Source organism: Leopardus geoffroyi, chromosome C1, assembly GCF_018350155.1.
Source record: "Leopardus geoffroyi isolate Oge1 chromosome C1, O.geoffroyi_Oge1_pat1.0, whole genome shotgun sequence".
NCBI classification, from domain to species: Eukaryota; Metazoa; Chordata; class Mammalia; order Carnivora; family Felidae; genus Leopardus; species Leopardus geoffroyi.
The window spans coordinates 162473235-162617413 of record NC_059328.1 but is presented as its reverse complement, the minus strand read 5'-3'; the positions used below and the strand labels follow the sequence as shown (position 1 = coordinate 162617413).

Here is a 144179-nt window from a genome sequence, read left to right as displayed (position 1 = left end):
CAGCAGAGGAAGAAAGAAACAGAGAGTAACTGTAAAAACAGCCAGAAAACAATTAATAAACTGGCAACCAACACATACCTATCAATAATTATTTTAAATATAGGTGGGCTAAATTCTCCAATCAAAAGACAGAGTGGCTGAATGGATAAAAAAAAAACCAAGACCCCCCTGTGTTCTATCTGCAGGAGACTCACTTTCGATGTAAGGACACACCCTTACATCTGAAAGTGAAGGGACGGAAGAAGATATTCCATGCAAATGGAAACCAAAGGAAAGCTGGAATAGCTAGACTTCTGTCAGACAAGATCGACTTTCGGACAGAAGACTGTAAGAGACAAGGCAAGTTGTCACATGATAAAGGGGTCAACCCGACAAGAAGATACAACGTTTGTAAATACGTACCCAATAAACATCCAAATATATAAAGCAAATATTAATAGATCTAAAGGAAAAATAGCAATACAAGACTAGTAGAGGACATTAATACCCAACTTACATCAATGGATAGATAATCCAGACAGAAAATCAATAAGGAAACATTGGTCTTAAATGATGTGTTAGACCAGAGAGACTTAATAGATATATACAAATATTCCATCCAAAAGTAGCAGAATATACATTCTTCTCAAGTACACATGGAACATTTTCCAAGATAGACCATATGCCACAAAACAAGTATTAATACATTAAAGAAGATTGAATCATATCAAACAACTATTCTGACCACAGTGGTATGAAACTAGAAATTAATTACATGAAGAAAACTGGAAAATTCACAAACGTGGAAATTAAACAACATGCTATTGTATAACGAGTGGTTCAACAAAGAAAAGAGAAATAAAATAATACTTTGAAACAAATGAAAATGGAAATGTAACATGCTAAAATTTATAGGATGTGGCAAAAGCAGTTTCTTTTCCTTTCTTTCAAAGTTTTTATTTAAATTCCAGTTAGTTAATGTACAGTGTAACATTCGTTTCAGGTATGAATTTAGTGATTCATCACTTACATATGATACCCAGTACTCACCACAACAAGTGTCCTCCTTAATACCCATAACCTATCTAACCCTTCCCCCCTGCCCACTCCCCTTCAGTTACCATCAGTTTGTTCTCTATTGTTAAGAGCAAAAGCAGTTCTAAGAAGGAAGTTTACAGTGATAAATTCCTACCTCAAGAAACAAGAAAAACCTCAAATAAACAACCTAACTCTACACCTCAAGAAACTAGAAAAAGAACGAATGGAGCCCAAAGTTAGTAGAAGGGTAAACAAAGACTAGAGCAGAAATAAATGAAATGCAAACTAAAAAGATAATAGAAAAGATTAATGAAATTAAGAGCTGTTCTTTGAAAGGATAAACAAAATTGACAAGTGTTTAGCTAGACTCCCCAAGAAAAAGGACTCAAAATCAGAAATGAAAGAGATGTTACAGCTGATACCATAGAGATACAAATGATTAATAGAGACTACTATAAATAATTTACACTAACAAATTGGACAAACTAGAAAAAATGGATAAATTCCTAGAATACACAACCTACCAAGACTGAATCATGATGAAATAGAAAATCTGAATAGACTAATTTCTAATAAGGAGATTGAATCAGTAATCAAAAACTTCCCAACAAACAAAGTCCAGGACCAGATGACTTTACTAGTGAATTCTACCAAACATTCAAAGAAGAATGAATACAAATCCTTCTCAAACTTTTCTCAAAAATAGAAGAGCAGGGAACTCTTTTTAAAATTAAAAAAAAATATTTATTTGTTTTTGAGAGAGAGAGAGAGGGAGAGTGCGAGTGGGGAAGGGGCAGAGACAGGGAGACACAGAATCTGAAGCAGGCTCCAGGCTCTGAGCTGTCAGCACAGAGCCTGATGTGGGCCTCGAACCACAAACTGTGAGATCATGACCTGAGCCAAAGTTGAACACTTAACCGACTGAGCCACCCAGGTGGCTTTTTTTTTTTTTTTTTTTTTTTAGGGAACCTTTTAAATGAATTTTACAAGGTCAGCATTATCCTGTTACCAAAAGCAGGCAAGGATGCCACAAGAAAATTACTGGCCAATATCCCTGATGAGTATAGATGCAAAAATCTTCAATAAAAAAACAAACCAAATTCAACAATACATGAAAAGGATCATATACCATGATTGAGTGGGCTCTTTCTAGGAATGCAAAGATGGTATGAGGTCTACAAGTCAATCAATGTGATACACCATATTAACAAAATGAAGGATAAAAATATGATTAGGTCAGTAGATAGAATAAGCATTTGACAAAATTTATCATCCATTTATGACAAAAACTCTCACCAAGTGGGTGTAGAGGGAACATACCTCAACATAATAAAGGCCATATATGACAAGTCCACAGCTAAGATCATACTCAATGGTGAAAAGCTGAAAGCTTTTCCTCTAAGATCAGGAATAAGACATGGATGCCCACCCTTGCACTTTTATTCAACATGTTATTGAAAGTCCTAGCCAGAGCAATTAGGTAAGAAAAAGAAATAAAAGTCATCTACACCAGAAAGAAAGAAGTAAAACTCATTATTTGCAGGTGACATAATAATGTATACAGGAAGATCCTATAGAATACATCAAAAAGCTGTTAGAATAAACAAACTCAATAAAATTGCAGGACACAAAATTTATACTAAAAAATATGTTTCATTTTTGGGGGCACTTGGGTGGCTCAGTCAGTTAAGCATCTGACTTCAGCTCAGGTCACGATCTCACAGTCTGTGGGTTGAGCCCTGCATGGGGCTCTGTGCTGACAGCTCAGAGCCTGGAGGCTGCTTCAGAGTCTGGGTCTCATCCTCTCTCTGTCCCTCCCCCTCACACTCTGTCTCTCAAAAATGAATAAACATAAAATTTTTTTAAAATTATGTTTCATTTTTATATACTAAAAGTGAGCTATCAGAAAGAGAAATTAAGAAAATAATCTCACTTACATCAAAAAGAATAAAATACCTAGGAAAAAATTTAACCAAGGATGTGAAAGACTTATATATTAAAAACTCTAGGACATTAATGAAAGAAATTGAAGAAGACACAAATAAATGGAAAAATAGTCCATGCTCATGGATTGGAAGAATTAATATTGTTAAAATGTCTATACAATCCAAAGCAATCTACAGTTTCTTTTTTTTTTTAATTTTTTTTAATGTTTTATTTATTTTTGAGACAGAGAGAGACAGAGCATGAACGGGGGAGGGTCAGAGAGAGGGAGACACAGAATCCGAAACAGGCTCCAGGCTCTGAGCTGTCAGCACAGAGCCCCACGCGGGGCTTGAACTCACGGACCGTGAGATCATGACCTGAGCCGAAGTCGGACGCTTAACTGACTGAGCCACCCAGGCGCCCCACAATCTACAGTTCCAATGAAAGCTCTATCAAATGGCATTTTTCACAGAAATAGAACAATCCTAAAAAAAAAAAAAATAGAAATCCTAAACTTTGTATGGAACCATAAAAAACCTGGAATAGTCAATCTTTTGAAAGAAGAACAAAGCTGGAGGTGTCATACTCCCTTATTTCAAACTATTACAAAGCTTTAGTAATTAAAACAATACGGTATTGGCACTAAAAACAAACATAGATCAATAGAACAGAATAGAGAGCCCAGAAATAAACCCACATATATATGGTCCATTATTTTTTTAAGTTTATGTATGTATGTATTTTTTTGGGGGGGGAGGGGCAGAGAGAGACAGGAGCACAACTCAGGGCTCAAACCCATGAACCGTAAGATCACGACCTGAGCCAGAACCAAGAGTTGAATGCTTAACCAACTGAACCACTCAGGTGCCTCTATACGGTTAATAATAACAAAGGAGCCAAGAATATATGATGGGAAAAGTACAGTCTTTTCAGTAAATGGTGTTAGGAAACTTGGGACAGCCACATGCAAAAGAATGAAACTAGACCACTATCTTATAACATGCACAAAAATTAAAATGGATTAAAGGAGTGCCTGGGTGGCTCAGTCAGTTAAATGTCAGACTTTGGCTCAGGTCATGATCTCACGGCTTATGGGTTTGAGCCCCGTGTCGGGCTCTGTGCTGACAGCTCAGAGCCTGGAACTTGCTTTGGATCCTCTGTTCCCTTCTCTCTCTCTGTCCCTCCCCTGCTCATGCTTTCTCTCTCTTTCTCTCTCTCAAAAATAAATAAACATTAAAAAAAAAAAAACTGCTAGAAGAAAACATAGGTGGTAAGATCCTTGACATAAGTCTTGGTGATATTTTTTGAATCTGACACCAAAAGCAAAAGCAGCAAAAGCAAAAATAAATAAGTGGGATGACATCAAACTAAAAAGCACAGCAAAGGAAACAATCAACAAAATCAAAATGCAACCTACTGAATGGGACAAAATATTTGCAAATCATATATCTAATAAGAACCTAATATCCAAAATATATAAAGAACTCAAACAACTCAATAGCAAAAAAACATACAATCCAATTAAAAAATGGACAGGGGATCTAAATAGACATTTTTCCAAAGAAGATATACAGATGGCCAATAGGTTCATGGAAAGGCACTCAACATTACCAATTATTGGGTAAATGCAAATGAAAATCATAATGAGATATCACCATCACACCTGTCAGAATGACTATTCTCCAAAAGAGAAGAAATAACAAATGTTGGTGAGGATGTGGAGAAAAGGGAACCCTTGTGCACTGTTGATGGGAATGTAAATTGGTGCAGCTGCTATGGAAACACTATGGAGGATCCTCAAAAAATTCAAAATAAAACTACCATGTGATCCAGCAATTCCATTTCTGGATATTTATTTGAAGAAAATGAAAGCATTAATTCAAAAATATATGCACCCCCATGTTCATTGCTGCATTATTTACAACAGCCAAGACATGGAAGCAGTCTAAGTGTCCATTAATAGATGAATGGATAAAGAAATTGGGGGACACACACACACAAATACACAAATGGAATGTTACTCAGCCATAAAAAAGATTGAAATCTTGCTATTTGTGACAACACGAAAGGACTTTGAGGGCATTGTGTTAAATGAAAGAAGCCAGAGAAAGACAAGTATCATATGATCTCTCTTATATGTGGAATCTAGAAAAAACCATATAATTAAACTCATAGATACAAAGAACAGATTGGTGGTTGCCAGAGGCAGGGAGTGGTAGGGCTAAGAGAAATGGGTGAACTTTTTGTTTGTTTGTTTGTTTGTTTGTTTAAATAAGTTGGATAAAAACAATGATAATTTTATTGTTGAACAAAAAAATAGCACTTCACTAAAAACTGTCTTTCAGATTCAGAGATTGATTAAATATGATTATGAAAATGTCAAAAGCAAAATCTAGTCCTATAAACTGGCATGAAATTTAACAAAATGTTAATCTAATTCTATTTAAGTGACAAAAATACCATTGTTTTTTGAATATTGATTATTTGTATGGAAAAATCAAGAAACAAAGATTTATGCAAACAAAAGGAAATAATTATCTAAAGAGAACTCCAACTCCCAAAGTTCATTAACAGTTTCGACTTTGAAGTATTCTTCTGTGGGTGCCTGGATGGCTCAGTCGGTTAAGGATCTGCTCTTGATTTTGACTCAGGTCATGATCTCATGGTTCATGAGATCGAGCCCTATTTCGGTCGCTGCAGTGATAGTACAGAGCCTCCTTGGAATTCTCTCTCCCCCTCTCTCTCAAAGTAAACAACCAAAAAAATATTCTTGGGGCACCTGGGTGGCTCAGTCGGTTAAGCATCCCACTTCAACTCAGGTCATGATCTCATGGTTTGTGAGTTTGAGCCCCTGCCTCGGGCTGTCAGCACAGAGACCCTTTTGGATTCTCTATCTCTCTCTCTGCCTCTCTCCTGCTCATTCTCTCTCTCTCTCTCTCTCTCTCTCAAAAATAAATAAACATTAAAAAATACTGTTTATTATATCTCAGTTGTCTTTGTCATACTTGTTATGTCTCACAGTACGCCTGTGCTGCTCCTGCCAAGTATGGATACACACTCCCCAAACTCTTCTCAGTTTTAATGAACAGAAGAATCACCTGGAGCTGCTGATTTAAAAAGACGAAGATCGGGGCGCCTGGGTGGCGCAGTCGGTTAAGCGTCCGACTTCAGCCAGGTCACGATCTCGCGGTCCGTGAGTTCGAGCCCCGCGTCGGGCTCTGGGCTGATGGCTCAGAGCCTGGAGCCTGTTTCCAATTCTGTGTCTCCCTCTCTCTCTGACCCTCCCCCGTTCATGCTCTGTCTCTCTCTGTCCCAAAAATAAATAAACGTTGAAAAAAAAAATTAAAAAAAAAATAAAAAATAAAATAAAAAGACGAAGATGAAGATGAGGGTGAAGACAAAGACAAAGAAGAAGATGGAGAAGAAGGAGAAACGAGAAAGAAAGAAATAACAAAAGAAGATGGAGATTTTTATAATCCCTGTCCCTTGAAATTTTGATTTGTAAGTTTGTGGTTGGACCCAAGAACCATCATTTTACATAAGCACCATAGGTGTTGTTAAGCCCACCGATTGTCTATTGATTCCTATCATTTTCTTTCTTAGAACATAGTCAAAATTCCAATCAGAATTCTCTGGAGACATCCAGCGTAGTCCAACTTTGGTAGGTCCTACTCCTAACTTTATGGTCTTAGGCATTTTCCCATAAGAGTTCAGAAGTAGGGGCGCTCGGGTGGTTCAGTCGGTTGAGCATCTGACTTCGGCTCAGGTCATGATCTCGTGGTTCATGAGTTCGAGCCCTGCATCCGGCCCTGTACTGACCTGAAGCAGCCTGGAGCCTGCTTCGAATTCTGTGTCTCCCTCTCTCTCTGCCCCTCTCCCCTCACGTTCTGTCTCTCTCTTTCTCTCTCTCTCAAAAAATAAACATTGGAAAAAAAAAAAAAGAGTTCAGAAGTAGGTGAGGTGTCAGAGCCAGGCTGATTCATTCATTCATTCAGCAAACCTTTTTGAGCACCTGCATCAGGGAAACAAATAGACATAAATCTCTTACATTCTTGCTGGGAGGAGTCAATAAATCAATAAGTACACTAGGTGAGCAGTACTAGAGAAAAAAGTAAGCAGGGTAGGGAGATTGTGAGTGCAGAGGGTCTTGCAGACATTGTGGTTCTCAATGGGATGACCTGGTTAGGTCTCACTGACAAAGTGACCTGGAAGTGAGCCGTGTGGCTCTCCAGAAGATGAGAGTCCTGGGCAAAGAGGACAGCCAGTATAATGTCCCTGATCAGAAGCTGAGCACACCTGGTGTGAGAAAGGGAGGGGGTGTGGCAGGGGCTGAGGTCCCCAAAGGGTGCCCGGAGCCAGATCATGCACTTACAGGGCATTGCAAACTCGCTGGCTCATTCGCAAGTGCGATGGGGAGCCATTGGAAGATTCTGAGCAGTGACATGATCTGACTTACATTTTTAAAGTATCATGCAGGCTGCTTTAGGGGGTATAGGAGCAGAAGCAGGGAGACCAGTTAGGAGGTGACTCCAGTAATCCAGGTGAAATATGGCAATAGGGTGGTGGCAGCAGACATGGTGACAGGTGGTTGGATGCCATATACATTTTGAAGGTAGAATCCATCGTTTTCTGATTGATTCGATGTGAATGTTGGAGAAGAGAGATCTCAAGGACTCTAATCAGGGTGAAATCTTGGAATTGTTGCTTGGAATGCTGAATAAAAGCATCCCCAAAGGAGGAAGCGCATGGTCTACGTGTTGCTGGCAGCCATCCATCCTGTGTTCGTGAGGAGAGCCAATGCTGTGTTTGGCAGGGCAGAGTGGCAGGAAGAAATTGTCCTGAGGGCGGTGCTGAGCCACTGAGTCTACACCCGAAGTCGGATCGACCTCTGCACTGCCAGTTACGAGAACAAATGAGTCCCCTTGGTGACTTTGTTATTTGCATCCAAAACATGAATACTGCTACTCTGACCCAGACTCAGAGACGTCTTTCAGATGCATGATTTGCCTAAAGAAACTTTTCATAGTCCTACCTGAGTTAGCCTGCAGACCTCAGGTGTGACTTTCTCCAGATGTTCTTTCTCATGCCTCTTTCATCTCATTGGTCTTTGGCACATCGTAATCTCCTTAAGATAAGAGTACTGAGTCAGGAGCAGGGCCAGACAGACCTGGCACGGCGGAAAGTCTGGAATTATTAGCCCCATATCCCTATTAATAGTAGTGGAGGTAGCTTCACCTGCATTTTACAAAGTTGAGAGCAGAGATCAAAAGGTCTTCTATTTCAGATGTAAGATTAGTTTTTCTGATGGCCAATCACAATCTATGTGTCACATACAAGAGACTAGAGCTTTTCAGGAGGAGGTCATTTAACTGGTTGCTTCACTGACTGGCAGTATATTGGTACAGATACCACAGATCTGATCTTTAGCTCTACAGATGCAATAACTATTGGGTCCCTTCATTCAGGGTGATTAAGCTGGGAGGGATTAATTCATCATAGCCAAACTTACAAGAGACTGATATATAAACCAGCCTGTCATGTTATCTATAGTTAAGAAATGTTTCTCAGACTTGAAAACGTGTGGACCCTTGAATATATCCCCATTTGAGAACTATTGCTTTCACACTTACATTATGAGACTTTAGATGGCCACTTGACCAAAATAGTCATCAATGCAAATCCAGTCTGGGCATTGATATTACAGAGCATTACTCTGTAAAAAGATGGTGATCCAGGTGATGCTTGTGTTAAAACGTTTATGCGATCTTTCAAATGAAAACACAACATTTAAAAGTTATTCTAAAGAATTCGTGGACCTCTGAGAATGTGATTAAAGTCTCCAATATGGAAAACAATGCAATAGGAGAAAGGCTTTGTTTGAAAATTGGAGCTGGTTATATACACAGGATGCTCTAAAGCAAGTCTACTCAGGAAACTGGATTGTAGATGTAAAGGCAGATTGTGGGGTGTAGAATAAGAACAGAAGGAACTGGCTGTTCGCAGGGAGCACAGCCTTTAGACCAGGGGAGCTGGTTTTCGTCTCTGTACTTGGTCTACAAATACTTCTGTTTAAGACTACCAGTCAGGGAGAACAGAGTTCCATCGTTCTTGCATCATGGTAGAGAAGCACTGACAACTTCTTATTTACTAACTTCCTTTTTCCTAGACCTCATCTTGAATCCGTGAACCCTCCCTGCCAGTGCATCATTTCTAGGTAAATAGGAAGTGTGTTCTCTTCCTGACAAGGAAGGAGCTGGGGCCAGATTGGTGGAACTCCAAAGCCCATGCCCTTTCCAATTAGCAAGTTGCTGGTTTCCATCATCGAACTAAAATAATGAGGGACCCGTATATTCTATAGGAGATGGTGAAAGCAACTTTGAAAAAAATCTCTTCCAGTTTAGTCTAGAGCAAACTCTGAGAGTCGATCATTCTTCTTAAATGACTTCACACAGTGTTCTCTGCCTACTCCTATTTTAGATCTACTTTTAACAAACCCTCCCCTCTCCCACCTCCAGCCCCAACTGAGGAACGAGGGAGCACTCACGGCCCATTGTCACATACTCCCACTTCTGGCTTTGGAACCAGGCTGGAGTAGAGCCAGACTCAGTGCTGGGCTGCCTCCAAGCAGGCTGGAGAATGCATCCTGTTCCCAGGCAGTGATTCCAAGGGCAGCGTTCAATCGCCAGTTCTTCCCTGGCCCATCAGAGCCTGGCAAGGGCATGTAATCCCTTGGTCCATTTAGCCAATGCCTGCCTGTTCTCTAGTAGAGTCAGAAATTGGGGGAGGGGTGCCTGACCAGTTTAGAAATGAGAGGGCTCCCAGGGAGCATGCCCTGAAGCCCAGGAAGCAGTGCTCTGGAGTATTCATTCAGTCGTTGCTAACCCCTTCCTTTCCTATGGCCACACTCCTTGGTGCTGATGCCTGTAAACGTGCCACCAGTGACGGCCAGCCAGCTAGACTACATCTGTGGTCTTTATATACCCTACCACTTCTTACTTTTGTGTGCACTTCTTCCCAAAGCCTGGAATACTGTCCCTTTTAGCTCCTCCTCCCCAAATCCTCCCCACCCTTTAAGAGCCATGGCTGAAATGAGCCTCCCAGAAGGCCTTCTGTGATGCATAACCACAAACGATGCCTCCTTTTGTCAACAGCCATACCCATCTTCCTGGACCTATCTTAAAACAATTTTCTGGTGTCTGTTGTAACTATTGACAGACATTTCTTGTCTCTTCCATCGAGAAACAAGGTAGGACGTGAGGGTGTGTCTGACTGCTTTTCTTTTTCCCACAAGGAGAAACATATTGTAGGTGCTTAGTATTTGTTGAATGAATAATAAATTGGAAGCATTGTACATGTGGTGCACAGATTACAGAAGACTGGATCCTTTACACCTTTCTCTTTAGAAACTGCCCCTAGGGGTCCCTCTGATCTCCCCCACACACCTGCAGCTAACAGGGCCTATTGAGGGGGGAGGGGAGCCTCCAGGTCCTTGATTCAGCATTAAGCCAATATCCTTTCTGAATGGTCAAGTGCTTAGACCATAGCAGTGGTTAAATATTTTGTACATCAGCCCTGCTTTTAAGACAGGTGGCACTCAACCAAATGACGTAGAAGAAACACTGGGTTCAAATGTATGTTTTGGCAGTCAGACATTCTGGTTGAGTGCGGGGTACAGCTGAGGTGCGTTGAGGCAGATACTAGAAGGTGGGGAAGTTGGGTGTTGCCAGAAGCTGGAAGGCAGGGAATGATAACACCTTTCATTAATTATCTGTGTAACCTTGGGCAAAAGAGCACCTGAGTGCTAGTTGTGGTGACTGGATCTTGAGCAAGTCACTTCATCTTGTCACAGTTAATTCATCTACACAATAGCAGGATGGTTGAGGTGATAGTGAGATACAGGGGTGCTTGGTGCTTGTAGAAAGTCACGAGTGCAGCCTCAGGAATGGATATAGGTCAAAGAGATAGTGGTTATTTACATGTTGAGCCTTCCTGTGGAAGAAAGCATCTATTTTGTTCCTGTGCTTTTTTTTTTTTTATTTTTTTTTCAACTTTTATTTATTTTGGGGACAGAGAGAGAGACAGAGCATGAATGGGGGGGGGGGGGGCAGAGAGAGAGGGAGACACAGAATCGGAAACAGGCTCCAGGCTCTGAGCTGTCAGCACAGAGCCTGTGCTTTAATAGGATATATTTTGTGGTTCTAGACCAACCCATGAAATCGAGCATCTGGCAAAAGTTGGGAAAGATAAACCAGTGTATTCGACATCAACCTGATAATTTGCCCAAAAGGCTCATGTATTTTTGTTCAAAGCAGGACGTGTCCCTTGTCAAGTCAAATCACAATTAAACCATGCTTCTTTTTTCTTGGTAAAAGCAATTTTTCTTGTCCTTGAAGTCCTTTGTCATTTCTCCTCTGAAGGGGCTCACATCGCGTAGCCCTATGTGACATTGCCATGTGAGCGTGGAGTAGGTTATGTAAATGTCTGGCATGGTTTAGTTTATTATCACTGCTTTTAGTACTTGGTAAACAAAAGAAGAGTCATTTGTTGGTTATGTTTTTTCTGTGCAAATAGAATTGCTTAATAGAAGAGAAGGAAATAGAGCAACTGTTACTAAATGACACAAAAGCAGAAGTTGATTGAGTTCCTTTCACATGAGTATTCAAGTATTTCAGCCATGATACTCTGGCAGCTTAGAATTGAGGAAGCCCTGAACTGGCTTGAGCAGAGTCAGAAGTTGAAGATACATGAGCTACCAGAGAAATGCAGGCAGGACGTAGAAATGTGGAGGTGATATTGGGGGTGAAATCTCGGAGCAGAACCACTTAGTATGAAAACCACTCAGAAACCGAGTTATAATCGTGTAAAAGAAACACACGCTGCATACTTTCTAATTTCTCAGAACACGTTGTGTTTCAGGGACTTTGTTGAAACTGGCTCTGTGCAAGACCAAACCCCTGCCTGGCTGAGCAGTAAGATAACTTTCTAGATCTGGGAGCCATTTGGAATCCAAAAGGCTTGAAAATACACGTATTACGATAGCTTAGAATCTGGAACGGAGATTATGGTTTTAACAATATGCACTTAAATGTGAATTGTTATCATTGGTTAGACAGCTATCAAATTTATCCAACACAGAATTCCTGGCCTCTTTTCTTCCCCCATAAAAGCCATAAATATGGCTTTTTTCCAAGCGAGAAATAAAGGCTGCAGGGTGAGTGGTAAAGCAGCTGATTGTTTCTCTGGTAAAGGGAATTTTCATAACTCATTCACCTGCCACTGCATTAATGCAAAGATTTGCTGTTGGCTATTAATTATCCCCTTTAAACATTTGGTATCTGTTTCTAATCTTGATAAAAGAGCAGTTCTTATTGTGGTTTTCAGAGAAAGTATGGTACCTGACAGAAAGGCACTGACAGGGCCAGAGTTTTAACGGGGGAACTTTGTTACCCAGAAAGGGTTTTGGAGTGCTATTTTAGCACATTCTACCTCAGAAAATTAAGTTTTATCTGGTCGCATTTGTTAAAATGCAAGTATATTGAGTATGTGTCTGGTTAGTTTCGCAACAAGAAGGCTAGTCCCCAATTCCGCTTATACCAGATGTTGATGCCTCATTTTTACCTTAAGTTTGATGCTTTAAGAAAGGTTTTAAGTATAATAAGTAAGGAACAACACAGACGATTATCTTCTTCAGGTCTCTGATCAATGTTGCCATCTCAATGAAGCCTACCTTGACCACCTTATTTAAAATTGTGACACTGGCCCCAATCCTCACACTCTTCCTTTGCTCCATAGCACTCCACACTTTCCAACTTACTAGTTACGTTTATTGTTTGTTACCTGTCTTCTTTGACTAGATGGTAACCTTCATGAGGGCAGGACTGCCTGTGTTGTTCACTGATATATTTCTAGTGCCATAAACAGAGCCTGGTACATAGTGGGTACATAATAAGTATGTTGAATGATTAAATGAACATCTATGTGCTGCAGTTTCAAATCCTCTTCTGTTCACAGGATACTACCAACATCGAAGAACCCTAAGGCTCGTTTCTTAAGGCAAAACCCCCTGTGAATGTATGTGATTAAAGCACAGTCAGAGGGGCGCCTGGGTGGCGCAGTCGGTTAGGCGTCCGACTTCAGCCAGGTCACGATCTCGCGGTCCGTGAGTTCGAGCCCCGCGTCAGGCTCTGGGCTGATGGCTCAGAGCCTGGAGCCTGTTTCCGATTCTGTGTCTCCCTCTCTCTCTGCCCCTCCCCCGTTCATGCTCTGTCTCTCTCTGTCCCAAAAATGAATAAACGTTGAAAAAAAAATTATTAAAAAAAAAAAAAATTAAAAAAAAAAAAAAAAGCACAGTCAGAGAACTGATGTTGGGCACAAATGTTTGGAGCCCCAGTAGCTCTTTGAGCATTGCTAGAAGCATCTGAGTGCCGGCTCTGTATGGGACATAAGGAGAAAGTTCTCTCAGTTGCTAGGAAGTCAAGGCCACATGTATTTGCGAGGCACTCATTTCTGTGTACTCCGTGCTGAGCCCACTGCGAGGTTCCCCCCAAAGGAGAAGGTCCTGCCTTTGTTCTCAACATGTTTGACAAATAGTAATGGTTACCTGTGGTTCATGACTCTTATTAGCAAGAGGATCCACCTAAATTTGACAAAAGAACTGCTCTAATTATTTGAGGGCTAAAAAAAAGATCTCAGGCCAATGAAGATCATTAAACATACTTGGGGGGCGCCTGGGTGGCGCAGTCGGTTAAGTGCCCGACTTCAGCCAGGTCACGATCTCGCGGTCCGTGAGTTCGAGCCCCGCGTCAGGCTCTGGGCTGATGGCTCAGAGCCTGGAGCCTGTTTCCGATTCTGTGTCTCCCTCTCTCTCTGCCCCTCCCCCGTTCATGCTCTGTCTCTCTCTGTCCCAAAAATAAATAAAAAAAAAAAACGTTGAAAAAAAAATTAAAAAAAAAAATAAACATACTTGGAACCACTTGCTCAGACAGGTAGTAGCTAATTCCTTTGACCTGATGACCGCAGATTTTTAAAAGTAATTATTTGTGTAGTGAGGCTGAGCTGCTTATTTTCATCGTATCTCCATATCCTAGCTTGCTTCTCATGAAAACAACTTGCACGCCTCCTTGCTGTCCTCTGCTTGCCCTAAATAATGCAGTCATGATGGCATGCCCAACTCTCTTGTCTGTTTAAGACACAAACCTTAAAAAAAAAGACAAGCCTGCGCTCCACCCGTACCTAGGTCACCAATCAGAGCCCCCAGTCCTCCCTAGTGTGTTTCTCACTGGGGCTCCACCTCCAGCCACTCCCACACACCAGACCCAGACTCACCTTCTCAATCAAGGCTTCCACCTTATCAAGCCCCTTCTTAGGAATTACCTTAACCACACACAGAACTAAATGCAGACTCATGACTCTAGAATTTTAAGCCTTCCTCAAATAGCTCCACCTGGCTTGGCTGACCTCCTCCGCTCCTACTCCTTGCTACAGTGAGAACTGCTCAAGTCTGGTCTCCTTGAGCTTCTTTCCCCTTCCACTTTCTCCTTTTCCCTTTCCCCACATCTGCTCTCCATTCTTAGACTGATCTCCCTACCTTTGCTTGTACTGTTTCTCATTTTCTCATCTATTCATTCGTTAAATACACATTGAGTTTGTACCATGTAGTAGGCAGTGTGGTGAGCCCTGGGGATACAAACTCAGCAATTTGGATTACACCCTCTCCTCTTCTCCCTCAACCCAAGCCACACACTGCACTCAAGAGCCGATTCAAGCCTCAGCATCCCAAAGGTTTCCTGTCTGACTCCTCTGGACAATGAAGCCAGCCGAGTGTAATGGTTAAGAGCAGAGGCTCGGCAATCAGATAAATCTGGGTTGGAATTTTTGCTCTGCAGCAAACACCTATGACATATGAGGCAAGTTACATAACCTTTCTAAGCCTTGTTAGTACCTCGTCTGTCAAATGGGGATCATAGTGGGTTCGTTGTGAGAGTGAAGAGGGGGAACAGTCAGTGGCAGTGTTGCTGTTATTATCTTTTTCTTCTCTCAAGCTTTAGCAGGTAAGTGGTGCCTGGTTACTTAAGAATGAGTGAATATTGCTTGCAGAGCTTTTGTGTGTCTTATGGAACTCCTTCCTTGCTCAGCAGCCTGTAACAAGTGTGTGTGAATGTATGGACAGTAAGAGGACAATGCTTGGTTGCCTCGTTGTCTCTTCTGCTGGCTCCCCAGTTCCTCGGGGACATTGGCTTCTGGCTGTCCTTTCTATAGAACCTCCCCCATCATGACGGACTCTTTTTTTTGTGCACTGAAAGCCATCAAGATAGAGATGGAGGTATCTCATTTGATCTGAGGCTAATGGGAGAAGGAAACTTTTACAAACTGGAGGGTGCCTGAGTTTTCCAGCTAGCGTTAAGCGGCCATAACAAAGTATAACCCATGGCTTCAATTTGGTCTGTCAAAGATGGAATTAAAAGTAAATTTGGAGTTTCACAACATAGTTCTGTCTATTACGGGTGCCGCTGTGCATTGAAATCGTCTGTGAGAGGCTCATTGGGGTGGGCAGAGATTCAATCACTGCTAATGGCTTAAGGAAATGGGGTGGTGAGAATTAGGGTCATCCATCCCAATTGGGGCAAGAAAGAGAAGCAGGAAATGTGTTTTTCAATCTTGACATCTTGCCAGCTGGAGCTAGAAGGAAATGTTTTTCTGAACTCATTGAACAGCCTACTCACAAATCATAGAGATAGCTGCATTCAATGAGAATAGATATAATTTTTATGTGGTCTAGCTAAAGACTTGCACCACCCACTCGGAGTTGTACAGAGCACTCCTTAGGGACCCTTGAAACTATACCACATCAAGAGGTAGAAGCCCACTTTAGGAAGTGCCGGAACTGGTTTTATGCAATGAGGCTATTTACAGATCTCCCAGTAACAGTAACTTATTAGAAGAAAAATACCGTATGCATATTTAACTATCAATAGATAGCTAAGATTTCATCTACTTAGTATAATACTTAGGTGTGGTATCTGGTTTTGCATATCTACTGATGTTAAATAGCCTTAAAGAGAATGAATATTCAGGAGCACTGGGGGGCTCAATGGGTTGAACAGCTGACTGTTGGCTTTGGCTCAGGTCATGACTCCGGGGTTGTGGGATTGAGCCCCACATAGAGCCCCCAGCCCATGCTGAGTGTTGAGCCTGCTTGGGATTCTCCCCCTCTCTCCCTCCTCCCCTCTTCCCCCCACTTCCTCTCTCTAAAATAAAAAAAAAAAATTAAAAATTAAAAAAAGAAAGGAATGAATATTCTGAACAGCTTACAAACCAACTTTATAGTTTTTGAAAAAAAAATTTTTACATGATCTCATCTGGTTCTTATGACAACCCTTGGGGCAAGGGCAGGGTAGATAATTGTCATCATTTTACAGGCGAAGAAAGAGGTTAAATGCTCAAGGTCACAGAGCCTCTAAGTAGAAGAGCTGGGATAAGAATCCTAGTGGCCATTATTATTTTTATTAACATCATGATGATTATTATATTGACTCCCTGACATACCTAACTGATTTTTCTGCTCTTCTGTCCTGCATTCAGAGACTTCTGGAATGCATGTGCCCCTGAGCTGCTTCTGTCTATCCTGGGCTGGGGAGTATGGGGTCCCTGACTGGGTCCTTGATTTTCACGGGGCAAGTAGGAGCTGGAAGCCTGGCTTGGCCCTCCTGGTCGGCTTTCTAGTTTTGCCTGGGGCCTGGCCTGAGTGGGATGGTTAGAACTGGAGCCCTTTCGTGTTTTTCTGGTTTCTAAAAATGAAACAAGGCAAGAAACCCCTGCAGCAGGGCGCATCAGTTCCAAGGCAGGGCGTTCCCTGCCAGTCCCCTCCTGTAGGAGGGTCTGCCTTTAGGCATTCCTTGTCCCCAGTCTTGGAATGTGATCACTCTGACAAGTTTTAAAGGTATATCATATTCAGTATCCAGATCTAACTATTGGATTCGAATGCAAATAAATACAGTAGGTTACATGGTTTCGTTTCATTAACAAAACAAAACAAAGCAAAGCAAAAAAAGTTTCTTAAAGTGGGGAGCTGCACATGTTTGCGAATTTATGCTGAAGCTTTAGGAAGGGATGGGCCCTAGCCCCAGACGAGTCAGGCGGGATGACGAGGCTCTGGGAAGGAGCAACGGTGACCGGCACAGGCTGACATTTGCTGGTTTGGTGGTGGGGTATGGTTTGGCAGGAGCCAGGACTCTGGCAGTTCATTATCTGAAAGAGAGATCATTCATTCACTCTCTTTCAGTCTTTTTGCTTGAATTTGCTTTGAGGGTGGGGGTGGGATGGGGAAAGAAACACACCCCAAATTCCAAGTAATGGAGCTTCATTATATTGGAAGCGCCAAGGTGGTGTGAATGGGGGAAGGTTTTAATTTGGCCAAGAAAATGTAAAACCCTTGCTCCCTGGTAGCTGGACCTCATCCATGTTGCACATCTGCATTAATCCTGCTGCCCGTGCTTTTCACGGTTGTTTCTGAGGGCAAGACCCCGAGTTCTGGATGCTCACAATCAGAACCATGCTAGGGGAAACCCAGAAACATTTAGGAACTCTACCCAGCGCGTGCAAAATAGTCACACCCTCCCGTTCAATCCACTTGACACGCTGCCTGGATCCAGTGGATTCCAAAGGTTGCAGGAGAAGGCATGACTTTGAAGGTCTCTTTAACAGGCTGGAAGAATATGCTTTCCCACATAAACTCTGAGACATCTGGGGAGAGAGAGATTGGAAGAAAGACCTTCTCTGTATAGACTAAGCCAAGATTGCAACAGCAGCTGTAAATGTGCCAGAGGAAGGCGGGCGGAGAGCCAAGAAGCTCTGAGCAAAAGCTAAGTACAGGGTAGGCCCCTTGCCCAGCAGAGTCATTGGCCTAGAAGAGCTGGATGGTGCCCACCAGTTGCCTTAGCAACTGGGACGTGGGAGGGTTAGAACCCCCTGGAGTTCGTTAGAACTCTGGGCTTCAAGGGAGGGACTCCTTATCCTTTCCTAACTGCTTGGTGAGCAGCTGGAGGGTCTGAAGAGACCATGGTGGTCTGGGGCTTTAGGAACCACTTTCTCCCTGGTCAGTGGAGTCCCCGGCCTTTGTATGACCAGGAATAGACTGTGTCAAGGCAGCAGCTATGTATCCATCTCTCTGGCTATAATCTGCATGTAAAATCACACTTGTTATTGTATCCTAACACTTACAGGATAGATGTGACTTAATTTTTAAGTTGTCCTTTTGCTGGCTGGGATGTGTTCTTATCCTGAGTCTGTGCATCACAGTTTGTGAGTCTCTGGTGTCCCCCACAACTTAGTTTTTCCCCTCTCCCAGGCGGGCAAGAAAGCATCATGATGCTTCGAGTGCCTCATCTGCCAAATTCTAAGAGGATCGGGCCCCAGGGAGAGGAGGGGCCTCATGTACACCTGCTGTGTGCCCCTACATGTAGGGGGCCGGGAGGACCACCAGGACCAGCCTCCTCCATGCCTTGGTGCCACCTTTCTCTTCAACCCTCTTCTTTTCGAAAACTAAACTGCATTCCCTAGACCACCATACTCCATTTCCTGGCTCCCAGAAATCTTTGGTGTGAGAGCAGGCAGAGGAATCTCCTGGGGTGTATTTGGAAGGAAGGGAGTAAGCTCGGGGTTGGATAACTTCCACAAGCGGAATCTAAATCGGTGGTTCTTAATCCTGCTGCACAATAGAATCATCTGGGAGCTGTTAAAAAATTGCAACGCCCAGGCCCAGGCCAGAGATTCAGTTCAACAGGCCTGGACAAAGGTTTTTGTTTTGTTTTGTTATGTTTGGTTTGGGGTTTTTTTTGTTGTTGTTTTTGTTTTTGACAAAGGTATTTTTGGGAACAATTCCCAGGCGCTTCTGAGACGCGAGTAGGGCTGAGAACCACTGATGTAAAGGTCCTTGTGTGCTACATAACAAGTCCAAACCTTATTTGTCTGCAGGAAACCCCCCAGCTTGGGCCAGTCAGGCAGCTTGCTTGGTGGTACAGACCTCTTTCTTCTTCTCTTAATCTACTAGATACGCCCACTGCATAGTTCTAAACTTGAGGGAGGTGGCCCTGGGTAAGAAGAACCCAGTTCTGTGGCACCATTAGAATAAGGAAGCTTTTGGAAAGTCAGCAGAGGAGAAATACAACCTCAGAGCACTGGGGATGGGGGGTGGGGTGGGGAGAGGGAGTGGTGGGTTGTTTTTTCTCTTTGCATCTAAAATAGAACCCACAGGAGGGTGGGCGGCAGACAAGAGGAGGGAAGAAACAGAAGTGAAACAGCAGACTGAGTTGTGAACGAAAATAAGAGAGTCCAGGAGACAGCAACCCCCCCCCAGCCCCGCCCCTCACACCTGTTCTTTGAGAATCTCAGAAGGTGGGGCTTTTGACTCAAACAATAAAAATTGCAAGTGGCCTTCCTTGGAAATCTATCCCAAATCTCTGAATAGCTATGGCTCTGGCAGCTGCTTTGGGACAGTTATTTCAGTGTCCCAGAGGAAAGATATTTTGGGGTTTAGTCCTTGCCAGAAATAAGAAGCCAAGGGAAAAGGAGAAACATTACAGAATTTCCAAAAATATTTTGATAGCAATGCAAAACTTTGTGGAGGCTTAAGGAAAAATTAGAGTACACTCTTATTTTAAAAATGCCTAGTGGACTGGCTTTGTATTTGGCTAGGAGATTATTTCTGTTAGCCCATATTGTCATCTGCAGAAGGGCCTCTGGAAGTTCAATTACAGATGTGGGAGTGTACGTGTATACATGTGTGTGTGCATGTGTGCACTTATTTATATATTTATAGTTGGTGTTATTATTTGTACCTATAGGATAGATAAGGTCTGTTTAAGTTTTTAAATAATTTGGAACTTTTCCTATTTAGGAAAATGAAGAAAATGACATCAGGTCTGAGTCTGGTGGGAAAGTGAAGCACAGTAGTCTTTAGTTAGTTGTTGAAAGTTGGACCATACATCTCAAGAAACCAAATATGACCTTACCTAACTATGGGCATCAGGAAAGTGCTGGTCCCTTACCATAACTCAGGGGCCTTTTGTGGTCCTGCTGGGAACTAATGCACTCTGAATGAAGCTTGTGGTTTTCCTCTTCCAATCCTTCTTCCCTCTCCTGCTCCTCTTGCATGAAAGAAGGAAGCTAAAGCCTCTAACAGTCTTAGTGGTTAAAGGACTTTGTTCCTCCCCTGTGGCCCAGCAACAAGACTATTTTATGGGTTCTTATTTTTAATTTGCTTAAGCTATTAGTTGTTGTTCTGTAATATTTTATTTGTTATAATGTGCTCATTTTCTCTAGAAGCCCCCGAGGGCTGTGTTGCACAGGGTGCAATTTACAAAATAAAGTAAAATAATGTTAATTACGCCCTGGAGGTTGGCACATGTGGACTTAAGAATTATTGCATTAGAAGGGTATCCCTCAGGTCTGTGCATACTCCTAAATATCCGGCCATCAGTCAACTTGCCTGAGCATCCAAATCTGTACCGTCAGTTTGTGATCAAAGGGACTGAAAGTGCCAAAGCTTTGGGTCTCCATGCAATTTGGGACCAAGTAAACATTTCCATGGTGGAAAATGGAAGTGGAGGATCTGAAAGAGCAAGATTTTCTCAGCAGCCAAACTTGCGAGCCCTTTGGAAGGATGGGCGGGTACTACTGATTCTCATTTTGCTCCAGCACTCAGCAATTGAGAAAACAGTATCTGCTCCCTAAACTGTATATTAAAACACTTGCCCCAGTGGGCTTTTTCCCTCCAACGAAATTGTATTTTTTATTTAAAAAAGAAAGAAAACTGGGGCACCTGGTGGCTCAGTCAGTCAAGCGTCCCGCTTCGGCTCAGGTCATGATCTCATGGTTCGTGAGTTCGAGCCCCGCATCAGGCTCTGTGCTGACAGCTCAGAGCCTGGAACCTGCTTCAGATTCTGTGTCTCCCTCTCTCTCCACCGCTGCCCCGTTAGCGCTCTCTCTCTCTCTCATAAAATAAACATTAAAAAAATGTTTTTAAAGAAAACGAATAAATAAAAAAGAAAATGTATTTTTATTCATATGATTATACCTATAGGAATTGGTTTTATTTCTTTGAATTTTAAAATAAGCATGTAAGCCCTCCTCCCAAAGCAGAGTTTTAAGTTCATATTGCTGCTAAATTTAAGATGGAGTTCAATTAGGAACGTTTTCAGGTTGCATGTTAATTGATAATGATCCTTAAAATTTTACACTTCTTTACAGTTTCTAAAAAGCCTTCACAGGCTTGCTCACTTAAGTTTCACAATGTAGAGAGGAAGATGAGGCAGGTTTTATTGTCTCTGCTTTATGGATGGGGAAGCCAAGGCACAGAAAAGTGAAGGATCTTGCCCCAAGTCATAAAACTGTACATGAAGAATGTAAGTCTTCTGATACCAGATCCATGCTTTGCTTAACTGCTAATTAATTAGTTGGTAAGGACTTAGAAGCTAAAGAATTAAGTACATATGTCTTGGATCCTATGGCTTCTTACTAACTTTTACATTTTGTTAACGGTTCTTGAAGAGAACATGTCAAATGGTAAGCAAGCTCAAGCTTCCCAGGCTTTGGGCTCTCTCTGCCCCATATTCACCAGCCGTATTGGCCGAGGCAGCTGTTGTTCCTAATTCTGATATCGAATGAGATCTAGAGGAATTCTCTTTTCTGTTAGCATAGTCCAGCCCAGCTGTGACAACACTGGACACTTTCAAAATTGGCTCATCCTAGTAAACTGAGAAAACAATGATAAAAACCTATACATGGATTCGCTTATGGAACACAGATTTTTAAAAAAATTCTAATTGAACTACATACAGTCTGACTTAGACATGCAAGGACTCTGTTCCCCCAAAGACTTAGCTGAAAACAAACTTATTTGGGGTCCAGAGATGCAAATAATAGAGACAGGCAAGATAATGACCTCCAAGAGTGAAGATCGAGAGAAGATGCAAAATTACCACCAGGACTGACAGATAATCCAAGGATTTTCGTTCTGTTTAACGATGGTTCCCACACATAGGCACCCAATGCATGCTGTTGAAAGATGAATACTCTAAACTTGTGACAAACTATATACACAATGGAAGATTATCTCATTTATTTAGCTATATTCAACCTGAAATTACCCCTGTGTCCTGGGGCTGGTATCTGAGTAGTCATGGTTAATTTGGAACCACTAGCTAAGCTCCTATCCACCTAGCCACTAATTGGCCTGGCCTTCCTCCTCCCACTTGCACTTTCCCTAGTTTGACTCTTGCCTGTGGAATATTTATGTGTCATATTTATGACGCTGCCCACCCTCAGCTAGTAAACATCCCCAGAATAATCATACTGTAACAATTCAGTCATTAAGCTAAAATGGTCAGCAGATCACGCAATCTTCTAGAGCCTTCGGTTGTAGGGAATGAAGGGTGCGTTAATGTGTGGGTGGATATGGAAGTTAAGTAAATATTAAACTGAGAAGTAAAGGAGAGAAAGAGAGCGCCACCGTGTTTCTGTCCGTGCCTCTCTCTGATGATCCGTTTAAAAATACCCTGCAGCTGGTGCGCCTGGGTGGCTCGGTGGGTCGGTCGGTCGGTCGGTCGGTAGGCATCTGACTTCAGCTCGGGTCATGATCTCCCGCAGCTTGTGAGTTCGAGCCCCACATCGGGCTCTGTGCTGACAGCTCAGAGCCTGGAGCCTCCTTCGGATTCTGTGTCTCCCTTTCTCTCTGCTCCTCCCCCACTCATACTCTGTCTCTCTCTCAAAAATAAATAAACATCAAAAGAAAAAAAATTTAAAAATACCCTGCCAGCGTTCTACTCTGAAAACAGACTAAAATGATTCATTAACATCATTTTACATGTAATAATGGCGGTCAGGGTTTTTTGAACACAAGAAAAGCCTGGCACAAACAGGGAACAAACCAAACAGGGTAACGGGCTAGAAAAAAGCTGGCAGCCCTTCCAGAACCTGTGCAGAGCCAACACCAAAGCTCTGAACTGTAGTCCAGCCACACCCCCTCGGAGGCTGGGCCTCCTCGTTGAGCTGTCGTTCACGCAGCTTCAGGCTGCTCTCTCTTTGGTTTACCTCCTCTTTAGAACGCAGTTCTGTAACCTGACGATTTCGCTCTTTAGCTTTGTTCCTACTAGCAGTTGTGGTTTGTTTTTTGTTTTTTGTTTTCTTTTCTACCCACCTCTGTTCTCCCTTGGCCGATGTTTTCTCACGGAAGATTTCCTCGCGAGCCTGCCATCTAGGACGCTGAACATATTGGTTAGCCCCGTGTGTTCCTCCCAAGAGGCTCGTACGTTTACGTAGTGTGCCTTACGTGTGATCCTTACCCTTCAGGCAGTTTACAACCAAATAAAACAGGTAAGGCAGGTAATTAATGCACGATGCATAAAGAAGTAAATCAATTGACTGACAATATAAATGATAAGGAATGCATTTGAAATGCATAATTTACAAGGAAATAGGGCTAGTCTCTAAGTAAAAGGGAATAAAAAGGTCTGGTAGATGGGATGGATTTGTAATTTGTTCATTCCCTTGTCTGTTGAGAACTAAGTCAATATGCTTATTGACACCATAAGAGGGAGAATATGGGGAAGGCATGATTCCTACTCTCAAAGGTTATAGTTTGTAGAAGAGACGTGATGTATGCACACAGGTGGAAAATCTAAGGTAAAAGTGTTGTTATCCGAGGTACACAAACAAGGCCTGGGCCAAGGGAGCAGTGATTTTTGGCTTCGGGAGTGGGAGGGAGGTGGAGACACTTGAGGTGGGCTTGAAGCAGAGGTGGGATTTCATGTTTTCACGTAGCCAGAGTTTCACCAGGTCATGGATGCCTCAAGGTAAAAATAAGTCACATTAACTGAAAGCACAACAAAACAAAACAAAACAAAACAAAACAAAACAGTCTTTCTGGCTTTGCCTATATCGGTCATTATGCCATTCTTACAATCTTATAACATCTGCTTGCCCAATGTTTTCTTGGCAGTTTCTAGTTCTTGGCCTTTTGAGGGTCATCTCCTTTTCTCAAAATCTGAGACACTTAGAGAAACTTTTCCAGAAAAACGTACTCCCAATAAGTACTTTTCAGAAGTGTATGGGACCCTGGTAGCCTATTCTTGGATTCCCAGGAAGCCAGGATCTCCAGTTTAAGAATTCTTGGTGCAGCGAGTCCCTGAAGTGTGGGAGCCCTTGGTGTTCAGAGCTACAGAGCAGGGCCACACTGCCAGAGCCCAGGGAACTCTCATGTGCAGAGAAGCCACCTGTGTTCTCTGGAGTACTCAGTGCCCCTGGTGCTGGCTAATACAGAAAATATTTCTACATAAATCTCAGGGCCAATTTTGGTGCCAAAGCAGTGCTTCCTGCTAGTGTGCATCCATTTGTGTACATAGATACACACACATGCATACACACACACACACACACACGACCAGGATGAGGGACACATTTGTGCAGGGTGTACATATTTTTACAAGTTTCCCTGGTGATTCTGATACCTGTGATGTATCCCCCACACCCACTGCCTTAGGATGTTGTTTTCCATGAGTTTCCTCCAACCCTCATGCTGAGAGACTCCTGGCAGGCCCATCAGACATGCCCGGACGAATCTGAATCCTGGCTCTGAGCCCAGCTTGGGCTCAGGCTGGGACATCCCTCCACTTCCCTTCCATGCTGAATTAATATTGACGCTGAATGGCAAAATAAGGTCACCAACAAGGAAACTCTAGAAAGCAAGCAGTTTACAAGTGCTAAAGAAAATATTTCTATAACACAGCTTCATTGAGCGGGAGCTGGGCTGGAGCCTTTTAGAATCAGCGATGCGACCTAGGGTTGCTGGCTGAATGTTGAGTTGTTCTGATGCACAGCTTCGGGATGAAAGCAGCTTCTGGGACCAGTGAGTAGGTTAGCGGCAAAACCATATTCCATTTCCTATTTTTTATACCATTTAATATCAGTGTGGTATCGCCATCAGGACGGATTATCTGATGGGCAGAGTAAGCATGCGCTTAAGTTCCTGCTCCCACCTTGATCAAGGCCATGAGGGCTCTCGTCTCCGTCGAGGCCCCTTTCTCACCTGGAAAGGGCAGGTCAGGCAGAACCATAAGCAGCGCTTTATTTTTGTAGGGCAGTCTGCGTCTCTCAAGACTTGAGGACAAACACCTGGTTCATAGACCCCAGTACTTCCGAGAAGGATCACATTTCTCACAGTTACTCACAAATACCCACTCTATCTGGGTATCGGGTCAAGCACTTGAGAAAGGAACCATTTATGGTGAGTTTGTGGGAGGGAGACATTCTGGGGAATGTGTGAGGAGGAGGTCTTCCCCAGGCCCCTTGATTCACGGCGCAAAAGTGACTACGTTTACTGTATGTGAGCCAGGCCTTCTTCTTACCTTAAGTTTTTCTCTTTTATTTATTTTTTCTTGGCTTAAGTTTAATGTAAAACGTGAGCCATCCTACATGTTTTCATTTAAAAAAAGAAAAAGAAAAGAGGAAGAAGGCGTTTAAGTCTTTCTGGTTCTTTTTAATAACTTTCAGTCCTGGCATTTGTCCTGAAATTGTCATGACTTGAGATGTCCTAAAATGGAGGCAAGGAGAAGGGGAAATAGAAAGAGAACTCCTGGCCCCCCGGAGCCTGACTTCAGAGGCGGGACTCTCATCCCCGTTTGGAGGGAGCAAGGAGCCTGGGAAGGACTTGGAGGCAGGGGTACTACTCACAAGCGGTGGGCTGGGGGGTCCCCAGTCGGTACAGCCCTACAGCTATTAAAACGGACAGTTTTGAGGCTTGGGAGCTGAATTGTCTTAAAAGAGTTTTTTTGTTTTTGTTTTTGTTTTTTTAACTGAGTTATTACTGTCTTTGGAATTTTTTTTTCCTCGGAGGCCCGAATTTGGCAGCATTCAGGGCAGTGGGCTTTTGAATTTATTTCTTTTTTCTTTCCTAAAGCTTGGGACTGGGAGGACTCAGGGCATTGCCTCACTAGGAAAGAACATACGAACCTGTGCTGAAGTGGTCGCACTGCAGGATTCCTAGACTCACACGAGCTGCCCCGAACTAGAACAACCAGGATTCAGGACTGAGCTCACCATAAAAACAAACGAAAACAAACAAAAAACCGAAAACATCCACTAGAGGCAGAAAACAAATGAGAACACTACATACCTCTGAAAATCAAAACATCATTAAAAGGCAAACGAAAAACAGGTAAAGAAAGGTATGTATTTGAAACCTCTATGAGAGAAGTTTAATGTCATTAATGTGCACTTTTATTTATTTATTTATTTATATATATATTTTTTAAAGTTTATTTATTTTTGGGACAGAGAGAGACAGAGCATGAACGGGGGAGGGGCAGAGAGAGAGGGAGACACAGAATCGGAAACAGGCTCCAGGCTCTGAGCCATCAGCCCAGAGCCCGACGCGGGGCTCGAACTCACGGACCGCGAGATCGTGACCTGGCTGAAGTCGGATGCTTAACCGACTGCGCCACCCAGGCGCCCCTAAGGTGCACTTTTAAATCAAGAAGAAAGTGATGGATGCCCTGAGGGGAAGTTGGATTTTTATTTTTTAATTTTTAAATTTATTTTAAGTTCATTTTTAAAAGTAATCTCTACACCCGACGTGGGGCTTGAACTCACAATCCCGAGAGGGAGAGTCCCACAGTCCACCGGCTCAACCAGCAGGCACCCTGGACGTTGGATTTTAAAGTGTGTACACAAGTGTAGTATAAGAAATACAAACGGCACTAACCATATAAAAATGCTCACCCTGTGGGTGGGAGGATGGGCTAAACGGGTGAGGGGCATTAAGGAGGGTACTTGTTGGGATGAGCCCCGGGTGTTATATGTAAGTGGTGAATCACCAAATTCTGTTCCTGAAATCATTATTACGCTATCTGTTAACGACTGTGGATTTAAGTTAAAAAAACAAAAAACAAAAAGCAAACCTCACCCTAGCAGAGACAGACCTATAAATACAGAGAACAAACTGATGTTTGCCGGAGGGAAGGAGGGGGTGGACAAAATGGTTGAAGGGGAGTGGAGATACAGGCTTCCAGTTATGAGATGATTAAGTCACGGGAATGAAAGGCAGCATAGGGAATATAGTGAATGCTATTGTAATGGTGTTGTATGTTGACAGATGGCAGTTACTCTTGCGGTGAGCATATCATAACTTACAACAGAGATGTTAGATCACTGTGGTATACACCTGAAACTAATGTAACACTGGGTGTCGACGATACTTCAGTAATAATATAAAAAAATGCTCACCTCCACTGTAGTCAAAGAAATGCAACTTTTTAAAGTGCCATATTTTGGGGGCGCCTGCGTGGCTCGGTCGGTTCAGCGTCCGACTTCAGCTCAGGTCATGATCTCACACTCCGTGAGTTCGAGCCCCGCGTCGGGCTCTAGCCTGGAGCCTGCTTCAGATTCTGTGTCTCCCTCTCTCCCTGCCCCTCCCCCACTCTCACTCTGTCTCTGTCTCTCTGTCTCTCTCAAACATAAATATTAAAAAAAAGAAAAAAGAAAAGAAAAATAAACGTTCCTACCTTTGTTTAGCTGAACAGTGATGTAGTTTTACCCTCTGAGGATAGTATCAGTGGAGAAGGCTGTGGGTAATGAGTCCAAGTTATGTGTCATTTTCAAAGTTTAAAGAAGAATTTTTTGAATTTGAAGCAATGTGATTTTGCCCTTTGTAGAATAGTAATGTGAGAACTCTATCTATAATAAAAAAATTTACTCTAACTCTTGGACAAGTGATTTTATCTTTTAAAAATTAAAACGATATTCGGAAGAACTTAAAGTCCACCATGGCTAGTGTAGCCAAGAAAATCAGCATGACCTTTGCAGAATTAAAAAATAAATTAGGGTCCCAAAGCTCCTAAGACCAGTCTAAATATGAGAAAAATATCAGACAAATCCGAACCGAGATTCTACGAAATACTTCACAATTATTCCTCAAAAAAGTCAAGGCCGTAAGAAGTGAGGAAAGAGTGAGAAACTGTCACAGGACGGAGGACATGAAGACATGACAACTAGACACAGGTATCCTGAATCAGATCCTGGAACAGAAAAGAAGGACGTTATTGGAAAAACTGGTGAAATCCAAATAAGGTCTGGAGTTTGGTTGGTAGTAACTCCCCAGTGTTGGTTTCTTAGTTTTGACGCAAAGACCACAGTAGTTTAAGATGTTGACGTAGCAGGTGACCAACCATCCCTGTTTGCCTGGGAGAGCGATTTCTTGGAATATGGGACTTTTGGTGCTAACACCAGGGCAGTCACAAGAAAACTGGGATGATTGGTCAGTCCCCATTAGGGGCAACTGGCTTAGTGGTAGATGGGAACTCTGCATTATCTTTATAACTTTTTATAAGTCTGAAAGTATTCACAAATAAAACATTAATCAAAAAACCAACAAAATAAATTAAAAACAAAATATAAACAAACTAGGGATAACTGACTAATAATGGGATAATAGGCTAAAGAAGTTAAATATCCATCTATCGAATAAATGTCGTGAAGTCATACTCTGTGCTAAGTTTTCTGCTCATCCCTGCTTTTGAGTGGACAAAGCAGATATACCCAGATATACACTGCTCTCTTTTATTATCTTGCTGTGTTTCAGAGATATGTGTTTGTGGGGAACCCTGTGGGTTTATTCACTTGCCTTTTTACGCCTTCACTTTGAACATATAAGCTTTAAATAGTTTATACTTCCTTCCATTCCATTGCTTTATTGATGGATTTTACCTGCTTTCAAAATATTCATTGCTTGGCCTTTATTCATATGCTCTCATCTCCTCCTCGAAAAAGTTTCCATGATGAGTTAAACCTCCCCTATGTACAGGTTCCAGTCCCTATGCGCTTCTTCTGGTCTTTCACTTTCAGTATTCCTATCAGATTTTTCATTTTTATTTTATTTATTTATTTATTTATTTATTCATTTTTTTAACGTTTATTTATTTTTGAGACAGAGAGAGAGACAGAGCATGAACGGGGGAGGGGCAGAGAGAGAGGGAGACACAGAATCGGAAGCAGGCTCCAGGCTCCGAGCCCTCAGCCCAGAGCCTGACGCGGGGCTCGAACTCACAGACCGCGAGATCGAGACCTGAGTCCAAGTCGGACGTTTAACCGACTGAACCACCCAGGCGCCCCTCCTATCAGATTTTTTAAAGTGAAGATTTTCTCTATTTGATTTTTTTCTCCCATTAAACAAACAGATATAATTTACATTCACTGAAACTCACTCTTTTTAGGCATAATTCTATGGAGTTTTGACTACTAGATTTTGACTATTGTATTTCAAGTTATTTTTTCCTGATTCTTAATAGATGCTTGAATTCACCAATAAAGGTGACTTAAAATACTTACAGACTGTCTATATCAGTTATAATAAACAAAACCCTCGTTAAATTCTTGATCATTCCCTAAATATCCCTTTTCTCCTGCATATAAAATTCAGAATTTTTTTTTTGTAATTTTAAAAAGTGTTTATTTATTTTTTAAGTGATCTTTACATCCAATGTGGGGCTTAAACTCACAACCCTGAGATCAAGAGTTGTATGCTCTACCAAGTGAGCCATCCACGTGCCCCTAAAACTTAGAAGTATCAAGTATAATTTCCATGGAGGATAAGACCTTGGTAAACTTTGTAGAAAATCAATGATTGGAAGTATCAGAAAGTTATTATTTAATTCAAAGAGTCAGCATGGATTCACATCTCATCTGCCTCAGTGATGTGAAATATAATGACAAATATCAGCTGAGGGAAGCCATGAGCCAATTACTTGGGATAAAGCACCATGAAAAGAATATACCAACAAGTAATCTAGAAGTTAGAGAAGTATGGTATAGGGATGAACTACTTAAGTAGATTAAACACTGACTTTGATATCAACGTGTGGAAGAGTTTGGAACAGATGGATTACAAAGCTCCAGGGATCAATATTAGGACCAATTTTTTTTTTTCATTTTATATCTCATTGACTTAGAAGAAGGAACATGCAGTAAGCTGGTCATACAAAACCAGAGGGAGGGGCAGTCAATACAAAGAAGGAATGAAATGACTTGACTAGACTAGTAACATAAGCAGATAAGTGGCTTATTCAGTTCAGTGTGGAGGAAATATGAAGTAGAAAGATTATCTCACGGTAGTATGAAATCAGAATTTTCAAAATAGAGTAAAAAAAAGGAAAAACTCATTAGATGTGTACATGATTGTGCTAGAAATAAATAAAAAGCATTCAAATGCTATGAGTGAGGCAGGAATATTGACTGCAGAATTTAAATATTCATGTAAATGTTAATATTTCAATAAAAATATTAGTTATATTTTTAATGTACTAGACTGAGCAAATAACTCACTGGAATATATATAATTAGAGCAAATATAATGACACTTGCTCTCACGTATGGTAGAACCCTTAAATTATGAGTGGCCTGTCAATACCAGAAATAAATTAGTTGACCGGGTCACGTAACTTATTATTTATTATGCTTTACAACTTACATACATGCTACACATATTGTATATATTTCAAATGGCATATAACAAAAACATTTAAAGATTTCCTTATGAGTTTCTGCTGATGTGTTCAGCTGGTGAATACTAGTTTTGTGGCCGCTTTACAACTAGCAGGTCATTTTATTAGCAGTTTCTCCATTAAAATAAGAAGTCTGAAACTTTAATCCCAACAATCCAAATGTGTGGTTTATTGAAATCAGTGAATAATTCAACAAATATTTATTGGTTATCTTCGATTTGCTCACCGCCGTAGATCTGTTTCTTGAACTCTTTTATTAAACAAGATAGGTGTTTTGATAAAGCATACAAATCTACCATTTTTCTTTAATATTGGAAATTCAAATAAGTTCATGCCATAGCTTTAAGAAAAATGTCCCAGGGGCACAAATGAAGAGCTATATTGTTTTCATTTTTTTTTATTTTTTTTTTTTCAACGTTTATTTATTTTTGGGACAGAGAGAGACAGAGCATGAACGGGGGAGGGGCAGAGAGAGAGGGAGACACAGAATCGGAAACAGGCTCCAGGCTCTGAGCCATCAGCCCAGAGCCTGATGCGGGGCTCGAACTCACGGACCGCGAGATCGTGACCTGAGCTGAAGTCGGACGCTTAACCGACTGCGCCACCCAGGCGCCCCGGTATATTGTTTTCAAACCATACCCCTCTCCTTCCTTGATTCAGGGAAGTCAGGGAAGCTGATACATCATGCTTGTACACAATATGTATATAATTTAAACAGTGGTGACAGCCCTGTCTTGAATTAAGGGTACATATTCAAATGTAACGGAAAGTTAAAGGGGAGGGAATAACCAATTGTTGGAAGCAATGGCTTTACGGCAGAGGTTAAGACTTGAAAGGAAGCTTGAAGGCATGTGAGAATTTGTATGAGAGCAGGAGAGTGGGAAGCACAGTCCTGGTGGGAAGGGTGATTAAACACAGGGCAGTGAGGAGTTGCAAGAGAGACCCTGTGTTTGTTACATCTTGGGAATGACTTAACATTTTTAAAAAACTTTCCTTATGTTGATTTGTGAGAGAGAAAGAATCCCAAGCAGGCTCTACACCATCAGCACAGAGTCCCATGCGGGGCTTGAACTCACAAACCTGAAAGCACGACCGAGCCAAAGTCAAGAGTCAGGTGCTTAACCTACCGAGCCACCCAGGCACCCCAGGAACCACTAACATTTTAAAGCAAGGTAAAAGAAGATTACTTTGGCGGCAGATGCAGAACAGAAAGGATCAGGGAAAGTCTGGAGTACTCTAGAGTTACGGAAGGCCAGCCCAGGGCAGAGCATGCTTTGATCTCTTTCAGAAGGAGCTGACTGCCCCTCAGTGATTTCTGAATTCAGAGGGCACTGCTTTGGCAACGCATCTAGTGAACTTTAGACTTTGTTATTTCTTTTCTATATTATCTGAATTTCATATGTTATTAATATTTTGTCTTTTAATTAGATTATCTGCTTCTTGAGGGTGGAGGTCATGCAGTATCTGGCAGGGTGGGGTTCAGTAAATTTTGTGGGCTCAATGGGCAGATAGCTGAGACATTCTGCAGGAAGACTTGTTAGCACCTGGTAACAGGCTGCCAATGGGAGAAGAAAGAGATGTGACAGGGGTAATTTCACGTGTGGGCATGTGAGAAAATGCTGAGGACACTGTTGTCAGAGACAGGAATGTCATAAGGGAAAGGGGGGCTGGTTCCGTAGAGTTATGGGTTCAGCTTTGAATATTCTGAGTTTGAGGTAAATGTTGAGACATTAAGAGAATTGTTATTTTATTTTTTATTATTTACTTATTTATTAAGAAAAAATTTTTAATGTTTATTGTTGAGAGAGAGACAGAGACAGAGACAGAGCCTGGGGGGGGGGGGGGAAGGTGGCAGAGAGACACAGAATCTGAGGCAGGCTCCAGGCTCTGAGCTGTCATCACTGAGCCCCATGTAGGGCTTGAACTCACGAACTGTGAGATCATGACCTGAGCCGAAGTCAGATGCTTAACCAACTGAGCCATCCATCCAGGCGCCCCTTTATTTTTTTTTAATGTTTATGTACATTTGAGAGAGAGAGAGAGAGAGAGACCGTGCACAAGCCAGGGAGGGGCAGAGAAAGACGGAGACAGAATCTAAAGTAGGCTCTCTAAGCTGTCAGCACAGAGCTCGACGCGGGACTCGAACTCATAAACTATGAGATCGTGAATGAGACTGTGTCCTAAGCTGAAGTCTGACACTTAACCAACTGAGTCACTCAGGCACCCGAAGAGATTAAGAGAATTTTTAGTGCTTGAGGAAGTCAAGGTGACAGGAGGCAATTAAAGATAAGATTTGGGGATTAAATTTAGAGACATGGCTGAAGTTCCGAGAATGGTTCAGCTTCCAGAGGATGAGTTTTAAAGATAAGTTCAGGAAATCAAAAACTGAGTCTGAAGTAATGTTTTTGTATTTAGGACCTAGGAGGAGAAAAAGAAACTTGAAAGCTGCACTGTCCAATATGGTAGTCACTAGTCACACACAGACATTTAAATTTAAATTAATGAGTATTAAATACAATGAAAAATTCAGTTCTTTGGTCATACTCGCTGTATTTCAAGTGCTCAACAGCCCCATGTGGTAGGTGGCTACCTAATGGACAGTGCGATCAGAGTGCTTCCATCATCACAGATAACATTACTGGACAGCATTGAGAAGTAATGGAGAAATACTCATTTGGGAGAAAACCAGAGAGCAGATGACCTTTGAAGGGAGGAGAGAGTTTTAAGGATTAAGTGTCAAATGCTAAGAAACCTGAAAAAGAATGAAAATCAGAGCGGATGGGGAACCCATGGTTTTGCAATGAGGAAGTCATTGGCAACCTTTCAGACAGCAATTTTGAGTAGCATGGTAGGCACAGAAACTGAGTATAGCATTAAATTAGGGAGGCAGTAGGTAGAAAGCTATTGAGACCTCGGAGAAGGAAGGGAAAGAAAGAAAGAAGACAATAATTCAAGAAAACTTCAGAGTCACAAGGAGGCTTTTTAAGGATGGGGAGACTGTTCATGTTTGAAGTTAAGTGCACCTATGAAGATGGTAAGGGCTCCATCTAGGAAAAGCTCCCTGGTTTTTCTCTTTATTCTCACATTCACGATGCTCAGAACATTCTCCCTTCTGGTACCAAATGTGCATGTTTATGCCCACACCAACCAACACCAGTTGAGTGCCTTACAGTTCAGTTCAGTTCTGGCACCATCTACCTGGAGTTAGTGTCAGACCTCATAGTTTAAGGGCTCAATCTCGCAAGACTGTCCTGATGTTAGAGACCAATTCACCAGTTTCTTTGGGTTTGTCTTTCTTTCTTTCTTTCTTTTTGTTTTTTGTTTGTTTGTTTTGTTTTGTTTTGTTTTGTTTTTGGGAGAAAGCGCCAGGGAGCATGTTCCTATGGGGGGGTGGCAGAGGGAGAGAGAAAGAGTCGGAAGTAGGCTCCATGCCCAGCAGGGAGCCTGACATGGAGCTTGATCTCACTACCATGAGATCATGACCTAAGCCCAAATCAAGAGTTAGACGCTTGACAGACTAAGCCACCCAGGTGCCCTGAATTGCAAGTGCTTTGGACCAACAGGCTATAAATCAGGGTTCCCACAACTTCCTCCTAGGATTAGATAATTTGCTAGAATGTCTCACGGAACTCAGGGAAACACTTACTTACCTTTACCAGTTTACCACAAAGGATGCAGATAAACAGATGAAGAGACACATAGGGCAAGACAGGGCGAATGGGGGGCTTAGCTTCCATACTCTCTCTGGGCATGCCACCTTTCTAGCAACTTCATGAGTTCAGCAACCTGGAAGGCTCTTCAAACTCTGTACTTAGAGGATGCTTATGGAGCCTTCATCACATAGGCATGTCCAATTATTAACTCATTTTCCAGTACCTTTCCAGGGGGTGGCGGTAGGGCTGAAAGTTCTAAGCCTCTAATCATGGCTTGGTCTTACTAGTGACCAGCCCCTGTCCAGGAGCCCACCCCAAGTCACCTCATTAGAACAAAAGATGCTCCTATCATCTAGGACATTCCAAGGGATTTAGGTGCTCTGTGTCGAGATCCAGGGTCAAAGATCAAATATTTGAACACAAGATGTACCTAGAGTTAGATGTACCTTCTTATCGCTTAGGAAATCACAAGAGTTTTAGGGGCTCTGTGCCAGGAGCCAGGTGCAGAGGCCAATATATGTTTTTTCTATTATTTCACAGGCTTCCAAATCCATGCCCTACACTCGTTTCTCTTTTTAGCTCTGGGTTCAAATTTACAATAGTCTCTTAGATATTTCATGGATATCCTCCTAGCCCCTCCAACTCAACACATCTAAAATGAAACTCATGATTGTCCAACCCATACCCATTCCCATTTTTTATATTCCTCGTTCTAACGCATCTTTCCAGTTACTAAAGCTGGAAAACTTAGTCATATGTGAATCATTCTCTTCCTCCCCTCCCCTCCTTCAGTCAATCAGTTGCCTGGGCATGTTTATTTTACTACCTCTGCCATAGACTCATTTATTAATTTATTCTCCTTGTTTAAAGTTATGATTATGAAGTATTTCAGGCAAACAGTAGTAATAGAGGACAATACCAGAATAACATACTCAGCATAACTGAAGTAAAACTTGCAAATACAAAGCGTCTTGAGAAAGCCATTCAGATCTCATTCTCCTCTCCACACCCAGGGTTGTCACCACTTAAAATTTAGCATTTGTGGGGCGCCTGGGTGGCTCAGTCAGTTAAGCGTCCGACTTCAGCTCAGGTCATGATCTCCCAGTTCATGGGTTTGAGTCCCACGTTGGGCTCTGTGCTGACAGCTCAGAGCCTGGAGCCTGCTTCGGATTCTGTGTCTCCCTCTCTCTGCACCCCCCCGCCCCCCAACTTGTGCTCTCTTTATTTCAAAGATAAACATTAAAAAAATAAAATTTAGCGTCTATCATTCCCATGCAAGATGTTATAGTTTTATTCCACATGTAGTGCAGAATATAAGTTGGTATGTTTTTCAACTCCATATATATAAAGTTTATACTGTTTATCCTGCTGTAACAAGCTTTTTTCACTTAACGTTACTGAGATTTATCCATAATGAATCATCTTTTTTCATTTATTTTAAATGTTACTTAATGAATACACCATAACTTATTAATCATTGTGGATTATACTATATATTATAAATACAATATATATAGATGTATGTGTATGTATAATTGCATTTATTTTGTACTCCACCTCTTGGGTTGAAACGGAATGATGACATGGTGTGACATTTCAACCATTTTAGTGGTAATTGGAAAACTTCTATTCCTTCAGGTAAAAACTGTTTTCAATACTTTATACAGTTCTATCCAGCTTTTTCCCTGCCACCTGATTCTTTTTTTCCCTTTTCTCTTACTTTCTGTAACTAGGCCTTGGGTATGGTTGGCTCTTTTGGGAATACAGTTTGCCCTTGAACATGGGGTTAGGGGCGCTGACCCCTTGCACAGTTGAAAATCTGCATATACCCCTACAACCTAACTATTTTAAATCCCCTAACTTAACTATTTAAATCCCCCTAACTTAACTATTAATGGCCTGCTGTTGACTGGAAGCCTTGCCGATAACATAAACAGTCGATTAACTCATATTTGGTATGTTATATATATTATACACTGTATTCTTACAATAAAGTAAGGCGAAGAAATGATATTAAAAATCATGAGAAAAAACACTTACAGTACTGTACTGTATTTACTGAAAAAAATCTGCATAAAGTGGACTGATGTAGTTCAAACCCGTGTTGTTCAAGGATCCACTGTAGTTGATGGATATGTCTGGATTACAGGATTAAAGGATAGAAAAAATTCTATTAAAAGACAGTGAATCATGAAATAAAGTATGAATATAGTTCAGGTTGAAGGTTGTTTCTCATCATTTAAGGACATCATACCTTAGTGGAATCAGGCTAGTAGTGTCATTTGTTAAGTATGGCTACCTCATCAATTTGCTAATTTACAACCAAGAGACTTTCTAGCATTTTATATTATTCTAAGAAAGGCAATTAAGAAGATGCTATAATTCAAAGACACATTTTTTTAAAAGTTTATTTTGAGGGGGGCGAGGGGCAGAGAGGGAGAGAATCCCAAGCAGGTGCTGCACTGTCAGTGTGGAGCCTGGTTTGGGGTAACACGGGGCTCAAACTCAGGAACCATGAGATCATGACCTGAGCCAAAACCAAGAGTTGGATGCTTAGCCGATTGAGCTGCCCAGATGCCCCATTTGAAGACAGATTAACAAGGTAGAAATACATAAACCATCTTTTTTCAGAAAATTGCAATGACTCAGAAATCTGTCAGCGCACTTAGCTTCCTAGACTGATATTAAGATGGTTTCATAAGTGTTATGGGCAATTAGAAAGTTTAGAATATCTAGGTATGTCAATAAGTTAGATCAAGAGAATGAGATCCCTTGAATTATGAAAAGATGAGTCCTTTTGTACTAGGATGATATTCATTAATGAATGAATGAATGAATGAAAATGAGGGTCTAACTTACTTGGGAAAAGTGATTTTGAAAGAGGAGGATTATTATAAGGTTGAACAAATTTTATCATATAGTATTTATTGGTTTAATTCATCATTTGTTTTCCCACAAGATAATTATCTTGACAATCTTTCTGCTTAATTTTAAACATCCACAATGTGTTAGGTATTGGTTAAAGCATTCAAAATATGATCCCTGACACATGGAGTTCACACCCTAAGACTTGCTTTAAAGATGATCTTCCTCAGGCACCTGGGTAGTTCATTTGGTTAAGCATCTGACTCTTGATATTGGCTCAGGTTGTGATTCCGGGGCTCTGCGCTCAGCATGGAGCCTCTTTCTCTCCCAGACCTATCTCCCCCCTTGTGTGTTCTTTCTCTAAAATAAAAAAAAAAAATTTAAATGATCTTCCTTATACATATGTACCTATTTTATCTACTTTATTGCATATGTGTATGAGGGGTTTGTTTGTTTGTTTTTGAGTATAAATCTCTACACCGACTGTGGGGCTCAAACTCAGGACCCTGAGGTCAAGAGTCCCATGCTGTACCATCTGAACCAGCCAGGTACCCCTATTGTGTTTTATCTTTTCTTTTTTCCTTAATAGGTAGATGAAACTCTTAAACTGGTGATTTAAGAAAACTTGATATGTTGATTGGTGAAACTGACACATGTGGGTTTAAATCCTGATTCTGCCACCTATTTGAAAAATAACACGGAACAAGTCCCATAATCTTGCTTAACCTCAGTTTCCTCATCTATAAAGTGATAAGTCTATGATACATATCTCCTAAGGCTGTGAGGATTAAAAATGTGAAGGAGTTGGCACATAGGAAAAGCCCCAAAATACTCTCTCTTTTGGTAGATTAAGAAAAAATAAGAAATATGTCTTTGAGGTATGTATTTTTTGTTTTTCTTTTTTGAGGTATATTTTTAATAAGGTAGGGAAGATAGAAAGTATGAAGGGGGTTAAGTATCCTAGTCAATGTCAACCAGAATGTTTCTGAAATATGATAGTGATTATGTAAATAGAACTTGAAGATTCTTGAAATCCAGTGTGAACAGGTTAAAGAGATCCAGGGGTAGGTAAGAGGAGGGTCACAATCATAGCAACAAAGGTTATGTCAAAGAGACATTGATTTAGGTATAACTATTAAAAATTGCCATTTAGATGAAAATGGTTGAGTATTGGCAGTTTCATATGGTCCACTTACAGATGCTCAGGAAGGAAGAGAAGCAGTAGAGACTATGAGGGAAAGGGAAGAGTCCTTCAGCTGTGGCGCAGTTCATCGGGGCTGTTGCTGTTTTTAATACAGAATGGCTAGGCTCTTACAGATGTGAATCAAGCATTATTTAGTAGCCTCTTCTCTTTGTAGAGAAAAAGGGGGTTGAAGATGGGTTAAAGTTCATGGATTGGGTGTAGAAATCTTTTAGGCCCTTTGACATTTATGTTTCCAAAGGATTTCAGAAAACTTTACACAAAGACATAGAAGATACAAAAATAAGTGAGGAAATTGAGGATAAAGGAAAATATAGTAACACCCAGATCTCCTACTGTGATGTAAAACAGTGGCCAGCACAGAACTTCCTGCAGTCATCTTTGCAAAGGAGAAAGTATAAATGATGTCCAGCATGGTGCTTCCCTTCGTAATAAGCAACTGCAGTTCTGGATTCTTATGTAATGTGGCAGTAGATTCTACTGAGAAAACCCTGCTATCTTTTAATTAACATAAGCTGTACTTCAAGATTTGACTACAGTGCTGGAATAGCCAAGAAAAAGGTATTCTGTCCAGAGACTGTCTTCATTTCCAGCCTTAAGATATTGCATGACGATCACTCTTTTAAGTGTGGGCTGAGGGGGTCCTCTGAATCTGATTATGTAGTAGTAATACTTTTGGTATATATAGCTCTTAAAAGCGCTGCATTAAAAGCAGAATAGTTAGCTCTGGTAGGTTATTTTCCCTTTTCAGAAAGATTAAATGAGTGAGGTATTTTTGCATCTTGTCAGAATGGTCTATGAACCAAAGAGGTTTGAAAATGATTTCTCCATTCCATTTGTCAGTTGGCACCAATGAGGAAATGAATTCCTGTGGCCAAATACTTTGCTCTCTATAGGTGGCTGGACTAAGACTTTGCAAAAGGGGCACGTAGGTGGTATCTTAGACTCATAAAACACATTGCCACTCTTAGAGAAACAGCTGAAAATCCCTCTTCTAGGGACAGAATGATCCTCTATCCAACATATCCATGCCAGAAAAGTGACAATACCGTGACGTTCCTCCTCTCCTACTCCACTTTTCTCAGGTCTGTCCTCCTCTTCAAGCTTCCCATTCCTCCCCCATCCCAAGCCAGCTTATTCTGATGCTTTAATTTTCCTTTAAAAAACTTAAGGGTAAAATAGTACAGCATTTATACTACTCGCCTTTTAAAGTTATTCTTCTATTTAAATATGAGACCAAAGGTCTTACTATTAGATGAGATCAACTTGAAATTCTGAATTTCAAGTCTTGTTTTTGCATGTTTGTGGTTTTTAGGTTATTTCCCTAGAAGTTATGTCTTTTGTACATTAAGTGCCAAATATAGTGTTTTTGATCCTATGAGTATAGATTACAAGTATAAGTGCCTTAGAATCGAGGTGCAAATTTAGTGTCTCACAAACGGGCTAAGAATTGTAGTTAGCACACACAAAATCTAGTTCAATTGCTTGGACTGCACAACTCTATCACACAAAATACAATAATTGAAACATTAATTCTTGTTTGAGTTAGATTTCTAATAAAAAGGGTTATTGTGGACAGCGTTTCCACCTCTTGAATTTAACCTTTCTTGGCAATTAAATCTAAAGGTCATACGCAGAAATGTTAGTTGGCAAAACACACACACACACACACACACACAAACACAAAGCCTAAGCATTACCCTCCCTCCGGGACAAAAGCAAGATATGAAGGGTGATTAGGGCAAAGTAGTGTTAAACTAATCCAATACGTGAAATGAGATTTTAAAGTAAATAACTAAAATGTTCCAAGAAAAAATACTAAGAATCACTGTTTTTAAGATGTTGGTAATAGTTGGTGGGTTTTTTCGGATGTTGACTTGTTACCAAGATGATCCAAAAGCAGGGAATAATATATGTTTGACCAGCAAAATGATTGAGTGGATTTAAAAAAATTATTCTGCCCCGTTGAATATATATACTCGCTACGTACCAAATGAGATACACTTTAAGTGCCTGTTTTGGTGCCACTGGCCAGAATGAAAAAAGTTCTCCCTTTAGTGAGGTGAACTGAGATTTTTGTTTTCAATGCCTGCCTCCAGGGTACGTACAAGTGGGAGACGCGTGGAAAACCTGGGGCTAAGGGGGATGGGAACGAGATGGCTCTGACTGTGAATCTAAGAGCTGAATGTGTGAGAGAGAAAATCCTCCTCCAGCCTCGGAGGGGGTGTCTCCCCCAATACCAACTCCCTCCCCCCGGGCTCGTGGGGCGGGTCTGGTTTGCTCAGTAGCTGCAGCGGCCGTAGCGGCAGCCCCGGGGCTGAGCGGCGGCGGCCTTCTGGCAGCGCAAAGCGGCGGCTCCGAGAGCGTGAGGCCCTGGGGAGAACCGGCGGAGGCTGCTGTCGGGATGGAGGAAGCGTCGAGTGGAACCGGGGCCGCCGGGGACGGATTTCCTCCCCGGCCCAGCTCTCTACAGCTTGGCTGGGCCTGCTCCAAGCACCTGCGAGGTGAAAGAGGCCTGCGTCTGGGGCCTGGCAGCGGCAGCCGGCGAGCAAGGCGGGCACAGCGGGGTAACAGTCGAGCCGTAGCCGCTCTCGGGAACCTACGCCGCCACGGCCGCTTATTGTCTCTCTCTTTCCACCCGGGGGCAAACAGGAAGCGCGCCGGCTGACCGAGCGACTGACGGGCATCCGGGCCAATGAGCACTGCCGACCAAGAGAGTGGCGGCGAATGAGCGCGGAGAAGAGAGGCGGGACTTCCGGGCGGGCTGTCACCCTCTTCCCCCCTTTTGGGCTGGAGGCTCCACCTTTTGTGTTTCCCGCACAGTCAATCAAAATAGGAAAAAAAAATCCCCGGACCGCTCCGGCCGTGTCCGCCGCCGCTTCCCGCATCCTCTCCCGCCGCCGCCGCCTTCGCTCCTCACCATGTGTAAGGCGGCGGGGAGCCCCGCCTGAGGTGCCCTAAACACACTATGACCGGTACGTAAAGCCGAGAGAGAGCAACCCTTGCTGCCGCCGCCGCTGCCGCCGCCGCCGACCACAGCCAGCCCGGGGCCGCCGCCGCCGGCTCCCGGCCCCGTGTGTGCGACCGAGTGTCTGTGAGAGGCAGAAAGCCGCACTCCCTTCCGCCTCCCTCCCCTCCCGGCCAGCCACCGTCCACCCCTTAAGCCCCAGCAACGCCGTGTCCCTGCCGGGCCCTGGGGCGGGCGGCCCGGTCCGCCGGGAGCGCATCCCCCCGTGTGCGGGCGCGGGCGGCGGGCGGGCGTGTGTGAGTGACTGACGGTGCGAGAGGAGCGAGCGCGAGTGAGAGCGAGCGGCGCGAAGGGAAAGGGGAGGAGAGGAGAGGAGAGGGGGCAGGGGCAGCGCGGGGAGGAGGAGGAGGAGGGAAAGAGGAGGAGGAGGAGGGTTACAGGCAGCGGCGGGCGGGGGCAGCAGCAGGAGAGGAGGAGGGATCCGCCGCCGCCGCCGCCGGGGGGCGGGTGGGGGAGGGGAAGGGGACTCGGTCCGGGCTTTCGGAGTAATTTCGCCTCGGCCCGCGGGCCCCCTCCCTCTCCTCCACCCGCCTTCCTCCCCACCCCCACCCCCCCGCGCTGTGCCTGCAGCTCCCGAAAAGCCCGTGAAACAAGAGGAAATGGCTGCCTTGGACGTGGACAGCGGCGGCGGCGGCGGCAGCGGCGGCGGCCACGGCGAGTATCTGCAGCAGCAGCAGCAGCAGCACGGAAACGGCGCGGTGGCGGCGGCGGCGGCGGCGGCCCAGGTGAGGAGCGGCTGAGCCCCGGCCCGGCTCCCCCCTAGCGCCGCTTTCTCCTCCCCTCGCCTCTCCCCTCCCTCCGCGCCTCTCTCCTCCCCTCCCCCCGCCCCGGGAGCTGCCCGCCCGAGGCGCCAACGCTCCGACCCCGCCCGCGCTCCCCCTCCCGCCGCCTTTTTGTGAGTGTGTGTGTGTGTGTGTGAGTGTGTGTGTGTGCGCGCGCGCGCCCGCGTGTGTGTGTGTGTGTGTGTGTGTGTGTGTATGTGTGTGTGCGCGCGCGAGCGTGAGAGCGTGTGCGCCCTCCCGGGGGTGGGTTCCGGGCGGAAGGTGGAGGCCCGGCGCGCAGCCTGCCGCCCGCCTTCCCGCGGACGGTGGAGCTGGTGTGCGTGCGAGCGGGAGGACTCGAGCCGGAGTCGAGGAGGAGGAGGAGGAGAGCGCGGGCTGGCGCTCGCCCGGGCGCAGCCTGCGAGGACCGAGGCGCACTTCCTGTGCGAGCGGCGGCCCGGCCCTAACCGCCACCCCCTCCCCCTGTCTCCCTCTCTGAACCCGCCCATCGGGGGTAGGACACTCAGCCGTCACCGCTCGCCCTGCTGGCCGCTACCTGCAGCAAGATAGGGCCGCCATCGCCGGGCGACGACGAGGAGGAGGCGGCTGCCGCAGCCGGGGCCCCCGCCGCCGCCGGAGCGGTAAGTCTCGCGCGCGCGGCCCGCCCCCGCCAAGGCCCTGGGCCCGCCATCCCAGGCCTGCGGCGCGCCCGCCTGCCCAAAAGGCCTCCCGGGCGCCCGCGTCTTCCGCGATACGGACGGATCGCGCAGCCGGGGCGCCCTTTCGGGTTCCTTCGCGTGCCTCTGTGGATCAGAGGCCAGCCCCGGCTTTCTCTAAATTGTCACTGTGGCTCCTCGATCCAAATTCACTACAAAATGAAGTCAGAGAGGGCGGGGGTGGAGGACTCCAAAATGGATGTTTGAGCATTTCATATCAGTGCTGAAAACTCCTTCGCTGAACACTACAAAATTTTCAAGCACAGCCTATCGGCCATAGATAGTATCAACTACAGAGGCAGTGTCTTTAGTTTCTAGTGTTTTTGAACCTGGAGCTTTTTCTGCTGCAACTTACTAGATCTTACTGATTTAAATCTTAAATTGCTAAAAAGAAACCAAAAAAGGAATGAAGGTTTAGTCTTTGAATTACCTTTCTGTATGCAGCAGTGAATACTTTGTGAGTGCTTTTTTTTAGTGGCCATTCTAAATTGATGAATTTTAGTTTTTGCAGATGACTTAAATTTGTGATTTTTCGTAAGTGGAGTAAGTGAAACATTTAATTCGCGACGGTTGAAATCCGCGAAGTTACTTAGACGATACTTTGGCTTTTGAAATTGAATATGGAATACCAGTGTTAGAAACAAAAGTACATGTAAGGAATTGTATTTACATGCATACTAACGTATACTGTACTTACAGTTGAATATGATTGGCAGAGCTGTATTTCCATTTTGTTATGATTACCGGTCTGATACAATGTGATGGGATCCTGTTTGTAGTGTTTTTAGTTTGGGGGCAGAGGGTGGAGCTGGTCAGTGTGTTTCATGAGTGCTTAATACAAATTAGACAAAATTTTTAAGACAATCAGTTGTGAATTTTATCTGTTTGAATCGTCGCTGTTGTGTTAAACATGTGGATGTGTTCACTTGTTAAATTAAAACCTCTCCCAGTTTTTTTTTTTTTTTTGAGGTGGATTATGGGAATTGATTTGTGTAGAGATATTTTGAATAGTCACTATAGACAGAAAAGTTTGATATTTGGCATAGTCCGCAGGAAATTCTTAGTATGTCTATGCACTAAAAGTGAAGCTAATGTTAAGCTATATTGTTAAATATTGTATTTGTATTTTTAGTGCTTCAAATTATATTGTAGAGGTATATGAGTAGTTTTAATGTCTTGGAAAGTATTTTAGGTTTTGTGCTTTTGTAAGCTGATTAAAATGTAAAAGCATAAAATTATATTTGTGAGAGGCATTGTTACTTTTAAACTTATGGATTGGTAAGCATTTTTTAATGAATTATTCCTCTAGGCCCATAGAGCCAAAACAAATTGTTTATCTTAAAAAAACCACTGTACAAGTAAAATTGTGAAGCAGATTGCTTCTACTTATCTTTTAAAATATTTTCAATTAGAACAAAAACTTGTAACCACAACTTAGCAAGTGTATATAGCTCACTGTTAGGGGAGGGGGAGGGGAGAAGTGAAGGAGGAAGTTATGGGTGAAAAATATGTATATGTATATGTACTTGTAGATGGGAATCTCAGCCCTGGGAGTAGAACACTGTCTCTAGTCTCATCCTCCTGTGACCATATACTTGTAGGGAGCTTGTTTCCTTGCCTCTTTGACTCCTCCTCTCAGTTACCAAATCTCTACTGACATCACATTTCCCGCCAGATGAACGTGAACTAGAATCAGTAGGAGCACTTTTTTCTTTGTATGTTTGGTATGCATGCATAAATTTTTTTCACCGAGTAGAATTAGCAAGACTGGCTTGAGTATGTTTGCCTTAGCAAGTGGGAAAATTAGTTTTCCATTTTAAAAATGAATTTCAGACATGTACATCTCAGAAAATGAAAAAATTTAAGCAATTTTTATGGGCATTTTTTTCTACTTAAAAATGTGCTTAGGTAATCTAACTGTAATCACTCAAATTACTGGGAATCATGAGAGGCCTGTTAAGAGCTTTTGTAGCTGTGCTTTTTTAAAATTTTATTTTGCAATAATTTTATATTTATAGAAAAGTTGCAAAGATAGAACTGAGAGTTACATTATACCCTTCACCCAGCCTCCCCTAATGTTAATATAACCATGTTTGTCAAAACTAGGAAAGTAACAATAATACAGTATTATTAACTAAATTACAGACTTCATTCTCATTTTACTTTTTTCACCACTAATGCCCATTGTCTGTTCCAGGATCTAATCCAGGGTAACACATTGCATATAGTATTGTGTATGAAATCAAGTGGAAATGTACACATAAAATTCAACTTTATGCTAGTTGAGTTTGGTATTTTAAGATTAAAAGGTCATTGAAAAGCCAGTGAGCTACACTGGAGATTTGTTTTAAGTATTTTGAATTTAGAATTTGTTATAATATGTTAGGGGTTCTTTCTGGATCCTGGCCAAGAATGTTTGGTTACCTTCAGACCAGTGTTGAATAGGTCTAATCATAAAGCATTCTCAACTGTAATGTTCCACAGCATGGACTCCCAAAGTTGGTTTGATGTCAAAGCCCTTTTTGTACTTTATTATTAAAAGTTGTTTAAAAATAAATCAAGAAATATAAGAAGTAGACCTTTATGTCACATTAATTTGTCCAATCTGTATTCATGGGAGTTTCTGGATTATTTATTTGCTTATTTCATTTGTACTTCAAGTTGTGATCAGTTAATTGGGTAATTGTTTTTATTTGAAGTTGGTTTGAGTTCTTTAGTGTTCCTTGAAGATTTTAAGAAACTTGAGTCGTTCTTAGTTTCTTTCCACCTTAGCTTCACACTTGTTTTTGTTTCCAGTAACACTTTGTCCTTGCCGGGTTCTGGCTTTCACAAAGCCATTTGTGGGAACTGAGAAGTTAATAATCCTTTCCAAATGCTATGCAATAAGTGCTATGGATTTCCCCCCCCCCCCCCCTTCCACAGGTATTATCTGAGAAGATAGCCTCTTTTTTTTTTTTCCCCCATTCAACTGCTCCTCCCCCCTCCATTTTTATGCCTGGTTGCACTGGAGAAAGCCCTTGTAATGAATTGCTATAGCAACGTCCTAGGGCTACTCTTGGTTTTGGTCCTTTTTACGGTGTGATTATGTGTTTATGTACAAAGGGAGACCTAAGAGTACCTTCAAGTTACAACTTTTTACGATAATGCCAGCTTCCATGTCAGCTTGGTGTTTGTTAGTTGTCTGATAAGAATATGAAGAGTTACTGAGACAAACACTGGTGGATTTTTCTTGAGAGTTATCTTGAACCTAAACCAAATGCTAGTTCTTGCCTGGGTTATGTGTTTTTAGGTCTCTCTTCTTTTGTTTCTGTAGTGTTTCCAATAAGCCTAACATTAGTGTTTCCAATAGCTTAACATCACATGTTTTTACTTTGGTCTCTTGATTTTATGAATCGTCATCTCTTTGAGTGGGGTGCTGCTAATGAAATTTCTCTTACAAATGAATGGGCTTAGTAAAGGCTCTATAGTTCTGAAAGTTTGGGGGGACTTACTGTTGAATTATGGAAAGAAATTGGTTTGAAATTGGGAGTTTTTCATAGAAGACTGTAATATCTCAAGGTCAGTTTTATTGATCCATTCTTTCTGTCATTTTCTTTGCAGCGATTTTAAAGTAAATACTTTTAACTATTCATTCAATAAATATTTACTGATCTTTATGCCAGGGATTGTACTAGGCATTCAAATCATGCTGTGTCCTCATAATCTGAGTAATCATAATGATAGGATTTTAGGATAGTGCTTTATAGCATAGTGGTTTATAGCATAGTGCTTTATAGTTTATAAAGCATAACGCTTTATTTTGATTCTTAAGATCCTGTGAGGTAATAATTTTCCCTTTTTTTTTTTTAAGTTTTTAAAACTTATTTTGAGAGAGCGGGCGTGTGGGCTCTCTCGCTCAAACAGGGGAGGGGGAGGGGGAGGGGCAAAGAGAGAGGGAGAATCCCAAGCAGGCTCTGTGCCCTGTCAGTGCAGAGCCTGAAGCAGGGTTTGAACTCCAGATCGGTGAGATCCTGACCGGAGTCAAAATCAAGAGTGAGTTGCTTAACCAACTGAGCCATTCAGGTGTCCCAGTTTTCCCATAAAAAAAATTTTTTTTTAATGTTTATTTATTTTTGAGAGAGAGAGAGAGAGACAGACAGACAGACAGCACCAGTGGGGGAGGGGCAGAGAGAGAGGGAGACAAAATCTGAAGCAGGCTCCAGGTTGTCAGCACAGAGCCCAACGCAGGGCTCGAACTCAACAACTGCAAGATCATGGCCTGAGCTAAAGTCGAATGCTTAACTGAATGCTTAACCGACTGAGCCACCCAGGTGCCCCCCACCCCCATTTTTAACATAAGAAAATTGAGTCCTGCTTTAAATCACACACAATTCCACAGTTTTAGCTAGAAGTCAGTTCTTTTCTTTATAATGTAATATACTTACCTCCTCCAAACATAATTGTAGCTTAAACCATGAAAGTCTGATAGTTTTCTGATTCAGTGTTTTTCCTCCAATTCTATTAAAAAAAATTAATATTGGTAAATTTTTTAAAATTAAGTTTATTTCGTTTAAAAGATCCCTTTTGCCTGTCTCTTGCTTAAATTATTTGTTGCTGTTTTTCTTCCCTCTGGGTTTGTGCTTCATAAATATTTCTTATGTATGCATTTCTCCTTAGGTTTATTCAAAAAGTTCAGATGCATCATGCTGTGTTACTTAACGTTTGGGGATTTCCCTTCAATTAATGACCTGCATTTTTGGGAAAAGTGGTACCACAATTTATTTTATTTAACTTCTGGATCCTTGGATAGTACTTAGTCAGATTTGTCATTTGAGTAGTTATATTTATTTTCAAGGAATTTCTTGACTAAAAAGCTGTTCACTGATGGTTGATTATTTGCCTTTATTACTATTTTGTAAAAAAAAAAAAAAACTTCAGATGCCATAAATTTGACTTTTTTTAAAGAATGAAAAAAGATAAAATGCCAGTATGATAAAACACTCTGTACCTGAGATACTGTATTCTTTGATATAAGTTGAATAATTGTAAATTTAATGCTGGTCAAAATTCAGAGGTGAACAACAACCTTAGGAAGATGAAGATTGGATATTAGACATATTTTAGTGTAGATTTCAGTATAAAGTCTAGATGTAAATGTCTTTAGATTATTTAAGATGCCAAGAGACTGAACTGAAACATGAATTATTACTCAGATATTGAGAACGATGACTTAAGCTTATAATTCCTATACCAGATAGAAGTTGAAGAATGACATGCAACTTTAATGACTGGTCTTCATTTTAGTAATTTAAGTTTGATAAGTTTAAATGTTTGTATTTAAAAGATGATTATTTTAGTTGAAGCTTACACATTTGTACTGGGTCCCACAGTTTATCTGTCTTTAGTCTCTTCCGCCCTTCTTTCAGTCTCCTTCACTGGGCCTTAGTTTATCTTTATAAAACACAGATCCTGATTGCATCACTTGCTTAAAAACCTTTTATAGCTTTCATTTATTATCTGCAGGATAAAGTCCAAACTCCTTAGCAGGATCTACAAAGCCATTAACGACAGGCCTTGATAAAAATGTCTTGTTCCCCATTACTTTTCTCTATGAATATGAGCCTTTTCTGGATTCTCTTGAACTCCACAAACTGTCCATTCTTTAGAATTTCCTTTTGTTTGTGAATATTTTTTTATGCCTTTATTAATGCCCCTATCTCTCTTTCCTAGATGCCTACAGTGAAATCATAAATTTATTCTAAGAGTACTTTAAATATCTCATGTGATACCTTCCCCCCCCCCCCCCCCCCCAATCTTCTATGTTCCCCTTCTATGGCTAGTGCACACCTATATTCACATAGTAGTAGCATGTATTTCTGTGTCTGCTTGGATAAACTGTGAACCATTTAAAATAGAGAGTGTGTGTTTCATGTGCTTACTCATGCTTATTTCAACTTGGCACATATGCTCAAATGCCTTGAATTGAGTTATTAAACTGTGGTTCATCCATTGAAATACATGCTTTTCAACTATGCGTCTGCATGAGAATTAGGTAGTGAGTTTCTTTAAGAAACTTTTAAAATCTGGTTCTACAATATTTGCATTAAGTTTTGTGGACTGGTTTACACTGAGAGAACAGTATATGTCTTAACCGTTTTTTATGGTCATAGACCTCCTTTGAGAATACAGTGTAACCCTAGATTATCCTTCTGCTCCCCAGTTGTACTTTCTCAAAAAGTTGCTGTGTTATTTTAGAGGATTCAGAGATCCCTTGAAGCCCAAGCATGGGTCCTAGGTTGAGAATGCTGGACTATATTTGCTTATGTTTTCATTGTCTAGTGATAAGCATAGTCATAGGAATTCACATATAGATGGAGAAGGAAGTGGCATAGGAATGACTTTATTTTGAGGGTAATTCATATCAGGTCTTATTCTCTGTGTCTTTATACCCTTGATCTTAGTGGGAGACAAGTTTGGTATGAATTAAAGGCCTAGGTTCTGTAGTTAGACTTGGCCTAGTTTTAAATCCTATCTTGGCCATTTGATAGCTGTGTGATTTTTCTCAGTTTTTCATTTGTGAAATGAGAATAGTGGTAACACCTACCTTACAAAATTGTTGTAAGGAGTAGATGATAATAATCTCATAAATCACTATCATAGTACTTGGCATTAAAAGAACGGCTCCAATGTGAGACATTACCTTTATTTTCTTAAAAAATTTTGCCCTTTCATGTGGATGTGTAAGATTTTATTGCTTTCTGCTTTCCTGTGTTGCTCAATCTGTAAAATATGAGGATGATAACTAAATTCTGTTACATAACAGAATACACAATGTATATGTCTGTCATTTTCCTGCAAACATAAATAGAGTGGTAGATAAAATCATGTCTGTATCCTCCAGCTTTTAGATTCTGGAAAAACCTTTCAGGTGGAGTGACTTTGCCATGTGGTCACAGGGCAATAATCTTTCCTCATTAAAAAATTTTAAGGTCTCATATTTTTTTTGTAGTTCATGGGAAAAGTAAAGAATATGATGGCTTGCTAATGGAATAGTCCTAGCCAAGAGTTTACTCTGGAGGACATTAATATGTGCCATAAAAGGGGAGCTTTAATAGTTTGACTTAAGGTTTATAGCAGTAATACACAAATCTTAATTTTTCTTATTTAGGTGATTTGATAACACTGTACTGGTTATGTTTCCTTTTTGTACACAAATATAATGTACCTGATTTAGTGATACGTATTTTAGTATATATATTTTTTGAACTCCTCAGTGTTTGTGATAATGTTTGGTTTGAGCAGTTCATAATCTTTTCAAGCCACCTGTATTTTTATTTATTTAACTGTATGGATTAGAGATCATAGGTGAGGGAATAGAAGACCAGTTTGTGGTCATAAAACAAAGAATACTCTGAATTTTTTTCCTGCTCAAATAGCATGGGTTATCTTTGTAATAATTAACAAAATTGGAAATAATAGTAAATATTATGGTTTATATAGTACTGTCTCAGTATTTGAAGTCTACTGTGTTACTAAGAGAACTTTTAATTTCAGGTAGTAGGATTTATGTCAGTTTTTAAGATTTTTTTGAGGATTGATTCAAATATTTCACAGACATATATCGCATAACATTTTTTGTTTTCTTTATCCAGACAGGCGATTTGGCTTCTGCACAGTTAGGAGGAGCACCAAACCGATGGGAGGTTTTGTCAGCCACACCTACAACTATAAAAGATGAAGCTGGTAATCTAGTACAGATTCCAAGTGCTGCTACTTCGAGTGGGCAGTATGTCCTTCCCCTTCAGAATTTGCAGAATCAGCAAATATTTTCAGTTGCACCAGGATCAGATTCATCAAATGGTACAGTGTCCAATGTTCAATATCAAGTAATACCACAGATTCAGTCAACAGATGGTCAGCAAGTTCAGATTGGTTTCACAGGCTCTTCAGATAATGGGGGTATAAATCAAGAAAGTGGTCAAATTCAGATCATTCCTGGCTCTAATCAGACCTTGCTTGCCTCTGGAACACCTCCTGCTAATATCCAGAATCTCATACCACAGACTGGTCAAGTCCAGGTTCAGGGAGTTGCAATTGGTGGTTCATCTTTTCCTGGCCAAACCCAAGTAGTTGCGAATGTGCCTCTTGGTCTGCCAGGAAATATTACCTTTGTACCAATCAATAGTGTCGATCTAGATTCTTTGGGACTCTCGGGCAGTTCTCAGACAATGACTGCAGGCATTAATGCCGATGGACATTTGATAAACACAGGACAAGCTATGGATAGTTCAGACAATTCAGAAAGGACTGGTGAGCGGGTTTCTCCTGATATTAATGAAACGAATACTGATACAGATTTATTTGTGCCAACATCTTCTTCATCACAGTTGCCTGTTACTATAGATAGTACAGGTATATTACAACAAAACACAAATAGCTTGACTACTTCTAGTGGGCAAGTCCATTCTTCAGATCTTCAGGGAAATTATATCCAGTCGCCTGTTTCTGAAGAGACACAGGCTCAGAATATTCAGGTTTCTACAGCTCAGCCTGTTGTACAACATCTACAACTTCAAGAGTCTCAGCAGCCAACCAGTCAAGCCCAAATTGTGCAAGGTATTACACCACAGACAATCCATGGTGTGCAAGCCAGTGGTCAAAATATATCACAACAGGCTTTGCAAAATCTTCAGTTGCAGCTGAATCCTGGAACCTTTTTAATTCAGGCACAGACAGTGACCCCTTCTGGACAGATAACTTGGCAAACATTTCAAGTACAAGGGGTCCAGAACTTGCAGAATTTACAAATACAGAATACTGCTGCCCAGCAAATAACTTTGACGCCTGTTCAGACACTCACGCTTGGTCAAGTTGCAGCAGGTGGAGCCTTGACTTCAACTCCAGTTAGTCTAAGCACTGGTCAGTTGCCAAATCTACAGACAGTTACAGTGAACTCTATAGATTCTACTGGTATACAGCTACACCCAGGAGAGAATGCTGACAGTCCTGCAGGTGAGTCTTAAGTCATGTCATGCCATAGATCAGTGATTTGTTAACATGTAGGGATATTTTTTGGTTTAAGGTGTTTTCAGTATCTGGGTATCTTTAAAGGTGATGATACATTTCCCTATGTTTGTATGAAAGGTAGACATCAAAGTGTCTTCCAGATTGTTCTTCACTGAAAAGTTTTGAAGTCAAGGATTCATTTCTCCATTATGCCAAGTATGTTTGTAGTTTTTCTCCAATTTTATATCTGTTTTCACCTTTGATTGGTGTTGATTGGTGGCATTACAGAATTTTTATTTGGCAGGTAAGGTGTCTTGGTTGTGCTTGGTGTGATGTAAGTTACATGTTTTATGCATTATTTTTGGTTGGGGAATTAGGTTGGCATGGTGAAAACATAGCACTGGGAGCCAAGACTGTCTCCCCTACTACCTAGCTGTGATTTTGGCCAAGTTACTTTTTCTCTTGCAAACTTGGTTTTCTCATTATATAAAATGGGGTTGTTGGACTAGGTGACTATATCTAGGGTGCCTTCCAGACCTAAAATTCTTTGATTTTGTGATAGTTTATTCTTACAGGTGTGTAGCTGAGCATTAAATTTAACCATGCTAGATACATGGTTATTGATAGTATGGGTAGAAATCTCGGAAGTCTATTTTTCGAATGTTGTGTAGAAATTAAACAGTTGTAAAAGAGATGGTATCATTATTACTTTAATGTTCTTTAGATAACGTTTTATTGAGTGTTTTCATGTGCACTAAATCCTTAGTTTTACTCTTCTATTTTGTATTTGGGTTATTGTGTTGATTGTACTACTATTATAACCTGAGTGAGTCAAAGATTCCAAATTCTTACATTAGGACACTTGAATTTAATTTTTTGAAGTAATTCCCATCACCATAGATATTACTTTTTTTCTTTGAAGAAATTTGTCATACATGCTTAGAAAATCAGAATTGTTCTGAAGCCTCAGATCTGTACTTGGCAAGACTTTAATTGCATTTGAGCCTCCTGAAGCAGTGGTTTAGAGCAGCCATTATAAAAGCATGGTCTGTGGATCCCTGGGGGATCCCAGAAACCCTCTCAGAGGTCCTTGATGTCAAGGACACCACTTTTCATAATACTGACGTTATTTGCCTTTTTCATCATGTTGACATTTCCCTGATGGTGGCTAAAATGGCTTCTGTCCTGGCAAAAATGAAAGTCGTACCACTTCCAGGCTTGTTGTATTCTTCATGACCATGTGCTTGCAGTTAAAGAAAAATGCTATTTTCACTGAAGAATGACCTTGATGAACCAGTCAAAATAGTTATTTTTACTAAATCTTGACTCGAGTGCTGCATGTCTTTTTTAAAAAAATAGCTTTACTGAAGTACAAGTCACATACCGTAAAGTTCACAATTCACTCTTTAAAGTATATAATTCAGTGTTGTTGTTTTTTTTTAATGTAATCACACTTGTACAGCCATCATCACCATCTAATTTTAGAGCATTTTCATCACCCCGCAAAAAAAAAAAAAACAAAAAAAAAGCAAAAAAAAAACCCATGCCCATCAGCAGTCACTCCTCATTCCCTCCCTCCTCTTAACCCCTGGCAACTGTTAATCTACTTTCTGTCTCTGGATTTGCCTGTTCTGGATTTGCCGATTATTTCAGATAAGTGGAATCATGCATTTTGTGGCTTCTTTGTGTCTAACTTCTTTCATTTAATATAATAATTTCAAGTTTCATCTGTATTGTAGCCTGGGCCAGTATTTCATTCCTTTTTGTGGCTGAATTATACTCCATGGTATAGATATACCTCATTTTACTCATTTACCTGTTGACAGACTGTGTTTCTACCTTTTGTCTATTGTGAATAATGCTGCTGTGAACATTTGAGGACAGTTTTTATGTGGACATGTTTTTATTTATTTGGGGTATATACTAAGGAGTGGAATTGCTGGATTGTTTGGTAACTATGTTTCACATTTTGAAGAGCTGCTTACCAACCTTTTTCCAAAGCGGCTGCACCATTTCACCATTTTACGTTCTTACCAACACCCGTTACTATCTTTTTTAATTTTTTTTATTATTTTTTAATGTTTATTTATTTTTGAGAGAGAGACAGTGACAGAGTGTGAGTGGAGGAGGGACAAAGAGAGAGGGAGACACAGAATCCAAAGTGGGTTCCAGGCTCCGAGCTGTCAGCACAGAGCTGGATGTGGGGCTTGGACTCACCAATGGTGAGATCATGACCTGAGCCAAAGTCGGATGCTTAACTGACTGAGCCACCCAGGCACCCCTCTTTTTGATTATAGCCATCCTAGTGGATGTGAAGTGCTGTCTCGTATTTAATTTGCAGTTCCTGCTATGTCTTTGTAATATTCTTTGTGACAAAATGGGAAGTATGCTTTAATGAAGCAATTTCTACGTCATACTATAAACAAGATGATTATCTTTAAAAAAATTTCTTTTCCAATTGTGCAGTTGTGTGAGTTGCAAGGTGAACTAAATGCTATTTTTGTGAAAGAGTGTTTTTACTTGAAAGAACAACTGACAAACTATGGTTATTGAGAGACTCATGTATTTAAGTGCAAATATTTTCTCAAAAAAAAAAAAAAAAAAAAAAAAAGATTTAAGTGAGCCTATCACTTAAGGAAAAAAGCCTAACAGTATTTGCTACCAATGATAAAATTTGGGTTTTCCAGTGAAAATTAGAATTTTGGAAAACTCAAGTTTATTTCTGTGAACTTGATTGTTTGTTAATAATTACTTTTTTGATGAGATGGATATGATACTAATAAATAGGATTTGATACTGTATTATAACAAAATGTGCCAACATTTGGAAGATCTGTGTGATAACTCAGTGAACCAGTAGTTGTCAGATAACCAGCTCATGTTACAAAATCATGCAGCAGTAAAAAGATCCATTCAAAGTTTGAGATACACCTGTAATAAGTGTATGGAAAGTTTATCAATATGGTTTCAGATTTTACACTGCCACTGACTTATAAGAAATTGCCACTTGTCAAGTTTGATACAGTATCAAAGAATACCCACAATTGACTGAAAGACAAATTATTTCTTCCTTTTCTAGCCACGTATCTTTGTAAGACTAGATATTCTATGCTTCAGCCCAAACCACATGTTGCAAACAGATAGAATGTAGAATTAAGTATGAGACTCTAGTTGTTTTCTTTTAACCTAGATATTCACAAAAATGTAAGACATGGTGTCTCATTAAACTTTTTGTTTATATTTTTGGAAAATCATTTTTCATAAAGTGTTAATTTATGTTGACATAATAATTTACTATTTTTAAACAAAACAATTACAGTTTGTCATAAATTTTAATATGGTAAATATCAAAACATATAACCTACACAAACAAAGTTTTGGAGACTTCAGTAATATTTAAGAGTTTAGAAGGAGTTCTGAGACCAAAAAGTTTGAGAATGACAGACTTCTGAAGATTTAGTTTTTCGAAACCAGTTTTTAAAGCTTGAATGAAGTTAAGGTTGTGGAGATCTGTACATGTTAGAAAAACGTCCCTAGGGAATTTATTTGTGATTTTGTGGATTTATGTTGGTCATAAATCAGTGTTACAAAGCACCAAATACTTCAAATACATTACTTCTAAAATACTATCAGAATAACAACACTGTAGGAATTAAATATGAAGTGGACTTTTTAAAGTGGTAATTTAGTTTATTGAATGGTGGCAAGGAAGGGTAAAATAAAAGAAGGGTAAAATAAAATAAAGGCCATTAAAAGTGAATTTTGTTCCAGTTTTAAAGGAATGGGGAAAATTTTTGAGAAAGTAGAATGAGAATAAGTGCTGCATAGTATACAACAGCATATTTAGCAATGAAACCCAGGAAATTTTAATTTGGGGGAGATTTGGTGATAGGAAAACTATCCCTTCGTGTGTTGGAGTTTTAATTGGCAAGAAGCAAGATAAATTATTTTAGGATGTGTTTTAGTTGAAAATAAGAATAAGGTTTTTTAAATCTGTGTTAGAGCATAGTATGCCCAGATGAAATGCTTCAAATACTTTTACATCATTGGTTTGAATTTTTGTTTTTGTTAAGTATGTAACAATTTTACAATAAATGAGAAGACACAGATTTTTTACTGGGGCTCTGGAATTGCTTTGACTTTTTGTTTTTCTTAAGTTTCCCTTTAACAAAAATGACCAGCTCCTGCCTGTTTAAGGCAGTGCATCTGACTCTGGGCCCCTTCTCATGATGGGTGTGTTTAGTGCCTCTTATCCCTTAGAAACCAGACTGAACATAGAGCAGCTCATCATGCCCCAAGTTGCAACCCCACTCACTTATTATTTCTGTTTTTTTCCCGTTGAGAAATGCGTGCTGTTTTAGAGAAGTTCTGTTTTTTGAAGTTTTATTTTGTCTACCATTGCTGTGTATTTGAAAATCAGTGGGGAGAGACAAAGTATGGATTTATGTCTCTTTCCAACATTTTTTCTGGTCAGAAAATGTCCCCAGAGTTCACACCAAGACTGCCTTTACTCAGGCTCTCAAATTTTAGTTCTCTACCAGATTTTGTTATATAAATACAAATTTATCCTTGAAGACTGGGCACATTTAAAATTCAGTCAGGTGTTTGAGGTAGGAAGAAAGGTTTGTGGAAATCATTGCTTCTTTCTTTTTCTTTCTTTTTTATTTTTAAATTTACATCCAAGTTAGCATACAGTGCAACAGTGATTTCAGGAGTAAACTCCCCAGTGCCCCCCACCCATTCAGCGCATCACCCCTCCCACAACCCTCCAGTAACCCTCTGCCTGTTCTTCACATTTAAGAGTCTCCCATGTTTTTGTCCCCCTACCTGTTCACATATCATTCCTGCCTCCCTTCTCTTATATTCATCTTCTCTGCCTCTTAAAATCCTCATATGAGTGAAGTCATATGACATCTGTCCTCCTCTGACCAACCAGTTTCACCTAGCATAATACCCTCTAGTTCCATTCACGTAGTTGTAGATGGCAAGACCACTTTTTTTTGACCACCGAGTAAAACTCCATTGTGTATATATATACCATATCTTTATCTTTTCATCCATCAATGGACACCTTGGCTCTTTCCATACTTTGGCCGTTGTTGATAGCGCTGCTGTAAACATTGGGGTGCATGTGCCCCTTTGAAACAGCACACCTGCATCCCTTGGGTAAATACCTAGTAGTGCAATTGCTGGGTCGTAGGGTAGTTCTGTTTTTAATCCTTTGAGGAACCTCCATATTGTTTTCCAGAGTGCCTGCACCAGTTTGCATTCCCACCAGCAGTGCAAAAGAGATCCTTTTTCTCCACATCCTTGCCAGCATCTGCTGTTGCCTGAGTTGTCAGTGTTAGCCATTCTGACAGGTGTGAGGTGGTATCCCGTTGTGGTTTTGATCTGCATTTCGCGGATGACGAGTGATGTTGAGCATTTTTTCATGTGTCGGTTGGCCATCTGGATGTCTTCTTTGGAGAAGTGTCCATTCATGTCCCTTGCCCATTTCTTCACTGGATCATTTGTCCCCTGGGTGTTGAGTTTGACAAGCTCTCCATAGATCCTGGACACCAAGTCTCCATCTGACACGTCGTCTGCAAACATCTTCTCCCATTCTGTCGGTTGCTTTCCAGTTCTGCTGATTGTTTCTTTTGCTATGCAGAAGCTTTTTATTTTGATGAGCCCCAGTACGTTTTTGCTTTTGTTTCCCTTGCCTCCGGAGATGTGTTGAGTAAGAAGTTGCTGTGGCCAAGGTCAGAGAGGTGTTTTGCCTGCTTTCTCCTCGAGGATTTTGATGGCTTCCTGTCTTACATTTAGGTCTTTCATCCATTTTGAGTTTATTTTTGTGTATGGTGTAAGAAAGTGGTCATTCTTCTGCATGTCGCTGTCCAGTTTTCCCAGCACCACTTGCTAAAGAGACTGTCTATTCCGTTGGATACTCTTTCCTGCTTTGTCAAAGATTAGTTGGCCATATCTTTGTGAGTCCATTTCTGGGTTCTCTGTTCTGTTCCATTGATCTGAGTGTCTGTTTTTGTGCCAGTACCATACTGTCTTGATGATTACAGCTTTGTAATACAGCTTGAAGTCTGTCTTCTTTCTTTTTTTTTTTTTTTTTTTTTTTTTTAAGGTTTTTAATTTATTTTTAGAGAGCGTGTGCATGCGAGTTGCGGGGGGGAGGGGGGCAGAGAAAGAGAGGAAGAGAGAGAATCCCAAGCAGGCTCTGTCAGCAACACAGAGCCTAGTGTGGGGCTCAATCCCACAAACCCTGAGGTCATGATTTGAGCCCAAATCAAGAGTCAGATGCTTAACCAAGTGAGCCACCCAGGCACCTCTCATTACTTCTTTAGAGCAAAAAGCCTCATGTTTGGAATTTCCTATTACCCTTGGATAACTGCATAGTTGTGGACTAATTGGTAGCTGTGCTTTTTAAAATTATAGGGAGAAAATGGAAGCATTACAAAAAGTTGGATTTTTAAAACTTTTCATAGTTAAGTGTTGAAGGGCAAGGGTAAAAGAGAAAAATGTGTCAACTACTATTTAGGTGTTTTTAGATATATAATGTAATTCTTTCTTGCAATAATCTTGTTACTTTTCTAACATTTGGGTAGAGAAGGAAACTGGCCCAAGGCTTTTACAACTAGCCTTTGTAGGTTTTCTGTTGTTTTGTTTTGTTTTGTTTTTTGCTATACTACACTGATTTGATGTTCTGCTATTTAATTTACATCAGTATGGTTTTTTTTTCTTTCATTTTTTGGAGGAAGGTACTAGCCTTATTGTATTTTTTTCATGGTAAGTGTAGGGGGAAATATCTTCTGAAACATTTTTATTGGTGATTATAACAAAGTGAAAGTAATAATTTTTGGTTTTATCTAATTAATCACATGTCAGAATTGGCTGATTATAGGAATGGGCAAATGCTGCTAAAAGGCCAAAACTGTTGCTTGAAAAACAGAATGTATGGTGGGAAATGCAGTCTTTGTAGAGCTAAAGAATGGAAAAAAACGTGAATGACTGTGATCCATGATGATTTAAGGTAATTGGTAAATCTTTTAGCCCTCTTATACAAATAGAGGATCAACCTAGCTACTGTTTTATGTAGACCTTAAAGTGTTTTATTAAACACAATCTGAGGATCTTTTAGTTAGATATTATTCAGTATACCCTGCTTTGTTTCTAATTATGAACTCTTCGTTTGTGATCTGTATACTGTATATGCATGTCATGGTCTTTCACTAAATTTTGGAAATTGCTAAAATTTTTATTTTAAAGCTTGGGAAAATCATTCATACTCTGATTTCCCCAGTACTTTTTATTCATCCAGTTGTGTGTATTTTCTGTACTTATTGAAGTTGCTTTATCTGCTTATAAAAGTGTAGTACATGATTGGTATGGAAAAGAAAAACATTATGGAAATAGTTTTTTCTTTTTGGAAAAATTTTTAAATGTTACTTTATTTTGAGAGAGTGCTCACACGTGCAAGAAGTGGAGGGGCAGAGAGAGAATTCCAAGCAAGCCCTGAGCTGTCAGTGCAGAGTCTGATAGTGGGCTTGATCTCATGTAATGTGAGATCATGACCTAAGCTGAAATCCAGAGTTGGATGCTTAACTGATTGAGCCACCCATGCGCCCCTCTTTTTGAAAATTTTAATGTAGAATGTGGAAGTCTCTAATCTCTTCTCAAGATAAAACATGGTGTCATGTATGTTTTTTAATATTATAATTATATTGCCTGTACAGTTTTTTAATCCTGCTTAATTTTTAGTTCCTTTTTTTTTTTTTTTTTTAAACAGGATGAACATACCTGCTAAGTATTTAAGTCAGGAATTATATCCTATTTAATTATCTATTAATATCGATAAAAGTAACCCCACATGAGGAAGGAAGAGCCAAGAATCAGATTCACTGCTTAAAACCAACAGCTGGTGGGTGTCTGGGTGGCTCAGTTGGTTAAGCATCCAACTCTTGATTTCAGCGCAGGTCATGATTCCAGGGTCGTGGGATCAACCCCTGCATCAAGGTTGCTTAAGAGTTTCTCCCTCTTCCTCTCTGCCCTTCTTCCCTCCTTGCATGTGTGTGCTCTCCCTCAAACAAACAAACAAACAAACAAACAAAACCAAAACCAAGAGCTGGAGTACAGCTCCTTTTTGTTAGAGGGGAGTTTAAAACAGTGTAGGTCTCTGTTACTCCAAGGTATGGCTTAAATGAGGCTGTATACTTAGAGAAATGTGAAGAAGTTACAGGGAATAGGAGGACAGAAACACAATCTGACCAGCGTTTGAACCAGTCTGAAACACTGAACTGTTAGCTCAGAGTCTGGATTTGTGATATCCCTAATATTTCCTTTAAATCCAGTATAAGATCTGGATCTGTGCTGGGGCCAGAGAGATTTGTGGAGGCACTTGCAACAATTCCAGACTTGGGATACAGAGAGAAAAATTTTACTGAAGATAAACTTGAAAACCAAAATTCTAAAATGCTTGGTGAATGCAAAAATCTATGGAAGATAGCCAATAAAATCAATAATTAGGAAATTAATTCATGTCAGATTAAAGAAAGACAGCCTGTTGAAGAGTTTAATTTAAAATCCGTATGTTTAGGGTCACCTGGGTGGCTCAATTGGTTAAATGTTTGACTCTCGATTCAGTTCAAGTCATGTATGATCTCAGGATTGTGCGATCAAGCCCTCTGTCGGGCTATGCTTTGGGCTTGGAGCCTACTTAAGATTCTTTCTGCCTCTACTGCTCGTGCTCTCTCTCTAAAAAAAAAAATAATAAAATAAGATCAGTATGTTTATAATCGTTAATGACAAAAAGGAAGTTGTAAAACAAGGGTAGATACGTAAACCAATAATCAGAAATCCTAGAAACGCTAAACATACTTCATTGCTTCTAAAACACACATTATTTAACATTTAATATTTCTGAAACATGGAGTATATATCACAATCCATGGCATGTCAATATTTAATTGATAGTGCTTTTTCTTTTTTACTGGTGGTGGTGTGTCTTGTCAGCATTGTTTTAGATTAGGTGAAATAAATTTGTGGAGGAATGGAAGGAGGAAATAGGGCAATCTTTAGGCTGGACCTAGGAAAAGAGTGAGCGAATGGTGATGTACTGAGGAATTTGCCCACAATACAGCATAGAAATAATGAACAAGCAGTCAGGAGACTTGAAAGATCAAGAGCCACCAGCATAGGAATTTTATAAAAAGAGAATAGATTGAATGGTAGGAGAAGTAGTATTTGTTGAGATAATGGATGAGAATTTTCTTGTGTTGAAGAAATACAGTCCACAGATGAAAATTTTACTTCAGGTATTAAGGAAAACAAAAATAAGTTCACCCCTGACTTACACTAAAATTACGGAGAAAGATAATCTTAAATTTTAACAGAAAAGACAGATTACTTACATAGAAATCGCAGACCTACCAATTTATCATCAGCCACACAGATGCCAGAAGATGGTGTAGTAATATCTTCTTAGTACTCAGAGAAGATAACCAGCAGTCAAGAATTCTATATGCAATTAAACTTCTACTCAAGAATTAGGATGTAATGAAGACATTTTAAATATTCAAGGCCTGAGAGTTTACTATGCAAAGACCTCACTAAACTAACTACTGAAGGATTAAGTAGAAAAATGGTTCCAGAGGAAATAAGTGGGAAATGCGGAAATAATAGTGATCACAGAAGTGGATAAAAAATTAACAGTTTAGGGGCACCTGGGTGGCTCATTCGGTTAAGCGTCCGACTTCGGCTTGGGGCATGATCTTGTGGTTCGTGAGTTCAAGTCCCGCATCAGGCTCTGTGCTGACAGCTCAGAGCCTGGAGCCTGCTTCAGATTCTGTGTCTCCCTCTCTCTGCCTCTCCCACTCACGCTCTGTCTCTCTCTCTCAAAAATAAATAAAGCTTAAAAAAAATTAACAGTTTAGGGGCACCTGGGTGGCTTAGTTGGTTGAATGTCTGACTTTTGATTTTAGCTCAGGTCCTGATCCCCCAGGGTCATGGGATCGAGCCCTGTGTCAGGCTGTGCACTGAGCGTGAAGCCTACTTAAGCTTCTCTCCCCCCCTTCCCCTCCCTCCCTCCCTCCCTCTCTCTCTCTCCCTCTCTCTCTCTCTCCCCCCCCTTTACTCCTCTCCCCTGCTCTCTCTCTCTAAAATAAAAAAATTAAGTTTAACTGACAATAAAATACTTGTAACTTATTTGAGAGTTGTGGGAAATTTCATAAAGCAGAGAAATGTATAGTGAACTTTAATGTAACCACCTCCTAGTTTCAGCGTTTATCAGTGTTCTGTCATTCTTGTTTCCTCTATTTCTCCTGTTTAAAATTTTATTCTTCTGGAGTATTTTAAAGTAAAATTTCAGAATTGTGTAATTTTAACCCAAAATGGAATGATTCTCAGCATGTGGTCTGGGAGTCCCTGGTACCCTTTTCATGGGGGGTCTGTGAGATCAAAGGTATTTTCATAATAATACTAATATGTTATTTGCCCTTTTTACTCTCACTTCACATATAGTGTGCAGTGGAGTTTCCTGAAGCTATACACAATGGGTGATAACAAATTGAACATAGGAGTTTGTATAAAGATCTAGTTGTTTCCTAATAAGCTAGATATTAAAGAGATTTGGAAAGACTTAATACTGTTCTCACATTTTGAAAATATATTTTCCATAAAAATGTTATTTATGTTAACGTCTAATGAGTTTATTTTAAAATTAATACAGCTTTAAGTTTTCCCCATTTTGATTCCTAATATGGCAAATATTGATAGATTATACTTATGTAAACAAAGGCCCTTTGAGTACATAAAATTTTTAAATGTTTTCCTATTTCTTATTTTTTAATTTTTAAATTTTTAATTAACTAATCTTTTAATTTGCATCCAAACTAGTATATAGTGCAACAGTGATTTCAGTAGATTCCTTAATTCCCCTTACTCATTTAGCTCACCCCCCCCAACCCCTTCAGCAGCTCTGTTTTCTATATTTAAGAGTCTCTTAAGTTTTGTCCCCTCCGTTTTTGTATTATTTGTTAAAAACTTTTTTTTAAATGTTTTTATTTATTTTTGAAGGGGAGAGAGAGAGAGAGACAGAGACAGAGACAGAGCATGAGCAGGGGAGGAGCAGAGAGAGAGGGAGATACAGAATTCGAAGCAGGCTCCAGGCTCTAAGCTGTCAGCACAGAGCCCGATGCGGGGCTCAAACTCACAAACTGTGAGATCGTGACCTGATCCGAAATCAGACACTTAACCGACTGAACCACCTAGGTGCTCCTGTTTTTATATTATTTTTGCTTCCCTTCCCTTATGTTCATCTGTTTTGTACCTTAAAGTCCTCATATGAGTGAAGTCATATGATACTCGTCTTTCTCTTGACTGATTAATTTCGCTTAGCATAATACCCTCTAGTTCCATCCATGTAGTTGCAAATGGCAAGATTTCATTCTTTTTCATTGCCGAGTAATACTCCATTGTATATATAGACCACATCTTCTTTATCCATTCATCCATCGATGGACATTTGGGCTCTTTCCATACTTTGGCTATTGTTGATAGTGCTGCTATAAACATGGGGGTGCATCTGTCCTTTTGAAACAGCACACCTATTTCCCTTGGATAAATACCTAGTAGTGCAATTGCTGGGTCGTAGGGTAGTTCTACGTTTAGTTTTTTGAGGAACCTCCCTACTGTTTTCCAGAGTGGCTGCACCAGCTTGCATTCCCATTCTTATTTTTTATACAGACATAACTTAAATGAGAAATTCATCCTTTTTAGTGCATAATTCTGCACATTTTGACAGCCACATGCACTTATGTGTAATCACCACCATACTCAAGATACAGTATCGTTTCATCACTCCTACCAGTTCCCTGTACCACTTCATAGTCAGCTATTCTCCCTCACCCCATCCTCTGGCAAATCGGTATAGCTCACACAAACAAAAGCTCCTTGACATACATTGTCATACAAACAAAAGCTCCTTGACAGTATAAAAGTGATCATGAGTTTAAAAGATTTAAGATGTTTGAAAACTGCTCTGATGAATAAGGATGTTTAAAAACATAAGCACAATATTATTTACCATACTCTAAATTTCTAGTAATCTTTTTTTAATTTTTTTTTTTATTTTTTTAACATTTACTTTTGAGAGACAGAGACAGAGCATGAACAGGGGAGGGGCAGAGAGAGAGGGAGACACAGAATCCGAAGCAGGCTCCAGGCTCCGAGCTGTCAGCACAGAGCCCGATGCGGGGCTTGAACTCATGAACTGTGAGATCATGACCTGAGCTGAAGTTGGACACTTAACTGACTGAGCCACCCAGGTGCTCCTAGTAATCTTTTAATATTATCTAATATCCTTATAATGTTTAACTTTCCCCAGTTGGTTAAAAAAACGTGTTTTTAATAGTTGAAGGGGATTGAGAGATACAAACTTCCAGTTATAAACTAAATAAGCCATGGAAATGAAAGTACAGCATAGGGAGTGTAAAATAGTCAATAATATTGTAATAACGTATAGTGACAGATAGTGACTAACGCTTATTGTGGTGAGCATTGAGTAAGGTATAGAATTGTCAAATCAATATTTTGTACACCTGAAACTAATATGACACTGTATGCCAATTTATACTTCAGTAATAAATTTTTAAAAATGTAGGGGCTTTTTTTTAGGATTAATTTGTTCAAATTAGGATTCAGAGACTATTTTATTGGTTGATGTGCCTCCAGCTCTCTGCTTCTCAACTAATGGTTTTAACAGCTTTTCATCGTCTTTTGGATTATTTCGTTAAGGTTTGTACAATGGTGATTTTTCTAATCTTCTGAATCTTTTTGTGTTACGACTTTTGATTCTCCCATAAAAAAACTTTCCCTTATTAGCTATTTGGTTATCCAAAAAAAGGTTTGTACAAAAAAGGCAAGATAAGGGCATTAGCTTTCGAATATCCCCTCTCTGTAAAGAGAGTTTTCCTACTGTTCTTATTCTCCAATCTTATAATTCCCAATAAACTTTTGCCTGCTGCTCAAAAAAAAAAAAAAAAAAAAAGGCAAGATAAGCTATTAAATTCATTTTTAAAAAATTTATCTGTTTTTGAATGAATTGGATGAATTGGTGTCCTAGTCCTATCAAAGATTCTCTTTATTTTTGGGGGATATCATTATGAACTCATTTTATCAATTATGTTTTAATATGTAGCGTTCATTTTTGGTAGTTAATGTTTATATTGTTGAAAAAGAAATGGAATGCTAAGTATGAAAATAAAGGAATCTAGGTGTGGGTAAAGGTTCTTGTCATTTTTAGGAGGATGATCTTTATGGAGAATAGATTTAGTCTTTTTGTAGAAATTTATAATTTTTATATAAGTCACGAGAATAAAAATGTAATTTTTAACTTCTAAATTAGACCAGGAGATAGAAAATTATCAATCCATTAGAAAATTATCTGTCCAGCAGAAAATCAGAAGACCAGGAGATAGAAAATTATCAATCCATTAGAAAATTATCTGTCCAGCAGAAAATCAGAAAGAAGAAACGTAACAAGAGTCCTAGATTCAGAAATTCAGGACAGCTCTGAAAAGGAAACAGAAAAAAAATAGTAATCACACAGCCAGTAAAGTTGGTAAATTATTTGCTAGTAATCTGCTGTATAATATTCCAGTCTGTTTTTCTGTGCATATCATATACTATTAAGTGTCTTGATAAAATTGAGGTCATGTACACAACAGCTTTGTAACTTTTTCAAACAATGTATTATGTGCATTTTCCCACAGTTTTCTACATGATTATTTGTAGATAAGTATGTTTGTATGGATGTTCCATGATTTAACTAATCTTCTATTGTCAGATGTTTAGGTTATTCCTCATTTTTTCCTATTATATAGAAATCTTTGCTCACATTTCTGATTACTCGTGCAGAAGTACTAAAAGTGGAATTGTTGGGTTAAAGAATGTTAATTATTTAAGGCTTTTCTATATATTGCAAAAATGCTCTTGCACCGGCATTATACTTTTGCATACTTCATTCATACTGGGATAATCATTTTATCAAATGGGCAAAGCTTTGGAGGGCATAAGTAGAATCTAACACATTCATTTATTATTAGGGAACTGGAATGTATTTGCCTCTTTATGGGCAAATTGTGTTTGGTAAATTGCCTTCCATTTTTTTTTTTGGCATGTTTCTACCCCACTGATTTGTAAGATATCTTGTTTTTTTTTCCTTTAAGACATCTTTATATGTTAAGGCCATTACTCTTTTGTTACATACCATAAATTTTTTCTCCATTTGCTTTTAAGTTTGGTCATGGTGAATTTTGGGTATATGAAAGTTTTTACTGGACACTTTTTTGAGCAAAATAATTTAGAAACTTTGGAGCATAGTTTTTGATTTTAATTTCTATTGATTTACAAATCATCCAGTATAATTCGAGTTTCTGCAAGACATTGGAAATTTCAATTCATAATTCTTACCTGGAGTACATTATATACCTTCCAAAGTAAAATCATTTTTAATGTATGTTTTTGGTAACACTTGTTTTTTTTAGAGTCTATGGAAATAGAGTGCTCACGCATCCATGAATAATTCTTTGAGGATGATACAGAAGTCTCAAGTATCTATCTAATATTGGTAAATATAATAGCAGTATTGTTCTGATGTAGCTATGCAGTTTAAATCTTGGAATCTTAGAGAGGTCAACTAATTCAACTCATTAGATGCATCTTTAACAAATGATCTCTGGATCTGTTTTTAAGTTATTTTTCTCATTTTTTTAAGTAGTATATTCAATTTGTTATTAGCCAAATTTTTTCCATAATGTAGCCACTAGTAATAATGCAAGTTAGAATTCTTAGACCCAGCAAAATGGAAATCACCTAATGTGTGATTTTCATTAGTATGCTTTCATTGATAACACTGATCTATAGTGCCCTATTTTAATCTAAGAGAATTACTTTATTAAAGCCAGTCTCTAAAATACTTGGTCATTTTAGTGGTTCTTAGGATAGTTTTTGTTTTTTTTTTTAATTTTTTTTTTTAACGTTTTCTTTATTTTTGAGACAGGGAGAGACAGAGCATGAACAGGGGAGGGTCAGAGAGAGGGAAACACAGAATCTGAAACAGGCTCCAGGCTCTGAGCTGTCAGCACAGAGCCCGACGCGGGGCTCGAACTCACGGACCGCGGGATCATGACCTGAGCCGAAGTCGGCCGCTTAACCAACTGAGCCACCCAGGCGCCCCTCTTGGGATAGTTTTTGTATCCGATTTTATTTTATGAGCGTACTTGACATGTGGTGCTTTTCATAAATCTCATAAATTCTCCTCTGATGAATAGTAACATCATCCTCCCAGCAACCTAGATGAGAGTAATCTATCATCATTCATTCAGTCATCAAATGTTTGAGGGTATGCTAAAGTATTCCAGGTAATGTTTTTTTTAAGTTCCTTGCTATAGTAAAGAGACAAAGTCCTCACTCTCATGAATTTTGTGTAGTAGTGGATGAAAAAAAAAAGTAAACAATAATTTTAGATAATTAGTGTTATGAAGAAAATAACATAGGGTTATGGAATAGTAGGGAACATGAAAAAACCCCATGGAGATTGGTGGTTATTTTAGGTAGGATATTTAGGAAATAACCTCCTTATAAGGAAATAGAATTGAAGTACAGGTCTGAACATTAAGAAAGGAGCCTATCATACTGAGATCTAGAGGAGTGAATGTTCCTGGATGGGAGAATGAACTGAGGGGGTTGGAGCTTAGTGAATGAGAGGTGTTGGAAGATGAGATTAGAAGAAGGCAGGGGCCAGAGGATATAGGCCATGGTAAGGTATTTGGATTTTTATTTATTTATTTTTTAATAGGAAAACATTGGAGGGTTTTGAGTATGGAAATGACCTCATTTTATTTATGTTTTAAAAAGATCACTCTGGCAGGTCTCTGTGGCAGATGGGGATCGGGGGTGGGGTGGGAATTGCAATGGCTAGTTTAAGCACAAAGCTAGTGCCATAATATAGGCAAAAGAGGATACTGAATTTGGCTAGGCTAGTAATAAGGAAAGTGGGGAAAGGTGGAGTAAATGGTGGAGTAAAAGGTGGAGGACTTCTGTTTTGGCGTTGTTAAATAGGAAATGCTTATTTAGATATCCCAAGTGGATGGTTCAATAAACAGTGGATGGGCTAGAGATAAGACTTTGGGGGTCATTAATGTAGATAGATGTGACCAGATGAAATCTTTTGGATCATTGCTTTTCAATATTTGGCTGCATGGTAGGCTCTCACAGGGAACTTTTTAAAAATGCCAACAACTTGTGTTTACTTCTTCCCAATTCTAATTTAATTGCCATGCATGAGGCTTAGGAAAGATCTGTTTTATTTTGTTTTGTTTTAAAATTTATTTATCTTGAGAGAGAGAGAAAGCATGTGAGCAGGGGAGGGACAGAGAGAGAGGGAGACAGAGAATCCCAAACAGGTTCTGCGCAGAGCCCAACACTGGGCTCAGACTCAAAAACTGTGAAACCATGACCTGAGCTCAAATCAAGAGTTGGACGCTCAACCGACTGAGCCACCCAGGCGCCCCAGGAAAGATCTATTTTAAATAAGTTCCCAAGTGATTTTCAAGTGCACGTGTTTTGAAAATTAATAACTTAGTAGAGAATATAGGTAAAGAAGAGTTTGGAAAGTAGTATAATTCGGAGCCTCAAATTATTTTTCTAGATTTTTTAAATGTTATGTCTAGCACAGAATCAAAGGTAACCAGGCATATGAGAAGATGAGACAGCATAAGTGAGACCTGTCAGACAACAGAAATAAGACTTATTTGAACTCTAGATACTACCATTATCAAACATAGACTAACACAAGCTGTTTACTATGGTCTAGGAGATAAAAGCCAAACTTGAGCACTTTTTTTTAAAGTTAAGGATTTTTTTTTTTTTTTTAATTTTTTAATGTGTGTTTATTTTTGAGAGATTGCAAGCAGGGGAGAGGAAGAGAAAGAGGGAGACACAGAACCAGAAGCAGGCTCCAGGTTCTGTGCTGTCAGCACAGAGCCTGACGTGGGGCTTGAACTCACAAACTACAAGATCGCTGACTAAGCCACCCAGGCACCCCCAAGCTTAAGCACTTTTTAACCAGAGTTAGAGACTATAACAAAATGACATAGTAAATTTGTAAAAGAACCGAATAGAAATTCAGTAACTGAAACTTAAAACAGCCAAAATTGAGGGAAATCCTTGGAACTGGATCCTATGCATTTCAGCATTCAGGGGGTGAGAATTAGAGGAGATGCCAGCAAAGGCAATAGTAACTTCCAAGAAGAGAGTAATATCCAAGAAGTCGAGTGAATAAACTGCTTAAGAATGGGGGAGAGTGTTCTTTTCAGATATTGTGGAAGGTATGTAAGATGATAGAGAAATGGGATTCTGGTTGTTGGTGACAAGTGCTGAGGAGGGCTGAATAGAATGACATAAAAGGAGATTTAAGGGAAGAGGAAGTAGCAGTAGTAATTACAGACTAATATTTTAAGGTGTTTGTTGTTGTTAAGAGGAATTTTGAAATTGGTGGTAGCTGGAGATGGACTTGAGGTCGAGGTAGGGTTTTTCATGTGCCTGTGTCAATGAAGAGTGAGAAATTGATGCAGAAAGAAGGTATAATAGAGGAAAATTTTTAAGAGGGCAAGCAAGATGCAATACAGGACACAGGTGTAGGGGTTGGCCGCTGATAAAAGTAGGGATAATCACATGTTTTGACAGGAAGGACATAAGATAGAGCCTTACAGATGCAGATATGTGGTGGGAAGATAAGGTAATTCTTGTCATTCTGCTTCTAATTTCCCTTTGTAATAAGACACAAGCTGAGATGGGTGAGGAGGTCAGGTGATAGAAATTTAAGAAGGAAGAAGATATAAAATGGTCATCTGAGAGAATTGGACAGCAAAATTACTGATGAAATGTAGAATTGCAGGGGTGACTGGGTGCCTACTTAAGTAATTAGCACAATTGTTTTTTTTTCTCCAGCAGTTTGGATGCTGGTGCATGATTAATTCTTCTCTGTTTCCTTGTAGAAAGTTCTAAGTCCTTTTGGTTTCATCTCTGCCATATTTTTGTAATCTGTTCTCCATTCTCATATCGGTAGTCTGGCTTTTACTGTTATAGCTAGGCTCTTGTTTATAACATTTAATCTTTTTCCATGCCTCAGTCTTCCCCCAGTGCATTTAAAATTCTTTTAAAAAATGTATTTAGTTCTTGAATAAACGATACCTGCACAAGGCACAAATTCAGAAAGTATAAAAGGATAATTATTAAAAGTTAGTTTTCTTCCCTCCTTATCTTAACCACCCAGTTCCCTATCCTAGAGATAGCCATCACCACCAGGTTTTTTTTTAAAGTTTATTAATGAAGTATAGATGACACTAGTATAGTATTTTTAACATATGATACATTATGTATGATATAGTATATAATGTATATATTATATAATGTATGATACATGAAGTATGGATATTTTTAATGCATGAAATGTTTCTAGTGGAAGGATACATGTACAGACATTAACATACCTTACCTATATGTTCTATGCCTTTCTTAGAATTGTATCATGCTACACACCCTCATTCTTCTGCATTAAAAATTTTTTTGTTGGATCTTAAGTGTAAAGCTCTCTCATTCTTAGCAATGGCAACAACAGTGTTGTATTGAATGAATATCTTGTCATTTATTTAATAAGATTCTTATTGATGGGTATTTATTTTCAGTCATATTTCAGCTAATACTGTGGTGAATATCCTTATATACAGGTACTCTTTTTTCCCTTAGAGAAAGTAAACATATCTGAAAGATAAATATCTAGGAGCAAAATTCCTGGATTAGAGATTACAGTGCATGTATTTAAATTTTTTTTTTTTTTTTTTTTTTTTTTTTTTGAGAGAGTGTGCATGAGCGGGGCAGGGGCACAGAGGGAGAGAGAGAGAGTCTTAACCAGACTCCATGTCCAGCGCGGAGCCTGTGGTGGGGCTCCATCTTAAGACCTTGAAATCAAGACCTGAGCCAAAATCAAGAATCAATACTTAACCACCTGAGCTACCCAGGCACCCCCTACAATGTATGCATTTACAATTTGGGGGGATACTGGAAGTTGTACCAATATATTCTTTGCATAAGTTCTCTTCCCTAAAGACAGGCCATGCTGTTGGTTTCCTTGAAATCTTCACTGGCTTTTCTTTTGCGTTTATTTTCTTTCAACTGTATTAAGGTATAATTGATACATAAAATTGTATTCCATTACCTTTAAATTGAGGTCTGTTGAGTCTGCTGATAATTACAGAATTCCTGCTTTGCCAGATGCTGGAGATACAAAGATGCACTAAAGTTTTCACAGTCTAACAAGTTAAACCAGCGTCTCCCAATAGCCACATCATTGATATTTTGGGTCTGCTGATTGTTTGTTGTGGGGGATGTCCTGTGTATTTTAGGATGTTTAGCAGCATCCTTCACTTCTACCCACTAGATGCCAGTAGCACTCCCTACCTTACAGTCATGACAATAAAAAATGGCTTCAGACATTGTCAAATTCCTTGGGAGGGCAGGACTCCTCTTCTTCCCTTTGGGAACCATTGGGTTAGCAGACATGTAGAAGATTGTAATATAAAGTGGCAAATGATGTACTAACATTGAACTGATAGTACTTTGGGAGCAGAGAGGAGTAACCTTCCGATTGACATCTTTAAAGTCTTAGCTTAGATGCTACCTTGTCCCATAGCTGTTAGAGCCTCCTGCCTCCTTTAAGTTACTGCTTGTTTAATAGCATCTATTTCCCTTGTTCTGTATTATAGTTACGTTTGTCTCCTTTTGGAATTCAGTAGTCATTTCTCACTCATTTTTATGTCTGCTTTTTTCTTTTTCTTTCTTTTCTTAAAAAATTTCTTAAAAATGTTTTTATTTTTGAGACAGCATGAGCAGGGGAGGGGCAGAGAGGGGCAGAATCTGAAGTAGGCTCCAGGCTCTGAGCTGTCAGCACAGCGCCCGACGCAGAGCTCGAACTCATGGACTGTGAGATCATGACCTGAGCTGAAGTCAGAGGCTTAGCCCACTGAGCCACCCAGGCGCCCCTCTTTTTTTTTTTTTTGAGAATGAATAAATGAACAAATATCAGTAATGGATACAGAACAAACATAGATTTGTCTGGTAACATATAAGGCAAATTTTACCTGCTTGCTTCTGAAACAGTTAACTTTGTTCCGATGTATGGGATGCGTGGTACCTGTTTTTTCATACCACTTTGAGTTATGTAATTGTGCGAAATTTGTAGCTTTTAACAGACTCTTTAAGTTTAGAATTCTGTTTCAGAAACCAACCTATAAACCTGTGGAGAAAAAAGCCAATAGAAGCAAAAGGAATTTTAGATTTAGTCTTGCCTGAATGTGAGGGAATTTAGAAGAATTAAATGACTTCACCTGAAGTCTTTTTTTCTTTTTTTAACTCTGTTAAGTTTTGTATATTCTAAGAATAATGTGATGAGAGATTTTAAAAATGTAATTTCTTTATCTTTTTTTTTTTTTTTTTTTTTTCAACGTTTATTTATTTTTGGGACAGAGAGAGACAGAGCATGAACGGGGGAGGGGCAGAGAGAGAGGGAGACACAGAATCGGAAACAGGCTCCAGGCTCTGAGCCATCAGCCCAGAGCCCGACGCGGGGCTCGAACCCATGGACCGCGAGATCGTGACCTGGCTGAAGTCGGACGCTTAACCGACTGCGCCACCCAGGCGCCCCATGTAATTTCTTTATCTTTGAGCAATGCATACTGAACAGTTTGTGGGTGAAATGTTATATCTGGGATTTGTTTCAAAATAACATGGAGACCATGTGGGTATGGATAAACAGAATTGTCCCAGAGTTGATTGTTGAAGCTGCATGATGGGTACATTGGGGGTTTATTGTATTGTTCTAATTTTGTATATATTTGAAGTTTCTATACCAAAAAGCTTCTGGAAATGTAGGTCTTGTTCTCTCCTGTTTTTTATTAGGGGACATTATGGATTGCTGAGGTTTTAAAAAAGAAATTTATAAGATTGGACTTTAATTTTGGTGTCTAAAATCCCCTGTGTTGTTTTGGTTAGTGAGCCTTGTTCATAATAACAGCTTGGACATGGTTGTGTCACAAGTGTCAAGAGGTTGTATGGTTCTATGAAAACCTGGAAGATGGATTTTGACTGTTGAGACTGTTTCCCTGCTTTATCACCTTTAATGTGAAGATAAGTGATAAATTTTAGACACTATCCAGTTATACTAAACTACAATGAAATATTCTTGATTTTTCTTACACATGAAAGGGAAAAACTAGATAGATTTTTTATAAATGCTTTTGCTGTTTAAATTCTGGCAAAGGGATAGTAACTAAGGCCCAAGAGTTGAGAGAAGAGAGGAGTTGAACAGGTTTCTTAGAGTGCAACTGTCTTTTGTCGAGTAAGTCAGATAGCCCTTAATTTTGATATTATGTGGTTAAGAGAAGGATGCATATTTTCATATTTCCAAGAAGCTTACAGATTTGTTGGGGGTATTTAAATCAGACACATGGAACAGTAATCAACTATATAAACCTATGTACAATTGACAGTATAAGTCAATGTGATGTTATAATTGTATGTTACAGATAATTGTGTAGAAGTTCAAAGAGGTCTCCAGTTGTCTGGGAAGACTTACAGAGAACAGAGAACTTCCAGAACTTCTGTAGAGGAATCTAAATTTGTATAGGTAGAGAAATGAAAGGAAGATATATACCAACAAGGCAAAAAGCATTAAGAGCATAGAGGCAGCCTATCCAGGAGACAGCCTAGCATTTCCCAAAAAAATGGTTTGTGAGATGTTATTAGATATTATTAAACAAGTTATGATAATTCTCTTTAACATGTAAAGTTTCTGAGAAATCCTGTGGAAAATAAACCTCTTGACTGTTTAAGGAAATGAAGTAGCATCCTTTTTCTTTTTTAGATTATGTATCTCTAAAGATTCGTATTTTGTTGGGTTAATTATAAGGAACACTTCGGGAAATACTGTAATAGCTGAAGAGAAGGCTGGGATGTTGTTTGGGAACTGGTGGCTGATAGGACACGTTTGGGTAAGACTGGGGAGCACTGACTGTACTACTGGTGAGGATTTTAATATTTTTAACTGAAGGTTAAAAGGTTGAAGGTTTTTGAATAGATGAATAACATGAATTGATCAGTTCTTGGAAGGCGTACTTCAAGAATAGATTGGAATGGGAAGAAATTAGCACTAAAGAAGGTAGGAAGCTATTTCAGTTATGCAGGAATAAAGTAAGGAAGTAAGAATGTTAGACATTTCAAAAGACAAATCCACACGATTTGGGTGATTAGCTGTTGGGAATAAAAGATTAGTCTTTTGTTTTAAAAAAGGTCATAATCCCCCTCTCTCTCTGCCCCTCCCCCGTTCATGCTCTGTCTCTCTCTGTCTCAAAAATAAATAAATGTTAAAAAAAATTTTTTTTAAAATGTTATAATCATTGACAGTTGGGAAGGGAAACTGATCTAGGGGAAGCAAAGGGGAAGCAAAGGGAAAGCAGTTTTAATGGATTGAATTTGTAGTTCTAGGTTGAAATGACTGTTGGTAGTAGACATAGAGGACTGAAATTCTGTAGAGGTGATGGACATGAAGTCATGAGAGTAGGTAAACTGGACAAGAGACTTAGAAAGATTTTCAGGAGATTTTTAGGGATGGAGACTACAGTTAGCTGCCTTGGTAGCATCAACAAAACATACAGAAAAAGCTATATATTCTCTCATTTCTAGGATAATCTTGTAGGATTATAAAGTTTTAGTGGGTAATAATTTCTTTGGGTAGCAGAAGGACAGGCATTTGTTCTAATGTCTGGCATCAGAAAATTTAGTTTGGACTCCATAGATTTGGTTTTGGATGTTTTGTTGGTTGAGATTTGACTTGTCGGATTGTTTTTTCTCCGAAATGCATCTCCATGGATTGCTTATTGGTTCTGTTATCACCTCTGCTTTATCTGAAAGAGCTTATTTTATCCTAGTCTTTTAATAAGTTAGAACACCAGACTTGAAAAGATTCTGTAAGGAGGAATTAAATGCTATATGAAACCAGTCCACATATATACCAGTGCATTTATTTCCTAAGGAAAATTTGCTTTCTTATTTACCTAAGCCCTTTCTTGTGATAACTTTTTTATTGCCCACTACATGTAACTCACTAGGATACTCTTTAATTCCCAGCATTTCATCAAATCCAGCTATTATCTTGGGTCCTCTAATATGCTAAAATTCTTTCTTTGAATGCTTAAATGAAGGTGGAATAGAATATAAGCATTTATTTATAAGAGGAAGGGGGTTTCACCTTAAACCTGTGAAAATAAAACATCAGGCTTTGAAGTATTACCTTATAATTTGGATAAATAAGTAGGCAGTTGGTTTTTATGTTATAGTGTTAAATGGCAGAAAGTTAACTGATAAGGACCATCAGGAAATCTTTTTGAAAAATATCCTTAATTTTGAGTAACATTATTTCTCTCTTTATTTTTCTTTCACCCTACTTTTGAGGAATGTGGCATTTCCCCTACCATTTTTCTTCAGCCTGGACTTGTTTCAGCAGCAGTAATCACTTAGGGTTGGCACGAGAAGTTAAAGAAGATTTAAAGTACTTGTTTGCCACAATTGAAGTAAAAGGAGTATTTTGAGTTCTAGTCGCATCTTTTCAATTGCTTTTACCAAATCTTCAGAATCCTTTTTGAAGAAAAAATTATGTTCCATAGTGAAGAAACTATACGTATTCTAGAGTTCCTGTTTTAACTGGCTAGTAGTAGAAGTAGTTTACCATTTTATCGTTTTGCATTTTGAAGTGGGTGTATATTGGGAAAAAAGAAAAATGTTGAATTCCAATTCCTTGAAGATGTAATTTGAAAGTTTTAAAATGTGATTTAAAAAATGGAGATGGTAGTCATTAGTGCTATCTACCGATTGTTTCTGGTTTTCTTTCTGGGCACACCCAAATTGGGTGTAGCCCTATAGCTTACTTTGGCCAATGAAACAGACCATAGTGACTACTCTGCTAGCCTTGACCCCTAAGTGTGGAAAGCATGCAGTACACCCTCAGCTGACCTATGATGGACATAATAAAAAGATAAACCACTGAGGTTTCAGGGCTTGCTTGCTATTGCTCCTGCAACCTAATTTTGCCCTGCATGGTTCAGTACGGTAGGCACTAGCTGTCTGATGCAGTGAAGCACTTAAATTGTGGCTGGATTGAACTCAGATATGATTAAATGGAAGATACAAACTGGATTTTGAACATTTTAGTATGCAAGAAAATAAGAATGTAAAATAGGTCAATTTCTGTACTGTTTATGGGTTGAAGTGTAATTATTTTGAATATATTGGGTTAAATGACATATTACTAAAATTCACTGTTTTTAAGTTTTTTTATGTGGCATCTAGAAAATTTAGAATTACGTAAGTGACTTGCATTATGTTTCTGTTGGGCAGCACCTGTGTTGTGTAGCTTACTCTGACTAAAATCAAAATTAATACTGTAGGGTGCTCTAATAAAAAATCTTCAGATGTGGTTCAAGGATCAGGCAGCAAGGAAACTGATATTAGAGGCTGGGAAGATGCTGTGCAGAGTCGTTTGCAATAACTTGAGGACAAGTAATATACCTAATGCATTTGTAGCTTTAGGGGATGAAGCTGGAAAACAAATTGTATTTTAACTGCTGTTGGCTCCATTTGACAAGATATAAGAAGGAAATGAGCTAGAAAATGATTGGCTGGTTTGCATGAAGGAATGAGAAGCTATTTGGGGATTTGTAGGATTGGAAGAAGCAACTGGTTCTCACATTCAGTCAGTAAGAGATGAAACTGAGAAGCCTTTTGAGAAAATAATTAAAAGTCTTATGGAAAGGATCCAAACAAGGTGATGACTATCATCCATTGTTAAAATATCTGAATGCATTAAGGTGACTCAGAGTAACGGCCTACTAATTCATTTTGGTTAGGGAAAAGAGCTGAAAGTATGGCTTCCCTACTAAAGGCAGGTAAAGGTAAGCCCTAAGTACTCACAATTAAGTAGAGAGACACAGTTTCATGTGACAAGAAAGCCAGCAAATCTGGTCAGTCTAAGCTATATCTAGAAAAAAAATCTGTGGTCTAGATACTGGCACTTGGAAATGGCTAGAATCAAACATATAAGAAAGCCTTCTAAGTTTTTCAGGGAGTTGTATAGCTGAAGAAACCACAAGCATGAAAAAAGTGTGAAAAAATTGTAACTGATTGAGATTTAATGTTCTTAGTCCCTGCCCCTTAACCTTGTACCAGCAGGCTGAGAATTCTGCTTAGCTGGGGAGGCACATTCTGTGTCCACTTCATTTGTGGTAAGCAGGATAATAGACAAGGAAAAACGTCCTGGAGGGTAGAGCTAAGAGGCATAGAGAACACTGCTGAGAAACTCCTCCTAGTGATCAGAGTATACCCTGCCCCCACCCCGTCTGTTCAGCGAGGTTTATGAATTACTATGAACCACTGACTGTTGTGTCTCCTGTTCCCTTTCTTTTGAGTGAGAGTGGTTTTCTATGGTTATACTTAACCTCATTCTTAACTCATTTTTATGGTTATACTTATATTTACATATATCATTGTGTATTTTTTATGTGTAGGGAGAGGTAGATAACTTGTTTTAGTAAATAGGTTTCTGTGAAGAGGGGCCACATCTGGATCTGATAGATTATTTCCATACCATCAACAGATCCTGGTCTTTGAGCTTAATGCTATTACTAGATGGAATTTTCAGGTTGTGTTCTACAGGTAGGGGACAGGTGTATTCCTCTTGTCGGAAGGAGAATAAATTAAATGTTTGACCACAAAGGGGACTTGGGAGTCAGGATTCTTCATAAATAGTCCAATTCTGTTCTCTTGATATTTCCTGTCATTTTTGAAGTCAGGTGTGGCCATGTGAATTATGGCCAATAAACTGAATTGAAATTTAAAAGCAGGATGTGGTTTACCACATTCCTTTTTACCTTGTTCATCAAGGCAGTCTTGGAAGTGTGTGTCAGGTAGCATTTAGGTTCATGAGGGACTGATGAGCCAGCCGATCCCCCCTGCAAATCTGAATTGGATATGTAAAATTAGTGAGAAATAAATAATTTTGTTGTGTCAAGCCATTGAGATTTGGGATTGTTTATTACTGTAGCACAACCTTACTAGTCCTGATTGATGGGTTAGATTATAATTTTAGTGACAGTAGGTGCTCATTAAATGTTTGGATTGAAGACATTGGAATCTAAGGGCAAAGGAAAATGGATAAATTCTAAAACTGCTGAGGTGCGGCTTTTCGGTTTATTTTCCTTGTGATAGCCAAGCCCAAGAATGACAAGGTGCCCCTCTTATGTAGGTGGTATGGCAAAGAGGTGATGTTAGGTAGAAGACAAAGGAAAAGATAGAAAAACAATGAAACTTTTAACATGCAACTAAACATAATTGTTCAAAGTTGTACATAGGTGGTGTGGTTTCCTATTCCTGATGATAGCAACCCAAGTTAAGATTGTTGAAAATCCACAGAAAGTGTTGTTGAATAATCCTTAGGGGGAAAAATAGGCATTTCTGAGACATTGAGGAAAAGGAATCTTTTGTTTAAATGGAGAAGTTTTTTTTTAAATGAGGCAGGGGAAAAAACCCCAAACTATTATTTTTTCTAGCCATATAGTGGTAGCAATATGGCTATCAGAACCTCACTATGTAAAACTGACCTCACGGAATTGCTCTGATTTACATGAGGACCTGGGACCCTACGTATTCATTTTCTCTACTGACAGATTTACAGTTTATAGTGTCCTTTAAAGACAGTTTGAAAGCCCTTAAGCTGCAGCAGGTATAGCCACTGTGGCATAGTTTTTGGAGTTTCTTAGGAGAAGCCTCAGGAGAAGCCTTAGGAGAAGCCTCAGATTTTTTAGGCCTAATTTTTCCAGTATTCAGATACAATTTTTAACAAACCTGGCTGATTTCCAGTTTCAAGTTGGGTTAGAAGATACACATTAGAAAGGATAATGGGTGTGTAGCTTGGGAGGCAGGGTTGATATCACTAGAGTTAGGAAGAAGGCAAAAAAAAAAAAAAAAGTAGATATATGAAATAAAAAAATGGAATTCTGGACTTAGTGCAGTGTTCTAGGGCTTGTCCAGTACCAAATTATTTTAATAATGAATTGCAGTCATTAAAGATTAAATAATGTTTTCAGGTTCTGCTAAAGAAAGTAGGTAAGTGTGTAATTATTTCTGGAGAGATTTCCATTCAAAATATGGTACCCTGTGGTTATCTTGTAAACTACCATCCTAAACAACTCATGCCTTGAAGGTTTTGAATTTTAGAAGTTTTCAGTGTATTTTTAAAGTGATTCGAAGGGCACCCAGGAGCCTCAGTTGGTTGAGTGCCCAACCTCGGCTCAGATTGTGATCTCATGATTCATGAGTTCAAGCCCTGCAAACGGGCTTTCTGCTGTCAGTGCAGAGCCTGCTTTGGATCCTGTGTCCCCCACCCCCACCTCCCATGTCCCTCCCTCTCTTGTGTGTGTGTGCTCTCTCTCTCAAAAATAAATAAACATTAACAAAAATAAAGTGGTATACAAATAAACATTGAAGTAGTAGATAATACTCTTCTCCAGTGTTTAAGTTTTTATAATTAAAACTTAATGAAAAGAGCCTACCTTATATGCTGTATTCCATTGCCATTGTATTTCAAGAAGTTATGATATGTAGTATCTAAAAAGCATAACTGAAATCTGTAATGACTATTTTTTAAAGAAATATATTTTTAAAAATTTTAGTTAACATGCAACTCAGTATTGGTAAAGAGATATTTTAAGAGAGGATTGCAAACCATGTATTTTAGAAGAGAGTTCTTGCAACATGAAATGAGAATGACTTAGTAATGAAATCAGTGTAGAGGTGTTTTTTGTTTTTTGTTTTTTTTTTTTTGCTTGCATTCTTGATGAGTAATGAAACATGTATATATCTGAACATGGAAGAAGTTTATTGGGTAGCTGGCATGAAAACTGAGAATAGGATTGTGTGAGGTGAGGTTAAAGAATCATACATAACTTTTTGATTGCTGTTTTTGTAGATTTCCACCCTTGCTTTTTTACTAAGGAAAAAGAGTTTTTTTAAGTGTAATTTTGTCATCATATACTTAGACTAGGAAGTTGTTTCCAGGGATAGAATATTTAGAAATTAGGTGGTAAGAATGTTAATTAACTTCTATAAGATCCAGCTTATGTTATGGTCACAGTTTTGAATAAAGAGCAGTGTTTTATCTCCCAGTTTAAGTATTTAATATATTCATAATATGTCACTTCAGTTCATCTTCAGTTGTCTCTGAAAACTGAATCTACTCTTAGAATGAATGAATGAATGTTTGGTACTATTAGGGTATGAATAGAGAGAGTTGTGATAACCACTTGTAACAGACCACTTTCTTGCTGTTCCTTAGCAGTCAAGGATTATTGGAAACTGTCATCCTTTTTGGTATTTTAACCTGGGGATGTGGTAGAGAACAACTTTTATCTTTTTTTTTTTTTTTAAACTTTAGAGTAACTTTAAAGTAGTCTCTTCTTATCTGAGGGAGAGAGGAAAACTAGTCTGTAAAACTTATGGGGGAAGGGAGGAGCCTTATACTGTCTGCAGTACTGTCTTATACTGATGTGTATCCTTTACAGTTATTCTGAACTTGTTATCTGTGACATTGAAGATTTTATCTGTGAGATTCCTCAAATGAAGTCCTCTATGGTGGGAAGCAACAGGGAAGATTTTTCCAGATTTTTTTTTTATTGTAAAAAGCACATCACATTAAATGTACCGTCTTTTTTTTTTTTTAATGTGTTTTTTTTTTATATGAAATTTATTGTCAAATTGGTTTCCATACAACAACCAGTGCTCATCCCAAAAGGTGCCCTCCTCAATACCCATCACCCACCCTCCCCTCCCTCCCACCCCCCATCAACCCTCAGTTTGTTCTCAGTTTTTAACAGTCTCTTATGCTTTGGCTCTCTCCCACTCTAACTTTTTTTTTTTTTTCCTTCCCCTCCCCCATGGGTTTCTGTTAAGTTTCTCAGGATCCACATAAGAGTGAAACCATATGGTATCTGTCTTTCTCTGTATGGCTTATTTCACTTAGCATCACACTCTCCAGTTCCATCCATGTTGCTACAAAAGGCCATATTTCATTTTTTCTCATTGCCACGTAGTATTCCATTGTGTATATAAACCACAATTTCTTTATCCATTCATCAGTTGATGGACATTTAGGCTCTTTCCATAATTTGGCTATTGTTGAGAGTGCTGCTATGAACATTGGGGTACAAGTGCCCCTATGCATCAGTACTCCTGTATCCCTTGGATAAATTCCTAGCAGTGCTATTGCTGGGTCATAGGGTAGGTCTATTTTTAATTTTCTGAGGAACCTCCACACTGCTTTCCAGAGCGGCTGCACCAATTTGCATTCCCACCAACAGTGCAAGAGGGTTCCCGTTTCTCCACATCCTCTCCAGCATCTATAGTCTCCTGATTTGTTCATTTTGGCCACTCTGACTGGCGTGAGGTGATACCTGAGTGTGGTTTTGATTTGTATTTCCCTGATAAGGAGCGACGCTGAACATCTTTTCATGTGCCTGTTGGCCATCCGGATGTCTTCTTTAGAGAAGTGTCTATTCATGTTTTCTGCCCATTTCTTCACTGGGTTATTTGTTTTTCGGGTGTGGAGTTTGGTGAGCTCTTTATAGATTTTGGATACTAGCCCTTTGTCCGATATGTCATTTGCAAATATCTTTTCCCATTCCGTTGGTTGCCTTTTAGTTTTGTTGGTTGTTTCCTTTGCTGTAAATGTACCATCTTAACCATGTTTAAGTGTCTAGTTCTATAGTTAACACTCAGCCTTCATGGGACAGATCTCTAGAGCTCTTCCTCTTGTAAAACTGAAACTGTATCCATTTCCCATCTTCCCTCTCCCTAGTGCTTAGCAACCACCTTTCTACTTTGTTTCTGTGATTTTGACTACTTTAGATACTTCATATTAGTCGAATCATACAGCATTTGTTCTTCTGTGAATGGCTTATTTCACTTAGCATATAATGTTTTCAAGTTTATCCATGTTGTAGCATGTGACAGGATTTCCTTTTCTTTTTTTTTTTTTTTTTTGTAAGGCTGTACAATATTCCATTGTAGGTATATACAACATTTTCTTTATCCTCCCCAGATTTTAAAAGTCACATTAATTTCATTTGATCAAACTACAGTTAAAGACATATATTCATATGTAGGGAAGCTAACTTACTTAAGCTACTTTTCCTGGGAACTAACCCCGGTAGAGAACCGATTTTTAGCAATAGTTGGAGTATGTTTTGCATAATTTTTTTTCCTTGTGTTCTGACTCTATCCGTTTTTGATTATGTGACTTCTAACTACTTGAAACTACTAATGTTTGTTTTCTTATCTATTAAGTAGAGGAATATATATTAAGTGCTTACAGTAGTGTCTGAACAAGGAGTAAATCTTAAGTGTTATTTGATAGAACGCTGCTCCCTTTAACAGAGACTTAATATTTTACTGTTTACAGTATATATTTGTGGTATGGTTATAAAGTGAAGTCTTCTATAAGGCATATTAGAAAATCAGTTATTTCTAATTATGTTTACATTTGTGTGTGTGTGTATCTGATAAAAGCTTCTATTGTCTATATTTACTAGGATGAATAATCCTATTGTATAATCTCTACTTGGGTAGAAAAGCTTTGAAGATGATTCTGAAAACTGCTATAAAAAAGAGAAGGGGAGGATTTGAAAAAGATTAGTAGAGATGAAAGATTAATTTTAAGTAGGGGGAAGGGAGCAGTCATAGAAGAATAATCTAGGTTTAGAGAGATAGGATTTGTGGGAAAGAGATTGCTTCATGTTAAAGCACAGATAATATATGTACATATATTTTGTTTAAAATAGGTAAAGGAATAAAGTTTGGTTTTAAAGCTTTCCCCTAAAGTGTTAATTTCTTTTGATTAGACTAGCACAGTTATATTTCTAGGAATCAATGTCTGGAGTTTAGAACTAGCTCCTTGAAAGAAAAATTGGAAAAAGAGACTTGGTAGCTCTCACATATCCTTAGGAATCTGAATAATTATGAATGTGAAAATCTAATTAAAATAATATATGAGATCTTGTAGGATTATCCTATAATTCTGTTCAGGTGATTTTTTTTTTTTTTTTTTTTATGGCAGGTGAAACTGATTAAAGGGAAAATGTAAATAAAACTTTAGAATCAAATGAAATAATTTCATCAGAGCTTAAAAAATTGAAGGCAGAATATGAAAGCCTTTGATAAGAACAACAAAAATCCTAATGATATACTATTGATAAAGGAGAATATCTCATTTTATCAACAGTATGGTAATTCATATTTATCTAGTATTATTTATTTAAATTAAATATGCATATTCCAGACTCGATAAACCAGTTAAGAATGTATCTTAAATATTCTATTAGCTCTGTTGATAAATAGTCTTAGGAGGAAGCGTTTAGCATTTTCTGGTAATATTTTTAATAGAAATCTGTTCATGTCCTAGGTTATTAATGCCTGACTAATATTGATTATACATACAGATTACCACTGGTGCCTTCGTTGATTCCATGTCAGCTCTGTTTGTGTTACATATGATATGCCTGCTCACTCTCTCTCTCTTTTTACATGCTTTTAGCACGATGCTGCATATTGCTATTTATATATCCTTGAATTGAATGAATTTATATTTTCTGATTTTAACTAAATAACCTTTAAAGTGGACAAGTGTCTTTAATATCCACGTAAAGAAGCCATGCATTGACTAGCAAAGAAAATGAAGTTATCACTGAACACCCAAGAAAATGGCAGAGTAGTCACTTTCTCTCTGCTATTGATAACATTGAATCTTGCCCTAAATATTTTGTTGTGGCATTATCTAATATTGAGCTATTGTAATTAACAATAAAATTAAAATTGTTAATCTCTTACATGTATTTGTTTTCTAATATTTTATAGTCAATTAGAGTGTATATGCTTAATATTTATGGGGTGCATATTCACAGCTTTACTAATAGTGCCAATCAAAGATTTGGAGACCACTGGCTGGCTTTATCTTCCTAATCCACAAAAGCAGCCAAACTTTCTTTCCTCCTTCCTTCCTTTCTCTTTCTCTTTTTCTCCCTCCCTCCCTCCCTCCCTCCCTTCCTTCCTATTTTGTTTTATTATGGTAGGCCATGAAAACAACCATAAACGTGAGACAGTACTGCCATATACCAAGCCAGATGAAAAGGAAATTTAAACATTTTGAGGTAGAGAGTAAATATAATTTTAAAAATAGTGCCATTGAGGCACCTGGGCTTAGTTGGTTAAGCCTTCAACTCCTGATTTTGGCTCTGGTTATGATCTCGGGGTTTGTGAGTTCTAGCCCTTGGGATTCTCTCTCTCTCTCTCCCCCCCCCCCCCCCCGCTCTCTCTCTCAAAATAAATAAATAAACTTTTAAAAAAAGTGCTGTTTATTTTAACATTCTTTTTTTTTTTTAATGTTTGAGAGAAAGAGAAAGCGTTGCACATGTGCACCAGCAGGGAGAGGCAGAGAGAGAGAGGGGAATAGAGAGAGAATCCCAAGCAGGCTCCATGCTGTCAGTGCAGAGCCTGGCGTGGGGCTTGATCCCACCAACCATGAGATCATGACCTGAACTAAAATCAACAGTCAGATGCTTAACCAGCTGAGCCACCCAGGCACCCCTCTTTGAGAATTTCTATTTATATTGCTTCAATTTTATTTTTTGCATTTAAACTTGTTTTTTCTTATGTACCGAAAGTCCTTTCAAATAAGCACATTTGTTTTTTTAAGCATATTCATTTTTTATATTGTTAGTATATATTAATACATGTATTTGCTACTAGACATGTTAAATCTGCCTTTGTTGGCTAGCTTAGGAACTTCAGTGACATTCTTAGAATGCTTGCTTTCCCAGCATAACTCTTGGGAAGTGTCGTATGTACTTGTTTGCAATTCATCTTTCATTCTTTCAATCTACTGTAGGCAGGATTGTGTCCTAACTTCTCTACTGCAACAGTTTTTGTCAAGATCACCAGTGAATACCACATTTTTACATCCAAAAGTCATTTCTCAGTCTTCATTTTACCTGACTCATCAAGCACTGACACCTATGATTATGTTCTTGAAATGACTGCTTCACTTGCTTTCTGGACACTAGTTTCCTCGTGTCTCTGGCTGGTTCCTTTTAGTCTCCTCTACTTGTGAACGTTGAAGTGCCCAGGGTTTCCTTTTGTCTGTATTCCATTCCAAGTCACTCTCAATAATCAGCTGTATATGCTGATGGATGTCCAAATTTATATCTGCAGGGCATGCTTTTGCCTGAACCCCAGAGCCATCAACTGCCTGATGAGCAACATCATTTGGTTATTTCATAGGCACCTCCAAACTTTCATATCCAAAAATGGGGGCCTGATTGGCACCCTTCTCCCACAATCTCTTCACTTTCCAGTCTACCCTATCTCAGTTAATGGCAGCTCCATCTCTTTTATTACACAGCACAAAAACCTTAGAACTGTCTTTAACTCCTTTCTTGTTCTCACACCTCACAAAAAACCTGTTAGTAATTAACAGGTTGTTAGCAAATGTCATGGACTCTACCTGACTGGCCAGTCCTTACTACTTCCTCAATAACACCTTAATTTTAGGCCACTATCATCTTTTGCTTTGGTAATTATATATTAGCTCCCTAATTTAATTAGTTTCCCTACTTATGCCCTTGTTCCCAACAGTCTCTTTAATGCAGCATCCAGAGTGATACTGAATTTATTTTAGTAAGATGTAATTTAAATTATATCACCCTTCTACTCCTAATGCCTTGGTGGCTTCCCTCACTCTGAATGAAATGTAAAGTCCTTATAATGGTCTATGAGGTAATACGCAATGTGTAACATCATATATGATCATCTCTCCTCCTCTTCCACATTTTTACTTTGTGATTTTATCTCTTACTACACTTTCTCCATATTCATTTCATTCTACCCACACAGGCCTCTTTGCTTTTCCTTGAATACACCAAACATGCATCCAACTTGCTTTTCCTTCTGCCCAGAATACTTTCTTCCACCTTGCTCAGTCCTTTGCCTCCAGGCAGTTTTCTCTGACTCCTCTATTTAAAACAGCTAGTAGGGGCGCCTGGGTGGCGCAGTCGGTTAAGCGTCCGACTTCAGCCGGGTCACGATCTCGCGGTCCGTGAGTTCGAGCCCCGCGTCAGGCTCTGGGCTAATGGCTCAGAGCCTGGAGCCTGTTTCCGATTCTGTGTCTCCCTCTCTCTCTGCCCCTGCCCCGTTCATGCTCTCTCTCTGTCCCAAAAATAAATAAAGGTTGAAAAACAAACAAACAAAAAAAAAATTAAAAAAAAAAAAAAACGCTAGTATTTCACTCCTTTCACTTCCTGCTCTCTTTACCATTCTCATTACACTTTATCACCTAAAATGCTGTGTATTTACTTAATTGTTCTGTCTTCTCGCAACTAAATAGGAAACTTGATGAAGGTAACTGTTGTATTAACTGTTTATCCTTAGAACCTACAACAGTGCCTGGCACATTATTGTCACTCACATACTTGTTAAGTGAATAATATTATATTCTAAACTTCAGTTTATGGGCTTAATTTTTAGAGCACACTCATCTCTTAAAGGTTTTGTTTTGTTTTGTTTTGTTTTAAATTCCTATGTTGGGGAAAGGTGTTAGTTGATTATAAGGAACTAGAGATGAAGACGCAACAAAAGAAGCTGATTGACACAGAATTCCTAAGTAATCTATAGATTACTCAAAAAAAATTTTATTTAGAATAATATTTATATTGAAGTATAATACACATTCAGAAAAATGTAAAATCATATGTGTGTACCTTGATGAATTTTTATAGAATGAACACCTAGGAAAAATTACCCAGATCAAAATATAGGACATTATGAACAAACCAGCAATCTCCTTAGACCCAGTTATTACCCCTTTTTAAAGATAGGCAGTCACCGTAGAGTAGTTTTACTTGTTTTAAGCTTTATATAAAAATAGAATTTCTAGAGAGACAGAGAAAAAATGTGAGCCTTTTGTTTTAAATTATGTTTGTGACATTCATTCTGTTGCATATAGGTTGTTAATTTTCATTGTTCTAACACATTTAACTGTATAGAATGAATATATTATGATTTATTTTCCATTCTAATACTGGTGGACATTGGAATTGTTTCATTTAGGGTGAATTTTTAGTGTATGCATTTCTGTTGGAGTGAAATTGCTTGGGTTATAGGGTATGCATAGGTTTAGTTTAGAAGATGTGGTCAAAAGCTTTTCTAAAATTATACCGATTTATACACCCACTAGCAGTGTGGGAGAGTTTTAGTTATTCCACTACTTTGCCAACAGTTGGCCTGGTCTGTTTTGAATGTTAGCCATTGTGGTGGTATGATACCTCATTGTGATTTTGCTTTTTATTTTCCTGATACCTAATAATATTGGGTACTTCTTCATACTTGTATGGTCTATTTTGATGGATTATTACTTCCCTTTCCTCTGAGCCTTACAAATAGATTTCTAAGAATGATTAGGTACCACATGTAAGACGTTAATAGGGCACAGTAAAAAATATTTTCCTGTCGTCTACACTCAGCTATTGAGGAAGATGTAACCTTGACTGCCTAGTACTGGAGACTTATTTTTAAGGTGTCTGTAATTAAAATGATATGCAGTTAGCAAAGGGGAATTATTTCCAATTTATTGGATTAATTAATTTTATCATTAAGATTCTAAAATACCCCAGATTGCGTATGAACAAGTGGAGTGATTTAAAAATTGGTGTAACACATTTTGGGCAATTAATCTATTATTTTCAGTGAACACTTAGTGGTCCTGTCCCTATGAAATGACTTTTAATCTTATAAAAAAAACACTTCTCTTTATGTATTATTTGCAGATAGAAGGAGCATAGAGAAGCAGAGGGCAAAGTCTCTCCAGATAGATTATTGCCTATATTGGAAGTTACTCCTTAGGGAAGTTTTTGTTCATTTAGTCAGATTGTATTTTCTGAGCACTTTGGAGTGAAGCACTCAATATCTAAAGGGATGTATGAGCCAATAAATATAATTCTACCATAAGTATATATAAAAGAGATGACATTTGAAGTAGCCTTTAAGGATAAATAGAGGTTAGTTTGATGAAAAAGGAAAAGAGATAGAAAACAGTCCAGGCAAGATGCACACACAAGTGAGTGACATTGAGAGAGGGCATGTATTCTGAAAATGGTGAGAATTTCAGTGTTTTTTTTTTTTTTTTTAATTGTTTGTTTATTTTGAGGGAGAGAGTGCAAGTGGAAGAGGGGTAGAAAGAGAATCCCAAGCAGGCTCCCACTGATGTGTGTGGGGCTTGATCCCACGAGCTGTGAGATGATGACCTGAACCAAAATCAAGAGTCGGATGCTTAACCCACTGAGCCACCCAGGAGCCCTGAGAATTTCAGTGTTTTTAATAGTGAGGTTTGGAAGACCAGGTTGGGGCCAGGTTGAGAACATTCTTGAATACCAAGTTAATGAGTGTGGTCTTTATACTGTAGAAAATAGAGAATTAGTGTAAGTATGGTTATCAGGAAGGTGATGTCCTTAGATTTTTATTTAAGAAGAACATTTTAGAGGCTGTGGAGAAGATGGATTAGCAAAAGAGGAAGATGAGAGGCTGGGAATGGACTGACAGGACTCAGCTAGAGCTGATAGTCCGAAAAATTAGGTGACTTGTAATGCTGTCAACTAAAGGAGATGCCAGGAGAAGGTTGGTTGGTGGACAAGATGGGTTCAATTTACATGTGAAGTTTTTTTTGCTTGTGCTGTATTCAGATTCAGTAAGAAAGGACACTAAATTGTGAGTATTTATGTCCACGACACAATGTTTAAACGTATTTTGTAGGTTCCAGTAAGAGAACTAGCAATGGGGGGCAGGAACGTGCTATATAATATCTTCATTCCCTCAGTCAAGTTGCATTTCATTCTTGCCCTCTCTCATCAGTTGCTTTTTTTTTCTTCTCTTTGGTGTCTTCAAGTCTTCTGTCTCTCTAGACTGCTTTATCCATCCTTGATATTAGTATTTTGTCCTCCTTTTTACCTGCTGCCTCATCACAAATAATGTAAGATGAGCAGCTTTAAAAACATGTGATAAACTGCCTCATGTGTGGACTTCAAACTTACTCTACTCTGGATATGTGGTATCCATGTACTGTGTCTTTTCTTTAACTTACAAAGCTAGTATTATGCAATATTTGTACAAGTACTTATGTATCTGGTCATAGTGATACAGATGGACATCAGATTATAAAGGAACAGAAGTCAATACACATTTATGTTTTGTATTTGGAGGAATTTTATATATAGTGTAATTCTTCATCTTTTCACTGAGCAAATAGAAACCAATTTTCCTTCAATTTTCTAGCCATCGAATTCTCTCTGCATCTGGAGTCTAGCATTGTTCACAGCACATAGCAGCTAATTACTTATGGGATGAACGAATGTGCTTGTAGAGGGAGTTGTGGCTGTGCTCCATCAGCTGAACTTGTAGGTTCTATGGGTCATCATCCCCTCCTCACTTTTTAGGGGTTTCAAAATCCTGTATTTTCAACCAGTCTCTCTGTAATAGATCTTTCTCATAAGCATTTAAACATGTTCAAGTTTTTTGTGTCTTTAAAAGTAAAACGAAACACTCCCTCCCCTTAATTCTCCTCTCTGGTCCTCTCAAGCTTCTATTGCCATATTTTTGTCTCTCTCTTAAACCAGACTTCTTGAAAAACTTATCTGTACTTGTTATTAAACACATTTCCACTTCTTGCCCACTTTCTTAGTTTCTTTCTTAACTCACTTGCAGTATTTGATGTTGACCACTTCCTTTCTTTCTTGAAACACATTCTTTCATTGATGTAGCACATTTTCCTGGATACTAATTTCCTTTGCAGGTTCCTCCTCTTTTGCCTGTTCCCTAGATGTTTGTATTCATCACTGGCTACTTTTTTTCTCATCCTCTTTATAGTCGTGGAGTGATCTAACCTACTTCTTTGGAAAGACTCCCATCACTGTATATATACCGATAATTTCTGTATCTCCAGCACTTGCCTCTATTTTGAGCTCCAAAGGTATAGGTCCTGCTTCTGTACTCGTTCAGACTCCATGGTCTTGAACCTTGAACTCATTAACTGTCCTTCTTTAATTCTACTTGGTCTTTCTCCAGTATTTCCTATTTTGATGAATGGCACTGCTCTCTACTCTGTTGCCCATGCCATGCTTCCCTTTCTTCCTGCTTTCCCCCCCGATACTTTGTTGTGGTTATCCTGATAAAATAAACTAGTTTTACACTGTTTGAGGTGTTTTTCTTGGTTGTTGGTTATACATTCTAGTTTTCATTAGTTTAAATTCAGCAGTTACAAGACACATTTGATTTTTTTTTAATTTTTTTTTTTTCAACGTTTATTTATTTTTGGGACAGAGAGAGACAGAGCATGAACGGGGGAGGGGCAGAGAGAGAGGGAGACACAGAACCGGAAACAGGCTCCAGGCTCTGAGCCATCAGCCCAGAGCCCGACGCGGGGCTCGAACTCACGGATCGCGAGATCGTGACCTGGCTGAAGTCGGACGCTTAACCGACTGCGCCACCCAGGCGCCCCCATTTGATTTTTTTAAAACTATTTTTGCCCCAATTATTAGTGACTAATTTGGATTTAAAATAATAATTTTCCATTAAGATTTTTAGTTTACTACATAAATCAGAATAAAAATCTGTGAGAATTTGCTTTACCGAAGATGGTTATATTCAGTGTTTGTTTTAAATCCTGTATTGTTTCTTTAAAAAAAGTTTTCTGAGATGAAAAACCTCTTCGTTTTCATGTAGAAAATGATATTGTATCATTATCGATATAAAGATGTTTGGCTCTGCTGAGAAAATGACACAACTTCCTGCCATGTCCATTCTTCCTTACCATTGCCTCCTCATTTAGTTTCCCAATCTGGTTTGTAATAAAACTCCTTGAAAATAGAAACGGTCTCTCATATTTCTGTCTCCTTCCATAGTGACATTGTGGCCATTATAGATATTTTAGTAATGATGACTTAATTTAAAGGTTAGATTTGTGAGTAACAGTTTCAAGTGAATGATCCCTTCTTTTGCATTCACATAGTACCTATTGATAGGAACGATTGATATAGGCTGTGAAGGGTTTTAGAATTTGCTCCAATCTGAATTGACTGTTGGATTTATTGATTAGCTGAACGAGTATATAATTGAAGTTTCAGATTGCTTGTGATTTAGCCTTAGCTTGCTTAAAAAAAAAGTCTGTCTTTCTTTCTTTCTTTCTTCTTTCTTTCTTTCTTTCTTTCTTTCTTTCTTTCTTTCTTTCTAATTTACATCCAAGTTAGTTAGCATATGTAGTGCAATAATCATTTCAGGAGTAGATTCCAATGATTCATCCCCTGTGTATAACACCTAGTACTACAAGTGTCCTCCTTTTAATGCCCCTTACCCATTTAACCCATCCCCCCACCCACAACCCCTCCAGCAACCCTGTTTGTTCCCTGTATTTGAGTCTCTTATGTTTTGTCCCCCATCCTGTTTTTACATTATCTTTGCTTCCCTTCCCTTATGTTCATCTGTTTTGTATCTTAAATTCCACATATGAAAATTACCTTTCTTAATAAATCTTTTAAAAAGCAAGCTCTCATGCTGGCTTTATTCTCTTTTTGGCTGAATTCCTTTGATATTTAGAGTAAGATAGAAATGAGAACCAATGATTATGTTTAGGACCAATGGTTATGTTCCATAGACATGATTTTTGACTTTTACATAGTATTCACTTTACCTTAGAGAGGCTCACATCTCATGCTTTTTGGGCCAGTGGGCTGCTTCTCATCTGTATTTGCTTTTTTTCTTTAGATATTAGGATCAAGGAAGAAGAACCTGATCCTGAAGAGTGGCAGCTCAGTGGTGATTCTACATTGAATACCAATGATCTAACACACTTAAGAGTGCAGGTGGTAGATGAAGAAGGGGACCAACAACATCAAGAAGGAAAAAGACTTCGAAGGGTAGCTTGCACCTGTCCCAACTGTAAAGAAGGTGGTGGGAGGTATGCACACATGAAACATACTCTTTTTTTTAACACTGCTAATATCATCACCTTAATTTTTGAAATACTGCATGCGGTATCACTTAATTATGGGAAATTTCTCATTACATGATCATTTTGTGTGTATGTCTGTATGAGTGTGGCAGAAAAAGTTAGGGGACAAAATATATAAGATAGAATTTTCAGATCAAAGTGCCTTTTTTAAAACTAAAGTTACTTAATTTGCCTTAAAAAGAAATGTAACAGATGCCATTTAACAGGCCCATATGAGAAATTAGCCTATTTGCAAACCAGCAATGAGATTTGCCTAAATACAGATAAAGAGTTGATTTTTAGCTTGAGAATGGCAGTTATATAAAAATAAGTTCAGAAATAGTTGATAAGCATAAACATTTTCTATTTTCAACAGAAATGAATAATAAGCCTTAATGATGGAATTTTTTTAAGAAAGTGGAACTGTAGTATTTTAATTCTGTACTTTAAAAAAATAAATGTTAAGACAGAATAACATGACAGGAAAAACTCAAAACAGATCACTGATTATATTAAATGTGGATGGATTAAGCTTAGTAAGTAAGACCTTGAAACTCAGATTGTATTTTAAAAACAAAATCCAGCCTTATGTTAATTATAGGGAGCATCTCAGATAAATTGGCACAGGAATGTTGAAGGGGTGGAAAAAGATTTATTAGGCAAATGTTAACAAGAAAACTTGGATAGCAGTGTTACTGTCAGACAATGAAGGATCAGGGTGAAAATCATCACATGGTTAAATAGGGGTAGGTTTCTTAATAATACGAAGTTTTCACCAAAGGAGATTTAATAGTTACGATACTTTCCCCCCATAACATTGAAATATATAGAGAGCAGAAAGTGATACGACTTTTAATGACATACTAATCAAATCCCTAGTCATAGTGAAAAGCCTTAACACATCTCTCTCAGAAATATGCCATAAATAGACAAAATATACTATTAACACACTTAATGAGCTTAAGCTAATAGAAATAGAGCCTATCTGCCTTCGAGTTGGTGTCATTAGTTGATTTGTACATTGGCCAGCCCATTCACAATGATGGTAACAATGACTAATAACTGCTAACATTGAGGGCTTACTGAGTTTTAGATGTTAGAAAGTCTTATAAATGAGGCACAGAGAGGTTGAATGATTCTTAAGAGCAACATGCAGCTGGGATTTGGACCCAGTTTCTTATTCCAGAGCATTAACCACTAAACTGTACTTCCTACCTCTTGAGTGGATATCAGATCCTTAGGTATTTTTATTTACTGGGTAATTATTTGTTTGAAATATTATTTATTCTTTGACATGTTTTGGCCAATTTAAATAAGTTTGGTTAGACAATAACTTTTCTGAAATTTACTCTCCTTTTTAGAGGAACTTTAAAGATAAATTTGTTCGTGAAAGTCCAATCTAATTGAGGGTCAAGATCTGGCCTATATTTTACTTAACGCATTTTCTTGAAAATGAACTTCCTTTAGATTTGTATTTATTAAACTAATATGTGCTCATAAAAATTCAGAAATCTAGAAGAATATTAAAACAATACCAAACTTCTACCCCATGTCAGGATAACCATTATAACATTTTTGTATATATCCTTTCAGACTTCACATATCTTTTAAAGTGGAATCATTCTCACTGTTTACGTGTCTGCTCTTATTTTGAAAATTTTTGTGACCATATTTCCAAGTCTGTATAGAGTCTACATCAAGTTTTTAATGGCTGTTAATACTGTTGTATGGATGCGTAAGAATTTAACATCTTTTTTGAGAGTTTATTGCTGTCATTCTAATCTTACACATACATTTTTGCACCTTTGTCTGATTACTTCATCACTGTAAGTTGGCAGAAGTGAAATTGTTGGATGGAAGGGAATTGTCTGCTTTTCTATCTGTTTCAAGTTATACTCCTACCAGTGGTGTATGAAAGTATCTGCTTTCCCACACCCTTGCCAACAATGGATTTCATCATTTTTTTAATACCTTTTAAAGTCTGGTATGAAAAATAATTCCTCATTATTATTTCATTTAGTATATTTTTTGTTACATTGTGAGATTGAACATTTTTTGGTGTGTTATTTTACCATTTTAAGATTTCTTTTGTGAATTGTCTTTTGTGAATCTGTTAATTCGTGTGTTTAACCGTCATATGTGCAGATATTTTTTCCTAGTTTTACATTGCCTTTCAACTTTGTCAGTGGTTTGTATAATGCATTGTTATACAAGTAAAAGAAGAGTTCCACCACTTAAAACTTTGCAAACTTTGTTTTATGCACAAAAGTTTTAGCGAATCAGTCTTTATGAAATACCTTAAAAAAAAAGACTTATTTTTTCTAGAACTTTTGTGAGTTCGTTTTTTAAAATTATTCTAAGCAATCAAAATGGAAGTTCTTAAGAAAAAAAAACTGTTGCTTCTTAGAGCTCATTTGAACAAACTTCAACTGATATATACATGACAGGCAAAATTGTATCATTGATAGTTGTTGCATCTAATTAGTAGAAGCATAGCATATAGTAAATCCAGAGCATTCTAAAGGGTTCTGCAAAGGTGAGGTGGGCAGTACTTTAAACATTTTAGAATATTGGCCTTTTTTCCTTCAGCTATATTCTTAAAAATACACATATATCAAGTGGAATATTCAGAGAACAAAATTTTGTTTACCTTCTTGAGCAAGGTGTAAAATATAGTTAAATATTGAAAAATTGTATTCATCTGGGCATTTAACCAATATTTATTAAGCAGAACCAGCCCTCAGAAACTTTTTACTCTAGTGGAAGAGGCAGTTAATTTTAATAAAGTAGAATAAATTCTAAAAGCATTATTGTTATGTGGGGTTTGTGTGGATTAAACATCAGTCCATATTTTAAAAATTAAGTTATTTTGCAAAATCTGTCAGCAATTTCAGTTGGTGTCTCATTTCTTCCATTCCAAGCAAAAGAAAGTACTTGATTTACTTCACTTTTCTTAATTCCCATACTGAGAATTTAGCATTATTTATTGTGTCACTCTGTCTTGGCATTGTTAAACTATTGAGAACAAGTTTAGGCAATTAGGAATAGAAACTCAAAGTTGTTTGTTTTTTCTAGGTGGTATAGGTGTTAGTGGTTTGATTACGTAAATCAAGAAGAAAACTTACGACTAAATCTTTTATTATTACCTTTATATTTATTTGTTGAGAAAGTTCTTTTCCTTCACATCACGTGTCATAAATCCATATTTAACATATCTAGATCTTATCTTGAATAAAATTTCCTTTTTAAATAGAAATTTGGACCCGGGTGTTAGGCTTTTCCCTTAAATTAAATATATTTGTGTGCATCCTGTCCCCATCTTACCCACCCCCCCCCACCCCCCCGATGCCTGTCCCATTTTCAAATAGTATTTCTCATTTTCTTATAATTCAGTTGAAAATACCTCTCCCGGGCTCTTTGGTTCTTTGAGAACCCAGATTTGTTGCTGTAATTTGTTACAATCTTGTGCTTTGTTAGTGCTCTCAAGCTAAATTTTGCTTAGTTAGTAAAGTATTTAGCACTTTTGAGTTTATAAAAGCACATGGATTCACCTGAGTGGTACACTTAGCATAGAGGCAAGAAGTCATGAGTACAAGAGTGAACTGAATTGGGTTCTCTGTGAAATTGCTATGGTGAACACAATATGTGAAATTGGTTTGTACACCAATAACCACAAACATTAGTCTTTTTTCTTAGGGCTGTGTAAGAATAAAATAAATTTTAAAAACTAAATTAAATGAAATGTTGGCTTTGGTTAATACTTTGGCATTGCAGGTGAGCCAGAAAAACCTGTTTCACTCAACTCAGCTCTTGGAAGAGAGTTATAGAAATTGGGGGTGGACTGGAGCAGAAACTAGAATTGTGTTAGATTATGACGTCCTTGCCCTTAAGACAACAGCATGACTCCTCCTTGTCTTTACTTATGCTATTCCTCTGCCTGGAATGCCTTCCCTCCTTTCTATCTAAATCCTACCCACCTCTTCCACGAAGCCTTCTCTAACTACTGGAGCCCACATTGATGTCTCCCTGTTCAGAACACCTATGGCATCTAACAGCCAGCACTGCACCGTTTAGCACTGTTTGTCCTATGGCAATTTCACATGCTACTGAGTGTGAGTACATTAAAATATAAATGTGGGGAAATATGCATTTTTCCAGTAAAAATTGAAAAACGCTAGGTATAATATATAAAGGAGGATTTTCAGGCTTATGGACAGTTTACAGGCTATATACCTAGACTATGAGATTGGGGGAGGAGGGGAAGTCGGGGCGGGGGGTCTTAAATGTACCTTTTTTTAATCTCAGAAACATTGCAGAGTTTATATGATTTTGACAGTGAGTCTAAAGTGTCATGTTTTTTATAAACTCATTTATTTTTATTTAGTAACCAGCCCAATTTTTTTTTTTTTTTTTTTTTTTTTTAAGCTTGGGAAATAACACTTTCTATAGTGTTTAATACTATTTGAATATCAGTTCTGGAATCAAAAAAGTTTTCTTCTTGCTTAGGCTAAAATACCTGTGTTCATTCATCTAAGCACATATCTCCCAAACCCTGTTCTTGGTATCAAATACTGAAATGTAACAAATGTCAAATTTTATGCTGTGGAGAAACTGTATTTTATTATATCTCTGATGTGTAATTTGGGGTATCTTTGCATGGTTAATATGAAAGGAATTTTAACCATAAAGATAATTTTGATTTATATTTATTTTCTGTAGTGCTAAGGGAGCTATGACAGTAGCTTTGTCTAGATTTTTTTTTTTTTTTTTACGATTTTCTCCCAAGTCTCCGTGTATATTCAGGGTGTGGCTATACAAATAAAGGAATAAATATGCTTAAGTCATGTTAATTTAAAGTCTGCTTTAAGGTGCCTATCGTTTTTATTGTACCTGTGATTGGTTATGTAGTCATTTCTTGGTTTATTTAATTTTTAAATTAGCTGACATTGTGACTTTGAAGAGACTATTTAGTTTCTTATACCACTAGGACATGGATTGGGCCTATGCATTGAATTTGTGAATGGTTCTGACAGAATACTTAAGTAGCTTTATTTGTACAATCTTTCTTTATGAAATGTCCTTTTAAATTATATAATTCTGGAGCATGTTTACATTTGGACAGCAATCACATTAAATCTGAAGTAAAATTAATAATGTGATATTACATGTTTGAGATATACACACACACACACACACACACACACACACACACACACATTTTTTTAAATTTAAATTGATCTTAAATGGTCTTGGTTTCTGATTGACCTCATGGCGTTAACATCTTCGATTTGAAATTCAGCTTGGGAATATAGAAGTAGTAATGTTTACTTGAATATTTCCATAGAAGTATATATTATTCTCTGTGTGTTTTTTAGAGGTACCAATCTTGGAAAAAAGAAGCAACACATTTGTCATATACCAGGATGTGGTAAAGTCTATGGGAAGACCTCACATCTGAGAGCTCATCTGCGTTGGCATTCTGGGGAGCGTCCTTTTGTTTGTAACTGGATGTTCTGTGGTAAAAGATTTACTCGAAGTGATGAATTACAGAGGCACAGAAGAACACATACAGGTTACTAATATTTACTTTTAACTGAAAAAAAAAAAAAAATGACTTATAGGGCTACATAGTACTTGAAGTCCCCCCCCCCCCCCCACATCTTACTGATCTGAATCTTTTAAAATATGACTAGTTACATTCAATTTTTATCTTCAGTAATACCAATTTAAGAACAGTAATTCCAAATAAGCCAATATGGTTTATCTTGTAAAATAGCATTTTATTTTATGCAGACTTTGGTTAGCTTTTTTTTTTTATATATAGTTAGCTTTTTTTGTTTTGCTGTCACGTTGTTTAATGTCTTAAGCCACATTTATGCAATTCTTATTTATTATGTTAACCTTTTAAATTAGTTGTCTGCTTTTACTCTTGATCTGTCTTTATTTTTCTTCAACATGCTAAAGAATAATTCTTTTGTTTTCTGATAAATTGAAGTATTTTACCTTTTCTCGTTTTAGTATCTGTGAGGTAAGCAAAAAACATTTCAATGAGGAATAACCAGGGCATTATTGATGGAAGGACTCTTCTGTTTGATTGTTTTTCATGGTATTGTGGGGTTGTTACATGAAATGAGCCTAGGAGTGACTCCAACTAAATCCTAACTTAATGTATCTTAGAGTTTTCTCCTGCTACCATATAATGGTCAAGGTGTTCATCAGTCTATGCTCAACACTGAAGAATTGGAAAATATATATTTATAGTCACAATAAAGCTTAGAAGGAAGAAGCATGGTGAAATGAAAGTGTTGGTCCTAGATCTGGATTCAAATCCAGGTTCTCTGTTAGAGTAAGCAAATAAGCTGTCTCTCACTCTACTTTCACACCTTGTACATTGTCTTTAAATATATAAAATAACCTGTGAAGTATGTAGTAGTATATATATTACATGTGCTACTTATTTTCTGTCTTATTTGTCAGGTTAGACAGATGAGCTTAACCTGTTTCAAGTTGCAGCAAACAAAATAAGAAAATAGATCAAGTATACTTAGAGACAGAGATCAGTGTTACATGGGATAGTAAGACATTGTTGGGCAGTGGGCTGGGACCTTAAAGTGGCCTGGTAACAGAATTTTCCTCTGTGGAATTTGATCAGGATATAAAAAGGAATAACATAAAAGGGGACAAAAAAGTCTGTGATCAAATAAATGTGAGAAACACTGAGTTAAACAGGGTTTAGTCCAGCTACCTTCAAGGCAACACCTCTTAGGACCATTAATTGAACATTAAGAAGACTGTGCATCTCTTAAGTTGGGAGATGTAGTATGTGTAGCATTTCCCAGCCTCCTTTGATTGTTGTGCCATTTTCCATGGAGCATCTCTCAGGATTAATTCCAAAAGAAATTTTGGGAAATACCTTCCCAGAAGAATAGAATGGTATGTGAATAGAAGAGGTGAGAGACCATTTGCCATGAGTGAAGGTGAGATTCTATATAGCACATTTCTGTTAAGTAGGATTGAGCTATGTTATGGAAGTCCTTTTAAGTTAGGCAGTAGAGAATCTATTTCATAATTTGCAAGTTATTCTTATATTTCCGTACCACTTAGTGTCATGGTGAAGTTTCACACTGATACGATTTGGTATTTAAGGAAGATTTGTCTGCCATTGACTGACTGGATAGGAGAGGGGGAATGACTTAGGGTGTCACTGCAGCATAGTTCAGGCGTGAGGTCTGATGAGGACCTACTTAAGGTGGAGGTGCTGAAATAAGAGATAGGTAAGAATTTTGAAGAGAATCACAAAATACAAGATTTGTTTACTACTTGATTTCTGTCTGGATTCCTTTTAGATTTGCCTTTTGCCTTTTCCTCCAGTAATTCTCTTTTGTAGTTGTCTTCAACATAATAGAAGTTCAGTCAGTCTTTTGTATTTAAAAAAAGGATTTTATTCATACTGGGGAAATAAAGTTAGGCATCAGGGTCTTGAATTAACTATAACATCATGGTATATCAGGCTTGCTCTTGACTATTCCAGCTAAAATTACATCAGCTAGCCATCTCCATTATTCCTGGGATTATCAGTCTTATTGGAGCACAGGCTATGTTTTTGCTTTAATCTTAAGTACCCTGTGTAGTTCCTTGAATTCACATTTAAAAGGTTTAGTATCGTGGATATGACATGCTCATAATACCTTAAATATAGCTTAAAACAGTGTGCTCTTTGCAGATGGTCATTTTTTAGCTGTACGGTGTCTTCTAACAGATGTTTCAAAACAAACTATTGGCATAGCTAAGGTATTCAAGTCGTATCCACATATCAGTCTATAAGTTCGAAGATCACTTTTCATTCAGAAGTAAAGAGGACAGATTTATTTTGAGGGAAGAGTACTCGATGTGAGAAATCTTGCAAGGGCAGCTCACGAAACGAATACACTTTTAATGGAACTGAACTCTGCTTCCTGTCTCTGTCAGTGTTGGCTTATTTTCTTTCTCAGCAGATGATCAGTCTCTTCATGTTGAATTTAAAAAACTAAGTAACCTAATTTCTTTTTAACAGGTGAGAAGAAATTTGTTTGTCCAGAATGTTCAAAACGCTTTATGAGAAGTGACCACCTTGCCAAACATATTAAAACACATCAGAATAAAAAAGGTATTCACTCTAGCAGTACAGTGCTGGCATCTGTGGAAGCTGCACGAGACGATGCTTTGATTACTGCAGGAGGAACAACACTTATCCTTGCAAATATTCAACAAGGTTCTGTTTCAGGGATAGGAACTGTTAATACTTCCACCACCAGCAATCAGGATATCCTCACCAACACTGAAATACCTTTACAGCTTGTCACAGTTTCTGGAAACGAGACAATGGAGTAAATATTACACAAATACTTATTCATTGTGGTTATTTTTATACAGTAGTGAGAAGAATATTGTTCCTAAGTTCTTAGATATCTTTTTATTGATGTGCAAAAATTTTTGGATTGACAGTAACTTGGTTATACATGACACTGAAATGCCTTACTTTGTATGATATTCCATAGTATATTAAAAATGGTAAAATTGCATGGGTTTTGTAGGTACTTTTGGAATCTAGAAGAAATGAAATTTTACCAAGTTATATAAAGAGAAAATTGAATTTAACAATGCGAATGGTAGTCTAACCAAATGCATCAATCCTGTGTGGTTTAGTGTAAAAATGAGAACATGTTGGTATTTATCTATTGTAAGATAAAAAAAAAAGTTGGTGGGTGAAAGAAATCATGTTATGATAAAAAAATTTTTGTAATTTTCTTGATGACTGGAATTTTTATTATGCATAACTGACAAATCAAGTTTCCAAGCAAATGTTACATAGTGTAGGCTTTACTTAGCTTATCAATTTGTCATTTTGAAGCTAATTATTTTAATTAGGTTAACTATGTACAATATTTTAAGCATTACTCTTGTAAGATTTTGAAAACTACATTTTAACATGGAACTCTAGGGATAGTCACCTTTTAAAATCCTGTTGAAAAGCCATGTTTAAGATTTAATTTGCCAAAATAATGTCTTGTTAATATTCTTTCAATAACGAAGTTGGGCAATATAACCAATGTTTAAAAAAAAAGTTTAAAATGTATAGGTTGAGGCATTTGGGTGGTAAGAAAATGTTAAAGTGAATTATCCCTTCTCTTGAATATTGGAGGACCAAAAAAAATAAGGTGTATTGCGTCTTAGCAGTGATTTTTTTTTTTTTTTTTTTTTTTTTTTTTTTTAAATCCAATCTTGTTTCCAAAAACCATATGTCTGCCAGGGCCTTAAAAGCCATCATGTAAATTACCAGTAAAGTATAACATATGCAAACATAAAATCACTTCCATAGTGACGATACTCCAACCATATGGATATTAGTCATAGAAAACTAGAGGTTTATGATATTTTTTTAAGTCTTTTTTTTTTTTTTTTTTTTTTTTTTTTTGTCTAGGTAGTCAGTCTGCACTTAAATATCAACCATTTTCCTTTTTTGCTTCTTCCCTTAAAATTTATATGTATCCAGTACATTTAATTGAGAAATGTATGTTTTTTATTATGCTGTATTTTCTTTTTATTTTTTAATTATTGTTTATATTTTCAATTATTAAAAAATGTACAAAATAAAGTTTCATTGCTGGTCTTGTAAGAGCTATACAGTTTTCCTAAATGTATACCTATAACTGCAGCAGTTCACCTATTTCAAAATTTGGAATTCTGTTCATTTGTTATTCTTAAGACCACCTCAAACTTAAAGGCTACCTTATTGTACGTTTAAAGTGTATTATAACAGTGTGGTAGTTAATAAAACACTATTTTTTTTCTTTTGAGTTTGTTGTATTCCTATGCATTTAAAATATTTGCAGTGGTATGGGGTAAGAAAAATCTGTATGGTTCATTTTTCTTCACCTTTGTTCACAGATTCTTGATCTCAGACACTGAAATTATTGGGAGAAGGGATATTTACTTGAGAAGGGAGGAGTAGAGGCCCTAGCAGATGACTGATTTTCTCCTGAAAATGAGCTCATTAAATAAAACTTTTGAAAAAAAATTTTTTAATTCTAAGTCCACATTGATTCACATTAATTGTAATAATCCCATTTTGCAAACCTTGTTTTTATTTCCGCAGTTAAAGCAGTGCAGAATATTTTGATTTATTAAAAATGTGAGTTTACATGAAGATTCTTGAAAATGATAATATAAGACATACTTCGGTAACCGTGGCACGAGTTAGTTGAAAAAGTTATGTTTTGAGTTTGTGTAGGTCTAATCATGATAAGGGCAGAGTGAAAAGGAAAGGAAAAGTTAACATTATGACTGAATTTTGGATATTTTTAAATGAAAAATCAGTTACGTTCCATGTGTTTCCAGTGGGGGTGAAGATTAAGATTTCCATTGTTTTCCAGGCCCAGTCTGACACTGTCAATAATATCTTTGAATGCATAGGACAACTCTAGATACACATAGAAACACAGGCAGAGTTTTCTTTCCTAAATGTGAGACTTAAGCTTGTGATGTGAAATAGGCATTATTACTTGAATTATAGAAATTAATGGAATGTACAATTATTTTGAAGTTACAAGGATCAGAATTTGAATCTTAAAACTCCAGTTAATTTTTAGAAGTTTTTTTATTACTGAAGATGTGTGAAGAGGATTATGTGAGAAGGTTGCTCACTTGAGCAAAATACCTATTAAATCAGGGGATTAAAAATCTTTCTAGAGTGTGATAGTAGAGATGTTTTTAAATAATATTGAAATTTTACAGTAAGTTTATAGAGTGCTTTTGATCCATGAGTTTCCAAGCATATTTTATCAGTTCTTGGAGCATGAATACAATGAAGAACGTTAAGTAGTCCTAAAAATTATTTACACTTTTAGATTTTAAAGAGTGCCCACTAGGAATATGTCCGTGAGCTGTGGCTCTTTACCTAGCAAAAAGAGTCCGTGTTCAGCCTCAGCCTAGGTCATTTCAAATATTTCTATTTTTGTATTTAAAAGTGCTGAATATATTGATCTATTTTTTTCTAGTTCTAGAATCTTAGTATTGTGTAAGAGTATATTTCTTAGTGCAAGTATACTCTTTAGTAGGTATTTCATCAATTGCTTTATTTTCGTGAAGGCCTAGAGGGTGCATATTCACTATATTTACATGCAAATAATTCCTCTTTATCAGAACTATCAGAACGTAGTCACCTAGTCGGGTAGATGTCTGTACTCTGTATACCTCAACTTAAAGAAAATATCACAAGAAAATTTTATTTTCTGTATTTTGAGACTTAATGACTGAGAAGTAATGCAATTAACCAAAAAGCACATAAAGCTTTAAAGGAATACGTTGCAAAAGTCAGGTGCCCTGTAAGTAACATTGGGCAAAATAGTGAAAATGCTTAAGATACTTCAAAATAGTGGAAATACTTAAATAGTAAAAATATGTGTACTCATAAGTTGAAGGCATGTCAAACATACTTCATAGAAAATCGTTTTTAGCCGGTATTGCATCAGAAAATGCTGGGAGCATTTTAAAACGTCCACAGGTCTTGCTGCATTTTTTACCTAAATCTACATTTCTGGGGATGGAGACTATATATGTATTTTGTAATAGCTCCGTAAGTGGTTCTGATAAGCACTCCTGGGTTAGAATCACTTAAATAGAGCAAGCATCTTTGATCTCAAAATTTTTGTTTTATTAAAAATCTTGTATTCAATATTGCTTGAAATTTGTGGTTATTATTACTAATAGCATTTGGCTTTAACCCTATTAGTAACCGTTTGGTTTTTAGTTTTAATTAAGTTGGTAAGAATGTTTTTAATGTAAAAGAACTATTTGGTTCACCAAATACTATGTTTAAAACTTTTTGCCATAAATGAGTAGCAAGTCTTTTGTCTGATACTGAGCACAAAATGAATTGGTTGATATTTTAGTGAAATCACCTTCTCTAAAGTGTTGAAGACCCAGAGATACTGATTTTGGTCTTTTGGACAGATTTGTATATATTGTGATAAATACATACCAGCAGCGGATGCAACGTGCTCCAGAAATGTAGAGGAGGGAGAATTCTGCATGGAGAGATCTGGGGAAAGGCAGAGGAAATGGCGTCAGGAAAGGCACAGTGTGATTTGTTACACATGACGAGGATTTGTGACGAATGGAGTGGAAGAGCTGGGAGGAGGTGGTCAGATTGCAGAGGCGTTCAGAATTTAATTTTTACCAGTGGTTCCTAATCTTTTTGGAATCCTGGGTCTTAGAGAAAAATGCAAGAGCTCTCATTTAAATCCAAGATGTTTGAACACTGCATGGGGATCTGTTTGAGTTAAAGCCTGAACCCTTGGAAAACGGTCAGACTTAAGGAACTGGGAGAAAGAGGAGTCATCAGGGAGGTTGTCAGAAACCATAGATGGTGTCATGATGGTGATGAACATAAAATGTAGTAGAGAGGTTAAGTTGGATGAAAAGCAGGAAAAGACCGTTGGTTTTGGCAATAAGGAGTTTGCCTGCTGATCTTTTTAAGCAGTTGGTGAGAGTATTGGGTAAAAGACTGGTTGAAAGCACAGGAGAAGAGGCTATGGAGACAACAAGCATAGCTATATTCTGTTAAATTTGATGGTAAAGAGAATAAAGGAGGCAGATGCTGAGTAAGGAATGAGAAAATTGTTGAAGTTTCTCATAAAATGAGTACATTTTTATATTAATAAATATTAACTATAAAAATTTAAGTGACCTCTAAGCTAAGAGTTGAAATTTTCTTTTTTTTAAGTTTATCTTGAGAGAGAGCACAAGCAGAGGAGGGGCAGAGAGAGAAAATCCCAAGCAGGTTCTGCACATTGAGCCCGATGCAGGGCTCAAACCCACAAACCATGAGATCGTGACCTGAGCTGAAACCAGGAGTCAAGACGCTTGACCAACTGAGCCACCCAGGTGCCCCTGGATTTGAAATTTTTAAAGAACTGCATATGCTGTTAAGTAACATGATTCTTAATCATTTCATCATTATATATTTAAATGCAGTTTTTCGGTATTAAAAGGGTGCCGAAAGAGAGGTCTCGGTTTCCTTCAGTCTTTCCCCACTCCCCAGGTTTTAATTCCTTTGTTTCTTTTATAAATCCGTATTAAGCTACCTACTTGATAATGTGAGAACAGATAGGTTTCTTACCTTCTTAAAACCTAATTTTCATCCTCCACAAAAAGGGGATAACAATGGTATCCCTCGTACGATTGTTGTGAGGATTAAAATGTAAGCATTTATCATAGTGCCTCTGGCTTGGAGCAGCAACTCATAATTTTTTCTCCTTCCACATCTGAAGACATTTTTCTGTGGTGAAGGGGACAGTACTTGGGGGTTTCCATTGTTTGTAGTTCATGCATTGATTTTTCTTCTTCAGAAAGAGGGAGTTTTGTTTTTTTTTTTTTTTAATGGAAAAAAAATATGAAAAGAGAACTATAGAATCTAAATTGCTGGTGGACAATGTCAGTGAAGTGACTGCCCCGTCAGAAAGGATGGAAATAATGAAGCACAGAAAGTGTCATCTTAAGGAAATTACAACCTGATGTAGAATTCTATCCTATTTTAACATTTCTAGGAACCAACCAGAGAATCTTTAGATTCATTTTGATTGAATTTAGCATTCAGTGGCTCCAACCTTAAGTTGGAAAAGGCCATCAAAGAAATTCAGCCTATTTTCTCCAAGAAAAGTCTAAGCGTCCAATTAATAGACAACAGAAATGAAATGTTGTAGCAGATAATTTCTAGGATTGCTGCCCAACTTTTGACCTATTTTCTGAGGATTACTTCTGCCACCTTCAGGGAGGAGTTGTTTAGATGATTGGACAAGGAGTGGACATCTGGTCAAATTGGAGCCAAGTAGGTGATTTGTGAATTTAGAACAGGGAAACCGATGTCTTGGGAGGTTGCATTTGGGACATGGATGTGAAGCAGAAAGAATAAAAGACAAGACTGTACAATCCCAGAATAAAAAGATGACGAGAACAGATGCCTTGATTGCTGGTAACCGCAGTTTTTGTTCCCATGTTTTGTGCCTGTCTACGTTTCGGGCTCTTGGGTTCAGTAAGATACCCTTAAAACCTTACAGAGGTTCCTCGCCTTCCACCTTTAGTTCTTAACGTCTGGGAGGCTGTTACTTGTTATCAAATAATGCCAACTAAAACATAAGATACAATTCCTTCTTGCATAACGTAAGTGGTCTGAATTAGTTGATGACTTGGTCCTGTAGAAAATACCACAAAAAAAAAACAAACAAACAAACAACCATCATCAGTGCCAGATGAGTCGGGTTTAGATGAGGGAGAACTTAGTTTAGAGCCTGAGTGAGTCAGAAAGGGTGAGCCTTGAAGGGCCAGTGAAATGTACCCAAGGGAACTGATTAAAAGGCCTGAAAAGTCCATCTCCTGTTTGAGGACTCTTATCAAAGGGCTGTGTATTTGGGGTTAAGGAATATTGGCTTTCTTGCCAATGTTAGCTTTGTAGTTAATCTCTCATGCTATATGTTCTTCCCTTCATATTTTCATTATGCACACAGGTTTGGTTTGGGCCTCACTTTTAATTGTGTGTAGCCAATTACTTAGTCCTCCTTACACCCTGATTCTTTAAAAATCTTCAGTAAATTGCATCTTTCCCATTTGTGCTCTTGGTAAATTTCTGTGGCTTTTCATCTTGACTCATTTAATAAAGGTGAAACTTTTCACAGTAGACACAGTGCCTAGATTTCAGACTTAGACACATACGGATTTATGTCCTGGCTCTGCTGCTTACTAGCTATGTGACCTTGGACTCTACATTCCATTCCCAGCCTCAGTTTTCCAATCTGTGAAATGATAATAGGAGCATTATCTCCATAAGGGGGATGGAGGAGATTAAATAAGTTAATGCATGTAAACCATTTCTCACAGTGCCTGATACATAGCTAAGAATTAAGTAAATATAAGCCTTGGAGGAATCAGTATTCTTCCTACATTTGGAAACAGTTATCCCCATCATGTATTAATGTGTTTATTCACTTTCATCTAGCTAGCTATCAGCAAACATTAACAAAATTGCTATTATTTGTATTGTGCCTTTTTATTATGAAGCATTTAAACATACAGAAAAAAATATGGAAAACAATATAGTGAATACCCGTGTATCCACCATCCAGCTTTACAATCTTATATTTTACACACATTTGCTCCTTTTTAAAAAGTTCTGGCTACAGTGAAATCTATGCAGCCCTGTCTCATTCCATTCCTTTCCCTTTACCCACAGAGGTATCTGCTGCTCTAAATTTTGTTTATCGGAATGATACCATGAACTGTGTTACATGCTTATTATATATATGCATATATAGGATTGTCTTCATGTTTTTGAAACTTTATATAAATGGTATCATAGTGTAGATTAACCTTATGGAACTTGTTTTTCTCATTCATGTTGTTGAGATGTATCCATGTGAATACATGTTTCTCTAAAGCATTCATTTAAAAACGCTGTAGTTCATTGAGTATATCACAATTTCTCCATTTTCTTGTCGACGCATGTTTCAGTTATTTAAAATTTTTCGCTTATAAACAATGCTGCAATGAAATACTTGACATGTTTCCTTGTGCACTTGTGTGAGTGTTTGAGGTATGTATCATGAACTTCGGTCACTGGCCAACAGGATATTCTTCAAGTTTATTAAATATTGCCAAGTTGATCTGCACTGGGTTCATGCCAAATCACAGTCCTACCAGCAGTGTATAGGCGTTCACGTGTTCCCACACTCTCTAACTGCTGGCCTTGGCAGAGATTTTTTCCAATGAAAAGCAATGCAATTTTATTTTGGAATTTGACAAAATGGTTTACAGTTCATCTGGGAGAAAAGTAAGGGTAAAAAGTTAAAAAGGCATCGGAAAACCTAAGCCACGTGTATATAAAGACATTGATATCAGCGGGCATAAGCGAGCATTCGACAAGAGTAACAGAAACAATGCGTGCTTTTCTTACTGGTTCCACCCTTTAACTGGCAATTTAGCCCCTGCCCTGGTGTGCTACTCCCCCTAGCCTCTCACTGTCGAGGCCTCTACACAGGAGACCACCCTCTTGGATGGAATATTGTAAAGAAGGCTCAAGCCCAGCTGACTGCCTTCCGTGGTGCCCTTCATCCAGGGGCTGGGATATAGGCTGCTACGGCACCGTGGCCTCTTGTCTGCTCTGTTCTCCAGTTCTTCCCAGCATCCCCACACCCACTCCAGCTCACGTAGTCCTTTTGACCAGCCCGCCAGCTGCATGAGCCAGCTTCACATTGGGGAAACCCTCTCTTGCAGACCCCCAGAATTACCATATATTCCCACATGATGGATGTGAAATAACTCATGATTTTGATTCTCATTTCCCTTTATTCTGGTGCGGTTGAGCCTATTTCATTAAGTTCATAATCCACGTTTCCTCTGAAGGGAATTAGCTATTTGAATCCTTTGCCCTTTTGCCTTTTTAATTATTTGCATTTTTGCATTGATTTTTTACATTCTTGGGCACCTGGGTGGCTCAGTTGGTTAAGCGTCTGACTTCGGCTCAGGTCATGACCTCATGGTTCGTGGGTTCAAGCCCCACGTCGGGCTCCGTGCTGACAGCTCAGAGCCTGGAGCCTCTTGGGATTCTGCCTCTCCCTCGCTCTCTGCACCTCCCCCTCTCATGCTCTGTTTCTCTCTGTCTCAAAAATAAGTAAACACACAAAAAAAATTAAACATAATAAATTCCAGATACATATTATTTTAGAGATCAATGGGCTAATATCTTTTTCTGACATGGGGCTTTTCTTCCTAGCATTATGGTGTTTTGTGTATATACGTTGCTGTTTTGTAAGAGTTTTATTGAATCTATGAGGTGCAGCTTTTCTGTCTTTCTGAGGAAATTCTCTGGTGTTATAAAAATATTTTCCTCTAAAAATTTTACCATTTTGTTTTTCAGCTTAGCTTATTAGTCCAATTTGAAGTTATTCATTTAGGTGTGAAGTCTCTACTATTTTCATATGGATGTCTTCTTGGCGCATTATTGAATGGCCCAACTTTCCCCCACTGATTGTAATGCTACTTCTGTCATTTATCAAGTTTCCATTTTTATGTAGCTCTATTCCTCCAGTCCTTTCTGTTTTCCCTGTGTGAGCACCATACAACCATACCATGGCTTTAATATCTTTTTTTGTTGTTTTTTAGAGAGAGAGAGAGCACAAGCGGGAGAGAGGGACAGAGGGAGAGAGAATTCTAACCAGACTTCATGCTCAGTGCAGAGCCTGATGCAGGGCTTGATCCCACGACCCTGGGATCATCACCTGAGCCAAGGTCAAGAGTCGGATGCTCCGCCTACTGAGCCATGTAGATGCCCTAGCTTCCACATCTTGCTATCTGGTAGGGCAAGCCTCTGCTCACCTCTAACCTGTCCTTCAAAATAGTTTTGACTGTTTTGATCCCTAGCTTTTTCTGTGAGCTTAAGATTAAACTGTCAAGTACCACTGAAAAATCATGTTAGGATTCTATTGGAAGTATATTGAGTGTATATGTTAGTTTGGAGGAAGAATGTTATCTTCCTATCCATGGACATTCTGTATCTTCCCTTATTCAAGTCTATTTTAATGTTCTTTTTATATACGATCTTCTCTTTGAAAGGTCTTACACATCTTTTTACATTTTTTTCTATGTTGTTTCTTTGGTTGTTTTTTGGTTTTTTGTTCTTTTGCTATAGGAATACCTTTTCTTTTTTTAATTTTTTTTTTTTAACATTTATTTATTTTTGAGACAGAGACAGAGCATGAACGGGGGAGGGTCAGAGAGAGGGAGACACAGAATCTGAAACAGGCTCCAGGCTGTCAGCACAGAGCCCGACGTGGGGCTCGAACTCACAGACCGCGAGATCATGACTTGAGCCAAAGTTGGCCGCTTAACCGACTGAGCCACCCAGGCGCCCCCCCCCTTTTTTTTTTAAGTTAAATGAGTAAATTAGTCACTACTGATCTATATACTTGCTATTGATTTCTATAAACTGTTTCTGTCTAACAATCCTACATAATTCTCTTGGTAGGTCTAATAGTTTGCCTATAGATTTTATAACATTTTTATGGAGACAGTCATGTAGTCCTCAAATAAGAAAAGTTTTGTCTCTTCATTTCCAATTCTGATACCTCTACTTTTAAAAATATTTTATTGCAGGGCGCCTTGGTGGCTCAGTCAGTTAAGCGGCTGACTCTTGGCTTCTGCTCAGGTCATGATCTCAAGGTTCCTGAGTTCGAGTCCCACGTCGGGCTCTGTGCTGACTGTGAGGAGCCTGCTTGGGATTCTCTCTCTCTGCCCCTCCCCCCACTTGCGCTCATACACTCTCTCTCTCTCAAAAAAAAAACAAAAACACAACAAACATTTTTAAGAAAAAAAAATCTATCTTACTGCATTGGCAGCTTAGTATTAACCTGAAATGCTGATAACAGACATCTCTGCCCTGTTTCTGGCTATCATTTACTTTTCTTTCTCATGTTGGATCCTTGTGCTATGAGCTTGGCACTTGGGATAAAAAGATGGTCAATTCGTAGTTTCTGTCCTGAAGGTGAATAGGCTGATGACATTCTGACTACAATTGCCTTTCTGACTTAAAAAAAAAAAAAAAAAAAAAAGAATTCTATCTTGTTAATCTAGTTTCCTGTACTCTTTAACATTATAGCAACATATTCCCTTTATTTCAAACTTAGGGGAGGGCTAGCTTTTTTTTCCCCCTTAAACATTACCCTCCAGGAGCTCCAGCATAACCCTGCTAAGTGTCCACAGATGTGACATCTGGAACATCGTACCTCAAGTATGTAAGAGCCAGAGTGTAGGCCCTCTGTCTGCTTGGCACAGGGTTATATGCATGAGGACACCTAATAAACATTTTATGATGTTCAAAGAAAGAACATAGAGACTTACTTGCTCAGGCTCTAGTGTGAACCTCAAAGCTTACTTGATAGGCCACATTCAGGGTGGGGAAAAAACCCAGAAAAGTTGCTTGTGGGGGTCTGTCTTTCTGGTTCAAGTCTTCTCGAATCTACCCGAACACTGGAGACGGTAGTCAACCCTGAAACAGAAACTAGAGACTCTAAGGCAGCAACATACGCACACAGCCAACTCTCTAATCGCAGTTCTTGACGAAGGAAAAAGTAACATTCTGCCCTGTGAAAGCATCATTTGCCTGATGCTATACATCGGCAGGGACAGTAGGTGTAAACCACCCAGAACCAGGAGGCTTGTATCATCTGGGCTTCTCTCTGCTGGGCTGGTTCCTTCTGCGGTTGGCAAAGAATGAAGGGACAGTATTGATGTTTCTTGTGTCCCAGAATTTAAACTTACGACACAGGGGGGAGAGGCGCGGTGGAAGGAAGTGAACAGTGAGGAGGAATGTACAAGGGGATCTCGGGGCGGGGCTCCGTCTTCAGCACTGGCGCTGGGTGTCTTCCTAACAATGTGTTTCGGGGGACGCCTGCTTGGCTCAGTCGGCTGAGCATCCAACTCCTGATTTTACCTCAGGTCACGATCCCAGGGCTGTGAGATCAAGCCCCGTGTCGGGCTGTGTGCTGGGTCTGGAGCCTGATTAAGATTCTCTCTCCCTCTGCCCCTCCCCGACTTGCCCTCTGGCTTGCTGTTTGTACAGAGTCTTAATATTATTTGAAGATGGCATTCTGGACTCAGGCCCACTGTGATCATGCCTTCGTGTTCTTGAGGATTTCCCCCCACAACTTGAGAGCTGCTGGCGAGAAAGCTGCCAAACTTCAGTTTCTCTGTGGTTTTGCTCTGAAAGGGCGGAGAACGCTGTCCTTTGCAAAGTCACAAAATTAGCAGGGTCGTGGTGCGGCTCCTGTCAAGTTGTTGGGCGGTCAAGCCTCCAGCTGCAGAAGGGCCTCTGACGCTCGTCCCTGGTCTCTAAGAATTAGCAGTCTCTGCTGTGCCTTCATTCCCCTCTTGCCAAATGGGCAGTGAGGGTGAGCGAAGTCAGGCTTTGGCTTGTCTCACGATCACCTGCTCCTCCAGCTTCACAGTCAGCTTCTTGAAAGAGCTGTTCCACATTCTGTCCGCCCCCTCTTCTCCTACCCTCTTATTTAAAAAAATTTTCTTAAGTTTATTTATTTTGAGAGACAGAGAGACAGAGAGAATCCCAAGCAGGCTCTGCACTGTCAGCGCAGAGCCCAATGCGGGGCTTGAACTCATGAACCATGAGATCGTGACCTGAGCTGAAGTCAGATGCTCAACCAACTAAGCCACCCAGATGCCCCTCTCCCACCCTCTTCTCAATTTACTCTCGTCTGGTTTCTGTCCCATCCACTAACAACAAGCTTTCGAAAAGGTCGAGAATGACCTCCACAGCATAACCATGTAACATTTAAACATTCACATTCTGCTTGACCTCAAAAGTGTTGGGGTCAGTTGTGTGTCCTCCTCTTCTTGAAACAGTATCTTTCCTTGACATCCATGGCCCTCCTGAGTTTCCTTCTACTTCTTTCCACTCATCTCCTTTCCTAGCTTTTCTTCTGACACTTAAATATTGGGTTTTCTCAAGTCCTGATCTGAGCTGAATTCTCTCCTCATTTTGCACTCTTACTCTCCTCATTTTGATCTCATTCATTCTGGGGATTTCCTTTTACTCTGGACATGGGCAGTCACCAAGTTTTCTGTCCCTACTCTGCTCCCCACTTGAGTTGCACCCAAGATATTGAACTACCCTTTTGTCCTCCCTGTTGGAAGTTTCACAGGTACTTCAAAATTTGTATGTTCAAAATGCAATTTCTGAATGTCTGCCCCTAATCCTGGACCATCAGTATCTATCTTTTTTTTAAAAATTTTTTTAATGTCTTAATTTATTTTTGAGAGAGAGAGATAGAGCATGAGCAGCAGTGGGGCAGAGAGAGAGGGAGACACAAAATCCGAAGCAGGATCCAGGCTCTGAGCCATCAGCACAGAGCCCAACATGGGGATCGAACCCGTGAACTGCAAGATCATGACCCGAGCCGAAGTCGGACGCTTAACTGACTGAGCCACCCAGGTGCCCCAGTATCTTTCTTAATGAATAGCATCATCATATGCATCTAGATGCTCATGCCAGAAAAGCGAAAATGAGCCTTGACCACCTTCTTCTCATCCCCCATATTGGTCCTGTTGATATTTCAAATGTTCCAAAGCCATGCGTCTCTCTACTCCTCTCCTGCCAGCAGCCATTATTTTTTTTTGTCTTAATCCAGATTATGGCAATATCCTCTTATTTGGACTCCACCAAAGTAACCACCCTTCTTGACTCCCTAACTAGTCTACTCTCCAAAATAGCAGCCCAGAGGGATTTAAAAAAACAAAAACAAAAACAAAAAAAAACTCCTTAAAACTCTTTATTGGCACTTCCAATAGCATCCTGAGTCTTTCCCGTGGTTGATCCCCTGCTGACTTGACCATCTTCCTCAGGGAGTCTGTCCCTCATTTGCTGTGCTCCAGCCACTGTGGCTTCTCTCACTTCCTCAGATAGTTCATGTTCCTTCTGGCTTGCGCCTGGGCTTTGTGCGTTCTGTCAAGGCTGCATTATGGCTTCGGTATGCTGCAGGCACTTTTGCGTTGGGGGCCCCTTCACGAATTTTCTACAAGTTTTTATTTTATGATAACCTTGGTACAAAGGTAAATATGATCCAGGTTGGATTCATTTCTTTCTTTTTTCTATCAAGATAACATTCACATAACATACAATGAACTATTTTAACATGTACGATGCAACGGCATTTAATTTCGTGACAATGTTGTACAACTACCACCTCTGTCTGGTTCCAAAGCGCTACCTGAAAAAGAAACCCTGTACCTATTAAGTAGTTACTCTCCATAACCTCCTTCACCCAGTCCCTTGAGAACCTCTAATCTGCTTTCTGTCTCCATGGATTTACCTCTTCTGGATATTTCACGTAGGTGGAATTCTACGGCATGTCGCCTTTCGTATCTGGCTCCTTTCACTTAACACCACATCTTGGAGGTTCATCCACAATGGAACATTATCAGTTACGTGACTGAATATTTTCACGACCGAATAGTATTGCATCGTTGTATGGATAGATCACATTTCGGTCATCCATTTGTCCACTGGTGGGAATTCGGTTGTTTAACCTTTCTACTGGCGTCAGTGAATATTCACGTGTAAATATTCGAATGCCTGTTTCAACTTTAGGGGGTATATACCTAGGAGTGTGATTGCTGGATTCATTATTCTCCTGATTTTAAAACAAATTAAAAGGGGCGCCTGGGTGGCGCAGTCGGTTAGGCGTCCGACTTCAGCCAGGTCACGATCTCGCGGTCCGTGAGTTCGAGCCCCGCGTCGGGCTCTGGGCTGATGGCTCAGAGCCTGGAGCCTGTTTCCGATTCTGTGTCTCCCTCTCTCTCTGCCCCTCCCCCGTTCATGCTCTGTCTGTCTCCCAAAAATAAATAAACGTTGAAAAAAAAAATTAAAAAAAAAAAAAAACAAATGAAAAACATCTGCATGGACCCCTAAATGTATTATGAGCCTAGGTACTGTGCCTACTGTGCCTGATGATTAAGCGGACCCTGCATTCTGGTCCTTCCATCTGAGATGTTCCTATTGTATCTTTGCCGCACCACGGGAGGGTGCAAAGTGTCCGTTGGGAGAGGAGATGGGACCCACTGAGTAAGATGGAGAGTGGATTAGTCCCAATTTCCATCCCAGGGAGAAATAAATTGATGGCAAGAGGCATTCTGCGCTCAAAGCAAAGAACTGCTCTGCACATCTGTATGTATAATCAACTCACTGTCTGGCTCCCTCAGCTGGAGCCTAGCCTGTCTCCCCAGCTCCTGGCACCAGGGTCCTCTCTTGATTCTCGTGCTCTTCCCCCAGCTCACTACCTCCCCTCGGGGAACCTGACTTTAACGAAAGAAAAATGACCGATGCCTCTGGTCTCAAGCCCGGCACTGGTGGTGTCAGATCGTAACATCCAACCCAGTTACGCTGACCTAGTTCTTTTCTTCAAGACATTGTGCTATGGGAAAGCCTCAAGTAAAATCTGAACTTCCTGAAGAAAGAAATTCCAAGTAGAATAAAGTATAAATAAATACTGTATGAGAGAGAACATGGTGCCTTCCCTGGTACTCTATTGTAGAGCTTCTCTAATACTTTTACAGGAACCTGGTGGTAGCAGAAAAGACAGAAGAAGCGAGCCATGTTTTTGTTTGAACAGGTCTTTCTCTTTTCATGTTAACCCCGAGTTTCTCTATCTCCTTTCTCTTTGTTTCTTTTTCTTGCAATTGAATTCAGCTGAAGACTAAAGGGGACTGGTACAGAGTTTTTATCAAAGGGGATGAAGTATCTAAATTTACCAGCCTTACCATCCAGACTTCCCTCTGTCTTCCTCACTGTTTGTCTGCATACCAAGCAGTTAAGAGGAATAGCCTGGACAGATCTGCCATTGTTTCATGTTCTTCACATCACTACTTCCTTCTGCTGACGTTTGTAACAAGAGAAGATTATAGTCAGAAAAAGTCCCTACCCAATTTTTTGGGGGCAAACCCACAATATTTTCCATTCCCCCTTTTTAATTACATTCGCTCTGTGGTTTGGGTAAGCAGACCACATTGCTTGCCGCCTAAATTATTTTCCGAGTACCCAAATGCACCATCCCTGCACACATCCCCAAATCATCTCCTACGTGTGTTCAGGCAAGCTGTCTTTTAGGATGTTGAGTTATATCCTCTATTATGATCTATAATTACAGCATCAATGTCTATACACCTTTTGTTACAAATACATGCTAATTATTTTTTCCTGTTTCAAGATTATTAAAGCCGTTCCTAGGCATTAAAGGATACTGTCAAGAGAGTCAATATTGAACAGAAGATTGGCTGGGGGGAGAACAGAAGTTTCCGTAGATTAACTTAATAACTTTACACTGGCCATGATGCCTCTTAATCTGTTTTTGACAGTTAGTAATTGGTGGATTTCCCCTACCTCCCTTTGAATTATTTTGTGAAATCAAATGGGTCATTATGAAGCCTAAATACGCACTAATCTTATTTTATTTTATCATGTCAAAATTAGCTCCATTTGGAGATGTGCAAATTGTGTTTGTCAGTACTTAGCAAATGTTTCACCGTGATGGAAAATTGCCTCTACTTTTGTCAAGAGCTCAAGATTAGAATAAACGCCATGGTGATGCAGAATGGCTCATGGGTCTGGAAAACCTGAGGAAGTGGGCCAAGACTATCATGGATTTTTTTTTTTTTAATGCAAAGAAGAAAAAGAGTAAAAATGGTTTTCTGAATCCAAGATACGGTGATTTCCCCAAGACTCCATATTTTATGAGAGAAGCTAGACATGAAAGGGCTTTCTCAGCCTGTTTGAGAATTTTTTCTCTTTTCTACTTTAGCTTCCCTTTGGTTTTCCATCTTTCACTATGAATTATAGGCCTGGTTTCAATTTTAAATTTTGAACATGGGACATGCCTGGGAGACCTTAATGATCTTAATTCTCAATTATAGGATCTATTCACCAAAATCACTCTATCTGATGACCCAGGAATGTGCAGGAAGACACGAGAAGGTACCATGTTAAACTCAAAAGTAAAATCTAGGTTAGAGGTCTCATGGTAGGAAGGGCTCTGGCTCTTTTGCCTATTGGTTCTTGGAAACTTGGGTGAAGAAGTCACCTGTCTGTGGGGGCAGTATTCATGGCGCACCTAATGAAGATGAAGCAGAGCCTCTCAGGGCTTTGCCAGAATCAATTAGCACTCCCCATTATCCGATGTTTCATTACCTTCTGAAGTTTCTTACGGAAAGTCTCGCAAGAGGTGTTTTATGAACAAGTTGTAACTATTTTTATGGATTTTAGTGAGTTAGACCAGATTCATGACCCACAACCACATTTGCCATTATGAGCAATATAGACTTTATTTTTTCCAGATTTTGCGCAATGAATATCAATTTTCCCCTCCTTTCAGTAGCACTTAAGGGTGACGTTTTAAGAGTTATTTTATGTGGTCCTTTACAACTGAAATGAAAATGAAAGGAGATTTTGAGATGTAAACTAACCTTTGCCCCTGTTTGAAATCCTGGGGACTGGGGGTTCCCTTTTAGCATTAAGTGCCACGGGGGTGTGCACAGAACGTGAGGGGAGAATAGAAGAGGGTCAGTTAAATCAGGGTTAGGGCTCAGGGAGGGCTTCCCGGTGGAGTGACAAAAACTGAAGGTGGAAAGGGTTGGCTAGGTAAGAATGGCAAATTAGACATGACACTCCCCATGTCTATTTCGGTCACCGCTGTTTCCTCAGGGCTTAGTGGAAGACCTGATTAAATATAGTAGGCAGTCAATAAATAATGGACGTGTGATTGCGGAAAGGGCCATTAATGTGCTGTCCTTCTACAGCAACATGCTTGCATTCAGCAGGTACGTAGCCCTATGCAAATATTTTGGGCAGCAGCAGACTCTCAGGGAGGAAGAGAAGAGCTTCAGGGCAGATGGTGTCTCAGATAAAAGCTCTTACGTGGCTGCCTCCTGTATCTTCAGCATCTTCATTACGTCACTGATTGGGAATATGGATAGGAAAAACCAGGAAATAAATGCTAATGATGATCGACTAAACTTCCTTCACTAGTGAAATTTGGGCTCTCATCTGGGCTCACCATGGGTGCGTGGTGCTCTACAGAAGTGGCCACAATCCTGAGGGGACAGCAGATGACTTCTGGTCCAAAGGGAGCCTGGCTTCAACTACTGGCCTGAGAAAAAGAAAAGAGTTTGGGCAAAACAAAAGTGAGCATTTGCTGGTTCTGCTCATCAGGTAAGATACTCTAAGGCCAGATGGGATTTTCTCCGAGCGTCTCTGCACTGCTCTAAAGAGATAATGAGCTAACTTGCCACTTTCTCCTCGTCAAAATATATCAGAAGCAGCCGTGCACTTTAACACTGTCCTGAGAACAGTAGGGAGAAATAACTCACAGGGCATGGTGATTGCCCTAATTTTGACTCAAGTATTTTTTGCAGCCCATAAGGTAGCAGAAAAAAGAGCGGATGAAGATGTTTAATTTGCGATTTTTGTTGAGGATGCTAGTAGCATGGAAGCTTCTGTCACTGTCCTTCTCTGAACAACTCGAACGATAGACCAGTACACAAAACGTTTCCGGCACAGACTTTGGTCCAGTAGTTCTGCCTTTGAAAATAACTTGATACCGGCTACGAAGTTCTTTCCAGCCAGAGCCCCCTGTCCTCTGCCTGCAACCACCTCCAAAACACGTCTGAGTGTTAGAAGGGCGACTGGGTGGGAGTGGCCTGGGAGCACAGTGGATGTGAAAGGCAACAAAGTCTATTGGCACATTCCCCGGAAGTGGAAGGAGATTGTGCCACCAGGAAAGTATCAACACGTTCTCGTCCCCCCGGGGAAAAGGGCTTGACAATTATTTTGATGCTAGGCTGCCACTGCGAAGTATTTGCTCAACGACAGGAAAGGCCTCCCTCTCAGCAGATGCAGCCCCCCCCAGGACTCACGGCTTGGCAAGATCATCTTGGGCTGGATTTCAATCCCGACTTGTCCCCTTGCCTGGGAACAGCCAGCACAACCGTATATGGCAGCCATAATCTAATGTACCCTTTGAACAATGATTCTATTAGTACTGCAAAAGGTGGCTGCAGACAGGCATCTTTGGCAGGTTTGTTCTTGGCACTGTGCCATTCTTCTTTCCCTATTCCTTTTGTCTGTGCTCCTGTCTCCTCTCTCCGCCTGCTACCTTCAAGCTGGACCTCCAGTGTCAGCACATTATCCAGATCTTCCCTCTTAGACTTCAAATTCTTCCTCCCTCTTGGTTCTTTCATTTAAAAGTACTCATCCTCGGGGCACCTGGGTGGCTCAGTCGGTTAAGCATCCGACTTCGGCTCAGGCCACGATCTCATGGTTCGTGAGTTCGAGCCCCGCGTCGGGCTCTGTGCTGACAACTCAGAGCCTGGAGCCTGCTTCAGATTCTGTGTTTCCCTCACTCTCTGCCCCTCCCCCGCTCACACTCTGTCTCTCTCTCTCTCTCAAAAATAAATAAACATTAAAAAAATTTCCTCATCCTCTGCTCCATTCCTCCCAGACCCTCTGAGGGGTCAGTGCTTAATCTGGTTAATAAATTGGTGCTAAGTTGCTAATTGTTGATAAACTATTACTCTTCCAGATAGAACCTGAATGGCCTTTATATGTTGGGCCACAGGATTTCCATTTTAGTAGAGATCTTTAGGGCATTAACTCCAAAGGAAATGGACACTGTGAATTTCATGTCCTATGGTATGGCCAATAGAAAGATGTTTCAGGCTGAGTTTTCTTGCATTTCTCAGGTACACTAGGTAGGCAGTATCGCTAGGCAAAATGTGAATTCAGTTGATAACCTGAAGTGATATTCAGAAGTGTTGGGCAAGCTGGAGAAGCGTATTTATAAACATTTCAATTTTTTAAAAATATTAGTGACACTATTTTAACATTTTGTAGAATGCAACTCTTACCTGCTCTCCTTGTTGTACACTTCTCTTTTGCTTTCTTCCCAATGTTGCTGTACTTATTTAAATTTATTGTTCTGTAGAATAAATTTATTTGCATCCTTGTCCAGAAACAACCAAAAAGTCTTGGCGTGGTTAGCTTCAGTCATAGCTTGATCCAGGAGCTCCTATTTTCAGGCCCTGGCTACTCTTCTCCTTCTGCGCCATTATTCAGTAATCTTAAATGACCCTTGACTTTTAACTTCTATATCAAAAATTTTTTTTTTAACTTTAAAAAAGCTATCTTAATTTTTGAAAAATTTGATTCAGGTATGGTTGACATATAACATATTCATTTGAGGTGTACAACATAATGATTTGCTTTGTATATATTGTAAAATGATCACCACTGTAAGTCTAGTTAACATCTGTCACCATTTATAGTTACAAAATTGTTTTCTTGTGATGAGACTTTTTAAGATCTACTCTCTTAGCAACATTTAAATACACAATACAGTATCATTAACTATAGTCCCCATGCTGTACAAAATAGTACAAAAACCATTTTGAAATAATTTTAAATTTGTGAAAGAGTTTCAAAAGTCATTCAGAAAGTTCTTGAATACCCTCATCCCTCTTCCAGTAATGTTAACTTCCTGGGTGGCAAAAGTACAATGCTCAAAACTAAGAACTTAATACTGTTGCAATCTAAATGAAAAGACTGAGGATCGCCATTTTTTTCCATGGAAATCTGCTTCAGCATCCAGTTGAGGATCTCGCGTCTTACTTAGATGTCACGTATCCTTAGTCTCCTCCATTCTGTGACATTTCCTTAACCATTTTTGTCTCTAATGACCTTAATACTTTCAAAGAGTACTGATCAGTCAGTTTGTAAAACATCGCTCAATTTGAGTCTAATGTTTTCTCATGATGAGACTGAGGTCATGCATTTGTGTTAAGAATACCTCAGAAATTGGGGCGCCTGGGTGGCGCAGTTGGTTGAGCGTCCGACTTCAGCTCAGGTCACGATCTCGGGGTCCGTGAGTTCGAGCCCCGCGTCGGGCTCTGTGCTGACGGCTCAGAGCCTGGAGCCTGTTTTGGATTCTGTGTCTCCCTCTCTCTCTGCCCCTCCCCCGTTCATGCTCTGTCTCTCTCTGTCCCAAAAATAAATAAACGTTGAGAAAAAAAATTAAAAAAAAAAAAAGAATACCTCAGAAATAATATAGACTCTTCTCAGGCCATCATATTGGGGGTACATGATATCAGGATGTCGTATTACTGGTAATGTTAATTTAACATGGTGTCAGCCAGGTTTATCCAATGAAAAGTTAACAATATCTCCCCTTGTAATTAATACATATCTTGGGGGAGATACTTGGAGACTACACAAATACCTTATTTCTCCTCAAACTTGTGCCCATTAATTTTGGAAATCATAGATTGATTTTGCCTGCAACAATTTTTACTGTATTATTCTAATAGCAGTTTTCTAGTTCCCTCATTCCATCTATATTTATTGGCTGGAAGTTTTCTGTAAAAAAAGCTGTTTCTTCTCCATTGATATATTTATTCAATTTCTTATTGGTCTCATTACCAATAAATGTCCATGACATGGACATGTATTTTATTCTATAAATTACAACCTGACTAGTCACATTGTACATTTATTTTATTCTTGGACATTTATGGACATTTATTTTATTCTATACTGTCATTATACAATCCAATAATGTCATTATTTATTTTGTTTTTCAAATGGTTCATCTTTGGCTATTGGAAGCTCTCTCGTGCCTTTTGATATGCCTCCATCATCTTTTTTTTTTTTTTACGTTTATTTAATTTGAAAGAGAGAGAGAGAGAGAGAATGTGTGAGGGGGAGAGGGGCAGAAAGAGAGAGAGACACAAAATCCAAAGCAGGATCCAGGCTCTGAGCTGTCAGCACACAGCTCCATGCGGGGCTTGAACTCAAGAATCATGAGATCATGACCTTAGCCAAAGTCAGACGCTTAACTGACTGAGCCACCCAGGCACCCTGCCTCCATCATTGTTGTTGAACCCTTCCCTACTTTCTAGCACCTTGAGATGCAACAGACTCATATGTTTTCTCTATTGTAGTCCCACAATCAATCATGTCTTCAAGAAGCCCTGGTTCCTTTTGTTGGAGAATGGTATTTGGAACCCAAGATCTGGGTGCTTAGGTATGCTTATCACTCCTGGGGTGTCATTGTGTCTAGGCCTTCTCAAAAAGAAGGCTATGAAATACACTAACTCATGCATACACACACATATTTATTTCTGAGTATATCAGAAACCTATCCATCTATTTGGGCACATATTTTATTTATTTGTCTGTCTATCTATCTATCTATCTATCTATTTTGAGAGAGAGTGTGTGAGCGGGGGAGGAGGGGAGAGAGAGGGAGAGAGAGAGAGAGAGAGAGAGGGAATCCCAAGCAGGCTCTGTGCTGATAGCACAGAACCCAGTGCAGGGCTCGATCTTACCAATCGTGAGTTCATGGCCTGAGCCGAATCAAGAGTCTGATGCTTAGCTGACTGAGCCCATCAGGTGGCCCCATTTGGGTACATATTTAAAAACCACAAATTCATACTAGTACCTCTAATATCAATCCAAAAATCTTGGGGTTCATTTAACCTCCCTTCTTTCCTTATTTTCTTAAATTAGTTTATTTCTTTTTAATTTCTTTTTAATTTTTTGAAAGAGAGCAAGAGAGTACGCATTCATGTGAAAGTAGGGGCGGGGCAGAGAGAGAGGGAGGGAGAGAATCCCAAGCAGGTTCCACACTCAGTGCAAAGCCCAACACGGGGCTCGATCCCACAACCCTGGGATTGTGACTTGAGCCCAAATGAAGAGTCGCACGCTAAACCGACTGAGCCACCCAGGCGCCCCCTTTCTTTCCTTATTTTTAACTTTTTTCTCTGACAGTGAGAAGCTGGACTCTCATTATCTACACTATATTTACCTATTTTCTCAAGCCTGGTATAAACATATAAAGTTGTGACCAAATTGCTTCTTTCTCTTTCCTAGGAGTTCCAGAAAAAGTTCCAAGATTGGTTCTTACCGGGCTGGGTTCTATGCTCATCCCTGATCCATTTACTGTGGCCAAAGGAGTGGATCAAGCTGATGAGTCAGGCCTGAGATACATGTCCACTCCTGAGACGGTGTGTGTGTGTGTGTGTGTGTGTGTGTGTGTGTGACTGTCCCATCTAAACCATAAGGATTAGTGTAGATGAGGTGTGGTTCCCGGAAATTAGAGTCCAATTATCAGAAGAAAGGGAAATAATTCCGGGCAGGTTAAAACCACAGATGTTCACTGCTCCATCGAGTGGGAGTACAGCAATGTCAATACTGAGAGAGGTGAGGGGTGGAGGAGGGAAGCGTAGGAATACTTGCACGGATGCAAATGACTGCCAAAAGGTGAGTTGGTTTTTCCTTTTTTTAAAGTATGTACAGTTGATAAGAAGGGGAATATTACCCCAATTTAGCAAGAGTCATTGCCAGGCTTGTTGGCTGGACCTACTTTAAGAAGAAATAAAGAGAAGCTTGCTTAACATGATGCTTTTTGTCCAATTTCATGCCGAAATTCCATGAAATGGCTGCTAGGTTCTGCTTAATTCCAACAGGCTTCTCTACCCAAGATTTGGGCAGCTGCCACAGGGAGGGATCAGTCAAGCCCTCTTGAATGGCTGGCTGCAGACTTCGAGATCACTTTTTTTAATGTTACTAATCAGCGGCTATAACTTAAAGCTCCTATAGAGTAGAAAAACTTCAAACTTCAAAATTGTTTGCAACGTTGGAAAGCCACAGAAACATTTAAATAAGATGTAGAGTTGTTTGTTTTGTTTTTTAAAGGTACAGAGTCGGTGACTGCTATTTAGTCTTGGGGTGTGAATTTGTTCTAAACCTCTTCGGGTGTTACTCCCCTTTTTACTGCCTTTTGTCTTATTAATACTTCATTTGTATAGAAACTTCCTTAATTAAACAGTGCATTTCATTAATCTAGCATTAGGCTAAAAATCACATCTTAACGAGATTTTATATCTCCCAGCCTTTTTAAAAAATCAACTGCCTCTTTTAAGGGGCTTGGCCCTTTTTCTCTTCTGGGTTATTAGAATGTGTCTACTATGGAATACAACAGCCTTTATGCAGCAACTCAGTGGTTTAATCACAATGCAAAAACAACATTGCTAATCTGAATAATCTACATGGATGACAACTCATTGGAATAACTATCAATTAACAACATAATTGTCATTTATCTGTTGCCAACATTAAAATAGGCAATTGTTACTTCTATGAGCCTTTTGTGCTTTTTTTCCCCCTTCTCTTCACAGGGTGTGGATATAGGGCAGGGACCTGGGTTGAAAACTTGAAACTGACGACCAAGTTACTTGCTGTTTTAATCATTGAATCGTCTTTCTTATAGTTGTTCTGAAGTAAAACAGTGGTCCTAGTCATAAAATTTCATGCCAGGCTTGGCAGGTCGACCTTGCTTTGGTTCTGAAATCTCTATAGCATCAAACGTGTTGCCAGGTCTATATTCTCTCTAATCAGGGGCTATTATAGACAGAGCATGACATGTGAGTTCTCTCCCATTTTGTTCCAACAAGATCATGTCAAAGAAAACCCAGCCTCTGTACGAAGGCAGAGTCTGCTTTTGCCAGTGCAGCTGAAAAGAACTTAGCCCAGCAGCCTCGGATAATGACCTCCGTGTTTTCCTCTCTACGCGATTGCAACATAGAGACCTGAGCCTCTATAAGTGAGTGGGCAAAAATAGAAGGAAAAGAATCAGGGTTTGGTGGAGAAGGGTGCTGTGAAGATCAGAAGTACCATGACCACCTTATGAGTTGCCTATCTCTCTGTCTCTTAGCCGAAGACAGGTGGCAGAGTGGAATTAGGTTCCTGGTCATGCAGGATCCCCTTCAGGAGGAGCTGCCTAAAAGTAAGACTCCAACTTGTGTTTGGGCACAAGTCACTTCACGGTGAAGTGATTTCTAGTGAAGGCCCAGAAGTAGCTAGAATAAAAATTAGCACATACATCCAACCGGCTGTTTTGCATTGGGCCAGTTCATCCACACATCATCGCCCGGTACTTCTCCATTTGGAGACAGAAGTTTGACTTGGAGCTTGCAACATTCACTTCCTCCTTAGGGGGCACCATAGGGGAATGGAGAAACAGGGTTTTGAGCCAGACCCCAGGTATTGGAATAGCAGCACTTTGAGCTACGGCCAGGGGGTGTCCAGGCTCCTTTCTTGGGTCTTTAATTTCTTACCTCTAAAATGATGAGAATCTTTCCACTTTGCAGGGTTGTGTAGAGGATTAAGTGCACTGATGGTGCTTACGATGGCCGGTTGCTATTAAAGAGATAGCTACAGGGGCGCCTGGGTGGCTCGGGCGGTTAAGCGTCCGACTTCGGCTCAGGTCATGATCTCACAGTCCGTGGGTTTGAGCCCCGTCGTTTCAGGCTCTGTGCTGACCGCTCAGAGCCTGGAGCCTGTTTCAGATTCTGTGTCTCCCTCTCTCTCTGCCCCTCCCCTGTTCATGCTGTGTCTCTCTCTGTCTCAAAAATAAACATTAAAAAAAAATTAAAAAAAAAAATAAAGAGATAGCTACAAAGACACTTTTACTGACCTAAAGATGTTTAAGTTAATGAAATAGCCTTGCTTCTTTGATCTTAATGAAAGGGAATTTAAATTCTTAAAAATTAAAAAAAAAAAATCCTCAATGAGTGATTACATTTTATTTTATTTTTTTAATGTTTATTTATTTTTGAGACAGAGAGACAGAGCATGAACGGGGGAGGGGCAGAGAGAGAGGGAGACACAGAATCGGAAACAGGCTCCAGGCTCTGAGCCATCAGCCCAGAGTCCGACGGGGGGCTCGAACTCCGCGAGATCATGACCCGGGCCTAAGTCGGACGCTTAACCGACTGAGCCACCCAGGCACCCCAAAGTGATTACATTTTAGAGCTCACTTTTGGAATTCAGTGGGCTGTTATTATTACCATGCATAGTAACTTCAATAGTCAGCTCCTGAATCAAGCTTTTCTGTGCAGCTGGATGGGTGCTGTCGGTAAGCGAGCTAGTTTTGCAAACAGAGTGTTACATGTGCAGGTGGAATTTAATAACAATATAGCAAATATCCTTTGTCTTCCCCTCGTGGGTACATCATTTGATTGTTTATAGTATAGCCAGCATTCCAAAGACAGCAAGAACGCTTTCTTGTACTAATTTAACCGTTGTGTTTTGGAGAAGATACAGCTCTGCTCTTTATGCCCCTTTGGCTCAGGGTTGGGGGAGGAGGGCGGCGCTTTTTACGTGCCGAAGAACAAGTTTTCCGTTTATGTAATGTTTTGCCTATTTTTCTTCTCTAGACGCTTCCCTGAAGCCAGCCCATTGTTGTGCTAGTCACTGATGACCCTGGTGATTCTGGCCGCCTGCGTGCTTCTCCCGCTGTGTGGGAAACACACTTTACCTTGTGGCCCCGCCCTTCAAAGGTTCTGTTTGCCGCACGGAAGAACTGTTGACTCTGCCAATCGGGAACGTCTCATTGCATCCTTTTTCCACACCATCTGTCTGACCTGGACCCATTCCAAACACTACGGCTCTGCTGGCAGAATGGTCTTCCTGCTACAGAAGTTGTGTAATCTGCTAATTGACAGGGTAAGGAAAATTTGTATTTGGGTTACAGCTGAAAAGTTGGATGTTTCTTTGATGGGGCTTTAAATACTGACATATGCTGCATTGGTTTTTGATTTTAGGCATCCCGTTTGTGCATAATCACGCACTCTCCCCTGTGTTCTCTGCCTCATTGAGAATATGGCATCCTTCGGAGAAGAACACCGATGTGGTCTACCAGAGAATTATCCTCTACCTGGTGTACTCATGAAGCAACGATTTTATTATTATTATCTCTTTGTAGTATGAGACAGATGGCAAAGCAGGAGTTTGCTTTACTGAACGCGATGCAGTGTTGGTCACGGCAAATCGCCCGGGATGGTTAATATCTTCAGTCGTTGTTGTGTCTAATGAGCGTCTTCGCTTTGGTACAAGGCCTGGTCCTACGCTCAGCCCCTCATTTAAGTGCCAAGTTGTTGTCGATCCTCTTTTTGTGCCCGTAGGCTAAGGGTAGAAGAATCCTAGAGAAGGAAATATCTTTAAAATCGCGCTGTTCGAGTGCACCCTTGGGGTCGTCCTTCTCTTAAAATTGTGCTTTTAAATCTTAGCGTGAGCAAACCCCACGTCAGCAGGCGTGGTCGCGGGCAACAATCAGACCCGTGTCCCTAAAGCCACGATCCGCTCTACACAGGAGCTACCGGCACATGTTGGGGATAGTGCACGAGTCGGGGGTGATGCCAAGGCTCTGGCCTCCACAGGTCCCTCTCTCAGCTGTACCCCTCGACCCGCGCTGAGCAACGCTCAGCATGAGGAAAGATGAGAACGGAAGAGGGCTTCTTCCCTACCTTTGAAAACTTCAAAGACGTCGTTCCCAATCTGGTTCTGATGATCCATGTCTCAGTGCAAAGCATCCATAAAGATCTAAAACCTGTGCACTGATCAGAAATCGTTTTTGGAAATTCGGATTTAATCCCATGAGCCAAATGATCACTACCAACAGCGATCAGGGAAAACCAAAGTCCACAGCAAATTTTCATTTGGCAAATGCATAAAATGTTCAAAAGAGCAGAGGTCTCATTTACATTCCTTCCTCTCATATGGGATTTTCTTCTATATTAGTAATTAAAGGGTGCAGGCTATAGAGTGCAACTATATCACATAATAGCCATCGGGGACGCACTAACAACTTCCTTGAAGTAACGCACACTAGGGTGTTTATGGTTCAGTGTCACATAGACTCTCTTTGATCTAAATTAGGATTCATTGGCAAACTCACAATAGGCTCCACATGTACCCCTCTCAACCTCTTTCTTTTAATCATGGAAATTAGAGATGGAAAATACCCATTAAGTCACTTAGTTCACTTCCCTGCCAGGGTGAAATTGTGGCCTGTGATACACGGGCAGTGCTTGGTCCAGCTTAAATCTAAATGTCTCAGGGGACATGCAGCCTCTTGGTTTTATAGTTTTCCTTTTTCACTTACAGTTCGGAGAGGGGGCAAATACACAACAGAGGAAGAGATTCCCTCCCCTCCTCATGCACTGGAGTTAATGCTGGCGGGTGAGTGAATGTGCTCACGGCCTGTCAGCCTTCTGGAAACCACACCTTTTGCTGTGGCAATTTCATTACTCATAAGGTACACAGTTAAATTCAACCCCCATCCCCAACATGTTTTACTCTGCAGCTCAGTGAAACTCTCCAGGTTCCTGGACTTTTCCTGTAAACTCGAGCCAGCAAGGACCCCAGGTTTGGTGGGAGGGGCGAGGCCCAGGAAGGGAGAGCCTATTTTAGGGTCTCTGGTTGATTCGTTGTAAACTGCACAGGCCTTCCTGTGATGTCACTGGCACAGTGTGAGCTCATGAATGGAACACTGCCTATGTTATTCTGGTGAGTGACCCATTGGGGTATTTTTATACTTTTGGCATCTGAAAGATGAGAGATGTGCGTCGTTGCACAATGAATTCTGTCCCTGACTCGTGTTCAACAACAGCAGACTGTCACTCAGCATCGGCTCATATGTCTGGCTCTTGAAGTCAGTTCGAGGGGAAAGCAGCAAAATCCCAGGGACCATCTCGCCACTGGGGTCTCTGGGAGACACGCGGCGGCTGAGACTTCAAACAGGAGCCGTCGCCCATCGTGACACTTGCATTTCGGGTTTGCGTCAGAGGCCGAGTTTTAGTCTGCCGCAATCGCCGGAGAGCTGGCACTAACTTAGAACAGTCTAAGCGAACGTTTCAAATCCAGACACAGACGTGTTAGAATATGATCATTCATGTTATAAGATGGAGGTCTCCCCCACCCCAATTCACTGCAAGTTTCACTAAATAGTTAACTGAAGGAGGATCCAGTTTGCAAAACCTGATGTGCAACTGTGTCTGAGAAGATACCCATTGTGGTTTCTATTAGACAAAAAAATGTTTGCCTTTCTGTACATCTGTGTTAACTATGCATTCACATACTTTCTAGGGCTTCTACAGTGGACAATGTATTCCTGGGATGATTCTTACTTTAAATACCTTTGAGTGGCGGGGCACCTGGGTGGCTCAGCCGGTTGAGCGTCCGACTTCGGCTCAGGTCATGATCTCACGGTCCATGTGTTCGAGCCCCACGTTGGGCTCTGTGCTGACAGCTCAGAGCCTGGAGCCTGCTTCGGATTCTGTGTCTCCCTCTCTCTCTGACCCTCCCCCATTCATGCTCTGTCTCTCTCTGTCTCAAAAATAAACATAAAAAAAAATTAAATACCTTTGAGTGGTAATTGATACTGGGTCTTTGAATGGGGGGCAAAAAAAGATCCAAATTAGGTTCAGGGTGATGGTCTAGAATGAGGATTCTCCTGAATGCCATTCTAATACTGAGTCCTACTTAGCTAATGAAAACCTTAATTTTTTTAAACTTTATTTAAAATTTTTAAAAAAATTTATATTGAGAGATATAGAGAGCAAGCGGGGGAGGGGCAGAGAGAGACAGAATCCCAAGCGGCTCCGTGCTGTCAATGCAGGGCTCGAACTCATGAACTGTGAGACCATGACCTGAGTCCAAATCAAGAGTCAGACACTCAACCAACTGAGCCACCCAGGAGCCCCTGAAAGATCTCGAATCTTAAAGCAGATGTGGCAAAAACTGCTTGTCATTCTCCCAATCTCCATTCTCCGTGACACATATTTATTTACTTATTATCTTTAAAGTTTATTTATTTATTTTGAGAGAGAGAGAGAGAGCAAGCAAGCATGAGCAGGGGAGGGGCAGAGAGAGAGAAGGAAAGAAAGAGAATCCCAAAGGGGGAGATTCTGGACACGGGGCTCAAACTCCCAAACCATGAGATCATGACCAGAGCGCAAACCAGAAGCAGGATGCTTAACAGACTGAGCCACCGAGGCGCCCCTCCCTGACTTTTACTGTTTCTCACCCACCCTCACGGCCCTCTCAGTCTACCTCCTGCCTGGGTGAGGCTGTGTGAGGGCAAGCGGCATGGAGCCCTTCTGCTGGGGGTGCCTCACCCCTCCGTCCTGTTGCTGTCAGCCTGGAGAACGGATGTGGTGGTTGGAGCTCTAGCTGCTGTGGAGATGACAGACAGGAAGACCACTCTTAGGAGTGACTGCAGGCCCCTGAGTCCCAGATAATTTCACGGAGCTGCCTGACTCACCCCCGAGACTTCTTTTACATGAAAGAATCCCAAATACACCATTAGCTGAAGCGAACAATATGGACACTGAGAAGAAGCCTTCTCTTTGTTTCTTCTATCCATCCTGCTCATGACGTGGAGGAAGGTACGTTCCCACTCCATAAAGGATTTCAGGACGACCCAGGCCAGAAATAATGGTAAGTAGGACTAAAAATAGAGTGACCGAGAGGAGAGCACATGACTAGGAGGTCAGGACCAGGATAAGGTAAACCGAGATAGAGGACAGAGATAGATGGATTCCGAGGGGACGTGATCTGTACATCAGATCAACTGTAGTGTGGCAAGAACCCGTATCAGAGTGTTTAGTTAGAGACTTTTCGTCTTAAAATGAGAGCCATTGAGATCTCGTCCTGTTTAATGCGCGCGTGTCACATGCTTCCCTCGGCCAGCCCGTGACACTCCCGGACGGTGTCTACGGAGCTCTGGGCAGACTCTCCACACCCAGAGAGGCTGCAAAGCCTCCTTGCTGGCTGGCTGGGTTGCCGTTGGCAACCTGTGGCATCTTGCCGTACAGCTGTGTCCAGTTACGCAGATTCTGGTTTATATTACCCATGCTTAAGTGTCTCCTCGCAAAAGGACGATAGTACCTTCAAAATATCCCTGCAAAGAAACTGCTGGTTTGCCTCTCATGCTAGTATCATCTGCTGATACTTCCCGGGCTGCCTGGGCAAGCTCTGTCTCAGCTTCACTAAGAGCAAGTGTGATGACAGTCCAATCTAGCGAGGTCTGAGAGAAGAGGCCAAAATGATTTTGAAATTATTAGAAGACCTTTTAAAATATGAATTTATATCCTTAGCCATGAACAGTGAACTTTGCCTTCTGTGTATATTGTACTTTAAAATATCAGCTAATAATATATAATTGGGTACATGCATAGAACTTATAAGGAAATAAATATACACCTTAATTACACCAAATAATATATACCTTAATTTTTTTCCTATGGGATGGTACGATTACAAGTTTTATGGCCTCTTGTAGAGACTAAGAAGGCCCATACCTTCAATTTCAAGTTTGACTCTGAGCTTCCTAGAAGCTTTAAGAAGTGAGAGGGAGATAGAAAAAGGGATGGGCCGTTAAGACACGATGTTCATGCTCAGAAGTGACAAAACATACTATTTCCTCAAGATGAGTAAACCTTTTTTGAGCTTGAAAAAGAGCAACTTTGTTCTGGGGTCTCTCCTATGGGGACTGGGTGATACAGTGGACAATATCCTCAATTTTTTTCCTACGGCAGATGCTATAGGAGTTTCATCTAACGGCTTCACAAAAAGATTTTTGGTAAATGTTGACAGCAAAATATCCAAATGCAACTCAAGGGAAGAAATTCTGCAAGGCTGGGGGGGGGGGGAGGATAACACAGCCCAGATATTTGGCTTTCTGGTGGCCCATCTAAATGCAAGAACCGAACCTAGAGTAAGTTTTCTTTCTACAAATGTGACTTCATCCAGTGGGGGTTTGGGCTGGAGTAGGTCGGGCAGTTGGTCTGTGAGGGCTGGAGTCCACTTACGTGTGGGACTGGTTGGGGCAGATTCATGTACCTGGGAAGTTAAACAGAGGGCTATCTTTCTGAGAAAATGAAGAGTTCAAGGGTGCCCTGACCTGGGTGGAGAACCATCCCACGGGTGCCAAGAGGGTGGTACCGAGGGCAAAGCCACGTTTGTTAAACTGGGGTCCAAGCCCACACAGCAAAAATATCAAGAGGTGTGTTTTTCATCTTGTTCCCATGATTCTGTGTCCCTAATGTGGGCAGCCAGGTGGAAAATTTCCCCACGCATGACCTTGATCGGATTTCAGGCAGTGGGATTCTCTCATGCTTTTAAGATCTCAGTGAACGCTTTCCCTCAACCCGGATGTGTGTGTTTCTTAGGCAATTATCCACTGGCCAGGGCCATGAGTCCCAGAACCAGGCTACTTAGTTTTGAGCCCTGGTTGTACAACATACTCTGAGATCTGGGGTCGTGTATAGCTCTTCTCTGTGCCTCAGTTTTTTCATTTAAAAACAAAGGATGAGAATACCATCTCATAACCACTTAGGACAGTGCCTGGAACATACTAAGTACCCCATAAATGTTGGTGTTTAATATTATAAGCATAGGGGACATGGACATAAAGAAATGTTTATAGTATTATAAACAAAGGGGACTCCTGGAGTCAGGCTGCCTGGAGCCAAACCTTGACTCTTACACATACTTGCACGACCTTTTTAGTTCCTCCCTTGGAGACCAGGGTGTGGGGTTGGCACTTTGCATATGGGGTTGCTGAGTGGGTTACACCAAATAGCATCCGGACAGGTGCCTGCACATAGTGAGAACTCTCTCGGTGTTGTTTGTTACCACTGTGAAAGCTGGGCCAATGACTGGGATCTTTGCAGTGTTAACATTTCACTTTTACGTGGATTCTACATCCAGACAGCTGGATCCGTTTTCACTGTTACCTTTCACTGTTACCCTGTCACTATTGACTAATGGTTTGATATTTGGCTTAAAATTTATTTTATTTTATTAAAAAATGTTTTCAATGTTTATTTTTGAGAGAGAGAGACAGAGAGTGAGCAGGGGAGGGGCAGAGATGGGGAGAGAGAGATACAGAATCCAAAGCAGGCTTCAGACTCTGAACTGTCAGCACAGAGCACAGCACAGGGCTCGAACCCACAAACCACCGGATCATGACCTGAGCCGAAGTCGGACACGTAACCGACTGAACCACCCAGGTGCCCTATGTTTGGCTTAAAATTTAAACCAGAGGTCCCTTCCCCTTTCGCCTGGCATAGGTGTGGGCGATGGATGTTCCTCCTTTTGTGCTCTGATTTCCTTACATCTCTGCAGAATGATTGCCAGAGTATTGCATAAACAATATGTATATATCAGCCCATATTTTTCATTACAAATTTTTATTCCATGATTTGGTTAACATCTCTGAAACGGCAAACTTGTGATTTGTTTTCACTGTGTTCTCCTGAGACTCTGGCTCTGTAGCAATCCTCAGACCTTCCTGTGGGCCTCCTCCTTCCCTCCCCTTCCCTCTCCCTCCCTCTCCTTCCCTTCCTCCCTCCCTCACTGGGGAATGACATTTTCTCAAAAGTTGCTTAGCGGATTGAAAACTTGGAACATTGAAGTAATGAGCTATCCCTGTTGGTTATATATTGGGTGTGTTTTTCCCAGCACAAATGTGAAAGTTGAGACAAATTTGGGAAATGCTTTAGGAATCTCTCCTCTTCTCTCCCTATCACTCTACCCACCAGCTTCATGCACAACAATTGATTGCCTTAGCTTCCAAACAGAGCTCCCAGGATGGCCTTCTGGTGGAGAGAGGGGGAACCATGTCCTCACAGATGCAGTTAGATGTGCTGGGCTTGTGGCCCCGTTGAGACATCTGGGACCTCATTAGAGATGGGTTAAAGAGGTTGCCAAAGGGCTTAAAAAATTTTTTTTAATCTCCTACTCTACACGTAAGGAAACCTTATGTTCTGTGTCTGCACGGGGTTAAACTAGGACTCATGTTTTATTGGTACACACTAATGTGTGTACTGATTGTGGAAATCTTTCTATGCCCATGGGTAGGTCGCCCCTGCCCCCAAGCTCCTGTGCCATGCTCTCTCCCTCACTCTAGCTGCTCGGGCTCCACCAGAGCATGACTCCTCACGCCCCCCCCCCCCATTGCTTTCCCATGATGGGCAATGTCACACCTGGATTAAACCAGATGGTGACTTGATGTTTAAAGTGTCTCACAAGCCACAGATCTGGCCCCAGCAAGCCTCAAGCATCCTCCATCTGCCCTCTCAGGGTCTCTTTTCTGTCCCTTGACACCCTTGGTCCCTTGCAGCCTGTGCATTTTGACTGGTGAGTGCTCTGCTACTCAGAGATGTGACCATGGGCAAGTTCCTAAGGCCTTGGCCTTAGGTTGCCCACTGCAACAGAGAGCTGCTTTGTGAGGTGAGGTAAGAAAGTGACCGAGGCCCAGAGCTTGGCATATGGGAACGTCTCAAGGAGGTTGGCTCTCCTTCTCTCCTCTCCCTCTTCCTTCCCTCCCCTCCTCCTCTTCCTCAGCCCTTTGTCACCATCATTCAGTGCCCAGGGACCCAGTCCCACTATTTACCAAGTTGTTAAGCAGTCAGATGTTTATGAAAATGCTAGTAGTGCTCAACTGTGTTCAGGAAGGGTCAAGGGGAGGGGATGGGAAGAGACTTCATCCTTTCTGTTTGGACCTATCTACCTCTCACTGAGTCTTGAAGAACATTCAAGAGGATGAGAGTGTATTTCCAATTCTCCAGTGACTTACGGAGGCTGCTTCTAGTCATTTTAGCCCATAAAGGATGGTCTCCTAAACACCCATGCTCCTGAACATTTCTTCTGAAATAGTAGGCAAATGATGAGAGCTCTTTTTTGGGCTTGCTTTCCTTCAAATAGATGTTTCTTGAGCCCCGTAGTCATTTGTTCTGCTGAAGCAGGGGGACTTTGTATACACATTGGTAGATGTGTATGAACTTTCTTGAGCTCAGAAAGAATCAATGACTTGCCCTGGTTCACAGAACCTGCTTTTCAGTGGTTGACCTGGATGGAATGCAGGTTACTTGGTTCCTGAACCAGAGTTTGGGATGATTGCCCATCCCTAGTCCCCAGTCCCACCTCTGTGCTTGGCCACAGCTCCATGCCATCCCTAATAGCTCCCTGTTTAATTCTATCTCCATCTGCTGATCCTAGTGTCTCCCAGATCCATAACGTAATTTGTGATAAGAGTAACTGACAAGATTGAGCTAAAATCTGCTGTCTTTAGACTTAAGTCTGACGTAGACCTCAATTCCCAAAGATTAAAAATGCCAAGCTGTGTAGAAATGCATTCCATCAACTCATTCATTCATTTATTCATTCATGAATGTATTTATGGAGCCTCTATGTATCGGCATTGGGCTTGGTACCAGGGAACAAGTATGCAACAAGGTCCCAGACATAGGCATGTAAAAATTAAATTGCAATACTAAGCAGCCTTTGCTTAAAGTACTGATAAGTATTGAGGGTGTAAGTAAGAGCTTAGAGGAGAATGTGCCATGTGCTGGGAGAGTTAAGAGAAGCCTTCACTGAGGGAGTGGGTCTTAGAGCCAGGATCTGGGCTGAGTCAAACTCAAGGGAGTGGAATGAACCTGGAAAGTGTTAAGATTCAGCTGTATAAGACGCCACGAACCACAGGTGATGAGGAGTTGTGGCCACCACCTTTGGTCGCCCACGTGTGTCTAGGAAAATGGAAACCAGGGGCAGGTGAATGCTGGAGAGCAAGACATCATGGTCATTTACAAACTGGGAGAACAGATGACATGGGGACTATGGAAGAACGGGATGAGGAGTGAGGAGAGGAGGTAGAGATTGATTCTGTGCCACCATGAAGACATTAAGTTTCATATTATTTTATCAAGAACAGATGTTTGTGGGAGTCAAATTGATTCAAATGCAAAAAAAAAAAAAAAAAAAAAAAAAAAAAACCAGATCTGAGATGTATTAAACTCTTTGGGAAAGCTTTGGGAAAACTGGAAATTTTACAATCTATTGATTTCAGTGCCTCGTTGATGTAGTAATCTTATGGAAGAAATGTGTAATATGAAGTCTATTTTATCTTCTCATAAAACTTAAGGATGAAATGTATGAGGGAAGACAACATAGGGAATCTTTTTGTAGAACTTGTAGTAAATTCAAGTTATCCTACTGCACAGCTGGCTATATTCATTGGCTGGACTCCAGAAAGTTATAAAGGGAATATGAGCAAATGCAGCTTTTGCTCCTCAGAGTTCATCAAAATCCAAATCTTTTACAATTCTTTTTATGTTGGCCCTAAAATGTTACTTGACTCAAATAATCTTCCTCTCGATGGCAAAGAATGTCTCACAAGCTACAGATTCATTGGTCAACTTGACATTCCAGGTTCCCAATAGCTAATGTTACCCCCCCTCCCCCTTTTTCTAGAACACGGATCTTGTGGGTGATTTATGGGTGGGAATGATTTAAGGCTCAATTACCCTCCTTTTAACAACTCCTATAGTGCCTCTTACTCTGAATTGTACAGCATTTCTCATTTGGTTCCCTGTGCTCCAAAAAATTTTCCTCTCCATTTTAATGTGCTCACTCCTTCCTTGACTTTAAGACTCACCTTGAAGGAAAAATGAACATTTATTGATGCTTCATATGGACCAGACACCGCACCAGCCATTAATACTGCTTATCCATGTGAAATCAACAGCTCTTTGAAGAAGGTATTACTTTTGTGCCCCCTCCCAACTTGTCCTTTTATAATGAGAAACCAAGGCTCAGAGATGTTAAGAAACTTGCCCGTTGCTGCATATCGTGGTAAATGTGAATTAGGGTGACCGAAGAGCCCTCTACTATTTCCCCTCTTCTGAGAAAAGCCCCCAATATTCAGGGATGGGAGTAAGGACCTCATCCTTGTCAGACCAACTGAATCATTCCCTGGGAGTTTTGCAAAAGGAACTGGGGAGAGGGAGCTAATCTTTCCCTGATGGTTAAGGTAAGGATGAGGAAGAGCTCAGGGTTTCCCTACAAGGACAACATCAGCGTGGAACATCAGAAATAATGCTGCCTCAGAGACCGATGCAGAGAAAAGAGAACATGCTGGGGTTTTGTGAGTCCCTGGTCCCAGCTGTCTCTGATGTCCAGTGGCATTCTTGCTTTTCCCGGATGGGGAGGGGACACTTCAAATAAGTTCGTCTTTTTGCTCAAGCTAGCTTGGGTTTCTATCTTTTACAGTCAAGAGTTCTCATTTTCCTAGGGAGGTAGACGGAAATTCTAGAACACATGCTTTTCCTCCCTGCCGTATGATATGATCAGAAGTTGTCTTTATCAGACCTTCTGTGGCCTAGTCTCATGGATAACCTGTAAGTGATTTCATCTGGTCACTCCCACCCCATGGCCTTCTTCTTTGGGAAACAAGGGAGAAAGGCAAGAGTTTGACAATGCAAAACGAAGTTCTATGCCATGACCAGAACACGTGCTATGTTCTGTTCTATGTAAGTTACCCGAGCACAGAGACCAGGACTACTGAATTATTGTATATGGTAATAGAACATTTTAACTGTGCACACATTTAATAATGTGACTTTGAAACTGAATCCAAATGAAGTCTTCTAAGAAAAACTGGAATCAAGCGAACAAATGTCCAGGCTCACAGAATATGCACAAGGCTGCATTCGGTTGAGAGAGAGAGAGAGAGAGAGAGAGAGAAAAGCACAGTCGTTGGAAAGGAAGTAAGCAACAACAAGAGTTTACGGAAGAATGTGTGAAAACCCAGTGCTTCTCCATGAACGTTGATCTGCCTGGTACAGTTACCTGAGAACTAAGGAAGAGAATATGGAAAGCAGGGGTCCCACCTGAAGGAGCTCTCGGTCTATTTTGATTATTAGGGCGGCGGAGAACCACGGATTCAACAGACGGGCTCAGTGTTTGGAGGGTGGGAATGGAGGGACCTGAGCACGCCACACCTTCCCAGTCGCATCCCTTAACCTCCCTTGGCCCGGGGCTCCTCCTGGGGAATATGGAGGTAGTTATAGAAGTCCCCCTCCAGCTCCAAAATGCAATCATTCTGTGAGCAGGAATGGAAAGGAAGAATGGCATATGCAGCTTTCTAATGGAATCCCAGTAGACATCTGTTTAGATAATGTGTATCTTCCAGAAGAGGCAGGGGAGACTCGATTAGCATTGTTGCAGCTCTGTTCAGTCGAGGCTGATGGCGGAAATGCACGATTGGGAGCCCGAGAGACAGTGTGACTCCTGTTATTTTCCGTGACTGAGCTGTCTTTGTCATCTGCTTTTAATTAAAAAGAAAAAGAAAGTTTCTCCCTTCCCCATCCCTGGCCCTCTTGAAGGAGTAAAATCAAATCTAAAAATAACAGGAGGGGGCAGGCTTAACAGACAAGGAAACCCTGGAAATCAGAAGTGGAGCACGGAGGAGCTCTAGCTGGAAGCATCTGCATGGGAATTGCCTGAGCTGGAATGGACAATACGATATATGAGATCATCCCTGTGGCCTCAGGCCTACATTTCAGATTCGGGCTTCTGGCTCTCAGTAGAAACTGGCTGATTCCTTCCATGGTAGAAGAAAATGCAGAAATATGAGGGTTCATTTGTGAACAGAGGGAGAAAGTAGCATCTCTGGCAAGTCCTGAAGCAATTCTTGGTCTGCTGTTTAGAGAAACCAATGGGGCGCCTGGGTGGCTCAGTCGGTTGAGCGTCCGACTTCAGCTCAGGTCACGATCTCGCGGTCCGTGAGTTCGAGCCCCACATCGGGCACTGTGCTGACAGCTCGGAGCCTGGAGCCTGCTTCGGATTCTGTGTCTCCCTCTCTCTCTGCCCCTCCCCCGCTCACACTCTGTCTGTCTCTCTCTCTCTCACACAAATAAACATTAAAAAAAAAATTTAAAGAAAAACCGAGCCGTGAACTGAATTCTTTGAGTGGATTGGCGAGGAGCCGGAAGGCCAGGATCGTACCCGGAGCGAGCTAGCTGGTGGCTGGACGGGAGCTTCCTGGGAGCGGGGTCTGGGAAGTACGACCTGGCTGCACGGGGATTACTGGCAGTTGTCTTCCTGGAATGCCCATGAATGTGACTGGGAAGACCAAGGGAGGCGTGCTAAGGTAGGCCAGAAGAAGGGGTGCTTCATGAGGGAGAAGTCACCTCCTGGAGGAATTCTGGATCTGTGCAATTAAATTTGTGTGTCCTTCCCCAGGGTGGGGAAGTAGGATCTGCTGGAGAATGGGCAGAACATTGATAAGGGAAATAGCTGGTTCAGATGGCTCGGAAGCAACGCCAGCTAAAGTTATTAGGTTCATCAGGAGACCGCAGAAACAAGTGATGTCAAACTCAGTGTTAAACAACACAGCAATGTTCGTTTCTAGCTCCTGTTACATGTTCCCCACAAGTCGGCAGGGGGCTCAAAACCATGATAAACAGGGGCCCCCCCACCATGAAGCCGTGCCATCTGGAAATGTTGCTTTCTCAAAGCCCTGCAAGATCCCGGAAATGACACCCCTTTCTTCTCATAGCCCATCGATCAGGACAGTCACGTGGCCATGCCCAACTGCAAGGGGACTGAGACTTGAGAGGTCCTCTGTGCACTGCAAAGAATCGTGAGGCTTCACAAGGCATGCATGCAGCTTCGGTTGCTGGGGGTGCTGGAGGTATGACATATTAATGGACAGCTTAGCATCGTGTCTGATAATATAGAAGAGAAGGGGGGATGGGCAAGCAGTAGGAATGTGCGCTTACAAATACAGTAGAGTATTCCCAGACGTTCCCTGGCAGGCATCAAACAGGCTGCTTGGCAGGTGACATAAACTGGTTGTGTGTGTGTGTGTTAAAACAGCAGGGATCCAGGCTAGAATAATTCAGATGGTATTGTTTTGGTGAATACTCCTGGAAACTCACATAGTTATTTTGTAAGGCATTACAGCATTTGTCTTTTGTGTTTTTGTGTGTGAATGCTTCTTCAGAGTATGAAGAGTAACAGAGAACTGTTTGTATGAAGAACACATCGTTTACATTATCTTGGGTTAATATTGATTGCATATCCACATGACATGACACTCTGTGGACCTCTCATTTCCCCTCCCCCCCCCCCCAAAGTAAAGACATAGAGGAGAAACTTAAGTACAAGAGCAGAGATGAAATCCTGAACTAGATAACTCTCCGAAGAAATCGGGTACTCTGTGCGCAACTGAAATCCCACAAGAACACACAGAAGTACAAAGTGTGTGAGTTCATCTAATTTACGGTTGTGTATTTCTAGCCAGAAAGCTTTGGCAAATCTTAAATGTTACGGTAATTTCAATGTAGTTTACATTATCCTTGGATAAAAAAATAAAGCAGTGATGGAGACATTCTATCATTTGGTTGTTTTGGTTGTTCGGTGGATTATTATTATTATTATTTTTTTTTCAACGTTTATTTATTTTTGGGACAGAGAGAGACAGAGCATGAACGGGGGAGGGGCAGAGAGAGAGGGAGACACAGAATCGGAAACAGGCTCCAGGCTCTGAGCCATCAGCCCAGAGCCCGAAACGGGGCTCGAACTCACGGACCGCGAGATCGTGACCTGGCTGAAGTCGGGCGCTTAACCGACTGCGCCACCCAGGCGCCCCTCGGTGGATTATTATTAAAAAATTTTTTTATGTTTATTTTTGAGAGAGAGAGAGAGAGAGAGCATGTGCAAGTGGGGGAGGGTCAGAGAGAGGGAGACACGGAATCCAAGGCAGGCTCCACACTGTCAGCACAGAGCCTGACGTGGGGCTTGAACCCATGAACTGTGAGCTATCAGATGCTCAACCGACCTGTGCCCCTGTTTGGTGGATTATTCAGCAAAGAGTCTATATATTTCCTCCTACTATTTTAGTGGTAATGCATTGCTGGTACCTGGTGAATTTGGTGTCAGTGAATCTAGGTTTTGAAAAACATAATTAGCCATTTAGCAAATCTTTGTTGTTTTCTTTTGCTGAATAAACCCATTTGCTGTTCATTTCTACTAAGGAAAGTCCTCTGTAACATTCAGTTAAACTGACAATGAACATGATCGCTTCTTGTTTTTAAAAATATTTTTTAATGTTTATTTTTGAGAGGGGGTGAGGGGGAGGAGAGAGAGTGGGAGACACAGAATCTGAAGCAGGCTCCAGGCTCTGAGCTGTTAGCACAGAGCCAGACGTGGGGCTCGAGCTCACCGACCACAAGATCATGACCTGAGCCGAAGTCAGACACTCAACCGACTGGGCCACCCAGGTGCCCCTTTATTTATTTATTTTTAATGTTTATTTATTTTTGAGAGAGAGAGACAGAGAGAAAGTGGGGAAGGGCAGACAGAGGAAGGGAGACACAGAATCGGAAGCAGGCTCCAGGCTCTGAGCTGTCAGCACAGAGCCTAATGCGGGGCTTGAACCCACGAACTGTGAGATCATCACCTGATCTGAAGTCAGATGCTTAACCGACTGAACCACCCAGGTGCCCCTGATTTTCACAAATGTTTAATAAAGAGATTTATAATCTCTTCAATTTTCCCAGTGTTGGGAAAACTGGGTATCTACATGTAAAAGAATGAAACTGGACCCCTATTGGCTCCACTCACAAAAATTAACTCAAAATGGATTAAGGACTTACCCATAAGAATGGAGACTGTAAAACTCCTAGAAGGAAACATAGGGGAAAAGATCCTTGACATCAGTCTTGGCAATGATTTGTTGGACAGGACAGCAAAAGCACAGGCACAAAAGCAAAAATCAACAAGTGTGACACATCAATCTAAGAAGCTTCTGCACAGCAACGGAAGCAATCAAAAAGACAAAAAGGCAACCTACCAAATGGGAGAAAATATTTGCATACCTTATATCTGATAAGGGGTTAATATCCAAAATATATAAGGAACAGCGCACCAGCAAGACAACAACGACAACGACAACAAAACAAAAACTCAATCAATTAAAAATGAGCAGAGGGAGCGCCTGGGTGACTCAGTCAGTTAAGTGTCAACCTTCGGCTCAGGTCATGATCTCGCAGTTCGTGGGTTCGAGCCCCGCATCGGGCTCTGTGCTGGCAGCTCGGAGCCTGGAGCCTGCTTCGGATTCTGTGTCTCCCTCTCTCTCTCTCTCTCTCTCTCTGCCCCTCCCCCGCTCACACTCTGTCTCTCTTAAAAATAAATAAGCATTGGGGCGCCTGGGTGGCGCAGTTGGTTAAGCGTCCGACTTCAGCCAGGTCACGATCTCGTGGTCCGGGAGTTCGAGCCCCGCGTCAGGCTCTGGGCTGATGGCTCGGAGCCTGGAGCCTGTTTCCGATTCTGTGTCTCCCTCTCTCTCTGCCCCTCCCCCGTTCATGCTCTGTCTCTCTCTGTCCCAAAAATAAATAAAAACGTTAAAAAAAAAAAAAGTGTGGCATATATATATATATACAACGGAATATTATTTAGCCATAGAAAAGAAGGAAATCTTGCTATTTACCACATGGCTGGAACTTGAGGCTGAGTGATATAAATCAGACAGAGAAAGAAAGACAAATATATGATCTCCTTCGTATGCGGGATCTAAAACCATCAACCTACAGAAACAATGGAATGGTGGTTGCCAGGGGCCAGGAGGTGGAGGACATGGGGAGATGCTGGTCAATGGGCACAAACTTTAAGTTATGAGATGACTAAGTTCCAGGGATGTACAATGTATAGCATGAGATGTATCTACCAGAGTAGAACTTTACTGTTCTTACCACAATGACAGCAACAACAAGATGGTAACTGTTCTAGGTGAAAGATGTGTTAATTAACCTTATTGTGGTAAATTGATATGCCCCGATTCAAGAGACCCCCCGAAAACAAACCACAAGAGTCCAGAGTCAAAGCCAAGTGGCAAGGGTCGTTTATTGCAGGTTCGAACCCGGTCCCCGCGCACTCGTTGCGGGTGACGCTAAGAGGCCCCGAGTAAGGATCTTACAGCTTCTTTTATAGACAGGCACAAACAAGTTAGGGATTTTTTTTAGAGGTTACAGAGCTGTTGTTGGTTAACATTTAAATTTGAACGCTCAGCAGCACTCGATTGGTTCCCGCCTTTATTTCAAACCATTCAGCAGAACTTGATTGGTTCCTGCCTTTATGTCAGACTACAACCGGGCGCGCCCTGGCTGGTTTCCGGAACGGCGGGGGGAGGGGAAAGATCTTTTCTTTGCAGTTGTGAGTACACCTGGTAATTTTTCTCTTAGCCTCTCAAAATATTTCACAATGGAGATATGTGTGAAATCTTCGCATTGTAGGCCTTAAACTTATACAATGTTATAGGTCCATTAGATCTCAACGAAGCTGGAAAGAAAAGAGAGGTCTCCAAATGTGAATCAGGCGTGGCCACATGGTGACCTGGACAGGTCTTCTCCTGGCCCTGCTGGTGGCCCTGTAGGCAGAGAAAGGCCCTGCTCAGTGGTGACTGAAGAAGCCGAGAACCAAGTAGCATTCATTAAAGGGTTCATTCTGAGAGAATCTAGATGGGAGCCAGGGGCGGGCCAGGAAGCATGGCCGCTAGTGGTAACCAGATTTCGTGGTTACGTCCAGCCCTCGGTTTCCATCGCAATGAGCTGGATCTTCACTGTTTGTGCTCAGGGCGATGTACTGGCCCAGATGCGTTTGGTGCCAGCTCACTGTTGACATTTGGCAAAGTCTTGGTAATTTGATATTTTCGTTTATCCTTTTAAGTGGGGGAGGAGGGACCACCTAACCACTTTTTCCAACTCAAGCTAAAACACCACTTGCTCTTGGAACATACGAGATGAGGACATGACACATGTTTTCCCCGAGCGCTGCGCACCGGGCTCTATTGCTCCAGATTTTTTTGTTTGGCCTGCTCTGCCTGCAGCCTTCCCCGTTTCAGATGAGGGCAACTGCGTCTTTCCAGTTACTCGGGCCAAACACCCTGGAGTCCTCCCACAGGAAATCCTCTTGGCTCTACCTTCTCTCAATATCCAGAACCCAGCCTCTCCTCACCGCTGCCACGGCTGCCACCTGACTCCGGGTCCCCGTCCTCTCTCGGCTTGACTCTGTCAGCGGCCTCGTCACTGCTCTCCCTGCTTCTGCCTCTCCTCAATACAGCCACCAGAGCGATCCGACAGCATAAGTCGGGCCACATCACGCCTCACTGTGAGGTGCCGTGTCACCAGTGGCAAAAGCAAAACTTTCGGGTTCTGTAGGGTTTACAGGATCTGCGTCTGTGCTGATTCTCTGAGCAGTTCTCCTACTGGTCTTGTTTATTCCTCTCCGGCCACAGATGGCTCCTTGTTTCTTAAGCAAGCCAAGCACACTCCTGCCCCAGGACCCTTACACTGGCTGTTTATTCTGTCTGCAATGCTCCTCCCCCAGATAACTGTCTAGCTTGCACACTCATCTTCTTTGGGTCTTAATGTCACATTCTCAGGGGGATCTACCTCTGCCCCACTATCTAAAAGTGCAAACTACCACTGATATCATCCATATCCTTTTCTGCTTTATATTCCTCTGTAGTACTCACACCATCTAGCATGCAGTGTATTTTCACTTAATTTGTTTTCTTTTCCTAGTAGAATGAAAGCTTCTTGGAAGCAGTGATCTTTGCCTATTTTATTTGCTGTGGTTTTCCCCTGCAGCTGGGATGGTGCTTGGCTCATAGGGGCCGTTCAATAATGACTGGATGGATGGTGGGGGTGGGATGGGACACACTGCCCCCCTAGGCCACAGAATATGTGACAGGAACACTCTCCTGCACAAGGCTATGCATTCAGTTCTGCTTTCTGCTCCTTTCAGGGAACATTGTGGAATCACCCCATTCCACCTGTCTTCTGGACTTTGATACCTAGACCATGCCCAGCATTGCTGACCCAGGCTCAAACATTTCTGTCTCTTGCAGAGATTTACGTTTTGAGGAGAATCAAAACCGTATGGCGGCCGTAGACCCTTGACTTTGGGGCTCAAATT

The 144179-nt window shown here is 40.1% G+C and overlaps 2 protein-coding genes across 2 annotated transcripts; one reads left to right on the top strand and one right to left on the bottom strand.

Moving 5' to 3' along the window:
- Positions 1–26401: 26401 nt before the first annotated feature.
- Positions 26402–41103, bottom strand: LOC123599092. Its single transcript, XM_045480239.1, has 2 exons — positions 39157–41103; positions 26402–26448 (listed from the first exon to the last, which is right to left on the bottom strand). The coding sequence occupies exon 1, from the start codon at positions 41096–41098 to the stop codon at positions 40385–40387; it is 714 nt and encodes a 237-aa protein (XP_045336195.1). The 5' UTR covers positions 41099–41103; the 3' UTR covers positions 26402–26448; positions 39157–40384.
- On the top strand, positions 41072–101766 carry SP3 (Sp3 transcription factor). Its single transcript, XM_045480238.1, has 7 exons — positions 41072–41185; positions 41809–41963; positions 42518–42640; positions 50347–51706; positions 91705–91897; positions 97306–97502; positions 99984–101766. The coding sequence occupies exons 1-7, from the start codon at positions 41179–41181 to the stop codon at positions 100298–100300; spliced, it is 2352 nt and encodes a 783-aa protein (XP_045336194.1). The 5' UTR covers positions 41072–41178; the 3' UTR covers positions 100301–101766.
- Positions 101767–144179: the final 42413 nt, after the last annotated feature.

Bases quoted from the DNA above. Each gene is read 5' to 3' on its own strand.
- LOC123599092 (XM_045480239.1), bottom strand. From the start codon at position 41,098: ATGCGGGAAGCGGCGGCGGACACGGCCGGAGCGGTCCGGGGATTTTTT.
- SP3 (XM_045480238.1), top strand. The intron at 91,898-97,305 runs GTATGCACACAT...TGTGTTTTTTAG, and splicing joins TGTAAAGAAGGTGGTGGGAG to AGGTACCAATCTTGGAAAAA. The intron at 97,503-99,983 runs GTTACTAATATT...TCTTTTTAACAG, and splicing joins GCACAGAAGAACACATACAG to GTGAGAAGAAATTTGTTTGT.